Below are 144179 nucleotides of genomic sequence, written 5' to 3'. Positions count from 1 at the left end.
CATCCCAAAATATTTAAAAACAAAATGAAGGAATACCATGTGTGTCACTCTTACAATTTATAAGAGTAATTGGTTTATATTTATTTATTTGTTTTCGTATTCCATAGATCTTTGATGCGAGTGTATCGCTAGGATGTAGAACATGTCAGATTATTACAGTAATAACTGTACCTAAATGGACATGAGGCTTACAAACTAATTCACATGTAAATAAATACATGATGTTCAAGTGTTTAAACAATAACAAAGATTATAGTGGTAATAATTATTACACAAACAAATTATATGTCTTTCATTCTAATGCATACAAAAAGCATTCTCTCACTAACTGATATGCTACATTGTCAGTTCTTATACGAATGTTTAAAATTAAACACATTGTACTAACTGTTATACACTGTCAAAAAATTTCTGTAAAGAATAGAAAGAATGATTCAAAAGATAAAGTTTCAGTTGCTTTTTAAATTTACTCATATCACCAATGATTGATGTAACATGAAATAGAAGTTTATTATATACTTTTATGCTTGAATAATGTACTCCTTTCTGTACCATGCTGAGATTTGTTATATCTTTGTGAAGATGATGTTTACTTCTTGTATCATGATCATGATATTCACTCTTTGTTTTGTAAATTGTTTGATTATTTTTCACAAAGCACATTAATGAAAAAATGTACTAAGATGGCATGGTGAGGATCCTGAACTGTTTGAATAAGCTTCTGTAAGAGCATCTGGGGTGCACTCTAGCCATAATTCGGACAACTCTTTTTCTGTGCAACAAAGACTTTGTTTGCTCATGACTGGATGCAGCTTTAATTGTTTACAAGTTTGCAAACAAATGAAATTGAGTGAATGGCAAATGCTGCTGAATTCAGTCATTTACATAGGTCGTTGGTGTGAACTGATCAGTTCAGATTGTGGTTTATGAGTAATCCCAGGAATTTGGAAGATTCAACTCTCAATATTTCTTTGTCACCACATTTTGTTTCAATATTTTCCTGTTTTTTATTTGCTGTTTGAAACTGAATAAGTTGACTCTTGTTAACATTGAGTGACAGACCATTTGAAGTGAACCAATCTAGAGCTTCTTTGAATACAGTGGTTGCATGTGTTCTCTAGGCTGCAGTTGGGTGTTTTGTCAATCATAATGGTTGTCTCATCAGCAAACAGGGTGAAGTCTGCTTTTTGTGTCATACAGCATGGCAGATCATTGATAAAGATGAGGAAAAGTAAAGGGCCAAGCACTGAGTCCTGTGGACTTCACATTGTACTGTGCCCCAGTCAGAGCAGGCATGTGCCATTACAGAATTGTTCAATACTAGCGTCTGCCTTCTGTCATCTAGATATGATTCAAGCCACATCCTTACTTTACTATTTAATCCATAGTGCTCAGCCTTTGTAAGTAGAATTTTGTGGTCAACGCAGTCAAATGCTTTAGACATATCACAGATGATTCTAACTGGTGACATTCTATTGTTTACAGATTCAGGGAGTTGGTTTAAAAATGATAAAGTGGTGTGTTCAGTTTAAGTACCCCTTTGGAATCGAAAGTGATTTTTATTAAGGATTTTATTTTTATTAAGATGATCCATGATTCTCTTGAACATTAGTTTCTCTAGGATTTTAGAGAGACTTGTTAACAATGAAACTCACCGCTAGTTGGAAACATCAGCTTTATCACCTTTTTTGAACAGCGGTTTCACAATTGTGTATTTGAGTCTGTTAGGGACTGTACGTTAATTTATGGACTGATTAACTATGTGCCTGAAGAATAAATTTGTAGCTGTGCTTCAGTACTTTGATAGACATATTATCCACAACAGTGGGATTTTTATTTTTCATTTGCCATACTACCTTCTCAATCTCTTTGGTTGTGATGTAGGGTACATACATCTGACTAATTTTGTTCTGCACTGCTTCTTGTAGAGGACTCATGGCTTCAACTCTAGACCCTTTACAACCAATTTGATCTGCTACCATCAAAAAATGATTGTTGAAGATACTGGTAAATATATCACCTTCATCAACAATGCTTCCATTATGATACACTTTGATACTGTCTGTGTCTTCTGTAATTTTTCCTGTCTTCCTTTCGATCATCTTCCAAATAGTTTTTATTTTATTATTTGAATGGTTAATTTCAGATTTAATAAACATGCTCTTGGATTTTTTAATGACACTCTTTAGGATGCTAAAATATAATTTGTAGTGCTCTCTATCCTGAAGTTTGTTAGAACTTCTGAGTGAGACATAAAGCACTCTCTTTGTATTACAGAATGTTTTGATTTCCTTAGTGAGCCACTGTCTCCTGTAATCACTCACAGTGATGTTTTTTGAAATTCTCTTGGGAAATACAGCTTCAAAAATGGTAACAAATTCATTCAGGAATATCAAACAATGGATTTCAACTGCTGTAAATGCCTGCTGAAGGTTTCCAGATTCTCACTATTGATTAGCTAAAAGCTCTGTTGGCAAAACAGCTATTGTTAGCTGGGCTTACATCATGTGTTTTTAACAACTGTCCATCATGGTCGGAAAGGCCATTTAAGATTTGCGAACACACATGTTATCAATTCTGTCATTCTCTACAAAAATATTGCTAATCAGACTTGTGCAGTTCTTAGTCATACGTGTGGGAAAGTCAACAACTGCCCTCAGATTAAAAGAGATCATTACATTCTCAAAATCTATTCTATCATTATTACAGGTTAGGAAAGGTATAGGAGTAATCCACTAAATTACAGGCCCATATCGTTAACGTCAATATGCAGCAGGATTTTGGAACATATATTGTGTTCTAACATTATGAATTACCTCGAAGAAAACTGTCTATTGACAAACAGTCAACATGGGTTTAGAAAAGATCATTCCTGTGAAACACAACTAGCTCTTTATTCACATGAATTGTTGAGTGCTATTGATAAGGGATTACAGATCGATTCCATATTTCTGGATTTCCGGAAGACTTTTGACACGGTACCACACAAGTGGCTTGTAGTGAAATCGCTTGCTTATGGAATATCGTCTCAGTTATGTGACTGGATTTCTGATTTCCTGTCAGAGAGGTCACAGTTCATAGTAATTGATGGAAAATCATTGAGTAAAACAGAAGTGATTTCTGTGTTTCCAAAGGTAGTATTATAGGCCCTTTGCTGTTCCTTATCTATATAAATGATTTGGGAGACAATCTGAGCAGCTGTCTTAGGTTGTTTGCAGATGACGTCATCGTTTATTGACTAATCAAGTCATCAGAAGATCAAAACAAATTGCAAAACGATTTAGAAAAGACATCTGAATGGTGCGAAAATTAGCAGTTGACCCTAAATAACAAAAAGTGTGAGCTCATCCACATGAGTGCTAAAAGGAATTCTTTAAACTTTGGTTACACAGTAAATCAGTCTAATCTAAAAGCTGTAAATTCAACTAAGTACCTAGGTATTACAATTACAAACAACTTAAACTGGAAGGAACACACAGAAAATGTTGTGAGGAAGGCTAACAAAAGACTGTGTGTTATTGGCAGGACACTTAGGAAATGTAACAGATCTGCTAAAGAGACTTCCTACGCTACGCTTGTCCATCCTCTTTTAGAATACTGCTGTGTGGTGAGGGATCCTTACCAGATAGGACTGATGGAGTACATCAAAAAGTTCAAAGAAGGGCAGCACGTTTTGTATTATCATGAAATATGAGAGAGAGTGTCACAGAAATGATACAGGATTTGGGCTGGACATCATTAAAATAAAGGCATTTTTTGTTGTGATGGAATCTTCTCACGAAATTCCAATCACCAACTTTCTCCTCCGAATGCAAAATATTTTGTTGACACTGACCTACATAGGGAGAAACGATTGCCACGATAAAATAAGGGAAATCGGAGCTTGTACAGAAAGATATAGGTTTTCGTTCTTTCCATTCGCTACACAAGGTTGAAATAATAGAGAATTGTGAAGGTGGTTCGATAAACCCTCTGCCACACACTTAAATGTGATTTGCAGAGTATCCATGTAGATGTAGATGTAGAAATTTACAGTAAAATTGACAAGTATGATTATTTCCTTGTTTTTTGAGGACAGACAAGTTAAAAGTGGTTCTATATTCTTGAGGAATATACTAAGTTTTCCTGAGGGTGCTCTGTAAACAGTAATCACATAAACAGGTAGAGTATTAATGTGGAGTTCAGTGCAACAAGCGTCAAAATGTTGATAAACACAATAAGTTTTTACATCTACAAACTTGTATAGTATATTATTTTTAACATACATTATTACTCCTCCTTTATCCACTGTATTTCTATGTAGTATAATAAGCTGCTAGGCTGTACTTATATAATTGCACCATTTCAGTCCTTTCTGTCAAATGATGTTCAGTAAAACATAATATATGGGCATTGTTTATTGCATCAGTCTCATTAATTTAAGCAGACAACTGGTACAGTTTTTTTCCTAGACCCATTATATTCTGATGAAAAATACAAACTTTGTCATTTCCTAAACTCTCTCTTCTGATGTCACTGTTCTGTTGTAAAATGAAATTAGAGATTATAGGCAGCTTACCTGCAGATTTTTTAGTTAAGTTTGTCCTGGAACTGAGGCTGGATGCCAAAAATGCTGTAGAGTTGTGCATTTCCTGGTTCTTGTGCTTCTTCTGCTTGCCTCTGTTACAGCTGATGATGGTGGAGATACATAAGGTGGAGCAGTGTCTTGCACTGCTGTATAGTGTGGAGGGACTAAGACTGATTTTTTTTGGTGGTAAGTTCTTATGGAATCAAACTGCTGAGTTCTTTGATCCCGACTAAGACTGATGAAGTGTCTTGAGCCACTGAAGGAAGGTCAAGAATGTAAATTCACATAACTCTAATATTTGAATTACATAGATCCTGACTTTATCAATAAACAGACAACTGATAGTGGTCTGTGTAAAGTTACATAACTCCTGCATTTGGTGCATTATATCAAAACAACAGCTGAGTAGTATAGGAGGAGGAATGGTAGCCTTTTTTCAAACTGCTTTTCTCTTACCATATTAGGATTATTTCAAAAACCTGTATCTGTACTCTGCAAGCCACTCTGAAGTGCAAGGTAGGGTGCCCCACTGTACCAGCTTTTTCCTGCTTTTTCGCGTTCCTTTGACATATGGAGTGCAGGCAGAATGATTGTTTAAATATTACTATGTGCACTGTAATCAATCTAATCTTATCCTCATAATGTCTCTGGGAGTGATATGTATGGGGTTGTAGTATATTGCTAGAGTCGTCATTTAGAGTTGGTTCTTGAAACTTTGTCATTAGATTTTCTTGGGTTAATTATTGTCTATCTTCCAGAATCTGTCAATTCAGTTCTTTCAACATTCCCATAACACTCTCCCACACCTTGAGCAGACCTGTGACCACTTATGCTGCCTTCCTCTGTACATATTCAATGTCCCCTGTTAGTCCTATTTGGTACAGATCCCACATACTAAAGCAGTATTCTGGGATGCATTTCACAAGTGATTTTGATACATGTTTTTCTGCTCAAACTTTCAATTTTGATAGAAGACCACTGGTTACTACACGAGATTTGACATAAGTCATTCTCTCCATCCATTTCAAATCTGAGTATCTCATTCCAAAGACAAATTATCGTAACACTGAAAACACCACTGGCTGAGAATTTACACTCTGCTTGCAGTAATCATTCCACTGTTATGCATGCACTTGTACTCTGTACAGATGTTTTGAAATGGCCCTTGTACATACATAAAATAAAAAAGAAGAAATTACCAAAATTGTTGATTTTGTAATTGAATGAATGCATATTGAAAATGAATACACTGCAAAAAACTAAGACATGAAGGAAAAGGGATCTGGCTGGAAAAGCTGAATGAACAGTTGTTTGTTGACAGATTTAAAGGGAGCATTAGGGAACTATCGACTAAAACAGGGGAAAAGAATGCAACTGAAGAGAAATGGTTACCTCTGAGAGATGGCATTGCGAAGGAAACAGAGGGAGAATAGACAAAGAAACAAGTCCTGGTGTAAATTCTTAAATAACACACAAAATATTGAATTTAATCTCTCCATAATGTTGATAATGGCATTTCAGAAGCTTGTTAGTGCAATGTATTTTGTTATTGAAAGATTACATGTTTCTTTAGTCTCCCTCTTATTGAAGTTGATTATTCATATTGGCATGAGATGACCTGTACCAGACTGGAGAAGCATATCCAGCAGTAGAAAAGCACAGTGCTATTCGCTGTTTTGCAATGGGACTGTGCTTTTCTACTGCTGGATATGCTTCTCCAGTCTGGTAAAGGTCATCTCATGCCAGACAAGTAGACATTGGTCTCAAAGAAACCTGCAGGTAGATCACAGGTTGCTTAAGACCTACCCCAACTGACAAGTTCTACTGCCTGGCTGGAATAGTGCCACCATGGGTACGCAGAACAGTGGCTGCCAACAAGGAGAGACTGAAAGTGGAACAGGACAGTGCCCATCCACTGCACGGACATAATCCACCACAGCAACGGCTGAGATCACGAAAGAGCTTCCTGAGAATATCCGAGAAGCTCACCATTTCACAAGAGAAGGCAAGGCTGGAGTTATGGAAGAAGTCAATGCCTCACCTGCAGATGCCAGAAGCTGAAGAACTACCACCTGGACACAACGAGAACTGGCTGGTGTGGAAATCTTTAAACAGATTACGATCAGGAGTTGGACGATCCAGAGACAACCTGAAGAGGGAAAGATTCCACGTGGGAAAAATATATCTAAAAACAAAGATGATGTGACTTACCAAACGAAAGTGCTGGCAGGTCGATAGACACACAAACAAACACACACATACACACAAAATTCAAGCTTTCGCAACAAACGGTTGCTTCATCAGGAAAGAGGGAAGGAGGGGGAAAGACGAAAGGATGTGGATTTTAAGGGAGAGGGTAAGGAGTCATTCCAATCCCGGGAGCGGAAAGACTTACCTTAGGGGGAAAAAAAGACAGGTATACACTCGCACACACACACACATCTCCGTGTGTGTGTGTGTGTGTGTGTGTGTGTGTGTGTGTGTGTGTGTGGCTACTGTAAATTTGTATGTTTCTGAGTTTCTGACTCAAGAATAATAATAATTCATACAATACACATAATCAACTTTGGAATACACATACCATCATATATATCAATTCATGTATAGCTGATAATGACTGGTATCTTACTGTACTGCTTTACCATGTTGCTAAAAATGTAATCTTATGTAAAGACTTTTTTGTTTTATTTTGAAACACATGCAAAATCCAAACTAACCACCTGATGTACCAACTAAAATAAAGTTCCACTGACAGATAACAAAATAAAGAACTGATGACCTTTCCCACAATTACTGAGCTCCTTTGGAGAATACACTGTTACAAAACTATTCTCCTGGTATGGAAGATATATGAGACAGGCAAAATAGCCTCACACTTAGTGAAGAAAGGAATAACTCCAATTCCAAAAAAGCCAGGCACTGAAACATGCATTTTACAGAAACCCTATTTAGTTGCAAAAATTATTCACGAAGGACAGAAAGTCTGGTAGAATCTGAGCTTGGGAAAAATTATTTTATACGTACGAACATATGAGGCAATACTTACTCTACACTTTATTTAGAAGATAGACTGAAGAAATGAAAACTTATATTTATACCAGTTATAGATTTAGAGAAAGATTTTGTCAATGTTGACTGGAATACACTCTTTCAAATTCTGAAGGTAGCTAGGAGAGACCAAAAGGTTGTCTACAACCCATACAGAAATCGGAGAGGAGCTATAAAAGTTGAAAGACATGAAAGGGAAGCTGTAGTGAGAAGGGAATGAGATAGGCTTATAGCCTACTCCAACATTATTCAGTCTGTGTATAAAACAAGTGATAAAGGGAACCATAAAAAATGGATACAAGAATATAACATCAGGGAGAAGAAATGAAACCTCCGATGTTTTCTGACACCACTGTAATTCTGTCAAAAACAATATATAGAACTTGGAAGACCAGCTGAATCAAATGCATAGTCTCTTGAAAATGGGTTATAAGACAAATGTCAAAAAAGATAAAACAAGGGTAATAGAATGTAGTTGAGTTAAATTGTGCACTGCTGATGGGCTTACATTATGAAATGATAGACAAAAAGTAGTTCATACATTTCGTCATTTGGGCAGAAAAATAAATGACATTGGCTGGAATCATAAGACTATTCAATACAGATGTAATGGCAAGAAAAATGTTGCTAGGAAAGGGAGATATGTTAACACCAAATACAAATTGAAAGTAATGAAACGAAACTACATTGACAAAAAATTACAAAACCTAAAAATTATTAATGTAGAGTAATGAAATTTCTGGAATACATTTGGCTAGGTAACATATTTAAGTTATTAATGTTGTAAGATCACACATTAATTTAAGCACGAGATAAGACATAGCAAATCTGAAATTCTGGTACATTAATAATTGGTGTAACTGCCAGAATGTTGAATGAAATCATGTAAATGTGAATGCATTGTATTGTACAGGTGCTGGATGTCAGTTTATTTGGTGGAGTTCCATGCCTGTTGCACTTGGTCAGTCAGTACAGGGATGGTTAATGCTTATTGTGGAAGGCGCTGGAGTTTTCATCCAGTGATGTGCCACATGTGCTCAATTGGAGACATATCTGGTAGTCAAACACCCCAAGGCAACATGCAAAACTCTGTAGAGCATATTGCATTACAACAGGGGTATATGGGTGAGTGTTATTCTGTTGGAAAACACCCCCCTGAATGTTGTTCATGAACGGCAGCACAACAGGTTAAATCGCCAGACTGATGTACAAATTAGCAATCAGGGTCTGTGGGATAACTGTGAGAGTGCACCTGCTGTCATATGAAATTGCACTGTGGACCACAACTCTACATGTAGGTCCAGTGTGTCTAGCATGTGGACAGGTTGGTTGTAGCCCATCATCTGGCCTCCTCCTAACCAACTCATGGCATGACTGGCACCAAGGCAGAACTAACGTTCATCAGAAAACACAACAAACCTCCACCCTGCCCTCCAATGAGATTTCGCTTGTCACTACTGAAATTGTAAATTGTGATGGACTGGGGTCAGTGGAATGCATGCTACAGGGCATCTGGCTCAGAGCTGTTCTTGAAGTAATCGATTTGTAACAGTTCATTGTGTCCTGTAGCACCAACTGCTCCCCATATTGCTGCTGCAGATGCATCAGAGCCATACGCCAAACACAACAGTCTTCCCTCTCGGTAGTGCCACACGGCCATCTGGAGCCCGGTCTTCTTGTGACTGTACATTCTCGTAACCACCACTGCCAGCAATCATGTACATGGCTACATTCCTGCAGTCTCTCTGCAATGAAGCAGAAGGAACATCCAGCTTCTCATAGCTCTATTACACGACTTTGTTCCAACTCAGTGACGTGTTGATAACCACATCTTTGTCACCTTAAGGACATTCTTGACTAACATTGACTCACCACATCTAATCTCAAAGGTAACTAATGCTCATGACTGTTATAGCATGTTTTTAAGGCAAACCTGATTTGCATGCTCATGGTGGCGCTGCTAGTGCCACACTTATGTGACTGGTTCAAAATTTGAATAGACATCATCTTTCAAATATAGAAACACACCTACCAACTTTTGTTTATGTCACACAACTCCTCCTTGATCCTTTTATTTTCTGACAGCTTCAACTGCATACATACATCATAAGTTCAAGTGTTGGGAAATCTTTTATGAAGATATCTGTCTTGTGTGTAGCCTTGTAGGCAAATGAAACATGGGCAACAAATAGCTCAGACAAAAAGAGAATAAAAGCTTTGGAAATGTGGTACTGTAAATTAATGCTGAAGTTTAGAAGGGTAGACCAGATGACTAATGAAGAGATACTGAAAAAGAGAGAGAGAGAGAGAGAGAGAGAGAGAGAGAGAGAGAGAGAGAGAAGAAAAAGAAAAACAACCAAGAATGAAAGGAAAGATAGATTGCTACTTACCCAGGGTTGTTGTGTTTCCCCAAGTGAAATTCCCTGATATTTCCCTGCTTTCCAGACAAGTTTTAGCATTTTTCCCTGACAAATTTTGAGATCTCAGGGGTAAGTAAAGACATAAGTTGACAAAAAAGTGTAAGAAGTTCGGTATTTCTAAATGTGTGAGCAAAAATCTTAAGTACTAACATCAACAGCTTTTGTACGGAGAAAGCAAGCCAAATGGTATATGTGTTTCATTAAGACCATTGATGTTATTTTATTTCAATACAGTGAAACACATTTGGTGACAAAAATACACATTTTGTTGGGGTCACAAGACAGATTTAAAATACCTTCACTGCTTTCAGACATAACCTGAGTAAAAAGTAAGCCTCTTGAAAGAAATGTATAAGCTGGGGAAGAATTGTGTAAACCAACACTATAGATGACCTCCAATAAAATGTTGGTTCTACTATGTTTGTTATTGTTGGTTACAACCCACCATGTTATGTCTATTATTCTACAGACATGGTGTGATTTTTCTTTCAAGAAATACGTGAGTACATAGCATACAAACTACCAGTGACTGCCACAATTATTCTTCTTCTTATCATCCATACTTTCTAATATATAAACTACTTTCGAAGTGCCAAAATGTACTACAATAAATAAAATGTCTATAAAATGCTGCACTGTACAATGTACTTGCAGAGAGACAGTCGCAATTCCTGAAATCCATTGCCTGTGGCCTCTGGCCTGCCGAGGAGCACCACAGTCCAGGGTCTATGGATAAACCGTGAAAATCTGCCACATTATACCACATACAGACAGACGCGATCTGCAGGCAGATCAATGAAACTAGATCTGACAGGCAGGGCTCACACATTAGTGGGAAACTATAGGCCTCAGATTGGCAGGCCTGATCCATTAGAGATACCAACAGAAATGGCCTGCGGTTTTGGCCCATCATAGAACTCCACTCATGTGGCCAGCTATTCACATGTCGCAGACACCACGTCGATGAAATGAGATCACGGTGATCACCCACACAACAGATAACTTGTGCAAATACTCTGAGAATCACTATTAATGAGGACAGATAGCAACTCATTGTAAAGATGATTGCTGAGCCACACACAGGCTCATAGAGAAGACGATAACACTCTTACAACTAAATTTTTGGCCTTAGCCTTTGTCAGAAAACGAGAGTGCACATACATTCACACAATCACTCAGAAGACACAACTCATGCACAGATGACCGTTGTCTCCAGCCACTGTGTCAACAATCTCTGATAATGAGATCCAAACAAAGCACTCTTCACACCTCCCTGCCTCTCATCAGCAGCTGCTGGGCTAGCAGCAAGCAGTGGTGGCAGCACTGACTGCAAACTGAGGGGAGGGGTGGGAAGAGGGGAAGCAATAAGAATGAGACAGTAGGGAAGTGGCGCATGTACTCAGCTGCACCCAGTCAATGACGAAGTGTGACATCTCAGTAAACAAACAGTTTCATGCTACTGAGAGAAAAATGAGATTTTTCCAGTGTTTTTCTTTCTTCTTTTTCAAATTTCCCTGATATGTTTGAAGTTCCCTTATGTTCCCTGATTTCCAGAACTTATCATAAAAAAGATGTGTCAAGTTGCAGACAGGCACAATTAAAAGACACTCACATGTAGCTTTCAGCCACAGCCTTTGTAAGAGAGAGAGAATGCAACATCTTGTGGGATGCAAGTAGCTGTTTCGAGAGGGTGGGGAAGGGGAAGAGATAGTAGTGTACAGGTCGGGAGAGAGACAAACACTGTCTGGTGGAGTGTGCAGGGACTAGACTGCCAACAGGTGCAATGTCAGAAGGTGGTGGGGCAGGAGGTGGGAAAAAAAAGGAACAAAAATTGAGAGGAGTAGGGAAAGGCAGGTGGATGCATTGGCACAGGGCTGTAAATAAACAGAATGGGAGACAAGAATGGGGAAGAAATGACAGGACAGAGGGGGTGGAAGCTGTTGGTTGGACAGTGTGGGGACAGTATGATAGCGTAGGTTGAGGCTGGGATAATTATGGGAGTGGAGAATGTGATGCAAGGATAACTCCCATCTGCACAGTTCAGAAAAGCTGGTGGTGGAGGAAAGAATCCAGATGGCTCAGGTAGTGAAGCAGCCATTGAAATCAAGTATGTTCTGTTGAGCTGCATGCTGTGCCACAGGGTGGTCTACTTTGATCTTGGTCCGGTCTGGCAGTGGTCATTCTTCCTGGTGGACAGCTGGTTGGTAGTCATACATATACAGGATGTTACAAAAAGGTACAGCCAAACATTCAGGAAACATTCCTCACACACAAAGAAAGAAAATGTGTTATGTGGACATGTGTCCGGAAACACTTACTTTCCATGTTAGAGCTCATTTTATTACTTCTCTTCAAATCACATTAATTATGGAATGGAAACACAGCAACAGAACATACCAGCGTGACTTCAAACACTTTGTTACAGGAAATGTTCAAAATGTCCTCCGTTAGCGAGGATACATGCATCCACCCTCCTTCGCATGGAATCCCTGATGCGCTGATGCAGCCCTGGAGAATGGCGTATTGTATCACAGCCATTCACAATACGAGCACGAAGAGTCTCTACATTTGATACCGGGGTTGCGTATACAAGAGCTTTCAAATGCCCCCATAAATGGAAGTCAAGAGGGTTGAGGTCAGGAGAGTGTGGAGGCCATGGAATTGGTCCGCCTCTACCAATCCATCGGTCACCGAATCTGTTGTTGAGAAGTGTACGAACACTTCGACTGAAATGTGCAGGAGCTGCATCGTGCATGAACCACTTGTTGTGTCGCACTTGTAAAGGCACATGTTCTAGCAGCACAGGTAGAGTATCCCACATGGAATCATGATAACGTGCTCCATTGAGCGTAGGTGGAAGAACATGGGGCCCAATCAAGACATCACCAACAATGTAGAGCAATGAGTCGCATGTCAACACAAGCACCGAAGTAAACATTACCTTCCTTCAATTGGGCCAACTGGCAGTGAATCGAGGAAGTACAGCACATAGTCTTTAAGAAGGGTGGTTCATTCCAGCTGTGTGGGGATTATCACATGCTCAACACTTATACCATTATGGACAACTACCCTATTCCTCACGTACAAAACTTTGCTTGACAACTTAAGGGTGCATGATTTTTTTTAGTGTGACTGATGTTGCAAAGCATATCATCAGATCCCTATGTATGATGACAAAAAAAAAAAACAAAAAAAAAAACACCATCATTAGCTCACTGAGCTGTTTTGAATTCTGCTTTATGCCATACAGTCTCAAGAATGCCACTGAGACATGGCAAATGTTTATTGACTATGTACTTTTTCCCCTGCTTTTTTGCTATGCCTATTTCGATAACTTTCTCATCTACTCCACCTCTGCCGAGGAGCACGAGCAACACTTAATCCAGATCCTTAAAGCACTCTCCAACCACAATGTGAAGATTAACTGTGACAAATCAAAATTGCACTGCACTTGTGTTACCTTCCTCGGTCACACTTTCACTGCCGAGAGTATCCATCCAACTCTGGACCATGTCACATTTATTAGTGACCTGTCATTACCAGAGACCTCCCATGATCTGCAACAATTCCCTGGAATTGTACATTTTTTTGGTGCTATATAAATCATGATGCTTCTCTCCAGGCCCCACTGACAGACACCTTGGTGAGCAAGAACATTTTTGGGGTGCAGAAAGTGCACTGGTCTGACGACACGATCCATGTGTTCAATGCTCTCAAGACTGCACTCATGACCACCATCACACTTGTACACCTGCTCACTGATGCTTTTAAGACTCAACCTCTCAGTTTTTTCTCAAAGAAACTCTCCCCTTTTCATTGCAAGTGGTCGGCATTTGACCAGGAACTCCTCACATTCTATAAGGCCATGCGATATTTTTGCACGGACAGTGAAGGACTTGAAGTCACCATCTTCACTGATCACAAGCTGCTTGCAGATGTGCTCTGCACCCTGCCAACCATCTCCCCCCCTCCCATCCAGCATTTCCGCCATTTGAACCTCATTAGGCAATGCACCACAGACGTCCCCTAATCACAAGGGCTGACAACATTGTCACAGAGTACATGTTGCATGTGAGCACCATTTCTTCTTCCTTGGACTAAGATGAACTAGCGCACCAGAAGACAGATGACCCAAACATTCAAAATGAGCAACAAGACACTACCTCTGCACTGACAGTGAAATTGTGCTGTCTTCCTGGTTCTTCATGTACAGTGCCGTGCGATAACTGTATGGGTACTCTCCATCCCTCGGTACCAGTCTCCCTCCAATGTATGGTTTTTTCAGCCATTCATGACCTAGCACACCTGGGAATTAAGGCTACTACACTCCTCGTGACAAAATGATTTGTCTGCCCTGGAGTAAAAAACGACTATTGCTCTTGGACATGTGCATGCTTACCTTGCCAGCAAAGCCAGTGGTCATCGCGCTTAACAATGACTATTTGAAATACTGACAGGAAGGTTCTGTCACATACACCTCGACCTTGTGGGTCCTCTGTCACCTTTGGAAGGTTTTAGGTACGTACTATGTCACTGATTATGCCATCAGATGGGTGGAGGTTGTTGCCCTCTCAGACATATCTGCCAATTCGAACACACGAGCCTCTGCACTACTTGGCTCTCTCACTTTGGTTGTCCCTATTCTATCATGACCGACCAAGGGAGACAATTTGAGTCACTCCTCTTTACCAGGTGATGCATCCTGTGCAGTGTCAACAAATGCCATATGACCGCATACACTGCCAGAGCAATGGACTGGTTGAGCGTTGACACCACAAACTTAAAATGGGCCTCGTGTGTCACTCAGGCTCCTGGTCAGAGGCCCTTCCATTGGTATTACTCAGCATTCACACAACATTTAAAGACGAGTTCAACTCTTCCTTCACCAAAATCTTATGTGGCATCGTCACTGCCTTTAAGGATGACCTAAACTCTTCCTTCACCAAAATATTATGTGGTGAGTCATTGACACTCCCTGTTGAGTTTCTCGGAGACTCTGAGCTCCCCTCCCCTGCTGGACTCTCTGCCTTAGTTGAGCACATCTGCCCACACATTGCCTACATCCACACACTACCTCTGTGTGCGCACACTATATTGCAAGTGTTCATACAAAAATATCTAGAACACTGTGGGTTCATTATGCTCGAGATGACACAGTCCTTGCAGCATTATAAGCTCCCTATTCCGGCCCACACAGGGTGCTTCAATGCATGAATAACACTTGAGACATTTGCCTCAACAAGAAGCAAAAGACTGTGTTGCTTAACTGAGTTAAACCCACTTAGACCTTCGAAGACAGCTCTCCAGTGATATCCGATTCTGAGATGTCATCCACGGATATGCCTTTCTCTGTGTACACAGATTAATTGTCTTTAGAGTTCACCTCTCCCTGTGTATCCGCAAATGCCAGTTCTCCCTGTGATGGTTCCATGCCAGATGATGTGCCCTCTCTCTGTGTGACCCCTATACCATTGTTGCCTCATGCTTTTTCAAATTTTGCCTTCTTTACAGTTTTGACATTCTGCATTTTTCATTGAGGACCTCTCTCTCTCTCTCTCTCTCTCTCTCTCCCCCCCCCCCCTCCGTCTCCCCCACCCCCACCCCACCCCACCCCATGCCTAATTCTCAGATGGCACTCTCTTTATTCTCCACAGTCCTCCAACTATGTTCGATGATTCAGCAACTCCCACATCCCTCCTCTTCTCTCCTTCCAGCTTCTGCACGACATTGATGAGGATAACATCATGGCTTCCATAGACAATTGTCACCTCTTTATCACTATCCTGCTCATCGTACACACTCCCTCTATGGGGCCTCTGTGGTGACTACTGATGGTAGATCGACTGTCGAGAGTCTGTCTAAACTGCTGCAAAGCTCAGTGATCCTTGAGTCGGTCTGTTTTCTCTTGACATTGTGATTGTTAGTGGACTATGACTGTGTGTCAGTGTATCACAATAAATACATTTAGTTACATAAAGTGGTCGCATGTCATTATATTCACCAAGAATAGTGATTAGTTCTTACAAACTTGTGACTTCACTTGTGTTACTACCAGTGCTGATTCTATGGAAAAAAGTTAAGTGGCACTTTAAGTGACCTGTCTCTGGCACCTAACATTTACATATTATTATTATAAGGAATTCTATAATACTTTTTAAAATATAGCTTAAAGTACGTAAATAACTTAGATTTACATATGATATCTAGAATCAAGAAGAGAAGAGGTATCTTGCAGATGAACCTGGCTGTTTAAAGCAGGTTTCAAATCAACAACAGAACAACATCTGTTACATTGCCAAATGCTAAGTTTGTTTTGTTTGCAGATGATGAAAACTTTGCAATAAGTAGCAAGTCAAGCAAGGATTTAGAAATAGCTGCTAATCAAATTTTCACTGACATTAATAAAATGTTTAAAGCTAATTTACTGCCATTAAGCTTTGAAAAGACTGCAGTTAAGAACCTGTAAGAGATTTCCTTCCAGCATGTGTATAACTTATGAAGACGTGCAGATCGAAGAGGTTGACAGTGTTAAATTTCTGGAATTACAACTTGATAATAAATTCAGTTGGGAAGAGCATACCATAGAATTTCTTAAGCACCTAAAAAAAGTTTGTATTTGCACTGAGAATGATGTCAGATGTAGGAGTCATACATACAAAAAAAACTTACATAATTTGCTTATTTTCATTCTATCATGTCATACGGGATCATATTCTGGGGTAACTCATTAAACCAAGCAAAAGTTTTTTTTGCGTACAAAAGCATGCAATAAGAATTATTTGTGGTGTAAATTCAAGAACATCACATACAAACCTGTTCAAGGAACTTTGTATTCTAACCCCTGCTTCTCTGTATATTTATGCCTTAATGAAATTTGTTGCAAGTAATATATCTCTATTTCCAACCAATATCTTAATACATAGTATCAATACTGGGAATAAGAACAATCTACATAAAGAGCTGCAAAATACTAACACGAATTCTTTACAGACGAATGGAAAAACTAGTAGAAGCCAACCTCGGGGAAGATCAGTTTGGATTCCGTAGAAACACTGGAACACATGAGGCAATACTGACCTTACGACTTATCTCAGAAGAAAGATTAAGGAAAGGCAAACCTACGTTTCTAGCATTTGTAAACTTAGAGAAAGCTTTTGACAATGTTGACTGGAATACTCTCTTTCAAATTCTAAAGGTGGCAGGGGTAAAATACAGGGAGCGAAAGGCTATTTACAATTTGTACAGAAACCAGATGGCAGTTATAAGAGTCGAGGGACATGAAAGGGAAGCAGTGGTTGGGAAGGGAGTAAGACAGGGTTGTAGCCTCTCCCCGATGTTGTTCAATCTGTATATTGAGCAAGCAGTAAAGGAAACAAAAGAAAAATTCGGAGTAGGTATTAAAATTCATGGAGAAGAAATAAAAACTTTGAGGTTCGCCGATGACATTGTAATTCTGTCAGAGACAGCAAAGGACTTGGAAGAGCAGTTGAATGGAATGGACAGTGTCTTGAAAGGAGGATATAAGATGAACATCAACAAAAGCAAAACAAGGATAATGGAATGTAGTCTAATTAAGTCGGGTGATGCTGAGGGAATTAGATTAGGAAATGAGGCACTTAAAGTAGTAAAGGAGTTTTGCTATTTGGGGAGCAAAATAACTGATGATGGTCGAAGTAGAGAGGATACAAAATGTAGGCTGGCAATGGAAAGGAAAGCGTTTCTGAAGAAGAGAAATTTGTTAACATCCAGTATTGATTTAAGTGTCAGGAAGTCATTTCTGAAAGTATTTGTATGGAGTGTAGCCATGTATGGAAGTGAAACATGGACGATAAGTAGTTTGGACAAGAAGAGAATAGAAGCTTTCGAAATGTGGTGCTACAGAAGAATGCTGAAGATTAGATGGGTAGATCACATAACTAATGAGGAAGTATTGAATAGGATTGGGGAGAAGAGAAGTTTGTGGCACAACTTGACCAGAAGAAGGGATCGGTTGGTAGGACATGTTCTGAGGCATCAAGGGATCACCAATTTAGTATTGGAGGGCAGCGTGGATGGTAAAAATCGTAGAGGGAGACCAAGAGATGAATACACTAAGCAGATTCAGAAGGATGTAGGTTGCAGTAGGTACTGGGAGATGAAAAAGCTTGCACAGGATAGAGTAGCATGGAGAGCTGCATCAAACCAGTCTCAGGACTGAAGACCACAACAACAACAACATAAAGACCTAAAATCACTCACCTTGGTCCAAAAAGGGGTCCAATATTCAGGAACAAACATTTTCAATAAATTGCTACCAACCATTAAAAACTAGGTTTCAGATAAAACATGGTTTAAACAGAGTTTGAAAGACTTTTTGAAAGGCAACTCCTTCTACTCCATAGGTGAATATCTTATAAGGGACTGTTAGGCCATCTTAAGTAAAAATATCTGTTAGATTTCAGTTTTGACAGCACTTGGTCACAACAGTCAAGATTAGGTATTTTGTGTGTGATAAATTTATTAGAACTGCACAACAATGTTTCATTCTGATGGAATATTAATTCTGTAAATATTAGCAGTTCCACTTTACTGTAATGCATTCAACTATTTTGACAATCTCCTGACAAATGACCAGGGTAGTAAGTATTATATTAAAATGTTTCATGTCTTCTATGTTATACTTTCTTACATGTTCCACACCCATGAGAATCATCTCATTTTTTGGATCTATCACTACCATGAATGATGACGAAAGAACCAGTAGCAGCGGGATGAGATTCTTTCTGCTGCCCCTTTACTTTGAGAGCTTCTTTATAGTATGAAGCTATATTTACCTTTCTCTCTTCAAACACTCTGAGTGGTTTATATATTTTTGGCATCAGTGTGATGAGTGATGAAGAGTCTGTAGTTCTAAACTAAGATGAGACAACTCCTGTAGCACATTACTCATTAAACCCAAATCGAAAATAAAGTCAATACTGGTGGTTTTATTTAGAGGGTCTTCATACATTTTCCTATCAGTGTCATCTCTGGTCATACCAGTCTTAGCACCAGTAAAATGTGAAAATAGTGCCTCATAATTTCCCCAAACTGCTATGACACTTCTAAAGCAAGAGGCACCCCATCAAGTACCGAAGACTCTGCCAATTTTAAGAAATTCGATTTCAAGTTGTTCTACATGTCTTCTTAGTTCCCTGATATTTTTTGGTGACTGATGGAAGACGGTGTACAGATTATCCAAGAAAAATTTAGAATGGCTGATTTCTGAAGGAAAATCTTTTCTTATAACATCACCACCAGATAGTTCTAGGTTATACCTGGCAAAGTGGCAACTTAAAATTTGTGGAAAAGTTTGTTTCACCAATGCGACTGCAACTGTATTTTTCCCCAACATATCTACCACTGCATCAGTGACAACAGAAATTAATTTTTCATTAAAAATAACTTTGGTGAAAACCCAAAGTCTTTAAATTATTCATTACAGCATTGAATATACCTTCAGCTGCCATCCATTCTATTTCAATCAAATCTAGGAAAAATCAAACAATGAAAAGTCCAGGTTGGAATATCAACAATTACGGAAAGGATAGATTGCTACTCTCCATAAAGATAACACGTAGAGTTGCAGGCAGGCACAATGAAAAGACTTTTACAAATTAAGATTTTGCCCAAGCCTTCATTGGAAAAGAAAAACACACGCGCATTCACACAAGCGAGCACACTTTACGTGCACATAACTGCTATCTCTGGCTGCTCAGGCCAGACTGAAACATGTCAAATGGAAGCAACAATTTGTAGTGGTGTGAGGAAGGGGGAATGATAGCAGGGTACAGTTGAGAGAAGAGGAAACAGTGCTGCCTGTTGGAGTGTGCAGGGCTAGAGGTGGCAGACAAGGCTATCTGGTGCAGCATTGGGAGGCTGTGGGAGAGGGAGGGAAGGAAAAAGAGCGAGTGAAAAGGAGGGGAGCAGAGAAAGGGAAAAGACTGATGGGTGCAATGGCAGAAAGCAGTGCACAAAAAGGGTGAGGGGACCTGATCTGGGAAGTGGTGGTAGGACAGAGGTGGCGGAAACTGTCAGGTGAAGGGCACGGGGACAGTAGGTTACTGCTACATTACAGGTTGTTGCTCCCGTTCGGTGCATTACGTATGATAACCCACTATACCCGCACCCATCGTCCAGCAGTTTCCAACCCTCCTTTCATGTCACCTCCTGCCAGCTCATGTCTCCTCATCCACTTTGTGCACTGCTTTCTGCCAATGCACTCACAGATTTTTTTTTTCCTTCTTTGCTCTCTCCTTTCCACCAACTTTTTTCCTCACACCCTCCCGACACTGGACCAGGTAGCCTCGTCTGCCACCTCTAGTCCCTGCACACTCCACCAGGCAGCACTGTTTCCTCTTCCCCCACCCGTACCCTGCTATCCCTCCCCATTCCCCACTCCAGATTGCTGCTTTCACTTGATATGGCACCATTGCATTCTGGTCACAGCAGCTGGAAAGAGTGGTTGCATATGTATGAGGTGTGCTCGCTTTTATGAATGCATGTGTGTTTTCTTTTTTTTTTCTGAAGTACACTTTGGCCAAAAGCTCAGTATTTAAAAGCCTCTTCGTTGTGCCTGTCTGCAACCCAATGTGTCATATTTATGGTGGATAGCAATCAATCCTTTCCGTAATTGTAAATCTAGGAAAATATTAGTTGGTTACATCATATCAGGTAACACTGTTCGAACATAAATAATAGATGAAGATAACTGGCTGATTGTTCAACTTTTATCAAGTATCAAGGAACTTTTGCTGCAGGATTCAGTTGTATTTTTGATGCCTCCAGCTCTCATTTCTGCAGCAATATGATTTAATATGTTGATACATGCAAACCTGGAATGAAGAACACCCATGTCCACTCCATTTAATTTTTTAAAATCGGTTTCCCACTCAAAATCATTTAACAGTTGATTCCTTTTGGTAGCTTTGTAGGCAGTTTTGAAAACATCAGTTACCAACTCGTTATTCTCAAGTGCTTTAACACAGACAGATTCCAAAGATTTTTCACTTGGCACAGATATTTTCAAAGTGACTTTATAAGCTTAACTTTCTTTGTGTGTAATTATTTTCTTTAGGAGAGATGTCATCAGGACTGTTTTGCCTTCTCCAGAGCATGAGACAAACTGTTGACCACTGCTGCAAAATACTCATTCCTTGTTTAATTCTTTCTGGCCCCAGTGTCCCAACTTCCTTACAAGTTTTGGATCACAGTGTCTTCTTCTTCTTCTTCTGCTCCACTCTCTCTCTCTCTCTTTTAATTACCAACCACTCATTATTCTTACACAAATTATCTTTCTCTTCAAATGTCCAAAAGTCAGGAAGATCACAATTGACATTATTTACAGAAGTAGGTCCACACATGAGTGGCATGTTTTCAGCACTTGTGATTTCATTCCCACTTGTTTTCTTACTTTCATCACCTTGTGATGAAGCAAGCTGGGATATTTTCACTTCCCCTATTGTTTTGACATCTGCCTCTTTAAATTCGTTTAACTAATTGCCATTAACACACACGTGAAAATAATCTGCATTTTCATAAAAGAGAAAGGCTTACCCTCAGTTTTAAAGAATATAACACCAGATCCAATTTTGTGCTTAGTTTTATGTATGAAATTGATTTTCTGATTTATGTTGACTATTCCTAGTTAGTACCTTACATTATAGGGTGATATCAGTAATTGTTTTGTAACTTAAAGTCTATTGTTGACATATAAACAAATATAAATTCTATAATAATTATAAACACCAGGAAGATGAAACACTGACATTCTTTAAGTATTTACACTCCTGGAAATGGAAAAAAGAACACATTGACTCCGGTGTGTCAGACCCACCATACTTGCTCCGGACACTGCGAGAGGGCTGTACAAGCAATGATCACACACACGGCACAGCGGACACACCAGGAACCGCGGTGTTGGCCGTCGAATGGTGCTAGCTGCGCAGCATTTGTGCACCGCCGCCGTCAGTGTCAGCCAGTTTGCCGTGGCATACGGAGCTCCATCGCAGTCTTTAACACTGGTAGCATGCCGCGACAGCGTGGACGTGAACCATATGTGCAGTTGACGGACTTTGAGCGAGGGCGTATAGTGGGCATGTGGGAGGCCGGGTGGACGTACCGCCGAATTGCTCAACACGTGGGGCGTGAGGTCTCCACAGTACATCGATGTTGTCGCCAGTGGTCGGCGGAAGGTGCACGTGCCCGTCGACCTGGGACCGGACCGCAGTGACGCACGGATGCACGCCAAGACCGTAGGATCCTACACAGTGCCGTAGGGGACCGCACTGCCACTTCCCAGCAAATTAGGGACACTGTTGCTCCTGGGGTATCGGCGAGGACCATTCGCAACCGTCTCCATGAAGCTGGGCTACGGTCCCGCACACCGTTAGGCCGTCTTCCGCTCACACCCCAACATCGTGCAGCCCGCCTCCAGTGGTGTCGCGACAGGCGTGAATGGAGGGACGAATGGAGACGTGTCGTCTTTAGCGATGAGAGTCGCTTCTGCCTTGGTGCCAATGATGGTCGTATGCGTGTTTGGCGCCGTGCAGGTGAGCGCCACAATCAGGACTGCATACGACCGAGGCACACAGGGCCAACACCCGGCATCATGGTGTGGGGAGCGATCTCCTACACTGGCCGTACACCACTGGTGATCGTCGAGGGGACACTGAATAGTGCACGGTACATCCAAACCGTCATCGAACCCATCGTTCTACCATTCCTAGACTGGCAAGGGAACTTGCTGTTCCAACAGGACAATGCACGTCCGCATGTATCCCGTGCCACCCAACGTGCCCTAGAAGGTGTAAGTCAACTACCCTGGCCAGCAAGATCTCCGGATCTGTCCCCCATTGAGCATGTTTGGGACTGGATGAAGCGTCGTCTCACGCGGTCTGCACGTCCAGCACAAACGCTGGTCCAACTGAGGCGCCAGGTGGAGATGGCATGGCAAGCCGTTCCACAGGACTACATCCAGCATCTCTACGATCGTCTCCATGGGAGAATAGCAGCCTGCATTGCTGCGAAAGGTGGATATACACTGTACTAGTGCCGGCATTGTGCATGCTCTGTTGCCTGTGTCTATGTGCCTGTGGTTCTGTCAGTGTGATCATGTGATGTATCTGACCCCAGGAATGTGTCAATAAAGTTTCCCCTTCCTGGGACAATGAATTCACAGTGTTCTTATTTCAATTTCCAGGAGTGTATTTGGTTCTATTCAAAAACATGTTAGCAAAACCATCTCTTAATTAATTCCAAAGTAATTTTCAGTTTTGTCAAAAGTATTGTTTGCGTACTTGTATTTGTTAATTTCATTATTTAAACAAATAATTCAGCCTAAACCTTGTAGTAGAAGAAACTGTTAAAAGGAACGAATTTTTCAATGTATTCAGTTAATTTAATGAGTTAAGTTTTAATTGTAATTTCTGTAAATTAAACTTTGAACAATGTTTAGTTTCAATACCTATTATTGTGAGGACATATAAGGGCCCGATTTTTGGTCATGAGACAGTCAGTCCATGGTCGAGTTTCAGACGAGGAACCTGTGTTGGTTAGAATGACAACAATGCATCAACTTAACAGTGAAATAAGTGTAACGCAATTGGGACATGTGTTAAAACAGTGACAGTGTCTGCTCCATACGTACCTTCCAATTCTTCAAGAACTGTGAACTCTGTTGTTAGGTTTTTACTGCTCGTAGATGTTCCACAGGAAACTATTGTAGCTGTATGTGGATGTTTGTCTGCAGACTATTAATGAGGCTTATTGAAAGTTAAACAATAGTGCACTGGCCATATAACTGTGTAATATTAGGGGGTTGTCAACAGTCAAAGAAAAAGTCTGTGAAACGCAACTGTGCACCTTCAGCCAGTGCAGCAACGCAGTACTTCGACACCGAGGACAGCAAATGAAGAGACAAAGCAGGCGATCATCGTCACAACCTCTGCCACTTTCATCATCACCCTCAAATAACTTAATTATTTTATTCGCTGGTGATGAGAAATACTACATAATCTTATGACACATTTCAACTCTGAAACTCTAATAGAATTCCACACTACATCTTAACCTCCTCAGCACTAAGTACAGAAATGAACTAATGACATTACAGCATCACTGCATAACAATGAAAGCAGTACCTTCTCGAAATGTATTTTAGAATCTGTCCACATAAGACTGCTACTTACTTTCATGGCTCTTAAAATTCAGAAGTTGAGAGATTTCAGTGATACTGTACAGGTTGATATTCTAGTCACATTTCAAAAAGGCTGTGAGATTAAAAGGCTGAGAGATTAGCTGCCGTGACACCTAAAAAATACCAACATACCGTTTTCAAATTCCCCAGATACATACAAAATCTAGTATCACCATCTGTTTTTGCTACTGATGTCAGTGACATATGATTTTTCTGCACTTTAGTAGAAATAAAAGGTAGCCTTTTTTCCCCCTCTGAGGATTCAAAAAGTTAAAGGGGATGCATCGCCGAGTGTACCCCCGGAAACCCAGCAATGGTTGCCAACATCCAACAACTTACCCAGATTACTGGCAATGCTTCTGTAGGTTACAGTGGTAAGTGCTGAAGTCCAGTTGAAACTGAGGAAACATATATCCATTCAGAGCCCTGCTGCTGGGCTGAGTATGCCTTACGCCTAATACAGGACTGTGCCAAGTACCCACAAGTTGTCCACTTATTGTTTCACTTCACTAACAGTCCATCTCTCAACAGGTAGCATGCTTTGAGCTCATATTTTTTTACAGAAGTTCATACTATTCTTACCATCTCGTCATTTAGGCAAATCTCCCAATTCTCTATGACATACATTTGGCCATTATGCTAAGCAGAGTTACCTCCACACAGTACTAAGCAGAGGATTGGCAACATGATGCACATGAGCTGGTAGCTCAGGAACAACAGCTGGATTAAATGTGAGGTCAGGCACTGCTAACTGAGGTCTCTGGCACAGCTCATGAACCACATACAGCACAGTGAGTACCACGGGGGCAGCGACCATTAAACATTAACTGATGAGAAATGTATTAATAAACATGGAATAAGCTGTTATATGTGACAAAGGGAAAATTCAACAGAACAGTTGTTAACTTACAACGGAACAGAATGGTTGACCAGAATTCATCTTCATGAGGTAAAATTCCAGTACAGCCAGAAAAAACACATTAATCAGAAAACATTAACTTTAGCTATTGGTATTTGAATGTTCCTCTGCAGCGACAAAAAGAGGGATTTGCTGGAGGAGGCCAGAAAGAAGAGGTAGGTCATTCATGCTCTTGGCTCAGAAGGACGCACCTTATATATCAGTGCATAAGTGATAAAAAATTTTGGTTGTAACATTGTGTACCTCTATTGTGCTAAAGACAACCTTAATGTGGCGTAATAAATGCCATTTTTTCCTCTGGTATTGTAATTAGGTACATCAATGTTCCTTTTGAACTGCAGTGGATTATTTACAACAACCTGTCAAGCAGTAGTCAAAATGCTCCTTAAACTGATGTCTACAAGATGATTCTGGGTGACCACCACATATTATTCTTACAGCACATTTTCCAAGTGAAAATGTGGCTGAACTAACTTGTTTTAGGAGTTCCAAAACATGCTTTTCCCAGTTTAAAGTCTCATCAATACGGATATCTAAGAATTTTGTAGTTTTCACCCTATTTATTATTTCCTCACCATGTGTTACACTTATCACTGGTGCAGGGCCTGTAGATGTGCAGAACTGAGGGTGAGATGACTTGCAGAAAACCAGTCAGTGATACTTCTAAAAACAATGTTCATCATTTCTTCTGTTGCTGTACAATTATAGAACTCCTTACCACTCCTGACTCAAAGACCCCTATCTTCTACCTAATCCCATACACAGAAAAACAACCATTCTGGCTGTCCGACAGTAGCAAGCTACCAAGCCCTCACCAAATGGACTTTAGCCTTTAAGACTAGCGGCTCCAACCCATCATAGACAGAATCTCCCCCACCCCCTCCTACCCCTCCTATGTGTGTGTGTGTGTGTGTGTGTGTGTGTGTGTGTGTGTGTGTGTGTGTGTGTGTGTCCTTCCCCACACCCCCTACCTCCCTTCTTCCTCATTTTCAACCCGACTCCCTACTATCAACCCCCCCCCCCCCCCCCAATCCATCTCTTCATAATTGTCTTCACCTTTCTTTCATTTTCACCTCCTCTTCTTTCCTCTTCCGTATCCCCCCCCCCCCCCCTCTTCCGGCATCTCTTTTTGCTGTATCATCTGTACTCTTTGTCTTATTGTGAGGCCGTAGGGCCATCTGTTCAAAGACCTGCCTCTTTTCTCCTGTCCCCTCCATGAGCCTTTCCCTACTCTCTTCCCACCTCCAGCAGCACAGGGAACTGCTTTCAGTTATTGAGTATCAATAATTAGTCTTACTGTCGCTACAGGAGTGTGTGTTTGAGTGCTGTGTGGTTACGTGTGTGCAACTGCTGCAAAAAGAGCTAATGCTTGAAAGCTAGTGTGAAAGTTGTTTTCTTCTGTGTGCTTCTGTGCTCCATGCATTGATCCACCGCAGGTACGTGATTGCCTTACCTTTATTTTATGTATTGCTCCATCCAGGGTACTCCATTATTATTATATACTGCCGATTCAGCTCTCTTTCTTGCCATACCCTTTTACCTCTTTTACTCCATCTCTTTAATTATCTATAGCTCGCTGTACATTCTTTATTCCTTCATATATCTATACTTCCTTTTCTACGGTACCTGCCTTCAAAACGCACGTCAGCAACCCTCTGTTGCACCATCTGAACACCAGTGGTAGTAACGCCCCACCACAGTAAATAGTGCCCTTCTACAACTCTCTGCTCTCTTGGTGACACCCCTTTCTAAACATTTAATTACAGTGCAGATTTAAACATACTCTCCTCTAGTGAATTGTGCTGCCCAACTTGACTATTAATCTGATCACACATGTTATTTACAATTGCTTGTGTTTATTTATGATATCAAGTGTTTCTTCTTGTCACGCATCTCAATTTGCTGTCCAACTTATTTATTTATGAGTGCGCCCACTAATTCCTGTTTCTTCAAAACATTTTCTGAACATCCAACATAGCTCTCTATACGTAAAAATGCTTCAACCACAAATTTTAAACTTATTTTTGATTTTTTTTAAACAAACTTTCTGTTACTCCTTTTGTCACAAACCACACAACAATAAATCCCTGCTCATTCTATGTCCGCCAATTCTGAACATTCTTCTTTCCAAAATTCTAATTAAACATCCTCTACCTAAAATCCTGTCTGGTACTTTGTGGCCCATCTAATGACCTTACCATTAAAATTGGCATCTCAGGCTGTCATCCATCCCATGGCAAGAACCTTCATCCTTCCATATTGCATCAGTCCATTCACTCACAAATTTGGTCCTTCATAATCATATAATCCGTGCTAAAACCACACCTGACAGCCTCTACTCTTTCACAAAATCCTTTTACTCTGTGATTCCAGCTTCTGAATCCCATCACTGCAACAGAAACTGTTGCCCTTCAGCAGTTGGAACAGAATTCCCACCATCATTCGAGGAAGCTGTCCCAGCAATTGCTGTCTTATGCCCACATGTGACTACCTTTAACCACAAAAAAGGCTTCCAGAATGAAATTTTTACTCTGCAGCTGAGTGTGCACTGATAAGAAACTCCCTGGCAGATTAAAACTGTGTGCCGGACTGAGGCTCAAACTCAGAACCTTTGCCTTTAGCAGGCAAGTGCTCTACTGATTGAGCTACCCAAGCACGACTCTTGGGTAACTCAGTTGGTAGAGCACTTACTGTGAAAGGTACAGGTCCTGAGTTTGAGTCTCGGTCCAGCAGACAGTTTTAATCTGCCAGGAAGTTTCATATCACTGCACTCTCCCCTGCGGAGCAAAAATTTCATTCTGCAAACATCCCCCAGGCTGTGGCTAAGCCATGTCTTCGCAATATCCTTTCTTCCAGCAGTTCTAGTTCTGCAAGGTTCGGAGGAGAGCTTCTGTGAAGTTTGGAAGGTAGGAGATGAGATACTGGCACAAGTAAAGCTGTGAGGATGGATCGTGAGTTGTACTTGGGTAGCTCAGTCGATAGAGCACTTGCCCACGAAAGGCAAATGTTCCGAGTTTGAGTCACGGTTCGGCACACAGTTTTAATCTGCCAGGAAGTTTCAAGAAAAAGGCTACCTCTATGATCCAAACTGTCCCCCTCCCTCCCTCCTCCCCCAACCAACATTTCAAAAGCTCTCTAACCATGCCTCACTGACACATTCCACTGTCCACATCTTTCATAAAACTCACTACTCCAGAACACTCATTGCATAACACAGTTGTCAATCTGCCAAAATTCTGACCCCTGCAGAAGTTTCAGTGCCTTCCGAGGGCCTCATCCATAGCCCCAAACCTGATTTCAACCTTGCTAAACTTGTAAAGGACCTTCTTTCCTTTATTCTTCTTTGCAGTGGAAACATATCTTTGCCACATACCCTGCTGACAACAGCTGACCAAAACCCCATACGGATCCTTGTTTAAAACAGTTCCAACTTCCCTCAAACCACAATCCTCCTCTCTTACTCTCTGGTAATCTTTCAGAAATTCATCACTTTAACCAGGACACAAATTCCTTTCCAAAATCGCTCCCCAGTGAATCCAACACACAGCTATCTGTAATTCAGACTGTATCATCCTTCCCACAGACAAAGACTCCACCGCAGGGGTCATGAATCATGATGACTATGTGGTTGAGGACCTCTGCCGGCTTTCTGGCACCTCTGCTTGCAACCTTACAACCATATTTCCATCTGAGAAGTCCAACAAGACCTCCAGCAGCTCCTCATGGCCTTAGGTCCATCCCAAAGCATCCATCCCCCACCCCCCTCCCCCTCTCAAACCAGCAAGCCAAACACTCCTCTCTTTTACCGATTCCCCAAACACTACAAACCCAACCCCACAGGTCTCCCTACTGGTCGTTCTATTGTGTCCGGGTACATTGCTGCCACAGAAAGAACCTCTGCCTTTCCTGATCAACATGAGGGTGTCCTTATTTTCCGACTTCAATATTTGTGAGTGCTTACCATCCAGTATTGTCTGAATGACTATGAAATACGTCTGCACAAAATTTTGTTGTGATCGAAGCACTGTAACCTGTGCCAAATTGAGTGTGAATGTTTGCTGATGTCGTGGTGATGTCACCTCAGCTTTTCAGTATGCGCATGTGCAGCGCTGTCAGTTGTTTATTTGTAACTGATTGTGTTGTATGTATTTTCCAGTCATTTTCTAAGATGTGCCAAGGAATGTCTGTTTAGAAAATAGAGAAGTGTGGGGAGTTTTATTTTATAACATACAGGAAGCGAAATTAGCCATTAGTGAAAGTGCTGATCTTGTGGTTTGTGGGTGCATCATATTTTGGGAGAAAGCAAGAATTCTGAAAAGAGCTATTCAGCACTGTTCACAAAAAGTTACTAACGTGCATTCAGAGGGGAGAAAGTTGCAAAAATCACAAAAAAGTGCCAAGATGTGTTTAAATGCCACGAAGAGAAGTTTCTAAATAACTGGGATACTTTATTTGATATTGCACATGTCAATGCTTAATAAACCTTCAAGTTGGAAGAAGATAGGATGTTTTTGTTTCAACAGAAAGAGGCACGGCATAAAGGCTACATTGCACGACTAGACCAAATACTTGTGGATAAAGACGAAAGAGTATGGCAGGGAAAACTGGAAGAGGAGGAAAGGCAAGAGAAACAAAAGTGCACATCATCTACTTCTACACCTTCTGCTCTTCTGCTGTACTTCCTTCTTCATCATCAGAAGAATCAGATAAGAAATTTTCAAACTTATGCTGTTGATTGTGAGTTTTTAGAATGTACTTCTGAGAGTAGTTCATTGGAGAATGCTGTAAGATGAAGTACCGAAGATTTTATAGCTGAAAAATTAGCGGCTGCCTTGTATAGATGTCAGCTGAGTGTAAGGGATTCTGTATATATATTCTCCAGGTGACAGCAGAGGCACTCTGTCACAATACAATACATCGTCTCTAGATATAATCAGACAGAAGAAGAGAGGACAACAGTCTGAAACAATAAAATCAGTCTTCAAGACTGATATCCCTGCAGTTCATTTTGTTCATTGGCCTTGTAAACTGCTGCCGTCATTGAATGAGAGGGACCCAAAAGAAGAAAAACTTCTAATCATTGTTACATTTGGGGACAGTGAACAGCTCACTGGTATTCCAAAATTACAGAATAGTTCTGAAAAAGAGTAAGCAAATACTGTTTCGAATGTATTGACATACTGGGGTATTGACGACAACGCACAAAATCTCTGCAGTGGCAGAACTGCCTCAAACACTGGCCGTCTTAATGGGGCATGCATCGTGTGTATTACGTGAACACGTGAGGACAGGTTGTCTTATTTCCCATGCCATCATCACATATGTAAATTTATTTTAAAAAGTGTATTTGAATGTAAAGTACCCTGGTGTAATATGTAGTCCTGGCATATCAGTTTTCCAACTGAGAGAAAACTGGAAAAGTATCAACATTAGTAATTTTCATACTGGCAAAAAGGCTGTGGATTTGGTTTTTGAGTGAGAAAATAGGGAGTTGTTAAGATATTTTTGAAAGTGAATTAGATTAATTAACAGTGACAGGTGACACAGTGAATTTATGGAGTTCTGTGTAATGTTTTTGGGAGGAGACATGGGGGGGAGGGGGACTTATGCCCTCCTGGAGCATTGCATAAAGCACAAAGGATGGCAAAAGCAATTTATTGGTTAAAACCATTTCTTCTGTCACAACTTGAACTATCCATTGAAGATGCACTGAGAGGTGTCTCTCTCTATCATAGTGAGTACTTATGTTGAATGACGGCTTCAGTGTAGTGGAGCTGTAAAAGCTACTCGTCTGGATCTCTGCTTCTTAAAAGATCTGAAATCATGAGAGAAGATAACAGCCTACAATCTCAAAAGCAGCTATAAAGAAATTTAGCAATCATTTGTAATATTTCACAGTACAATTATCTTTCTTATCGCTCTCTGACACAGCAGACATACAAACCAAAGTCAAAATTATAGCAAATTTGGGCAGAGAGACTCTACAATTTTAAAAGATATTATTCCTTTCTTGTGGAGAACTGGATGGGTAACTATATGGTAAAAATTATTATTAATTTTTATTCATTAGTTTACCTCTCCTAATTCAATCTCATCTTTACTTCAAGCAAAAACATTAGCTGAAATCATGTCAAACAAGAGCAATGATCTTGCCAGAAGATTATGGACACTAGATTTATTCAAGAATGCCCTTTGACATGGATGACCAGAACTTCATGTTTAGACACTAAAGGATAGTTCAGGAGGTAAGATGGCAGCAACTGGTAGTGTTTGTAATTCGTGTTTGTATGAAAGTTATAGTTCAGTAGTAAAAAACAACAAATATGTGCCTTGTAGTGATATTACTGTGAAGCTAAATGAACGAATAATCAGTCTGCAGAAAACTGTGGAAGTCCTACATAAAGAAATTGTATACCTGAAGAAAGAAAATCAGCAGCTACGACTCACTCAGAGAGCATGTGGGACTTCAGAAGTAGTAAATAACGAATCGCAGATATCGAAGGTAACCTGTACTATAAAGGAAACTCTGCTCTGTGAAACGGTTCGCCATAATAATAGCTTAGCAGTAGTAAATAAACCACCAACAAGAGTAAGGTTCGCTGACGTAAACAAATATTCGCATCTCTGCCAGGCAGAAGACAGTGTAAAAACCTGTAGAGTGAACATAAGTAAATTTTATAAATGAAGTGATGAACAAGAAAAATTCGCAGCAAAACGGCATAGTGCCAAAATCAGCATAAGTAGCTGCAGTGTGAATGTTTGCAAGTTTCATGAACGAAGTAGTGAACAGGAAACATATGCAGTGAAACATACTAGTGCTAATAAATATAAAAAAGAAATTCAGACAGGAGTGAAACAGTGTGATGGTCAAAATTTAGTACGTAAAACCTGTAAAATTACCTTATTGAGTGACAGCCAAGGTCGTAATGTTTCAAGTTACCTTAATGAAAACGTAAATCTCGAGTGTCTGGGGTATGTGTATCCTTCAGCAGAAGCCAAGGATGTCTTGCAAAACATTAACAAAAAGGCTTCTGAAGCTGATGTCGTCGTAATTATGACTGGAACAAATGACATAGCGAAAAACAACAGCGCAAACTTAATAAAAGGTTTAAGAAGCACATTACCAAGTATCACATTGAAAAAAGTCTTTGTTGTCGATGTTCCATTTAGATATGATCTTGCAAAACGATCCTACATAAATCGCAAGGTATTGGAAGTAAACAAACGGCTATATCACCCGTGTTCGAAATTAAAAAATACCACAGTCATTAAAGCTATTGAGTTTGACAGGGAGTGCTATATATGACAAGGATTCCACCTCAACAACCAAGGAAGAAGAGTAATCTCGAAACTGATCACCAAAACTGTGAGTGAAGAAATGGCCACCTTTACAGTAATACCGCTGGACCAGGGAAACCTGTAAAGCCTGCTGGTCTGTATGGCAAAATATTAACAGATATGCTCCAGCAGGATCAAAATAATCTTCAAACCATTCACTCTGAGCACAGGAAACTAGATGTATCTGAACATTGTCAAAATGGGGCCTGGCTACCAGCAGTAGACTTACAAACAACTCAAGATATCAGCTGTATAGAAGTGCCCTTAAGAAGACAACCTGAACCCTCATCTTTACTGCCCAGGGTTAGCAAAAATAGTCTTCCGTTCTTACATATTAATATACAGTCTTTAAGAAAGAAGTTGGAAGAATTGCAGTACTGGTTAGAAACTTCCAACTGTGGTATACTTAGTGTAAATGAGCACTGGCTATATTCATCAGGAATTGACCTCAATATTCCATTTGGTTACTCCTTAGCTAGTAGTTACTGCAGATCAACAATTGGACATGGGGGTGTTGCAATATATATTAAGAATGGACTAAATCTACAGCACTTTACTATTGATGTCACAGACCTGTGTATAGACACCACCTTTGAGGCTGCAGTTGTACACATACCTAAACATAGTATTATTGTTGCATCTGTATATCGCACACCATCTTCTAGTGAATACGAATTTGTTAAAAACACTGTTAGTCTTACTAACTAAGCCTAAATATAAATACCAAAGAATATTAATTTTTGGTGATATTAATATGGATATCATATTGGAATTCTTGGATAGCCTAAGAGCTTTTGATTGCTATTGTCTAAATGATAAGCCTACAAGATATAATGCATGCTTATATAATATAATAAGTAATATCCATGAAAATAATGTTGAAATTGGAGTAGTCAAGTTAGGCCTAGCTGACCATGATGGCCTATGGATTACAGTTCCAGTCAGCATTCCAGATGAACAACATAAAACTGTTAGACCTATGAATGAATGCAACATAAGAGAGTTTAGAACTAGATTAAAGTCAGTTAAATGGAATGACATCTTATACAAAGATATGTGTGTGAATAACACAAGCAAATTATTTATAGAGGAAATTGCAAGAATATTTGATGAGTGTTGTCCCAGATTAGTAAAAAGACAGAATAATAACCAAGCTCATAAACCACAGAGACTAAATAATTGGTTTACACCATACCTCAACAGCATCAGGATTATGCTTTTTATGTTTAAGGACAGATCTCAAAACAGCAGCGAGTACAAAGAGATGTACACTAGAATAAGAAAAATTTATAGATCTGAAATAAGTTTGGCAAAACGTAGGTCGAATGATAACTATATTCTTAAATCCAGAAACAGCTGTAAAGCTGTCTGGGAAGTAATTAAAAGTGAAATAAATAGACCAACAACTCAACTAGCTATACCCATAGCCCAAATTATCTTACACTCACACTTTGTTAACTTCAGTTTACAACAAGTTTTGTCTGCCCCCAACGCCATGCTTGATGCTAAAACTTTTTTAGGTTCAAATAAGTATGTAGTCCATAAATTCTGCTGGGCAACAGTAACTGAAAATGATGTTAGCAAAGCAATAGGCAAACTAAATAGTTCCAGAGCAGAGGACTTCTATGGTCTGTCAAACTTTGTCATAAAGAAGATATCAAGTGATCTTCTGTCCCCTCTAACCACTCTCATTAACCGTATATTACAGCAAGGGATTTTTCCCGACTGTTTGAAAATAGCAGTAACTATTCCTATATTTAAGAAAGGAGATAAATCAAATCCAAGTAATTATCGCCCTATCTCATTAATCCCAATAATATCTAAAATAATCGAAGACTGTGTTCACCAACAAATGAATCACTATTTTGAGAGGAATAACTTGTTAAGTAACTCACAGTATGGATTTAGGTCTAAACTATCCACAGTTAAAGTGGTTGAAAATATTGTTAGTGATATATATGATGGCTTTGAAAATAAATCAATCTCTTGTGCTACTCTCTCAGACCTAAGTAAAGCATTTGACACGGCATCTCATAGTACTTTGATCATGAAATTAAGACACTACGGCATGGAAGAGGACACACTGAAATTATTAGAATCCTACTTAAGCAACAGAGTACAATTTGTTAGTGTAAATGGGCAGCTGTCAAACCAACAAACAATAAAAAGAGGTGTGCCACAGGGCTCCATACTTGGGCCCTTCCTGTTTGTAGTGTATGTTAATGATATGCCACAGTATTTACCCTGTAAAACAGTCCTCTATGCGGACAATACAACTTTTATCAATTCAGGACAGACTCTTGAATCTGTACGAGAAAAAAATAATACAATATTTGAAAAATCAGTTCATTGGTTTAGTGCAAACTCCCTGTTCATAAATGAAACAAAAACTGAGGAAATATTCTTTAATTTGAAGGTATCAAACAAAGAAAATAAGTCCGTTAAACTGTTAGGAATGATGATTGACCAGAAACTTAGCTGGGATAAACATATCACATACGTCTGTTCTAAACTTGCATGTGCTATGTTCCTACTTTATAAGCTTAGGAGTAATGTCACCCAAAACTTACTGCTGCATTCATATTTTGCTTATATCCACCCCCATCTTTCATATGGTGTTCTGCTCTGGGGAAATTCTCCCAATTCAATATCAATTTTCAGATGGCAAAAAAAAGCTCTTCGATGTATGGTGGGTTTATCTCCTAGGGATACATGCAGGGAACATTTCATAAAAACTTAACATCATGACAGTTCCTTGTTTGTACATCTATTATTGCTTATTACACGTAAAAGAAAACAAAGCTCAATATCCCCTTAGGTCATCTGTCCACACCCACAATACAAGACGAAACCACACAATTGATTTGCCATACTCTAGATTGTCCAAGATACATAATAGTTATAAATATGTAGGCCTTGAACTGTTTAATATGCTCCCTAAAATTGTACAAACAGTATCTAAAAATAAATTTAACACAACATTGGGTCAATGGCTCAAAGGTAAAGCATTTTACTCAGTTGATGAATATAAAGATTGTAATATGGCAGATTTGCTGTTTTAACATAGAGAAAGGTACCTCTGCCTGTAGTAGGACCTAAATTTGGAAAAACAATATTCAACATATAGGCATAATAGACCTATTTCAAGTGCTCTAAATTTGCATCAGTAGCTTAGGATAATGAAATAGTGTTATCAACATGTATATGATAATGACATAGTGTCATCAACATGAATACTCCCCACTTAATATAAATCTGTATAATGTTTTCTTTTTTATTGTAAAATTAACAATATATAAAATTCCAAATGTGTGCTATAGTACTACACAATATTCATATGATTTATATATACATTTTTATGAGGATATAACCATCTTTATACTGTAATTAAAATTATTGATGAAGCCCATTGTATAAGAAAATACTGAACGGCTAATAAAGATTCTTATTCTTATTAGCTGTTACTTACTCTATTGAAAGGTATATTAAACTAATGCAAGATTTTGTAACAATATTATGATTAGCAACTTTCCTTCTCATAATATTGTTACATTCTATCCTGGATTTTCCATTGTTTGATTAATGCAAGAGTTTTGTAGACTACTGACTGCAGATGAGGAGCAAAGGGAATTTGTATTGTGTTCAAGGACATTGTAGACTGTAACTGGTTTGCAAAAAGGAAAAAACATTCTCCAGAATACTAAACACTACTCAATACATTTCACACTGATTAAAAACTACAAACCTAAAACTACCAATATTAAAATTTGTAGCTCTAGTTGGCACAGATTAACGTCACCCTGCTGAGATGATTTTTTTTTTCAAACAAAAGCTTGCTGTTCCATTACCACCAGACTCTCTGTTGCTCATGTGGTTGCGACTTCCTTGTACATCAACATCCCTTATGCCTATGGCCTTGTGGCCATTGAGCACTACTTTTACCAGTGTCCTCTTTATAACAAACCCGCCACCTCTTTCCTAATCCTCCTAGACAGCAACATCCTGACTCACAATTATTTCACTTTCGAAGACCAAATCACCAAACAAATCTGTGGTACTGCCATGAGTACTTGTATGGCACCATCCTATGCCAAATTTTTTATGGGCCACCTAGAGGAATTCTTCCTATCCACTCCACACCTAAAACTTTTTGTCTGGTTCAGATCCACCGATGGCATTTTCACAATCAGGATTCATGACAAGGATGACCTTTGCTCTTTCCACCATAACCTCAACGCCTGTTCCCAAACTGGCTTCTGCTCGTCCTTCTCAACTCATCAAGCCACCTTCTAAGAAGTCGATCACCACCTCTGAGGTGGTTCCATAAATATGTCTGTCTATATCGATCCCACCGAACACTAACATTACCTCCACTTTGGCAGCTGTCATCTTTTTTCATGTCGCAAGGTCTTGTCCTTACAGCTTTGCCCTCGGAGGACACCGCATCTGCAGTGGGAAGCAGGAGTTGCTGATGACCTTACCAGAGCTTTTACCGATAGAATATTTCCTATCCAACTCATCCATAAAAAATCTACTGTTCCATCTGCTGCTCTGACATCAGTAAACCTGTTAACCAGCCACCGATCAGCACTCCTCTAATCACCCAGAATTATGCTGGCCTTGAAAAGCTCAACCACATTCTCTGCCAGGGGCCCAACTACCTCTCATCATGCCCTGAGACAAGGGATATCTTACCCAAAATTCTACCCCCATCCCCCACAGTAGCGTTCTGCCAATCACCCAACCTACAAAATATCCTTGTCCATCCATACCTACAACAGAGGCGATGGATAAGAAAAAAAATAGAGCTGCAAAGTCCAGCAGGGAAAAAGATGGAGCAAATGAAATGCTCCCAGTGGTGGCATTACTTTATGTCGAGAGTTGGTCCCACATGTTGGGAGGATGAGGGGAGAGAAGTCAGTCAAAAGGAAGGTTCCAGGTGGGAGAAGAATGCCAATCGATTTGAGTCATTTCAAGAATGACATAAAATAAAGAAAAGGCAACCAGATACCAACAATGGATCGATGCATGGAGCACAGAAAGACACAGCAGAAAACAGCATTTACACTAGCTTTCAAGCACTAGCTCTTTTTCTAGCAACAGCACACACATAACCACACAGACACCCACATGTGATATCCTGGGGCCACAGGACACCTACAAAAGCCGTTGCCTGAGCTGATGGAGGTGGGGTGGGGGCAGCGTTTAACATTTTTAAATGTTCGGATAATAAGTTGCCGTCTCTTCATCTAAGAATAGATGATGAATGCAGCTAGCCGCTATCTCTGTGTAATGTCTTGTCTGTATAGACGTGTATCTGATGCCTTTAAGATCACTTCACCTTTACACATAAATCTCTACAGTAAAGTAAGGCCCTCCCCGTTTTTGGCTGATCCGTGATAAGACAGGCGAAAAATTAGACTAATGGAGGATTATTAGTATTATCTCTATTTTCATTCGCTCTCTCTCTTTCTCTCCTTTATCTATGTACAGTTTCTAATATAATATTTCATTACGTGAAATCAGCCAAATAGGATCTTTGGTGGAGTCCTTGGTCTTGGCAATCAGCGGCTGGCTTGCTGTAAGAGATTTTTACATTTATTATTACGGTTAAACACTGCAGTCAGTCGGGAGAATCAATCATTTGGACAATTTGTTCCTTTTACAGAAGATTGCGAATTCCAGATGTGTACGAAGCCTTTTTGGATGATTTAACACAGACTCAGTGATTGCAGGCTCTCTTCGATACAGCTGAAACTTCCCCACTAATTACAGGGCCAACGTGATCATCAAATGATTCAGAAAAAACTCATTCGTTCATTCACTCCAGAACAAAAAAGTCACAAACCTTATTTATGGAGGAAATTGTGTATTAAATCCATCTCCATTACATGTCCAGATCTCCGGTGATTCCATGCCTTAATTATTTTCCGTTTACAGTCCCTTTCTCTTCAAACAAACGGCTAGTGGCACAAATGTTAATTGGCTCACTTTAGCGAGAAGAAAAGCAGAATATGTATCTCTCAGAAACACGTCAATCCCTCAACAGATACTCCAGAAGCTGTCCTAGTTACCACTCTAACAACAATGGAGAATGCATATATGCATCTCTGTTATTTCAAAGAATAAACGCACTAGAAAATACTTTAGCGTCGTCAAGCTGTCTCCGCATGTATTACGAGAAAATCATATTAGATAACTTTTCCAAAGTGAATAAATGTGAATGGTTTGATTGAAAATGATTAATTGGTGCGTGGTAGAGGGTATTTTCTGTGGGGACATTACAAGCAGTAAAGAGCTAGTTCTTTGGACAGATGACTTCTCAGCCACAAAACAAGACAAAAAGAGTACAGCAAAAAAAGAGAAGTAGGAAGAGCAAGGGGCATGAGGAACTGAAGGGGAAAAAAGGGAAGGGGGAAAGGAGAGAAAGGTGACGATGAAGAAAGAAAGGTGAAGATGAGAGAGAGAGAGAGAGAGAGAGAGAGAGAGAGAGAGAGAGAGAGAGAAAGGGAAGACAGAGAAGAGAGAGGGGTTGAAAAGGGGGAGAGGAGAAGGGAGGGAGGGAGGGAGGGGGGGAGAGAGAGGGAGAGAGAGAGGAAGGTAGAATGACCACCGGGGGGGGGGGGGGGGGCATGAAGAGTAGTGAGTAGTGGGAGCAGGCAGTGCACTGCCTGGGTGGAGGACTGGTGGGGGCAAAGAGAAGGCAAAAGGGAAGGTGAGGCTGTGGGAACAGTTTAGTGGAGGTTTAGCCCAAGGGGATTGTGAGAACACAGAATGTGTTGGAGAGACAGTTCCCATCTGCAGAGTTCAGAGAAACTAGTGGTGGAAGGGACTGTCTGAATGGCCCACATTGTGAAGCAGCAGTTGAAGTCATTTGTGTTTTGCTGTGTAGCAAGTTCACCAACTGGATGGTCAAGGCTACAGTTTGCCACAGTTTGATGGTGGCCATTCATGTGAAAAGACAGTTGCTTACTTGTCACGCCCACATGGAATGCTGTATGGCAATTGCAGCATAACTGATGTATAACATGGCTGCTTTCACACGTGGCCCAGTCTTTTATCGGTAGTGACTGGACTGCAGTAGGAGTGGTGGGTGGGTTTATGGGACAGGTCTTGCAAATGGGCCAACCACAAAGGAATGACCTGCGAGCTGCAGGATTGGGAGCAGTTGCTGTGTAGCTCTCTCAGCTCTCAGCTGTTGTCTAACATTATCTGTACTACTTAAGGGTTGGGCTTGGGATATTATTGTGTGCAGGATAAAGCAACTTCTGTACCACATGATGGTGGGATTTGATGTCTCAACACTGGTTTGTGATAGCTGTTTTATGGGTGAATTTATATCCTAATTTGTCAACTGGTACTCTATAGACTTCCACACAAAGGAATTGAAGGGTGGAAGACGTGGATTTATTGTGCCTTCAACAACGAGGTCATTAAAGACCAAGTACAACCTTGGATACAGGAATGAAATTGCCCGTGCCTTTTTCAAAGAAGCTGTCCCTGAATTTGCCTTAAATGACTCAGGGATACAATTTGCCATCCTCCCGAATGCAAGCCCAGTGTCTTACCACTGCACCTCTGACAAGGGAGGCACACCAGTAGACGTGCAGTTTGAGCAAAATCAGTATGTGCCCTGAGTATGGCCAGTGCCACATCTCCGAAACATTATTACTTTAGTATTTGATTCCAACACAGCAGTAAACCACCAAGTATTTTAATATCATATCCACATGTTGCAAAATCTCACGTTTATATTAGTCGATATGTATACATACGAATCACAAGACAGAAGGGAAGCAGCTACCAGCTAATTATCTTACAAAGAAAAAGACAGTTTAATATTAGTCATATTTTATTAAACATATGCTGTTTCTTTTTGTAAATTCATATTAAGTATTAAGTATGTTTTTTAAAATCACAGAAAACATGAAAATAGTCATGATAAACAACTATTAGCTAGAAGACAAAAGGATTACGGTCAACACACTCAATCAATAAATGAGAAAATTATTTCAGTAATAGTTTCCTCCACATTTATTACTTTTATTTCTTAAGCTCAGATGGGTGTATGGGGAGAAAAAGTGTGTGTGTGTACGTGTGTGTGTGTGTGTGTGTGTGTGTGTGTGTGTGTGTGTGTGTGTGTGTGTGTGGAGGGGGGGGGGGGAGGGGGAGGAGGGATGGGAGGTTGATGTGACACGCAGAGGGGGTTGATGATGTGCCATGCTGAAAGACAGACAGACATGTGTGAGTGTCTTTCTGCTAATAGGAAAGTCGAACAGGAGAATTTTTATTCAACAAGAAAAATTCAGGGCCAAAAAGTAGTGAGAGACAAAGGATCACTGATGAAGTTTTCAACTTGGAGGGAACTAAGTACTAAACCATCTGGTTCACATTTCTTACAGTTTACTTTACTCATGTGTGGGAAACGCTGTGGCATGGAAAATTTATTCATTCTTTTTCACTTAAGAAAGAGTTCTTTTCTTAATGATCATGATACTGATACTGATATAATATTAAAATACAGAAAAGTACAGAAACTATAATGATGCTGTTCTTTCAGTTCTGAACAGTGAAATAAAATATTTGCAGTAATATTTCAAAACTTTTAACATCATCTCCTTTTCCACTATATCGTTTGGTCAGTTTGTGAAAATGAGAATACAACAGGGAAATTAGTTTTTTATCACTTAACATATTTCACACATTTCTTTTCCACAATCATGTCACATTAAATCTTCTGGAATGTTTTCTTCAGTTACTTACATACAAAATATGCACACTTAAGTCAGGAAGACCCATTCAGATTGCACAGGTTTTTGTCTCAAGAAACATGCAGCAACATGTGCATTTTCTTCATAATGCTTCTGTCCACATCTGTCTGGCTCATGCAAATTGAGTTCACAGATTCCTCGTAAAAACATATACCACGCTAACGACAGTAACAATGATGATGAAGGGTGCCCATGTCTTCAACCAAGCTGCAAAACTGAAATGTATATGATTTAGACTACATTTCTTTCAGTCATTAGTTAGCCAAAAACCTTAAATGAGGTACACTCACCTTACATAATGACCTTTAAAAAGAATATAGAAAGCTAGTTTGACCATATTCCATTTTTCACTACCATCATACTTCATCAGGTTTAATGCCATAGCGACATGTGAATGACAATTATCACAACAAAGATTGTGCTGCAAAAAAAGATACAGCCTGTAACTGCAGTCAACAGATCACTGAAACACAAGTGGTAAAATATACAAGACTATTTTAAAACATCCACATAATGTATTATGGCTGCCTTGTAAGGACAGGGGATGTCCTTGTAATAAAGCATTCACTCAACAGACCATAATGAGAAACCCAAAACAATGATTTGTATAATATTCTAAAACTATAGTAATTTATGGATTTTATGAGAACATTTCAGGTGCACAGCACCTTCACTCATCACTTTCAGTCTGTACAAAGCACAAATTTTGGAACATGTGTCAACAGCTTTGATAGTTTTTGCCATTAGAACTGCATAATAGAACACATTTGGTGAGATTTTGAATAGCAACAGACTATTTGAATGGTGAAAAACAGGTGAAGTGATTGCATTTCTAATAATACTGACCTACCATGAGAATCAGAGTAATGACTGCTCTGTTCCCCCCACTATTTTCCCATCCTATGAGATTGACTATGAGAGAGAGAGAGAGAGAGAGAGAGAGAGAGAGAGAGAGAGAGAGAGAGAGAGAGAGAGAGAGATTTAAAATGTTGACATTAAAGACTCAAAAACTTTGGACTTGTTTTAACATGATTATGTTCAGTAAATTAAATAAAAAATCATCAGTGTCATATCTCAATGAGAAACTTAGCAAATAATGGAGATGTTGAATTGCAGACAGGCACAACAAAAAGACTGTTATGCTGTCAAATTCTGAAGAAGGCCTTGTGCCGAAAGCTTACTTGTTTAGCAATATTTTTGTTGTGCCTGTCTGTGACTTGACATCCCACTATATGGTGAGTAGCAATTTATCCTTTTTGTAATACTGTCATTATTCCACCCAGGATTTTCCACAAATGGAATCAGCCAACTCATACAAATACCTGGGTGTAACACTTTGTAGGGATATGAAATGGAATGATCACATAGGTTCAGTCATATGTAAGTCAGGTGGTAGACTTTGATTTATTCATAGATTACAGTGAAAGTGCTGTCAGTCTACAAAGGAGATTGCTTACAAATCACTTGTGTGTCCCATCCTAGAATATTGCTCAAGTGTGTGGGACCTGTACCAAATAGGACTAACAGGGGATTCTGAACATATGCAGGTTTGTTTACTCCATGGGAGACTGTCACATAAATACTGAAGGAATTGAACTGGAAGACTCTTGAAGATAGATGTAAACTATTCCAAGAAAGACTATTAATAAAGTTTCAAGAACAGGCTTTAAATGATTACTCTATTAATATACTACAACCCCTTACATATCGCTCACATAGGAATCATGAGGATAAGATTAGAATAATTACTGCATGCACAGAGGCATTCAAACAATAATTCTTCCTGCACCCCACTCGTGAATGGAACAGGAAGAAACCCTAATAACTGGTACAATGGGATGTATCCAATTCCATGCACCTCACAGTGGTTTGCAGGGCTTAGATGTAGATGATTTTTCACCGATACTTACAGCAGCTGGGGAAATTCCTTCCTGTGCAAATTATCTCAACGATATAATCATAACAGGTGTTTCACAGCTGGAACACCTCTAAAAACCTCAGGTTTCTCTTCATCAAAATGCAATATGAAGGTTTCAAATGCAATTTGTAACTATCAAAAATTTTCCAGACAGAAGTAGAATATTTGGGCCATATCCTTTTGACAGAAGGCATCAAGCCAATGATGCAACATTTTTCAGTGATGGAAACCTGCCACAACCGTGGAATTTAAAAGAGCTGCTGTCTTCTCTTGGTAAAATAAGCTATTGTTCTAAATTTATCACTCTGACAGCAGAATTCATATATTCATTGAATAAATTACATAAAAAGGTCATGCACTTTGTATGGTCACTACAATGTATCAGGGCATTTAACCAATCTTTACACTTTGAAAACAGCACGTACTGGTGACTGATGCTGCCCGATGCACCACGGGGCCTGTGTTATTTCGCAGGAACCCGGGCACTTCTAAACAATCTACTGTGTATTCCTCCAGTATCTTAACACCAACTCAAACTAATTATTACCAAATAGAAAAGGAGGCTTTAGCTATTATGTATGCTGTAATAAAGTTGTGTTCCTACACAGAAACAAAAGCAGCTTTCAGTACTCTTCAACACAGATCACAATTTCCTGAAAGGACCATATTAAGATAATTTGTTGTTAGTTGAAAAGGCAGCAGAAGACGTGCTTTGTTGTTGCTGCTGCTGCACATTTTAGTGATTTTTGGTTGGTTGGTTGGTTGTTAGGGGTGAATGGGACTAAACTGCAAGGTCATCAGTCCCTTCATTTGTTAAGTGGCAAACTAGGAGTGGTTGTCAGAGGAAGGAGGTGAAAGGCAAATCCTGGAAAGCCTAAGTGTAGCTAACACAATAATAATAATAATAATAATAATAATAATAATAATAATAATAATAATAAAACAACAGAGATAAAAGCCCGGAAAACTGATAACACAGACAAGTCATCAAAAGATCAGTCAAGACAAAGCATTAAAAACCAAGGAATGAAAAAAATAAAAAGGTGAGAAGGAAAGAGGCCAGGTTGGGCCACTGAGGGGAAGCAGGAGAGAGGTGCTCCACCAACCCTTCAGGTAGTCAGTGAGGCCAAAAAGCTCTACCTTACAGGGACGACTAGAGACCACTTTCACAGGCAAAATGTCTGCTTTGGTGTCTTCTGCTACCACCAGAGGTAGCGTGTCAGGAAGATTAAGATGTCGCCTCAAAGCAGTCAAATTAGGACAGTCTATGAGTAAGTGGGACACCATCCGGCAGGTTCCACATCAGCTGTAAGGGGTATCATCACATCGGAGAATGTGACCATGTATCAGCCAAGTGCAGCCAATGTGGAGTCAACAGAGGATGGTGGACTCCCTGTGAGAAGCACGCAGGAAGACTGCCATGTGATCATGGTCTCCTTAATTGTCCTCAGTTTGTTTGAGGAGGTCAGGGCAGACCACTCTGAGTTCCCGACTTCCTGCAATTGACAGTGTATAAACAACCGAAGGCCCATTTCTGGGACCCCCATTTCCAAAATTGGTATCCCGGTAGCCAGCTTGGCCAACTAGCCAGCATGTTCATTTCCTGAAATTCCAACATGACTGGGAGTCCAAACGAAAATGACTGGCCATCCAGCTTGATGGAGGTTATAGACAAGATCCTGGATAGCTTTACCAGTGGGTGAAGAGAGTAGCATTGGTCCACAGCCTGAAGGCTGCTAAGGGTGTCACTACAGATTAGGATACTCTTGCCAGTGCAAGAATCATCATGTTTAAGGGGTACTTTAATGGGCATCAATTCAGCAGTGAAAACACTGCAGCCATTTGGCAGAGAGTAAGAGTTCACTGCAATGTGCATGTGTGTATGCAAAACCTGTTTGTCCTTCGACTGTTGAGTCATCGGTGAATACCATTTCCGAACCTGGATACATCTCAAGAACAGGTGGCAAAAAATTGTGGCCAAAGGATACTTCAAGACAAATCCAAGGCCAGGGCACAAGCCATGAGGGCAGATGTGTTGTCTCACTGACCGGAGGTGTCAGTGGAGGAAGACGCAGTTCCAAACAGAGAGACTGTAGGTGTGCAGCAATTGTAAATCCAGTTCTGGGTTGCTGTTGTGGGAAGTGGAGCTCCTTTTCAGGGAAAAGGACATGGTAGTTGGGACGTTCAGCGAAGCTAAGAATGCATATAGTGTAATTCAGCAACTGCTGTTGGTGTCTGATAGGTAATGGAATGACTCCAGCATGGCTAATAGACTGTTCACAGGACTAGCTCGGAAGGCTCTTGTCACAATTTGGACCCCACAATGATGAATGGGGTCCAGTATCCTAAATGCAAAAGGTGACGCTGAACCATATGTAAGACTCCCATTATCAAGACAGGACAGAAAAAGGGCTTTGTAGAGCAGCAAATTGGTAGAGTGATCTGCACCCCAGATAGTGTTACTGAGGCAGTGAAGTGTATTGAGGTGTCACCAACACTTTCATTTAAATTGGCAAAAAGGAAGATTGGCTTTACTGTCCCATCGACATTGAGGTCATTAGAGATGGAGCCCAAGCTTGGATTGCGTCAAGGATGGGGAGGGAAGTCGGCCGTGCCCTTTACAAAGAAACCATCCCAGCATTTGCCAGGAGCAATTTAGAGAAATCACAGAAAATCTAAATCTGGATGGCCGGATGCGGGTTTGAATGGTCGTCCTCTCGAATGTGAGTCCAATGTGCTAACCACTGCCCCACCTCACTCGGTTCAAGTTGGTGAAGATGGGAAACCATGTCATCTGGGAATCAAAGACTAGTCCCAAAAGAACCGGTGCATCTCAACTACAAAAAGTAATTGATTGTCTAAGTAAAGCTCTGGATGTAAGTTGGCAGTCGATAGTGACAGAAATCCGCGAGTCTTGGTGGTTGAAAACCAAAAGCCATGGGTGAGAGCCCATAACTGTGCCTTTCGTATGGCACCCTGTGGGTAATGCTAACCAGCACTCACAATACAGGAGCAATACCGAAAGCAAAAATCGTAAGCATATAACGAGGATGATACCAAAGGCCCCACGTCTGCTGCTAGAGCATTGATGGTCACTAAAAAGAAGTGAACACTCAGTACAGAGCCCTGCCAGACATCGTTCTCTTGGATATGGGGGGCACTGAGTGAATCATCCATTTGAACCCAGAGCGCACATTGCTACAAGAGGTTCTTGACAAAAGTCGGGAGTGGACCCTGAGACCCCACTCACATAATGAAGTAACAATGTGGTGATGCCATGTTATGTCATAGGCCTTCTGTAGGTTCAAAAAGACAGTGATGAAGTGCTGACAATGTGCAAAGGCCACCTGTGTACCAGACTCTAGGTGAACCAGATTATCAGCAGTGGGGCGGCCTTAGCAAAAACCACCCTGGGATGCAGCCAAATGGCCCCCAGACTCGAGGAGCCAATGATGGGCTAGGGCATTGGAGAGTTTCCATTCACTGAATGGAGTATTATATGGCTTCAGGTGGTGGGCAGTAAAAGATAAGTGCATTCACTCCACCCACTGTTTTATGAGTCGAAAGACGGGGTGGTAGTTCTCAGACGGCAGATGCACAAGGACAATGCTCAGCAAAATATTCAGAGGCAGCATCTGAATCAGTATAAATGGCATCATTTACAGAAATACTTGGTACACCTGCAGGGGCTGGAAGCCATACAGGCATCTGTTCTTTGCCCATACCTGTGATGTAGGAGTTTGTGATCTGATAGTGGAAACATATTGTTCCCAGGATTTTTGCTTTCATCATTTTATGAGATAGTGGATTCAGGCATGGAGCCATTTAAAGGCAATGAGTTACTCCAGTGGAGGGTGCCACTTATGGCATTGGACAGCCCACATACAATCTCTAATGGCCTTAGTGATCTCTGGTGCCCATCAGGGTACCATCTTCCGACAGGGGGATCCCGAGGAAGAGGGGATGACTTGGTAGGTTGCCAAAAGAATCACTGCTGTTGTCTGCTGAACAGGCGCACGAATACTGCCTTGGTTTGCAGAGCTAAGAACAACAGCAGAGGTGAACCCATCCCAGTCAGCATTCTGAATCCATCAGGGTGGGCATACAAGGGAGCATTGACGAGATCGTCGTGGACTCTCCAGTGGATAGATGGTAGAAGACCAAGGCTGTAAGGAAAAAAACAATAGCCGAATAAGTTTTGTGTGCCACACTGAAGTCTTTGGATGCACCAGAGTTTGAGGGGCAAAGATTGAGATGGGCCAGTAGAGTTTTGATATCTTTACCATGGCCAGTGATCATTGTTCCACTCCACAAAGGGCTGTGGGTGTTGAAGTTGTCCAAGACTAGGAAAAGTGGGGGGAGCTGAGAGAGTAATGCAGATAGTACATCCTGGGACACAACATCATCGGAAGGAAGATAAACATTACAGGTGGTGAAATCATGATGTGCCCTTACCTGAATTGCCACAGCCTACAAAAATTTATCAAGAGGCACAAGGTCACTTTATACAGAGTCCAGAACATACAACCCAACTCCACCCGAGACCCTCTCATAGTCAGTATGATTCTTAAAATAACCACTGTAGCCACAAAGGCCAAGGGCCCAAGTTGCTGGAAACCACAATTCCTGGATGGCAAAACAGAATACACAGCAAGTGCTTAAAAGCTACTGTAGCTCAGCCAGGTTGTGGAAAAATCCATTGTAAATACATTGGAGGATCAAACTGTCTGAACACTGTGGGGGCACGAAGTGACCAAGTGGGTGGAGAGCAGGTTATGACCCAGGGTCATGTACTGCCACTAGTTCAGATATCAGGGGATCCACTGATATAGGTTCCATGGCACACTGCCTGGAGATTTTTGGTGCCTTTGGGGCCACCGGGATCTCCACCTTGGCCACAGAAGGAACACATGCATAATTCAGTGGTGTGGGGGTCACCATAGTTTCCTTCATCTTAGAGGCCTTCCTTTTGTCCTTCCTCTCCTTACAAGATGAGGACTGGGAAGGTTTCCCAGAACTGGTTTCAGGGACAGGGAAAGAGTGAGAAGTCTGACAGCCAGCAGCCTGTGGTTCCTTCAGCTCCCAGCTGGTGTCTGGCTGTGGACCAGCAGAGACCATGAAAGGGAGAGTCCCGAGGGACTTCTTCCTAGCTAGTGAAGCCAGAGGAGGATGAGGCGCCTCTAGCTGGGAGATGGGGGGCGGTATCCCTGGCAAGTGGGAAGCCAATGCTCCCTAATTGGCTGCAGTGGGAGCACTAGAAGGGCCCCCAGCTGTTGGGGGCGAGGGGGGGGGGGGGTCAGCAATTAGCGGATGGCTCAGAGCCCACTGTGAGAGGCGCAAAAGTGGAAAGCACCATCGACAAAGAAGGTGAGACGTTGAGGCTGTAGCGTAAAATTGTGTCATTTGTGTGGGATTAAGATGTTCATAACTTTTTTGGCCTCTTGACATGTGAAATTGTCCAGGGTCTTGTACTTCTGGATTTTCTTCTCAAGATTAAAAATTGAGCAATTTAATGAGCAGGGGGAATAGAGCTTGCTGCAGTTTACACAGATGGGAGGAGGGGCACAAGTAACATTTACATGCAATCGATGTGCACAATCCCTGCAGACAGGGGTAGTGGTGCAATGGGAAGACATATGTTTGAACTTCACACACTTAAAGCATCTTATAGGAGGAGAAGCGTAGGATTTCGTGTCACACAGGTAGACCATCAACTTGACCTACTCATGCAATGTATCACCCTTGAAAGCCAAGATGAAGCCCCCGGTAGCAACTCTGTTTTCTCTTGGTCCCCTGTGGACAAGGCAGATGAAGTGCACATCCTGTTGCTCTAAGTTGGCCCGCAGCCATCATCAGATTGCAAAAGAAGATCACGGTGAAAGATGACACTCTGGACCATACTGAGATTCTTCTGGGAAGACACAGTGACAGGAATGTCATCCTACTTTTCACAAGAGAGCAGTGCCTGTGGCTGGGCAGGAAATGACATTTTAATCAGGAGGGAACTGCTTTTCATCTCAGAGATGGCTGCAACTTCCCGGGGTTTGTCTTCAGTGCCTTTGACAAAAAATAAAAGCTTTGTAGCCAAGAAGGTGTCCCTGTCAGTCCTGGTACAGACCAGGTATTGGGGGAGACTGATTTTCTCCTTGTTGTCTAGTCCTACGTTCCTCCAAAAGGGAAGGGAATATGTTGGGATTTTATTTCTTTGCACCATATGAGGCCTTTCCATTCGTAGAGACTGCTGGGGTTGTATGGCCACCAATGGGAGAAAGTTTGTCACTTCATGTGCCACGGTGCCATCCACTCTAAATAGGTGCTCTCCCCAGGGGTGCTACCTAGCGTCAGCAATGGTTACCTAGCAAGTAATCCATAGCTGGGAGACCCCTTGCCCTAGTCATGACAGGCACATACTCCGTGGCATATGTGGGAAGTGTGCAGTGCAGGCATTGGACACCAGCTGCACTCAGTGTTGTTTGGTTTGTTTAAAAGGGGAGGAAAGGGACCAAACTGCGAGGTCATTGGTCCCTTGTTCCCAGTAGAACAATTAGCCAAGGGCAAGAAGAAAATAAAGAAGACGTACAGCACAATAACAGGAGAAAGGAAGAACCAGAAGAACAACAGAAGGACAACAAACACTACAATGGACAAAACAGGACAAGAAGACCACAGAGAGATGCAAGAAACAGGCAGAGGATATTAAAAACAAGAAAGTGGATTACCATGGCTGGCTGACCATGAGAATAAAACAGGAGAAGCCAGCCACTCTGCAACACATTAAAACCTCCACCATAAAAGCCCTAGGGTGGAGGGCACAGAAAGGACATGCACTAAGATTCAGATCAAATGACAAAACCCATCCTCACGAATAAAACATAAAACTAAAGCTGCTGTTGAGGCACTGTCACTCAACACTGAAGGTAGGGTGCTGGGAAAGTTAAAAGTGCCCCGCAGAGTGGCTAAAAGTGGGTAGTCCAGCAAACGGTGGACGACTGTCATTTGGGAGCCACAGCGACACTGAGGTGGGTCCTCGCAACTGAGGAAATAACCATGTGTTGAGCCATATATGGCCAACGCGGAGTAGACAAAGGACAACTGATTCCCTGCGAGAAGCCTGCAGGGAAGACTTCCACACATTCACAGTCTCCTTAATGACACACAGTTTGTTGTGCATACTGTTATACCACTCTGCCTCCCAAAGCCGAAAAACCTTGTGGCGTAAGATGGAACCCAGGCCAGTTTCAAAGGTGCCCATCTACAGGAGCAGTTTCTGCGTAGCCGGTTTGGTCAGCCTGTCAGCAAGTTTGTTGCCTGGGATTCTGACGTGTCCTGGGGTCCACACAAACACCACTGAATGACTGGACCATTCTAGGGCAGAGATAGACTCCTGGATGTTTAATACAAAGGATGGCAAGGGTAGCGCTGGTCAATAGCTTGTAAGCTGTTCAGGGAGTCAGAACAGAGAAAAACAACTCACCTGAACAGGAATGGATGTACTGAAGTGCACGAGATATGGCCACAATCTCTGCAGTGAATACACAGCAGCCAGTGGGCAAGGAATGCTGTTCAATATGGCCTCTGTGGACATAGGCAAAGCCAACATTACCATCAGCCATTGTGCCATCGGTGTAAACAACTTCAAAGCCCCGAAACACGTTAAGAATCGAGAGGAAGTGACGGTGGAGAGCGGTGGGGTTAACGGAGTCCTTAGGGCCACGCAAAAGGTCCAGACAAAGCTTCGGCCAAGGTGTACACCATGGAGATGTACGTGAATGAACCTCTGGTAGAGGTGGCAAAGAGAAGGACTCCAGTTCAGAGTGAAGGGATTGCACGGGAACCACAACTGTGAGCCTTGACCTGGGCCACTGATGCGGGAGATGAACTGCAGCTGGTGGGAAAAGGAGATGGTAAATTGGATGCTCAGGAGAACTACAAATGTGTGCAACCTAACTGGTGAGCAGTTGTGCACGTTGGAGGGACTCTGGCCTTCACCAAGATACTGGTCAACACATTCGTTCTAAAAGCTCCTGTTGCTAGGCGAACGCCACAGTGGTGCATTGGGTCGAGGAAACGCATTGCTGAGGGCGCCGTCGAACCATAAACCAGACTCCCATAGTCAAGGCAGGATTGAACAAGGGCTCTGTAGAACTGCAACAGCATAGAGCGATCTGCACCCCAGTTGGTGTTGCTCAGGCAGTGGAGAGCACTGAGGTGCTGCCAGCACTCCCACTTAAGCTGACGAAGGTGAGGTAGCCAAGTCAATAGGGTGTAAAAAACCAGTCCTAAGAATTATCGGAGCGTGGAATGTCAGATCCCTTACTCGGGCAGGTAGGTTAGAAAATTTAAAAAGGGAAATGGATACGTTGAAGTTAGATATAGTGGGAATTAGTGAAGTTTGGTGGCAGGAGGAACAAGACTTCTGGTCAGGTGACTACAGGGTTATAAACACAAAATCAAATAGGGGTAATGCAGGAGTAGGTTTAATAATGAATAGAAAAATAGGAATGCGGGTAAGCTACTACAAACAGCATAGTGAACGCATTATTGTGGCCAAGATAGATATGAAGCCCACACCTACTACAGTAGTACAAGTTTATATGCCAACTAGCTCTGCAGATGACGAAGAAATTGAAGAAATGTATGATGAAATAAAAGAAATTATTCAGATAGTGAAGGGTGACAAAAATTTAATAGTCATGGGTGACTGGAATTCGGTAGTAGGAAAAGGGAGAGAAGGAAACGTAGTAGGTGAATATGGACTGGGACTAAGAAATGAAAGAGGAAGCCGCCTGGTAGAATTTTGCACAGAGCACAACATAATCATAGCTAACACTTGGTTTAAGAATCATGAAAGAAGGTTGTATACATGGAAGAAGCCTGGAGATACTAAAAGGTATCAGATAGATTATATATGGTAAGACAGAGATTTAGGAACCAGGTTTTAAACTGTAAGACATTTCCAGGGGCAGGTGTGGACTCTGACCACAATCTATTGGTTATGACCTGTAGATTAAAACTGAAGAAACTGCAAAAAGGTGGGAATTTAAGGAGATGGGACCTGGATAAACTAAAAGAACCAGAGGTTGTACAGAGTTTCAGGGAGAGCATAAGGGAACAATTGACAGGAATGGGGGAAAGAAATACAGTAGAAGAAGAATGGGCAGCTTTGAGGGATGAAGTAGCGAAGGCAGCAGAGGATCAAGTAGGTAAAAAGACGAGGGCTAGTAGAAATCCTTGGGTAACAGAAGAAATATTGAATTTAATTGATGAAAGGAGAAAATATAAAAATACAGTAAATGAAGCAGGCAAAAAGGAATACAAACGGCTCAAAAATGAGATCGACAGGAAGTGCAAAATGGCTAAGCAGGGATGGCTAGAGGACAAATGTAAGGATGTAGAGGCCTATCTCACTAGGGGTAAGATAGATACTGTCTACAGGAAAATTAAAGAGACCTTTGGAGATAAGAGAATGACTTGTATGAATATCAAGAGCTCAGATGGAAACCCAGTTCTAAGCAAAGAAGGGAAAGCAGAAAGGTGGAAGGAGTATATAGAGGGTCTATACAAGGGCAATGTACTTGAGGACAATATTATGGAAATGGAAGAGGATGTAGATGAAGATGAAATGGGAGATATGATACTGCGTGAAGAGTTTGACAGAGCACTGAAAGACCTGAGTCAAAACAAGGCCCCCGGAGTAGACAACATTCCATTGGAACTACTGACGAACTTGGGAGAGCCAGTCCTGACAAAACTCTACCATCTGGTGAGCAAGATGTATGAAACAGGCGAAATAACCTCAGACTTCAAGAAGAATATAATAATTCCAATCCCAAAGAAAGCAGGTGTTGACAGATGTGAAAATTACCGAACTATCAGTTTAATAAGTCACAGCTGCAAAATAGTAACACGAATTCTTTACAGACGAATGGAAAAACTAGTAGAAGCCAATCTCGGGGAAGATCAGTTTGGATTCCGTAGAAACACTGGAACACGTGAGGCAATACTGACCTTACGACTTATCTTAGAAGAAAGATTAAGGAAAGGCAAACCTACGTTTCTAGCATTTGTAGACTTAGAGAAAGCTTTTGACAATGTTGACTGGAATACTCTCTTTCAAATTCTAAAGGTGGCAGGGGTAAAATACAGGGAGCGAAAGGCTATTTACAATTTGTACAGAAACCAGATGGCAATTATAAGAGTCAAGGGGCATGAAAGGGAAGCAGTGGTTGGGAAGGGAGTAAGACAGGGTTGTAGCCTCTCCCCGATGTTGTGCAATCTGTATATTGAGCAAGCAGTAAAGGAAACAAAAGAAAAATTCAGAGTAGGTATTAAAATTCATGGAGAAGAAATAAAAACTTTGAGGTTTGCCGATGACATTGTAATTCTGTCAGAGACAGCAAAGGACTTGGAAGAGCAGTTGAATGGAATGGACAGTGTCTTGAAAGGAGGATATAAGATGAACATCAACAAAAGCAAAACAAGGATAATGGAATGTAGTCTTATTAAGTCGGGTGATGCTGAGGGAATTAGATTAGGAAATGAGACACTTAATGTAGTAAAGGAGTTTTGCTATTTGGGGAGCAAAATAACTGATGATGGTCGAAGTAGAGAGGATATAAAATGTAGACTGGCAATGGCAAGGAAAGCGTTTCTGAAGAAGAGAAATTTGTTAACATCGAGTATAGATTTAAGTGTCAGGAAGTCATTTCTGAAAGTATTTGTATGGAGTGTAACCATGTATGGAAGTGAAACATGGACGATAAATAGTTTGGACAAGAAGAGAATAGAAGCTTTCGAAATGTGGTGCTACAGAAGAATGCTGAAGATTAGATGGGTAGATCACATAACTAATGAGGAAGTATTGAATAGGATTGGGGAGAGGAGAAGTTTGTGGCACAACTTGACCAGAAGAAGGGATCGGTTGGTAGGACATGTTCTGAGGCATCAAGGGATCACCAATTTAGTATTGGAGGGCAGCGTGGAGGGTAAAAATCATAGAGGGAGACCAAGAGGTGAATACACTAAGCAGATTCGAATTAATGTGTGTCCACTACATTGAGTGGATCATCTTCAAGATAAAGTTCAGGTTCCGGATGAACGGTACGACGCCAACAGAAGTGCATGACACACGAATTCGCAGCTGAAAATTGTGCTAGAGCCCACGACTGCACCTTGTGAATGGCTCCCTGTAGGCGCCACTCAGCAACACCAGTACTGGAGTAGCAATATGAAATGCAGAAGTCATCCACATACAGATAAGGGGAGACTGATGACCCTACAGCTGCTGCTAGGCCGTTGATGGTCACTATAAATAGATATCACTCAATAAGGAACCCTACGGAACACCATTCTCCTGAATACATGGGGAGCTATGGGAGGCACCAACTTGAACATGGAAACTATGGAGCGACAGGAAGTATTGGATAAACATCGGATGCGGGCTATGGAGACCCCACTCATACAATGTGGCAAGGATATGATGTTGCCAGGTCGTGTCATATGCTTTACATAAGTCAAAAATGATGGCAACCAGATGTTGGTGTCTGGAAAAGGCTGTTTGGATGGCAAACTCAAGGGACACAAGATTATCAGTGGTAGAGTGACCCTGACAGAAGCCGCCCTGACATGGAGCCAATAGGCCACATGACTCCAGGACCCAACCCAACATCCGACATGCCATACGTTCCAGCAGCTTACAGAGAATGTTGATGAGGCTGATGGGCCGGTAGCTATCCACATCAAGCGGGTTTTGACTGGGTTTTGGCACCGGAATGATGGTGCTCTCCCACCATTGTTATGGAAAGACACCATCGCACCAGGTCCGGTTGAGGATGATAAGGAGATGTCACTTGTAGTCAGATGACAGATGTTTTATCATCTGACTGTGGATCCGATCCAGCCCAGGAGCTGTTCAGGGGCAATGTGCAAGGGCGCTGAGGAGCTCCCATTCTGTAAATAGGGCGTTATAGGGTTCACTGTGGCGTGTAGTGAGCGAAAGGACTTTCCTTTCCATCTGCCGTTTGAGGGTGCGAAAGGTCGGGAGAGGGGGGGGGGGGGGGTAGTTCTCCGACACAGAGGCTCTAGCATAGTGCTCAGCAAAGTGCTCGCTAATCGCATTTGCATCTGTAGGTAATGCACCATTGATGTTAATGCCGGGGATACCTGTTGGGGTCTGGTACCCAAAAACACGTCTGAGCTTTGTCCTGACTTGAGAAGGTGATGTATGGCACCCAATGGTCGACACATACCTCTCCTAACACTCCTGTTTCCGCCATTTTATAAGCTACCGAACATGGGCACAGAGCCACTTAAAGGCTATTAGGTGCTCTACGGAATGGTGCCACTTATGTCACTGTAGAGCTCGTCAATGCCCTTTAATTGCCTCAGCAACTTCCGGTGACCACCAAGGGACCGTCTTTCACCAGGGGCACCCTAAAGAACGAGGGATCACGATTTCCACCGCAGAAACGATCGTTGTAGTGACCTGATCAACGACAGCATTGATGGCACCATGTGGGGGAGATTCAGAGGTGACAGCAGAGGTGAAGGCTTCCCAGTCTGCCTTCTTTAAAGCATATCTGGGTAGGCAACCGGGAGAGCGACAGGAAGATGGGGAACTGGTCACTACCACACCGGTTGCCATATGCTCTCCAGAGGATAAATGGGAGAAGGATAGGACAGCAACCAGAGATCAATGGCTGAATATGTGACATGTGCCACACTGAAATGTGTGGGGGCACCTGTATTTAAGAGGCAGAGGTTGAGTTGTGACAGTAAATTTTTGACCTCCCTACCTCGGCCAGTAAGCACGGTGCACCCCACAAGGAGCTATGCACGTTAAAATCTCTCAAAGATAGGAAAGGTTTAGGGAGTTGATCAATCAGTGCAGCCAATACATTCAAGGGTACTGCACCATCTGGAGGAAGATATACACTGCAGACAGTTATTTCCTGTGTTGTCCTTATCCTGACAGCCACAGCTTCAATAGGGGTTTGAAGGGGGCACAGGTTCACTACATACTGAGTTCAGGACATAGACGCAAACTCCACCTGACACTCTATTATAGTCGCTACAGTTCCTGTTAATATCCCTTATAGCTGCGGAGGGCAGGGGTCTGCATTGCCAGGAACCAGGTTTCTTGGAGGGCAATGCAGAAAGCATGTGTAAAGCTTAACATTTACTATAGTTCAGCCAGGTGGTGGAAAAAACTGCCGCAATTCCACTGGAGGATTATGTGATCGTGAGACTGGGAAGGCATGAAACACTCAATGAGGTAGTCTATGCCTCAGGGGCACCTGCTGCCACCAGATGAGAACCTGTGCGATTGACATCTGACATCCATTGCGTCTGAGGACCCAGTGAGATCTAGGTCCTCAGAAGATGCCAGAATCTCCAGCTCATCCTCAGACACAGGGATTATAGGTAATGGTGGTGAGGGTGCCACTGCAATGCCTTGGTTCTTGGGGTCTTTTTCTTTTTAGGTTTCTCTCACTGCTCCTTAGGTTTGTCCGGCTGGGAGGGCTTCACTGATTCAGTCTCAGGGACTGAGGAGGACCATGAAGCCCTATGACCAGCTACCTGTGACCTGTGGTTGCTTCAGCCACTGGCAGGTGTCAGTTTTGCCACTGGTAGGAAACTGGGAAGGGAGTGGCCCAAGGTATCCCCTCCTGGCGAGAGGAGCCGAAGAAGACTTACACTTCTCCAAGCTGAGAAGTGGGGACTGACGTCCCCGATGGTTGGAGGGAAGGTGGGGGGGTGGGGTGTGTTCCTGAAGTAGGTTGTGCAGTAGCAACAGGGAGGGAAGTGCCACCTAGCAGCAAGGGAGCAGGTGGAGTATGACAGCTCTGAGAGCCAACTGTATGCAGCAAAACGCAAGATGGTAGAACTGTTGTCACAGCGGTGGCATAGATTGACGTCATATGCACAGGATGTAGCCTCTCATATTTTCTCTTTGCCTCAGTGTAGGTCAGTCGGTCTAGGGTATTGTATTCCATTATTTTTCTTTCTTTCTGTAGAATCCTGCAGCCTGGCAAGCAAGGCGAATGGTGCACTGCGCAGTTGACACAGATGGGGGGGGGGGGGGGAGGGTAATGTCTCACCCTTGAACGCCAAGATGAAGACCCCAGTGGATGCGCCAGATGAAATGGACACCTCGGCTCTCTTAATTGGTGTGCAGCTCATCATCAGACTGCAAAAGAAGGTCCCTGGACCATATTTAAGCTTTTACGGGGCATGATGTAAACAGAAACATCCCCCAGCTTGTCAGAGGCGAGTAGTGCCTGTGACTGGGCAGAGGACGCTGTTTTGATCAAGACCGACACTGCCTGCATTTTGGACAAGCCTTCCACCTCACCAAACTTGTCCTCTAAATGCTCCACAAAAAACTGAGGTTTCGTTGACAAGAAAGATTCCCCATCAATACTCATACATACGAGGTACCGGGGTGAGTAAGCTCCACTCCCATCCTTAGCCTGGCATTCCTCCCATGGTGTGGCCAGGGAGGGAATGATTTGGGGTCATATTTCTTAGCATTGAAGTTAGAAGTAGACTGCTTAGAGACTGCTTCTGTTTGACCACCAGCAAGAGATGACGTACTATGCTTCATGATGTGTGTTGTCTGCCCTGACGCCACCCACTCTGACCAGGGGCCCTCCCCATGGATGCCACCCAGCCGCAGCAAAGGCCACCTGGCACCACGGTCATTGCCGGGAGTCCCGATGCCCCAGGGTGACGAGCATCTTCTCCTTGGCATACGTGGGGAGTTAACGGCGCAGGCATTAGCAGAACGATCCCTGTGTGGTCGGGGGGCTACAACGAACAGGGTATATGGCGGCCCCACCACAACGGACTGGCTACCACGCTGGGTATCAGGAGCAAAAGAGCTAAGAAGTCCATTATCGTTGACAATGCAGAAAGCGATACTGCACAGAGGATGGAGGAAAATGCACCCATGAGGGTGACCTCACTCAACAGCTTTAAAATGAGTGGTAGTGCAGATCCATGTCAATGAAGGATGCGAGAGGCCTCAGTGCCTGATGGATGCCATGCACCATGTAAGGCACCCTTCCCCAGTTGGCTCACTCATCAGGAAAATTTTGAAAAATGGAAGTCAAACCCTACAGGGGATTATCACAAAAAGGCCAAAACATGTGAGACTAGAATGAGATTTTCACTCTGGAGCGGAGAGGGCACTGATATAAACTTCCTGGCAGATTAAAACTCTGTGCCGGACCGAAACTCCAACTCAGGACCTTTGCCTTTCGCGGGCAAGTGCTCTACCAACTGAGCTACCCTAGCACCAGTCACACCCCATCCTCACAGCTTCAATTCTGCCAGTACCTTGCCTCCTACCTTCCAAACTTTACAGAAGCTGTCCTGGAAACCTTGCAGAACTAGCACTCCTGAAAGAAAGGACACCGCCGAGACATGGCTTAGCCACAGCCTGGGGGATGTTTCCAGAATGAGATTTTCACTCTGCAGCGGAGTGTGCGCTGATACGAAACTTTGTGGCAGATTAAAACTGTGTGCCGGACTGAGACTCAAACTCGGTACCTTTAGACTTTCACGGGCAAGTGCTCTACCAACTAAGCTACCCTAGCACCAGTCACACCCCGTCCTCACAGCTTTAATTCTGCCAGTACCTCGCCTCCTACCTTCCAAACTTTGCAGAAGCTCTCCTGTGAACCTTGAGAAGCTTATGTCCACGAATCAGCACGCTTTTAGAATGCATCGGTTGTGCAAAACTCAACTTGCCATATTTTTGGATTTCTGGAAAACATTTGACACAGTGCCTCATTGCAGGCTGTTAATAAAGATACGAGGATATGGAATAAGTTCACAGATATGTGAGTGGTTTTTTTAAAATGGTTTTAGGGTGCAAAACTGCTATGGTCATAAGCGCCCATTGTGTGGCTTAGGGAAGGGTAAAAACTTGAATGTTAAATCAGGGGCAATGGGAGTGAAACTCAAGAAGGAGGGAAACTAAAAACAGAAGGAAATCGTAAAAAACTACTGGGGGAGGGGGGGGGGGGGGGGGGAGATTGTTGTCTCTCCTCCACCCCCCCCCCCCCAAAAAAAAAAAACCGTTCAAATGACCGACGTCATCTCACTGACACTGATAAACTCAGGGATGCGATTGGCTGAGTGCATGTCATATGCTAAAAGGGAAGATATATCAGGCAACAACTGTAACCGGGCGCATAGTGGAGTAAAATATGGGCACTGAAGTAAAAGGTGTCTCACTGCCCACGGTTGAGAGCAATGGGGTCAAAACGGAGGAGGATCGCCACTTAAAAGATGTCGACAGCTAAAAAGACAGTGCCCTATCCGGAGTTTAGTTAAAATTAGCTCTTCCTGGTGACAATAAACTTTAGTGGGGGTACTATCCTTGGGAAGCTGACAAAGGTTACGGAGTAGGCAGGTACAGGGATGAAGCCAAGGTGGCACTGTGCCCCCATTTGTCAAGAAAGTTTTAGGAAAGTGGAAGGCAAAAGAATGTAGCAGTTGATGGAAGCAGACTCCCGGTGGTAATAGAGAGGAAGGGTGGCCTGTAAACCCTAAATCCAAGAAAGCATTGAAAACAAGGGCATGGGTCAGTAGGACAGCTTGCCGAATGGACAGCAGAGGTTCAGCTGTCTCAGTGTACAGGCTCTCCACGGAGCTAGTGTAAAAAGCTCCAGATGCTAAACGTAATCCATGGTGGTGGACAGAGTCAAGGCACTAAAGAATAGACTGCCATGCAGAGGAGTAAACTATGCTTCCATAGTTCATTTCGAGTGCACTAAGGTGCGATACAGGCAAAGGAGGACCACTCGGTCTGCTCCCCAGGAGGTACCACTTAGAACATGGAGGGTGCTGTGGGATTGTAGACAGCGAGCCGAAATATTTGAAATGTGGGAAGACCACCGCAGTTTTCTGTCAAACATAAGGCCCAAGAATTTGGCAACATCCGCAAATGGAAGGTTGACAGGGCCTAGATGTAGAGAAGGCAGAGGAAACACTGTATGATGCCAAAAATTTACACAGATGGTCTTACTGGGAGAAAAGTGGAAGCCAGTTTTGGTGCTCCATGAGTAGAGGCGATTGAGACACCCTTGAAGACATTGTTCAAGAAGGTTGGTCCATTGAGAGCTGTAGTAGATTGCAAAATCATCGACAAAGAGGGAGTCCACGACACTGGGAAGGAGACAATCCATAATTGGATTTACGGCAATGGCAAACAGTACAACACTTAGCATGGAGCCCTGGGCGTCCCGTTTTCTTGGGAGAAAGTACAGGAGACAGTAGTGGTCAGCCACACCTTAAATGTGCGCTTTGTCATAAATTCGCGAATGAAAAGGGGTAGCCAACCTCGAAAGCCCCAAGAGAACAGTGTGCTGAGGATACCTGTCCTCCAACACGTATCATATGCCCTCTCCCGATCAAAAAATGTTGCTACTATTTGGTGTTTCCTGAGAAAATTGTTCATGATGTAAGTGGAGAGTGCAACAAGATGGTCAACTGCAGAACAATGCTTTCGGAAACTGCATTGGGCAGGTGTTAAAAGGTTTTGGGACTCCTGCCACCAGCCTAAATGGCAATTCACCATATGCTCCAAAACCTTACATACACTACTCGTGACAGATATGGGGCGATAAGCTAGATGGGAGATGTTTGTCCTTCCCAGGTTTTGGAACAGGAATGACAATAGCTTCCCACAATCTTCTGGGAAAGCTACTGTCGGTCCAAATTCGATTATAAAGGTGAAGGAGGTAACACAGACTATGGTATGATAAATGCACCAACATCTGGACGTGGATGCCATCCAGTCCTGGGGAGGAAGAGTGAGATGATGAGAGTGTGTGTTGGAGTTCCCACACAGAGAAAACAGTATTATAGCTTTCGCAATTTTGAGAAGAGAAAGCAAGAGTTCGCACTTCCACTGCTTGTTTCTTCGGAAGAAAGGCTGGCAGTTAATTTGAAGAGCTTGAAATCTCAGCAAAGTGTTGACCCAATGCGTTAGAAATTGCAACATGGTCCACTAAGGTATCATGCGTGACAGTGAGCCCAGAGATCAGGGACATGCCAGATAACCGTCACATTCGACTCCAAACTACAGATGAGGAAAAGAAGGAACTGAAGGAGCTGGTAAAGAAGTCCCAGCTTGCCTTCTTGCTGTTGCGCGTACGTAATTGCTTATAGCAGATACAATTGGCCATTGTAGGATGGTGGCAGAAAACACGAAAAGCACGTCTCTGGTTGCGTATTGCGTCACGGCACATCTCGTTCCACTAAAGAACTGCAGGGGGTGCCGGGGCAAAGGTGAGGTACGAGGTATTGAACATTCCGCAGCTGTAAGAATAACTTCCATAACATGAGTGATCAGATCGTCGATGCTAGGAACGTGATGGTCATCGAATGTCGCTAGAGAGGAGAAAAGTGTCCAATCAGCTTGGGAAAACTTCCAGCGTCTTGGGCACATAGGTGGCAGTTGTAGCTGCAATCGAAGGACACATGTAAAATGGTCACTTGAATGTGTATCAGCAAGAGCGAACCATTCAGAGTGCTAAGATAGCTGAACAGTACCGACCGAAAGGTTCAAATGAGAGAAGTTTGACATGGGGGCAGACAAAAATGTAGGTTCCCCAGTGCTGAGGCAAACAAGATCCACGTGGTGGAAGATGTCAATCAATAGGGAGCCTCACGGACAAGGATACGGAGATCCCCAAAGTGGGTGGTGGGCATTGAAGTCCCCAACCAGCAAATAGGAGGGCGTGAGCTGACCAAGGAGATGAAGGAGATCAGCTGTTGCCATTGGTGTGGACGATGAAATGTATATAGTACAAAGGCAGAAGGTGTATCCAGAAAGGGAAAGTAGTCAGGAGTCCACTACACGCAACAAGCGGCTACACGGGTAGCAGGGGTTGTGTGGCGTGGGCTGGGCGGTTTTTTAGGTTAGATGGCCTTGGGCAAGTACAGAAAGGGCAACAGCCTCAACGGGTGCGGGGCAAAGTCAGGACATGCGGGGACCAAGCAGCAATCGGTATTGTAATTGTCAACTGTCGAAGCTGCGTTGGTAAAGTACCGGAACTTCAAGCGCTGATAGAAAGCACCGAAGCTGAAATCGTTATAGGTACAGAAAGCTGGCTTAAGCCAGAGATAAATTCTGCCGAAATTTTTACAAAGGTACAGACGGTGTTTAGAAAGGATAGATTGCATGCAACCGGTGGTGGAGTGTTCATCGCTGTTAGTAGTAGTTTATCCTGTAGTGAAGTAGAAGTGGATAGTTCCTGTGAATTATTATGGGTGGAGGTTACACTAAACAACCGAACTAGGTTAATAATTGGCTCCTTTTACCGACCTCCCGACTCAGCAGCATTAGTGGCAGAACAACTGAGAGAAAATTTGGAATACATTTCACATAAATTTTCTCAGCATGTTATAGTCTTAGGTGGAGATTTCAATTTACCAGATATAGACTGGGACACTCAGATGTTTAGGACGGGTGGTAGGGACAGAGCATCGAGTGACATTATACTGAGTGCACTATCCGAAAATTACCTCGAGCAATTAAACAGAGAACCGACTCGTGGAGATAACATATTGGACCTACTGATAACAAACAGACCCGAACTTTTCGAACCTGTATGTACAGAACAGGGAATCAGTGATCATAAGGCCGTTGCAGCATCCCTGAATATGGAAGTTAATAGGAATATAAAAAAAGGGAGGAAGGTTTATCTGTTTAGCAAGAGTAATAGAAGGCAGATTTCAGACTACCTAACAGATCAAAACGAAAATTTCTGTTCCGACACTGACAATGTTGAGTGTTTATGGAAAAAGTTCAAGGCAATCGTAACATGCGTTTTAGACAGGTACGTGCCGAGTAAAACTGTGAGGGACGGGAAAAACCCACCGTGGTACAACAACAAAGTTAGGAAACTACTGCGAAAGCAAAGAGAGCTCCACTCCAAGTTTAAACGCAGCCAAAACCTCTCAGACAAACAGAAGCTAAGCGATGTCAAAGTTAGCGTAAGGAGGGCTATGCGTGAAGCGTTTAGTGAATTCGAAAGCAAACTTCTATGTACCGACTTGACAGAAAATCCTAGGAAGTTCTGGTCTTACGTTAAATCAGTAAATGGCTCGAAACAGCATATCCAGACACTCCGGGATGATGATGGCATTGAAACAGAGGATGACACGCGTAAAGCTGAAATACTAAACACCTTTTTCCAAAGCTGTTTCACAGAGGAAGACCGCACTGCAGTTCCTTCTCTAAATCCTCGCACAAACGAAAAAATGGCTGACATCGAAATAAGTGTCCAAGGAATAGAAAAGCAACTGGAATCACTCAATAGAGGAAAGTCCACTGGACCTGACGGGATACCAATTCGATTCTACACAGAGTACGCGAAAGAACTTGCCCCCCTTCTAACAGCCGTGTACCGCAAGTCTCTAGAGGAACGGAAGGTTCCAAATGATTGGAAAAGAGCACAGATAGTCCCAGTCTTCAAGAAGGGTCGTCGAGCAGATGCGCAAAACTATAGACCTATATCTCTTACGTCGATCTCTTGTAGAATTTTAGAACATGTTTTTTGCTCGCGTATCATGTCATTTCTGGAAACCCAGAATCTACTATGTAGGAATCAACATGGATTCCGGAAACAGCGATCGTGTGAGACCCAACTCGCCTTATTTGTTCATGAGACCCAGAAAATATTAGATACAGGCTCCCAGGTAGATGCTATTTTTCTTGACTTCCGGAAGGCGTTCGATACAGTTCCGCACTGTCGCCTGATAAGCAAAGTAAGATCCTACGGAATATCAGACCAGCTGTGTGGCTGGATTGAGGAGTTTTTGGCAAACAGAACACAGCATGTTGTTATCAATGGAGAGACGTCTACAGACGTTAAAGTAACCTCTGGCGTGCCACAGGGGAGTGTTATGGGACCATTGCTTTTCACAATATATATAAATGACTTAGTAGATAGTGTCGGAAGTTCCATGCGGCTTTTCGCGGATGATGCTGTAGTATACAGAGAAGTTGCTGCATTAGAAAATTGTAGCGAAATACAGGAAGATCTGCAGCGGATAGGCACTTGGTGCAGGGAGTGGCAACTGACCCTTAACATAGACAAATGTAATGTATTGCGAATACATAGAAAGAAGGATCCTTTATTGTATGATTATATGATAGCGGAACAAACACTGGTAGCAGTTACTTCTGTAAAATATCTGGGAGTATGCGTACGGAGCGATTTGAAGTGGAATGATCATATAAAACTAATTGTTGGTAAGGCGGGTACCAGGTTGAGATTCATTGGGAGAGTGCTTAGAAAATGTAGTCCATCAACAAAGGAGGTGGCTTACAAAACACTCGTTCGACCTATACTTGAGTATTGCTCATCAGTGTGGGATCCGTACCAGGTCGGGTTGACGGAGGAGATAGAGAAGATCCAAAGAAGAGCGGCGCGTTTCGTCACTGGGTTATTTGGTAACCGTGATAGCGTTACGGAGATGTTTAATAAACTCAAGTGGCAGACTCTGCAAGAGAGGCGCTCTGCATCGCGGTGTAGCTTGCTCGCCAGGTTTCGAGAGGGTGCGTTTCTGGATGAGGTATCGAATATATTGCTTCCCCCTACTTATACTTCCCGAGGAGATCACGAATGTAAAATTAGAGAGATTAGAGCGCGCACGGAGGCTTTCAGACAGTCGTTCTTCCCGCGAACCATACGCGACTGGAACAGGAAAGGGAGGTAATGACAGTGGCACGTAAAGTGCCCTCCGCCACACACCGTTGGGTGGCTTGCGGAGTATCAATGTAAATGTAGATGTAGATGTAGTACAGTGACTGCTTGGAAGGAATTGTTTAAGGGGATTGGGTGATAATGGACAGTATCACGGAGAAGAATCATAAGTCCCCCATGTGCCGGAGTGCCATCAACAGAGGGGATATCAAACTGGACCGATTGGAAATGAGGGAAGACAAAGCGATCATGGGGATGTAGCTTTGTTTCATGAAGACAGAAGACGGCTGGGGAGTAGAATCATAAGAGGATCGACAATTCATCCTGATTGGAGTGAATTCTGCGGATATTCCAATGGATAACTGACATAGGACGGGCAGAAAAGGTAAAAATCTCACCACGGTTGCCATCAACTCAATGACCGCTGAAAACCGTCGGCCGATGGTATGGCATGGCATTCAGCCAAAGGCAGAAGATCCTGATCCATAGGTTGCTCAGGGGCCTCTCCTGCTGCCAGTGATTGGCTGGTGGATCGGCCGCCAATGGTGCGTCTTAGCAACATGGAAGACAGCCGAGGGCAGCTACCGCTGGGTAGCGCTGTAGATGAGACATGCCGTGGCGGAGAAAGAGAGGAACTTTGTTTCTTTTGAGCCTTCTTGGAAGCATGGTGGTGAGAAGAGGGAAGAATTGACAGTTGGGAGGTCAGGGTATGTAAAAAATCTTTGCGACTAGGCTCTTTTTTGGAAGTCTGGGCATCCAATCTTGGGGCCCGGGACTTAGCAGGAGCCGATGAAGGATGAGCCTGAGAGTGAGCAGGCAATAGTGGCGAGGATGAACAGGCGATCTTTGGGCTGGCCGATCTGATGATCATAGCGCTAATGGTGAGATCGCAAGTCTGTGTGGCTACCTCCTTAGTAGGCTGAGGAGATGCAAGGACAGAGCTATATTTACCTGCTGGGAGCACAGTGGGCTTTCTACTGGTGAATAACTTACGAGCAGCAAATGTGGACACCTTATCCTTAACTTGGATTTCCTGAATAATTCATGTATCTTTGAAAATAGAGCAATCTCTAGAAGAAGCACCGTGGTTTCCCATACAGTTGATGCAATGAGTGGATGGCGGTGGACGATCACCCTCATGGGCATCCCTGCCACATGTAACGCATTTGGCCAGATTGGAACACGACAGACTGGTATGGTTAAACCGCTGACGCTGATAGCAACACGTAGGGTTGGGGATGTAAGGGCGAACTGAAATGATCCCATATCCAGATTTAATGTTCGCAGGAAGTTGAACTCTATTAAACGTCAAGAAGAGAGTACGGGTCGGTATCAAGTCCTTGTCAACACTTTTCATGACTCGATGTACAGCCATTTTGCCCTGGTCAGACAGGCAGTGTGGAATGTCCTCACTCGATAATCCGTCAAGCGAGCGTGTATAAACTATCCCTGCATGATGAGTTTAAAGTACCTCCACCCAGACAGGGAAGATTTGTAGCAGTGTAGTTTGCAGCAATTTTTGTGTCTGGAGGGCACTGACTGTTTCTAACAACAAGGTGCCATTTTGTAATTGGGAGCAAGACTTTACAGGACCTGCAATTGTGTTGACGCCTTTCTGAGTAATGAAAGGGTTGATTGTGGAGAACTCTTGACCTTCGTCAGACCGAGAAACAACTAGGAACTTTGGCACTGATGGAAAAATTGTTCGTGGCTGAGACTCATTTAGCTTTCTCTTGTGGGCAGAAGTTGTAGGAGTAGAAGAAACAATTGCAAAAGTATCCCCCATGATTACCGGTGTCTCCGATCGCGCGCTCCTTCCTCGTGGGGGCCCCTCTCTGAAGTCACTCCCGCCTTAGGTGATTGTCCACACCTCAGGTCACACCTCCCAAGAAATGATTGGAGGGACCAATCAGCACTTTTGGAAGGTACCAGCTAGGGTAATCACTCCTCTCTGGGTCCGGCCTTTACCAGGGCGTACATACGTGTTCTAGCCTACTTGTCTACCTGGGGCGGGGAATTCCGCATTACCCCGGCTACGTGTGTCGGCCTTCAGACATGCACAGGGAGGAAAGAAATAGAAAGGGAGCAACAAAGAAAAGGAAAGAAGAGATGTCTCAAATGCTGCAGTGGAGAAGAGGGTAAAGAGAAGATCCAAGGAAAAGATAAGGACAAAGAGAGGGCACGAAACATACTCCCAAAGAGAGGGAGAATGGGAAGGGAAGAGGTGGGGGGAGGGGTTGGGGAAGAATGGGGGATGGGGACGGATGTGGAAAAGGAAGGTATGCAGTCTGGATAGGAAAGAGAACTGCAGTAGCTCAGGGTCCCGTGTTCTCCATGCACGTATCCCCAAAAGAGTTGTGGACCCCCTGGGGGTTATAAATAATAGAACCCATTATATTGTCCTCGACAGTGAGTGTTCATCAGAGACATTGTCAGGAGCACCGCAGGGAACTGTGATAGGACTGCTACTGTTCTCTATGTAAATAAATGATTTGACGAACAGAGTGGGAAGCTATCTGCAGCTTTTTGCTGCTGATGCCATGGTAAATGGCAAGACGTCAAAGTTGATCGACTGTAGGAAGATACAAGACGATTTAGACAAAATTTCCCAGTTGGTGTGATGAATAGCAGGTAGCCCTATATTCGGAAAAATGTAAGTTAATGCGGATGAGTTGGAAGATCAAACCTGTAATGTTCAGATACAGTATTACTAGTATTTCGCTTGATACAATCAAGTCGTTTGAATATCTGGGTGTAATGTTAAAAGCGATATGAGATGGAATGAGCATGTGAGAACTGTGGTACGGAAGGCGAATGGTTGGTTTTGGTTTATTGGGACAATTTTAGGAAAGAGTGGTTCACCTGTAAAGGAGACTGCATATAGGACCCTGGTGCAACCTATTTTTGGGTACTGCTCAGCCTAAGGATTTTTTTGTAAATGATGCAGCTATCCACAGGCTGAAAAAAAGCTGCACAAATACTGTCATATCTTGAAACAATCTCAATGTAATGCAAAGTTTGACAACTCGCTTGAAATGTTCAGGAATAAAAATAATTGTGCATTTCACAAAATAAGTAAAATATCAATGAGTTACTGACTTTGGTTCATTGGTAGGGTACTGAAAAAGTGCAATCAATCTACAAAGAAGACTGCTCGCAAAACACTCATGCAACATATCCTAGAATATTGCTCAAGCGAGTGGGATCCATATCAAATACGACTAACACAGGTTACTGAACACAGGCCTTTACAAAGAAGGGCAGCACGAACTGACAAGTTCGTTTGGCCCATGGATGATCATCATAGAAATATTTTAAAAACCTTTAATTTCCAGGCTTGTGGTGATACACACCAACCATCCCACAAAACTCTACTTACACGGTTTCAACAATCAGTATTACATGAGAAACCTAACAATACACTGCAACCCCCTTGGTATAGCTCCTTTATGGACCACAAAGACTAGATTACACTAATGACTTTATGCACAGAGGCAGTGAAACAATCAGTCTACTTGCACTCCTTATGCAAATGGCACCACACAAAACCCTAATGTGTGATATGACTGTAAGTACACTGTGCTATACGTTCTTCCGAGTGGTTTGCACATTAATGATTTAGAGGTACCACAGTTAAATGTGTATATCTGAAGCATATATCATATGTCGCGATTCTGTTTCTACATGTCAGCAGTTCCTCACCATTCTTGACTTGTATTCTTCAGAGGCGTCTATCACGGCGCGATCCCAGCCACTTGCTCCTCCTGCCGCTAGTTCTGGTCTGAGACGCCAGTATTTGGTTGGCTTCCCGAATGCCATGTTGTCTTCTGATACAAAATAGGGTCCTGCAAAATCTCTTATCACACCTGAAGACATGGCAATTCCCATATGCCCTATAAATGGAAAAATCCATCTACGGAAAAGAAAAAAAATTAGTCAATAATTACGAGACGTGCATTCTCATGTTTGAATGTATCCCTAAACTTACGTTAGTAAAGGCAGTGGCGTCCACACAATGCAAAACGGGTATCTTGCTCTCCTGTGATCCATCAGCGGCTCCATTAAATTTTCCGTGCTGGATTTTTGGCAACTGTTTGTGTTAATTTCTGCTTCGTTCATGTTAGAATATAAGCTAAGACATAACTACTGGTACAAGTCGAATAAACTCCGTGTGCGGATCATACAATGTTTTAACCTCCCTTGAAATACAAATACAAGAACAACCATTTACGTCTGTCGATCAACGACTAAAACACAATTTTGTACAATTTGCGTCTATTTGGGTTGTTCACGAAAATCTCAATTGAGTATGTCATTTTTCACGAACAGTACTTTCTAAATTCCTTGTCTTATCTGTATCTCTAAATGAAGTAGCGTCATTCTTTCCTTAATGAAACTCATGACCACCATCACATTCAACGTCAAACCGAATGTTGTTGACAAACTCGCATTGTTTCACGTCAACACACTGCGCAGCAGACGACTCTAAAAGTTTATTCGATCCTCCATCCTGCCGTACCTACTTACTTATAGTTAAAATTCGGACCACTAGGTGGCTTTAGTCGGCAGCGTAGTTATTACACAAGGGAATAAGTGTCGTGCGAAATTAGCTGTCAGTGTAAAAATTTTCAGAAACGCTAACGTATTATATTTTGGATTCGTTGTTTGTATTTTTGAGATAGTATGAGGTGAGTAACGATAAAATCATTTTGTTAAATAAGTGAACGGCAATATTCGTTCATTTTTAGGTTACGTTTCTTTTAATTTAATTCCTAAATATATTTGAAAGTTCGGTGAAAGTCTTATGATAACCAAACTTTCGTTATTTATTATTTAATTGTGCGGTACATACATTTCCCGTGGCTCACGTGATAATTGGAGGGTATTACTTTTGAACGCCAGTGAAACCAAAAGAAGTTTTTTGAATTGCAAACTTGCTTAGGTTAATTTGTAATTAAAACTTTTGGGTATATAGTTTACATGCTGTTAAAGTAAAATAGCAATAAATCAGGATACTAACGTTGTTCTCATCTTAGATGAGGCGATTTATTATAGTCGGCCAGTGAAGCACGTCCTCATAGTTTCGCAAGCTGTATCTGCAGCATTAATGAATCAGGTGGAAGAGGAACTGCATTTTCGTTTGTATGGGAGGCGAACCAGGGCTTCAGCGTAGATTTCGAACCTTTCATCTACCCTGGTTTGGTAAATAATGTACTGTACCTATTGTTTGTTTACATCCTCTGTTTACAATAGGATGATCAAGATAGTCTGTGGTCTGTCGGTTTCGGTGTATAAATTTTTTGCAAGTGACTTGGTGTAATAGTTTAATTGATAAGCATATGCTGAATTTAAATTTACAACTGTGATGACAACGACAGTAAATAGTAAAACTAGTGTATTGAGCATTAGACAAACAGTCATTAGATAAATAAATAAATTGGTATTGACAGCAGTAATATCAAAATAACAGCAGCATAAATAAATAAAGCGAACTGTGTACCAATGGAAATGTTGGCCTGAGTGCAATCACAGCTTTACAACTATTGCTACTGATGAAGATAAATAGCTTAATCCAACCAGCTTCATCAAGTCTTTCTTAGATTGGATGGTGGTAGCTTGATTAAGACATGGATGTCAACACATTGGTAGAATACTTCCAGCCAACTTTCTCATCTTGTTATGGGGCAGATATTTCTTAACATAGGATTCAGGTGACAGTATAGCTTTCCATTTTCAATACCTATATCATTTTGAGTGATGTGATTCTTATTTATTTATTCCATGTGATCTGATGGTACACAGTGTGTTGCAGATGTCGGAAAATATCATTTAACATTGTTAACATATATTAACGTAGGTCTATAGTATCCTAATGTATTATATTGCTCAATGTTTTCAATTTAACACAAACAGCATGATTACTGTTCTAAGTATTCATTTACAGAGTAAAAACAGTGACACAACAAATATGATTTCACGGCTTTGCTAAATTTCATGTTGTCTTCAATGGACTTAATACTAGTGGGAAGATTGTTGAACAGTTGGAGGCCCATGTGGAAAACTCCCTTTTTTCACAGTTGAGTGTTTGTACGTATAACATGCAGGTTTGCATTTTTCCTGGTGTTGTGTTCATGTATTTCATTATTTTTTACAACTCTGGGGTCAGTTGGCACTGTGTTTTCTGAAAAATTTTAGAGTCTCAAGAATGTAGAGGCAAGGCAGTGTAAGGATTTCCAACTTTCTGAAGATGGGTTTGCAGGAGTCTCTGGGTTTGCTCCCATTCATGTTTAGTATCAAACAAAACTTAAGACTTCAAAGAGATGTAGTCTAACAATTTGTTATATGTCCTAAAATTTTATCAGCTGATGTACCACCACCATTACTACTGCAGGATGACGGTTCAAACTCACGTCTGCCCATCCTGATTCACGTTTTTCGTGATTTCCCTATATTACATCAGACAAATGCCGTGATGGTTCTTTTGAAGCGGCATGGCAGACTTCCGTCCCCATCCTTCCCAAATACTATGGGACCGATGACCTTGCTGTTTGGTCCCCTCCTCCAAACCAACCAACCAACCAATATTAAAGACTTTGTGATTGAAATATTTGTGCACATACATTTGTTATCTGTTTCACTTGCCATCATGGGGTCAACTGGATTTCCTTTTCAATATTGAAGCAGGCACCTTTGCATTTAGTTTTCTCATAATTACATTTATGAAGTGGTGTGTGGTGGCAAAATTGTAGTACAGTGGGATGTAGCAAATTTTTGTTGATTGAAATATAGTCATGAAAAATGGCCATCAAAGACCTGGTCACACATTGTTTTATTCTCTTTAGAGTACTGAGAAACTTTCTCGTGTGTACCATGATAGATTTTTTTAAGTAAAGCACTGTTATCATTTATCTTATCTTGTCTGTAGTGCAAGAAGTATTTATCTATTAAATATTTGTATGAGGGTTACCACCCCAAAAAATGTATGTCTTACAATGAAAAATATGCACAGTGAATATAAATACTGTAGATTGTTTTTGTCTTAAAAAAACCAAGTAGATCTGTATTTTTTTAAATGTATGGGTATTACAGTGGGCAAATAAAAATAATAAAATGTCATGGATAAAGAATCTGTAGGCGACTTGCCTACAACAAATAATTGCATAGCCGTCCGGTATAATGAGTTAACGAAAAAATATTTATTCGTGAAAACTCACAATGAGAAGGAAACTAAAAACAACAGAGAAGTAACAGAAACTAGGAGATCCTATAGTCTTACGGCAAAGATGAAAAACAACACATGACCAAAAAAAAAATTCTCGCGCTTTTTTGATCTCACTTTGCACCAGACATGAAAATATCACTGCCACCCCCCCCCCCCCCTCTTAAAGTGCGGAGTCCCAGGGATATCTTGATACTTGAATTTTATTCGACGTCAAGCTCTGGTGTGCGTCGGGTGTCTCGGGGGCGGTGACGTTGTTGTTTGTGGTGGTGATTCACCTGTCTCAGACGACGTACTGAGCGGTGTTTTGGTATGCTCTGCGTCCATCATGTGTTGATGCTCAGGCGTGGTGTCAGAGGTCGGAGAGGGTAAAACCGATGCTGGCTTGACACATTCAATTGATTCCTTTGTCGGAACACCATTGTACATTATGTCCACGGTATGCTTATTTCTACTCAGCACCTGAAATGGGCCCATATATGGTGGTTGTAAAGGCGATTTGACTGAGTCTGTTCACAACATTACGTGAGAGCAATTGTACAAGTCTTTGTGTACAAACACCTTACGGTTACCATGGCGAGAAGGTGGCGGGCAACGTATATTTGTGCTGCACCCAGTGTGTGAGGCCCTCTGATCCAGGTAGTAAGGTTGGTACTAAATAATCTGCAGGAATCCGTAGCGGCTCGCCGTAAACCATCTCGGCAACTGATGCACCAATATCGGGTTTGTGAGCTGTCCGCAGGCCTAACAACACTAATGGTAATGCTTCCGTCCATCTCTCTTGATGACACATCAATGCTGCTTTGAGTGTTCTGTGCCATCTTTCGACCATACCATTACTGGCAGGGTGATAGGCAGTCGTGTGGTGGCGTTGGAAACCGCACATTTTGGGTAGCTCGAGGAACAATGTAGATTCGAACTGACATCCTTGGTCAGTTGTGACATGAAGGGGGCATCCAAAACGGGCAACCCACGTACACAGAAATGTCTTAGCAGTAGTTTCAGCTGAAATATCGACTATTGGAGTTGCACCTATCTATGGCCGTAAACAAATATCTGTAACCCTCTGACTGTGGGAGAGGTCCAACCAGGTCCACGTGAACGTGTGCGAATCTAGCAGGGGTACCTTGAAAATCTCCAATATCAGCACGCACATGTCGTCCTACTTTACTCTGTTGACAAGGAATGCAGGAACGTACCCAAAGGCGCGCGTCTCTTTTCATAGAAGGCCACACATAGCGGTCTGTCAGCAGCTTTATTGTAGCGTTGGCTCCTGGGTGCGATAGTGTGTGGACGCTGTCGAATACCGTCTTGCACAATATTTCTGAAATGAATGGTCTTGGTCTGCCTTGAGAAAAGTCGCACCACAACTTCCGTTTGGAGTTAGGCACCAGAATTTGCTCGAACTTCAGACGTGTAGACGGGTCGTTTAACAGCTGTCGTAGCTCTGCATCCTTGGTAGTTTGTCGGTTTCGGAAGGGCCTGTATCGCCACGATCATCTCTGGCAGAGGCAATATACCTTCTGATGACACAGTATGGCCGAGGAAAGTGACTTGGTTCTTGTGCATGTCGCATTTATTTTCGTTTAAAACAACTCCGTAGTCAGATAGATGCTTGCGAAGTTGACACAGATGCTTAACCGGAGGTCACCAATTATGTAGGCGACTTGCCTACAACAAATAATTGCATAGCCGTCCGGTATAATGAGTTAACGAAAAAATATTTATTCGTGAAAACTCACAATGAGAAGGAAACTAAAAACAACAGAGAAGTAACAAAAACTAGGAGATCCTATAGTCTTACGGCAAAGATAAAAAACAACACATGACCAAAAAAAAACTCTCGCACACTTTTGATCTCACTTTGCACCAGACATGAAAAATATCACTGCCACAAATCCAAAAGAATAAAGGTAAATGAGCGCAAATAAATATTAAAGACAGTGATTAAAATGATGTGGAAAAGGATATAAAAATTTAAAAAAATTATTTCAAATAATTAATTGAAGAAAAATAATGATCACAGACACTTCAATAGAGATTTGGAAAAACAGATGGCACCTACCACATCTCAAATCTGTGAAATGTCAATCAAGAACACCCTCAGCCTTCTGTATTGCCAATTTCATTTTATTTTTGCTACCAGTTTCAGCACAACACTATGGCATCTTCAGGCCCCCGGACTGAGGTGTAGGAAAAATCACACATCTTGTACAATCGAAATAGGGGCAACAAACTCACTGGTATCCAAGGAATTCTTTTGAACAACACAGTCACTTCATTTGCCAATGATTGACTGTTAGATAGTGAATGTTTGTCTAACTGTCTGCAAAAAGCAAAAGAATATAAGGTCGTGCAACCACCAACTTTTACGATGTTATTTGCATCACCATTACAAACACTTGGGTACATAAGTGCACATGTAATGAAGCACAAAGGAGAAAAGGAACAGCTTTGAGCAGCTGGGGGTTTGGAAAAGTTACAGGCAGTATGCAGACAGTCACTTACACACAAAACTTGAAGCACAAAGCAGAGGAGCCATTTCTTCAAGGCTCACATCCCCACAAGGGAAGCAGAAGAGCTATGAGAGATATAGATCCAGCTAAAGGAATTAACTGTAAAGCAACAGTAGACAACTGGATTTTATATACAAAAATTTAGATGATTTTCAGTTGGTGATTTCGTCTTGGTTGTCAGCCACGTCACACACTCAGCGCAAAGCAGTGCTGTCGGTAAATGGTCATCTTAAGTTTTATCGACTTTGTGTCCAGTCTGCTATATCTGATGATGATACCTGTCAACAGAGTGTGTTAATCCCACTAAAAAGGAACTGGATGAAACTATATTATTAGTGTCAGAGAAGGGTTTAAATTTTGGTCCCACACTGAAACTTACTCCTGTTACTGTTTTTATTTGTGCTGCTAAACTAGCCATGCCCCACTTCCATGAGACCAGGTGGAGGAAATGGGGCTCGGATCTCCCGCAAGCTTCATCAAGCACTACCCCCACGGAGCAATATTTTATCTTGTGGAAGTGCAGCTATCTGGTCTGTTAGAAAAGATTAGGATTTACTTATGCTTCCAGCCAACAAAGACTGGAGATATGTTGATGACACTTCCATAGTTTGACCTCATGGGATTGATGCTTTGAATCCTTTTTTCAGACCATTTAAATTGTCTTCGTCCTAGTGTCAAATTTACAGTGCAAGTTGAGAAGGGTGTCAGACTTCCTTTCCGTGATGTTTTGATTCACTGAAGTGACAATGGGACTTTGGGCATAGTGTATATCGTAAACCTACATGTACTGATTGTTATCTTCATGTGACCAGCCGTCATCCATCACACCAGTACATAGGGTCGTGCAGACTTGGGTGAACAGAACCTATGCCATTTGTGACATATGAAGTTCAATTCAGAAATTGGACCATAGTTTTTAAGCTGAATGGTTATAATATTCATCAAATATGTCATTCTCTTCAGTTCAGACCGCCAGGGAAACCTGCACAGGATACTTGTAAATGGTTGCATTTTTACCTTTTGCTGTGAGTATTTCAAGAATTTTAAGAAGGTATGACATCAGAAGTATATTTATGCCACCGTCTAAGCCTAGGGCTCTTCTTGGGTCAGCAAAGGATGACTGTGACTGAGGAAACACAAAGTATAAAAAATTCTGTGTAATTATGGGATGGCTTATAGTGGCCACACTATCCGTACTATTCAGGACTGATGTGTAGAACACCATCGTGAAATGTGTTTGCTCCAGTCGGAGAAATACACAGCAGCAGAATGCTGTCTTAATGAGAGACATTTTATCTGATATTAAACAACAACAACAGTCTTCACTACCAGCAACGGATTCTTTTAATTAGTGTTCTGTTAATGATGTATCATTTTGCCCATGTCTTCCACCAGTGTGCTACTACTTCATGTGGGTTTGAGCGCAGCAGCACTGCTACTCATGCATGTGCTTGGACCAGCCATGGTGTACCAAGGAACTGCTAATTCTGTTGGAAACTCAGTTCCGGCGATAGTGTGCATCACTATACTCACCTGAAGATGGTTAGCAGTTGGTTCATTGAAATATTGTGGCTGCATAAATAAGAGAAGTACCAACAACTCTTACTGGTAATTAGACAATGTCGGAGCCCAATATTGCAATTTTTGCACTGTCCACAGCAGGACAGGCCTGGAAGGATTGAACAAAGCCATGATCTGTAAGCAAATAGAACTACCTACTGTGCAATGGAACTTGGTAACACCATAGATAATGGCGAGCACCTCTTTTTCTGGTGGAATGTAATCATGCTGCACTTTGTTTAGAGTTTTTGAGGTAAAAGCAATAGATCTGTCAGAAGAACCAATTCTATGGGAGAGGAGCACTCCAGTCCCTTTAGAAAATGCATACATAGCCAACACAACAGGCTTAGCTGGATCAAAATGAATCAAATTAGCTGAAATGTGTCCTGACATTCTTGGGATGCACAAAGGGAATATCTTTCCGGTGCAGCCTGTCCAGCATAACAGCAATTTGTGGAGCATTTGCAATGACTTCGATATAATAAGTGAGCTTCCTCATGCCAGCTAGGAGCTCCTAAATGTTAGGGGGCACTGCCAGATCTTTAATAACTTTTGGACAAAGGAGCACTTGTCCTTGTTGCACTTTAAGCCAGCTGCAGAAAGAACTTGAAACATGCAGTCTAAATTTACCAAATGTTCAGCAAGCATATGACACGTGACGACAATGTTGTCCAAATAGTTTGTGCTGCAAGGAACATTACTGTTAATTGTTCCAGGAACTGTTGAAAAATAGCAGGAACTGAAGCACTTCTAAACGTTAGTCTCTGAAACTCGAACAAACTCAATTGAGTGTTGACCACAAAATATTGCTTGTACTGCTTGTCCATTCATTCCTCTGGTCATGGGAGAGGAAACAAATCCATGACAGTTTGTGGGTTTACTGTGGCTTTAAAAGCAACACAAAGACTTAAACCTCCTGATGACTTTTTGAAAATGACCTAAGGCGATGCCCATTGACTTGCAGAATGGGGCTGGACAACTTTGTGTCTTCCCATCTTTGCAGTTTGTGAGCAAATTGCTCACGTATTGCACTGGGGACTGGCTGAGTGCGAAAAAATCGCGGCTGCCCAATGTCTGAATTGGTAATGTGTGCTTCAAAATAATTAGCCCTTCCTAAATCTCATTCAAACAATTCACTGTACTTATTACACAAGTCAGAAACAATAGTGTGAGGCACTGGAACACTGCCAAGAGAGGTGGCACAGTGTTAGCACGCTGGACTCATATTTGGGAGGACAACAGTTCAAACCCTCAATTGACCATCCTGATTTAGGTTTTCTGTGATTTTCCTAAATCTTTTCAGACAGATGCCACGATGGTTCCTTTGAAAGGGCACGTGCGATTTCCTTTCCCATCCTTCCCTTATCTGAGCTAATGTTCCATCTGTAATGACCTCATTCTCCCCAGGATGTTAAACACTAATCTCGTCTCTCCACTGAAACACTGATTTCTAACACTTCGTCTTAAATTCGCAGGTTGAACAAATCAAACCAGACTACATGAAAAATGATTGCACTGCTCCAAGAACTGAGTACATGAAATGAAACACATTTCATAATTTCATGAAAAGTTGCCGGCAAACAACACATGCCAAGTAGTGGTATTCCAGGTCTGTTATATGCAGACAGAACAGAAACAGTATTTGATGTTATGGGCTACAGATCCTTAAATATGTGTCCTTATTGATAAGGAGAACAGAAGAACCCATACCTAACTGAAATTTAACTGTCTTTTAAGTCACTGTTAGTTGAACAAAAAGTTTGCTGTGCTGTCTGCGTACTACAGTAGAAGATTTCTGCAATGCGTAAATGCGAGCTTTCACTTGTGCCGACTCTAATGGCACAGACTACTGACTACTGGTGTCGGTCAGCAAGTACCACCTTCAGATCTGCTGCAAAATATAGGGAAAACACAAGTATAACTAGTGGATTGTGTACAGCTCAAAAACAATAAAATACATCATAATGAAAAGTATTACCGACATACATATGAAAAGTATGCACTTTATATATGACGAGGCATACCTGTTTTCAGACCAAGTCCTAATATAGCAATAGTGGCATCGTCAAAAGAAAATCACAAAATCAGCCTAGCATTGTCGCGTATATATAAAATATGGTCTATACTAGAGTCATCTTGTTAACAACTCTACTGTTCACAACAAACTGGTTACAGTAGCCACAAAATTTTTGTCATCTCGTTAAATGTTGCAACTGTAGGCATACACGTATTGTTCAATTACATTATTGTACAATATGGAAGAAAATGAAGAATAGAGTCATTAAAGTCGGTAGTGGATTTACCAGATATATAAGTCATTGCAGTAATAAGATGCAACAAATTAAAAGCATGATCAAAGTTAAATTCTTAAAAAGGAAATATTTAAGTGACAATAATTTGGATATGCTCTTGTGCTGAATTTTAGATAAAAATGTAATGACATACCTAAGAATGAGCTTACGGAGTTCATGGTGTAATATAAAAATGATAAAATAAATAAAGAAATAAGCCAAAAGAATGAAAACAGACTACAGTAAGTAATCAGTGCCCTCTGTTGGCGTGACCACCAGAGTGCTGCATGGGCGAGAAGTGGCCAGAGGAGCTAAACCGCGGTACACTTCGGCTATGAAAACATGCATTGCATACCATAATTGTGATGATGTATGCAGCGAAATGGACCTCCATCTGTGCCTGACATTCTGACCAATCTTTTCAGTTACTATCGAATGGGTGAAAGTCAGAAATAGCAACTGGCGGTGGTGCTGCTTACTGCAATAGTAACTATCATCTGTCGGTCACTGAGCAGCATTTGTTCAATCTGCTGCATCAGAAATGGAACAACTTTGTTTAGAGACATTTCCTGTGGTGGCTCAGACATGGTTAAATGCCTTATATGAGACACAAAAATATCAAAATATATGAGACAAACTCAGTACGGACAATGCATGGGAATGAGGTGCACATATCAACTTTGTAAGCAGGCGAGGAAAGTCTATAGAAATGACCAGTCTCGACACTATTTGTCATACCAAATGAAATAATTTGTAGGTACAGTGGTGTGTTCTTTTCTTTACTCTTTGAGGGGGCTGAGAGTGTACCTCAGCATATAAAATATTAGATCAATGTATAATAACATGAAAAAGATGGAGTACTTTTAACTTTGTTACAATCCATGTCCACAGGAATGTCATGAGTATCCAATACTGTCACTCACTGTGAATGTGTCACTTGATACAGAACAAGATACTAGTTTCTAACAGAGTGCAACTGACCATAAACTTTTATGCAAAGTTCTGTATAATACAATTTATGCATTGCTGGCTCTGTAGAGAAACGATGCTGTCGTCTCAGGTGGTGACTGCTGACTGGGGTGAGCGTCACTGAGTTGTGTCATAAGCAAGCAAGCCCTTTAGTGCAGTGGCGGTGGTCTGTGTGTGTGTGTGTGTGTGTGTGTGTGTGTGTGTGTGTGTGTGTGCGGCATATAACTGTATGATTCTCTTATCAGAGAATCCACCCCAGACCGCACACCTAATTCAAAACCCAATGATGAAGGCTGCAGGGTATGGTGTTCTCTGTTGCGATTGATCGAGACTCTGCTGCTTCCAAATCGGACAAGAGATATGTGGCCACATCTTGAAGGAGTTGTGAAAGTGCTGCATGTGAACAAGGCTCACTCAATAAGACAATATGTGGAGGACTGCTCACACTATGATTTTAAAAGAAGTCTCATAAAAGATTTTCATGAATAACACTGAGAATTGCCATCTGGTTGTCAAATTCAAAGATTGACATGCCAATATGTTATGTATGTATATGTTTTGTAATGCTGTATGGTAATACACTAAACTAATGCCATATGGTAATACACTAAACTCTCACTAATCTGGCCATTCCTGGAACACATGGGTGCTGGATTAGTAGAAGTGCTGTATTATTGAAAGGGTATGAAATTTATGTTAATAACATAGCGGATATACTTTATTAGTTCAAAATACAGCTTTAAATATGTTGGGGATATATTTTATTAAATCTAAAGATACAATTGTAAAAAACATAGGGCCTGTGGCTTTTTAAATCCAAAAATACATTAATTTTCAAAAAAATGTTGATCTTCAGTTTATACTTAATTATATAGTAGTACTGGATTTTCCATTATTTGATTGTAATAGTACTGTAACATTCACTATGAAACATGTCCCAAATTTTTATTTATCACAATGATGATACACAATGATTGTATGCTTTATCACACACAACTGCTTCACAAGCATTAAATTGTACTGCATGTATTTGGTTGTTGCATAATATACTCCAGGAAGAAGCTGGCAGCTTTAGCAGCAGCAGTGTGAGAAATCTTCATGCTCTCACCTCCGATGTGCTCTTCTTCATCACTTTCATCAATACTTTCCTGCACACTTTTGATTATTTCTTCATCTTTTAAGGTTTGGTTTATCTCACCATTTTCCTCTTTCAACCACTTAGCAAAATCTTTGTCAATTTTTTGTCCTTCTCCTCCTCCTGGAAACTTGTGGAACATATCAGTGTACAAAATATAAGCAGTGGATGATTCCGAACTGACTGGCTCATCGCTGTTGTTCAGTAGTGGATTCAACCCTGCATTTGTGAATGACCACACTTGTTCCAGCTCTTTGTTATGGAAGTGCTCTCCACTTTTGGGACATTGTCAATAACAAGAACAGCTTTCAGTGGAAGCTTTTTCTTCTGCAGCTCTTTTCTCACAGCTGCTACAAATATTTTGTGGAACCACCAAGAGAATATTTTTCTGTTCACCCACATTGTCTTCTGAGTGAAATATTGCACTGGCAATGTGTTTATGTCACTGTGTTGCAATACACCATTAATGTTATGCACTGTTTCTGTTGCACGTACCCATGAGCGTCCTTCTCATTCTTGGCAGGTAATGTTTTTCAGGGAAACATCCTGTAAAAGAGTCTGGTTTCATAAGCATTGTACAAGGCATCAGCATTTAAATCTTCTTCCTCTGTTATCTTCCATATCTTCTTTGCAAACCCCTCTGCGTCTTTTTTGTTAACTGAGCAACTTTCCCTGGTGACTTTCAGCTACTGGAAACAATGTCGTTTTTTGCAGTTTGATAGCCAGCCCTCACTTGCCGCAAACAAATTATTACCACCAGGTTGTTTGTAAACTGCAACTGCTTTTTCCTTTATCATCAGGCCAATAACTGGAATTACTTTACTGCGTTGTTGTATGAACCATCTATAAATAGCTGCGTACAGTTCTTCATTCTCCCTCTTTGACGAAACCATCTGTTTTCCCAACTCCCTATCTATTTGGTTGTGTACTGTCAAATAAAGCCTTCTTTCTTTTTAATGTCATAAATAGTGGCTTTTCCATCATTGTACTCTGCAGCAGTGGCTTTCTGCAGAGAACCTCAGTTCAACTTACCTAAATTTTCAAGTTTCTGCTTGAAGTCTAGCATAATATGTTTCCTTTTAGAGACATGAAGCTGCACTGTATAGAATGCCACAATTTCAAATACGTAATGCATTGTTTAACATTGCAATTCAGTAACAACAGTGCTGTGCACAATAATTCATTGTTGTGTGCTATTTTAGATGTGGACCAGATTACGGAGAGAGACCAGACTATCGAGTGCCTGATCAGTGAGGGTTTAGTGTAAAAATAATAATAATAATAATAATAATAATATTGTTATTATTCTTTTAATTCCTTGAGAACCTCCATTCCTGCAACTATATCACGACATGTTACAGGTGGCAGGAGTGTGTTGGAGTCCGAATGTGGGCACAGGTGCAGCTTCGGCACACGGGCTGCTGTGGACAGGCTGCGAGACGGCGGGGCTGATGGCCGGCCTGGACCGGAGCCTGACTGCCGTGGATTGGCTGCCGCGGTTGAGCGCGGCTGCCGCTGCGGGCACTGGCCCCACCACTCCGCCTCCCGTGGGGGGCGGCGGCACAGAGGCCGATGGGGCTGCCGAAGATGGGGTGGAGGGGACGGTGTGCACACCTCCCGGCATCGCGAGAGCTAAGGATGGCAAGCCACCTCTCAGGTAAGGCAGCAACCTGCAGCCTGTAGAAACAGAGTGATCTTATCAGTAAATAGTTTGAACCGAATTATACCTGCAATAAGTCCCTAGTGAAATAGTGTGAGATCTACCTGGAAAGAAACCTTCATTGGGCTAAGAAAGAAAAGGTAGCTACAGAAAGTGTACTAGAATATCTTCAAACTAAACTTTTGTAATACTTCCCTATGTAATCACCGTTCAGATTACAGGATTTAATAAGATGACAAATTCTCTCTGAACTCTGCATAAAATACTTCCACCAGAGTCTGCAAGGGGAGAAAGGCAGTGGAGAGTAGAACGAAGAATGGCGGACTGCCCTTGGCCACAGCTGGCAATGTTCATTCATTTGGTTGGACAGCAGATTGGTAGTGATGCTTAAATTAATAGACTGCACAGAAATTGCATCAGAGCTAGCATATGATATGTCTGCTACCACAGGTGGTCCTGCCTGTGATTGGACAGAATAAGCTTGTGACAGGAAGGGAAAAGGATGTGCTGGATGGGTGTACTGCACAGGACTTGCACCTACGTCCTGCACAGAGGCATGACCCATGTGGCAGGGGATTGGGAGTAAGAGTGTCATAATGGAGGACTAGGAGCTTTCGTAGATTGTTTTTGCAGCGGAGTAACACTTTGGGTGGGGTTGAAGGGGCTATGGAAGAATGCTCCTCATATCTGGGGACGATGATAAGCCATCAGAGGCCTAGTGAAGGATAAGGTTAAATTGTTTTGGTCTAGGGTGCTGAGGGAGTAGAGAGGAGGGTGCTTCTCTGCAGTTGGTTGCTGGAGATAGTCAGAGAATTAGAGGCTTCTGTGGATAAGGTTCAGAAAATCTTATGTGGACTAGATTTGGAGGGTAATGCTTGTCTTTAAAGGTTTCAGTAAGACCTTCAGAATACTGGGCAGAGGGTTGTCCATCCACAGGTGGCTGGACTATATGAGAGAGGCTTTTTAGTGTGGAAGGGATGGCAGCTATTAGAACACAGATAACTGTTGGCTGTCAGTGAGTTCGATATAGGCACATGTTTTATGGAGCCATTAGGGAGATGGAGGTCAGTGTCTGGCAAGGTAGACGTAAATATATTTTCCACTGATTTTCTCACATTTCAGTATATCATACAGTATTTTGATTTTTTCATTAACAAAGCCAAAATTACATTGTTTGCGCCTATTATACAAAAATACATCCGATTACATCAGAGGCAAGCTTACGACTCCCACACTCTGCGGAAATAACAATATTCCAAAGGGTTTACAATATTCTTAACAAATGAATTCCTACTAGTTTTCATAACATTATTAATTTTGATTATTGTTTCATAAATGAATCCAGTAGTAAACATAGTAAACAGTGCAGGATTGTGTAATTAATAATAGAAATTTTAATGTACATTCAGAACTAATACTTATCGATTATAACATTGAAACTAAAATATTTCATAAAATAGCTCCTTTTCATAAATTTTAACTTGAAATATAGCATACTGTGTATAAAATTATATGAAAGTTTTCATCTGAGATAATATTAACCTGTCCAAAATTCGAAAAATAATACTGGTATCGACTACTACTATTGAGGAAAAGTTTTGTTAGGGTAGGATGTCCCATTACAACACTGTGTTGAGATTTGGATCCAGATCATAGATATATCACCAATGAACCAGAACCACATGAGAGATTTGGGATTGTTACATTGCTAGAAGGAAGGTGTTTTCTAGGTGATGAGGTTGGCTTATAAGGGTGCCATGCAGAAGCCCATGATTGTGCTGTGGACTTTTTTTTTTTATCTTGCCTTCAAATTAGAAGTATGTATAGATAAATGAGAAGTATATATGAGTAAGGGTGTGATTTTACAGGTTTATAATGAAGATGGGCATGTGGTCTGATACTGATTAGCCCAAAATAAAAATAAACAATAAAATACATCACACACACACACACACACACACACACACACACACACACACACACACACACAGTCTGCCATTCATCATGTGCATAAAGTATGTTGGTGTTTAGCTAGATGGCAGCAGTAGTGACAAGCAGGGATCTAGGTGGCATTGAGATGGGGATGGTTGAGAGGTGATGAAGAAAGTGGTTTGAATTCTTGATGTGGGAAGTTAGGATGCATTTTTTGGGTTTTAAATATTGGTCAGAGCTGAGACTTTTTCTGGAGGAGAACAACAACCAATTACAATGATGCATCTAACATGGTTAAGTTTATCTATTTTGGAAGGCGTGTAGGAGGCAAGTGTGGAGACAGTAATTGAGATGAGGAGGAAGATGGGTGTGGGGGAGAGGTTCTGAGATGAGCCAAGGGATCTGAATCAGAACTGTAGGTTGGACTTTTGGGATGGTATCACAGGGTTTGTGGGTTGAGCTATCAGGTAGTTGGTGGGCACCTACTGTCAGGCAGTCATTGCTGTTCATCACAACAGAGGCGAAGCTGTTGCCTGCAGGGGAGAGAATCAGATTTGATTCTGTTTTAAGGTTGTAGGTGGCTACTCTTGCTTTTATAGAGAGGTTTGTGCTTTTAAGAAGGGATATAGGAAAGGAGGGTAAAGCCAAGCTGAAGGTAAGGAATCACTGCATGGTTAGGTGGGGGTGGGGGACAATAGCGGTTGGGCGGAGGTATGACCTGCAAGACGAATGGTGTAGTGCTGGGTTTTGACTGGGTTAGGTTGGAGAGGAGTGGTGGCAAACAACTGTTTCCCCTGAAGGTTTGAGAGGAAGAGAGTAGGTCTTTGATGAGACCAGTATGATTAATTCTTTGTGTGGGGCTGAATGTGAGGCTTTTATATAGGACCTAAACTTCTCTGGGATTTAGGCTTTTTGTGAGTAACTTGAAACAGTGTTTTGGGTTTATGTGGATTCTGGATTTTACACAATATTGGGAGGGAGTTTGCAGGAACATGACAGTTGGAAAAGGTCAGCAAGGCAGGGTCTACATTCTGTGTGGGGTTTGAGTGTGGTGGGGGGGGGGGGGGGTGGAGGAGATTGTTGAGGATAGGACAGATATTGTTAAGGCCGGTATTACACTATCAAATTTCTTTGTCAAAGTTGATATGTCAAATATTTTTGTCAAAGAAGTTGGATGGTGCAATAGGGCACTTTGTCAACTCTTGTCTGTCGTCAAATAAATTTGATCAAATCTAGGGTCTTGCTGTAGATTTGATCATAAAAGTCGCTTGTGTCTTCTGTTCACTGCAATGTGACATGTTACCACGTGGAGTGCTAGCATCGCTGCAACGTTCTGTCATCTGTAGTGTGTTTATAAACAGGGCCGGTAAATACAATTGGTGTGTACCAACAAATACAAAATTAATAGAGATGTATGAAGCTGATGAGGTGCTTTACAATGTGAGGCACCCTGAATACAAAAATAGATTAATAAGATTGGAGACCTAACTTAACCTAACTCTCTCCTGTAGCAAGGAATCTGAGTGTTACAGTGAGCCTGTCTTCTGCAGATATAGCAGTTCTTAAGTGAGTATTGTGCTTTGTGATATGAGGATACACTTCACTGAGTAAATACTGAAATGTATGCTCATCCATTCTTAAATAATTTATGTACGACTTGACATCCTCCATTACGAGCTCACGTAACAAGTTTCGTTGAATGCTTTTATTGTCTTGTTGTAAAACCCACGGCTTCACCCAGGTATGTTTCCTTTTTTTCCCCCACTTCTCTTCTACAAGTGCAATTGTGGTACATGCAATGGCTGTGGTTAATAACAAGTTGTTGTTGTCAGACATCTTGAACTTTGATGAAAAAAAATGTTGACAGTGTGATATCCCTTTTTAGTGCCATGTCAAAGATCTTTGTCAGATAAATTTGATGAATATTTCATCATGTCTTTGATCAAATCTTTGACTGAGAAATGTGATAGTATAATAATGGCCTAAGCAGTGGTACTATGAGGTGAGAATAAACTTTCTGAAGTGGTTCCTGAAGAACTTTTCAAGTTATTGGAGGGCCAGGCTTTCAGATTGGGAGATGGGGGGTGTAGATAATTGGGGTTGCACAGTAACGATATCTTGTGTGCAAAGAGAAGTGATCCAGTAATGCTTTTGCCATGAGGATTTGTTTCTCATTTAATTTACGGCCACAATTGTATTTTTAATGGATGTGCTTAATAATTTGAACTGTTGGAAGTGATATTTTTGCTTTGCTTTAATGAAAGGTGTCTTAACATCAAATTTACACAATGAATGTTTCTTCCACAGCTATGCGAAGTTGATTCACCTTGCAATCAGCAATGCTCCCAAAGGGAAAATGACTCTTTCTGAGATTTATCAGTTCATCATACAGCAGTTTCCATACTATCGAGATGCAGGTACAGGGTGGAAGGTCAGTTAAGTGAACTAATATCTGTGATAGCTATTCAATGCTAAGTCACTATATTTTTCTTTTATGTAAGTCTGATATGTTTCTTTAAGACATCCACATTGACGGTTTTGTTTTGTATATGTATTCTCACACTAAATGGTATATGATTTGAGATGTCAGGGAGATTTACTGTGTTTTCAGAATTCAATACGTCACAACCTGTCGCTGAACAAATGTTTCACAAAAGTAGCTCGCTCAAAGGACGATCCAGGGAAAGGTAGCTACTGGCGTATTGATTATTCTTCTAGCCGAGAGGAATCTTTCACCAAGAAGAAGAAAAGCACTCAGGCAGTTAAGGTAAAGATTATAATATAAAGTTATATAGTATATTTACAATGATTTGTATTGTGTTGAATGTAAAAGAAGCAAAAATCGAAAAGAATAGTGACTGCATATATGTTGATACAAATACTAGTGAATTGTTAATTTTAACCTCTGAATCGGATCTCGATTTATATCCTGCAGGTTCTGTAAACCATGTAAGTGACAGTCTGGTTGACAGAATAATATAATACTAATATTTCACACCGAAATTTTTTTGTCTTTCCTCACGATAACTAAGATCTGCCAAGTCTCACTTCACCAATGGAATTCGTAATTTCTGTAAAGACTTTAATGTGTATATTAGTAACAGTGTTGATCCCAATAAGAATTCTGCAGTTGAATGTTAATTGACATTATGAGATTATTTGTTAAATTATCATGATACAATACAATATGGGATCAGTATGCCTATGTTGTACGTAAGCATCCATCAGTGTCAGTACCAGCCAAGAGTACAAGACAGTAACAATCATGAATAATGGCAGATAATTCCTTTTAAAATGTACACTGAAGCCAGAAGAAGACATGGTGGACTGTGATTTAAAACTTGTGCACACTACTCTTTGGAAAGTATTGATATCAGAGATTCTTACTAAGCAAATTCTCAGTTTTATTATTTATGTGATATTAGAATATTCAATAAATGAACATTGTAAAATTTGTTGGCAAGTGTGAACATTGTACTTGGGCAAAAGTCATGGTGTTCATAATAAAACCCGGAGAGCGAGGAATCTACCTTCATGTTGCCAAGATTACTTATTTAAATGTTTAAGGAGATGGAAGACAATAATTTGAAATTCCAATGGGAGAACTGACAACTTGGAGGAGCAGTTAGCGTAAATAGTTAGGTAAGTAAAAATATAGTGAAGAGATAAAAAAGAGGAGGAGTATGTAGTAAACAGATCCAATATTAGAGCTCTAATTGTGTTACGTGAGGGAATACAAGTTATGTGGGGTATTGGTGTGACTTTCCCTATTTTGTTTCATGTGGGTTCCCCAATTTGGCAAAAGGGTGTCAAGAGGAAGTCACCATCTGGTTGTCATATGTTGGAATCTGGAAGAAGACAACCATTGGTATAACAGTTGTAAATTGTCTTAGCTGTGTTGGGAAAGTACCAGAGCTCCAAGCGCCAATAGAAAGCACTGATGCTCAAATCGTTATAGGCACTGAAAGCTGGCTAAAGCCGGATATAAGCTCAGCCGAAATTTTTGCGAAGAACCTAACGGTGTTCCGATAGGATAGGCTAAACATGGTTGGCAGTGGCATGTTTGTTGCTGTCAGAAGTAGTTTATCTTGTCGCGAAATTGAAGTAGATACTTCCTGTGAGTTAGTATGGGCAGAGGTCATTTTTGGCAACTGCAATAAAATAACAATTGTATCCTTTTACCGACCTCCCAATTCAGAAGATACAGTTGCTGAAAGGTTCAAAGAAAACTTGAGTTTGATTCCAAACACCTACCCGATTCACACAATAACAGTTGGTGGTGACTTTGATTTATCCTTGATATGTTGGCGAAAATACATGTTTAATTCCAGAGGTACGCATAAAATATCATCCGAAATTGTGCTAAACGCATTCTCTGAAAATTATTTCGAGCAGTTAGTTCATGAGCCCACATGAATAATAAACCATTGTGAAAACACACTTGACCTCTTAGCAACAAATAATCCTGAGTTAATTACGAGCATCAAAACTGATTCAGGGATTAGTGAACACAGAGTTGTCGTAGTGAGATTGAATATTGTAATCGCTAAATCCTCAAAAAATAAGTGAAAAAATACCTGTTCAAAAGAGCAGATGAAAATTCACTTGACGCCTTCCTAAGAGACTGTCTCCACTCATTCCAAATTAATAATGTAAGTGTAGACCAGATGTGGCTTGGATTCAAAGAAATAGTATCAGCAGCAACAGAGAGATTTATACCAAATAAATTAACAAACTACAGAACTGATCCTCGTTGGTACACAAAATAGGTTAGAACACTGTTGCAGAAACAACGAAACAAACATGCCAAATTTAAACAGACGCAAAATCCCCAAGATTGGCGATCTTTTACAGAAGCTCGAAATTTAGCGCGGACTTCAATGCGAGATGCCTATAACAGTTTCCACAACAAAACTTTGTGTTGAAACCTGGCAGAAAATCCAAAGAGATTCTGGTCGTATGTGAAGTATGTTAGCAGCAAGAAACAATCAATGCCTTCTCTGCACTATAGCAATGGAGGTACTATCGAAGACAGTGCTGCCAAACCAGCCTTCAGAAATGCCTTCACAGAAGAAGACGAAGTAAACATTCCAGAATTCGAATCGAGAATAACTGCCAACATGAGTAATGTAGAAGTAAATATCCTCGGAGTAGTGAAGCAACTTAAATAGCGTAATAAAAGCAAGTCTTCTGGTCCAGACTGTATACCAATTAGGTTCCTTTCGGAGTATGCTGATGCATTAGCTCCATACTTAACAATCATATAGAACCATTTGCTCAATGAAAGATCCGTACCCAAAGACTGGAAAGTTGCACAGGCTACACCAATATTCAAGAAAGGTAGTAAGAGTAATATCGTTAACGTCAATATACAGCAGGATTTTAGAACATATATTGTGTTCGAACATTATGAATTACCTCGAACAAAACGGTCTATTGACACACAGCCAAGATGGATTTAGAAAACATCGATCCTGTGAAACACAACTAGCTCTTTATTCACATGAAGTGTTGAGTGCTATTGACAAGGGATTTCAGATCGATTCCGTATTTCTGGATTTCCGGAAGGCTTTTAACACTGTACCACACTAGCGGCTGGTAGTGAAATTGCGTGCTTATGGAATATCGTCTTAGCTATGTGACTGGATCTGTGATTTCCTGTCAGAGAGGTCACAGTTCATAGTAATTGACGGAAAGTCATCGAGTAAAACAGAAATGATTTCAGGTGTTCCCCAAGGTAGTAGGCCCTTTGCTGTTCCTTATCTATATTAACGATTTTGGAGACAATCCAAGCAGCCGTCTACGCTTGTTTGCAGATGACGCTGTCGTTTATCGACTAATAAAGTCATCAGAAGATCAAAACATATTGCAAAATGATTTAGAAAAGATATCTGAATGGTGCGAAAAGTGACAGTTGACCCTAAATAACGAAAAGTGTGACGTCATCCACATGAGTGCTAGAAGGAACTCGTTAAACTTCGGTTACATGATAAATCAGTCTGATCTAAAAACCGCAAATTCAGCTAAATACCTAGGTATTACAATTATGAACAACTTAAATTGGAAGGAACACACAGAAAATGTTGTGGGGAAGGCTAACCAAAGACTGCGTTTTATTGGCAGGACACTTTGAAAATGTAACAGACCTACCAAGGAGACTGCCTACACTATGCTTGTCTGTCCCCTTTTAGAATATTGCTGCGCAGTGTGGGATCCTTACCAGATAGGACTGACAGAGTACATCGAAAAAGTTCAAAGAAGGGCAGCACGTTTTGTATTATCACGAAATATGGGAGAGAGTGTCACAGAAATAATACAGGATTTGGGCTGGAAGTCATTAAAAGAAAGGCGTTTTTCATTTTGACGGAATCTTCTCACGAAATTCCAATCACCAACTTTCTCCTCCGAATGTGAAAATATTTTGTTGACACTGACCTACATAGGAAGGAATGATCACCAAGATAAAATAAGGGAAATCAGAGCTCTTACAGAAAGATATAGTTGCTCATTCTTCCCGCGCGCTATACGAGATTGGAACAATAGAGAATTGTGAAGGTGGTTCGATGAACGCTCTGCCAGGCACTTGAATGTGATTTGCAGAGTATCCATGTAGATGTAGATGTAAATGATGAACAAGAGTGTATTCATGTATAGGCTAGCTAAGCATTGACACAGAGGTGGCCACTTGCATATATTTTCTAGGATTGGGTTCTGTCTGTTTGTGCAAATCATGAAACTTTTCTAATGTTACATTTCTTGCCCATAATTTTCAGTACATTTATGCCCCATGTCCTTACTTGATTAAAATCTTATTTACTAGTCAGTTAGGCTTCATAAGACTTTCAGTAACTGGTCATACATCTCATCATAGTTTTATTGTTGCCCTTCTCGAGTTACTTGATTTGTTAATGATGGTCTTACAAATCCTGACCAACTAGTAACTAATATTTCAGTTAAGAATGAACACCTGAGCAGCAAAGAAATATAAGAAACATTTTGTGGTTTGTGTTATTAATGTCCACAAGGAAGGAGGGGGGGGGGATTACAGTGAAAAACACCTAGATCTCCAATGTACTGGATCTCTGTATCTTTGTGACTCTGCCGAGTATCCAGGTATGCCATCTTGGAAAGGTCTCGATGGAAGTGTGTCATCATTTGGCTAGAATAGCTGTCATAATGTGCATAGGAGTCATCTGTGTAATGTTTTGGCCCGAATTTTCCTGTTTCCACAAATGGCTCTGAGCCATCTTCAAGAATAAGTTCAATAGTTGTTCATTCATTCATTCATTCATTCATCCACCCTTCCATCCATCATGTTCCATAGCTCTCATCAAGAAGGAGAAACTTCGGGGATTTGGAACATGGCAAGCAAACAGTAGACACGTTTACTGTATTAACCGTCACTACACAGCGTAATGCCAGATAAATTTAATACAAATAAATCTAAAAGAAAGCAGGGTGGGGGGGAAGATACTGCTCCCTCAGTAACACTAAATAAATCTAAATAAATGATGTTGATATCTCGTGTCTGCAGAATACGTAACCAGACCCATAGTCTCTGGGGAAGGCCAACATGATTGTCTTAGTGACAGTGATCATAAACAGGCCCTGTGTGTGTATTTACCAGACCTCACAGTGTGGTGTATTCCTCTGTCGCCTGCAACTTTAGCATCGTCTACTGCTGGGAACCTGTGATAGCCTGTCTTCATTGGCCCATTTGTTATGGTGCCATCTCATTCTTTATTATCTGACAGTAACAGATTGGAGAAAAATGTTTTAGGTGTTATTGAGGAACATGTTCAAAGATCTGCTTTGGTTGATTAACAGATCTCTGAAGGATATCACAGTACTAAAGGATTTGTTTGTAGTACAATGCTCTGTAAAGCACTCATTGAGATTGTACTTTGAGAGAGGGGCAGAAATTGTTCGTTGGAGCAAAAATAATGTCTGAAAAGTTCAGTATTGTAAGAAAGATGTTGAGCTGTAGATACTGTAGATGATCTGTGCTTTATTGTGAATAGAGCAGTTGCAGAGACTGAGGCCAGCATATAGGAAAGTGCTATATTCTAACTGTAAAATTTGTGACATGGAAAGAATGACAGCTAATTTTAGAAGATTTAGCGTATACAGATGTCACCAGTCACTCCACATTGTGGTTATGCACCTTTGAACTGCAGATTTGTGTATGTAATCACTCATGTAAAGACGTACTCAAAGCTGACTGTGGAGGAACCATGGATTTATCAGCTGTTCACCTACATAAGAAATGCCAGAGTTTACTGAGGTGATACGAAATAGGAAACTAATAGAAAGAGAGGCACAGCCTACATTGTGGGTCAAAGCAGAATGGGAATTGGGTATACTCTGAGATTGAAATGCTTGGTAGCTGCGATTGAAGTTAATTGGCTCTACATGTGAAGTGAATGCACTAGTTTACAAGGATTTGTCATTTCTGCAGTGCCAGCCACTGTTGGACATCCACAGTGCTCAAGTTTATAAATGGAGATGAGACGAGCAATGTACCACAAGGGAGGGGGATTCGACATACGTCAGTGGGATCGTGGATGGAGCCAGGTACAAGTTGTGTTGGCCTTCAACTGAGTGTGTGCATCAGTTCACAACAACAGTGGAAAAAGCACTGTTCACAGAGATGATTGTTAGGTGGGGTAAGACTTCTGCAGGTGGCTGGCCTTCTAGTTGTACTGACTGGAGGGGCTTTTATCTGGATAAGGTAAGGAAGGTTAGATTTGATCATTCCAAGATGTAACAATGAAAAGACTACAAAGGATGCAGCAAGAATTCATAGTGAGCCAAAGCTGTAAATTTAATAAGTGGAGTGGGAAGTGAATGTTTGGTATGAAATAGATATATGTACTTGAGGCCAGGTTTCAGAGAAGTTAGTGTGTGGCTGACATTCAGAGGTAGATAGTAGAATTCTGTGTGGCTCGATGCATAAGTGCCAGACTGCAATTCCAAAGATCCATGGTTTGATTGCCACTCAGTTCTGGGATTTTTGTCTTTCACTCATCACCTCTGGCATGCTTGTTGTGTGAAAAATGATGAGTTACACTGTGTTTCAGAGTGTATGTTAAACTGTAGACTCATCTGTAATTGAATAGGTAAATCTTGTTCTGCAGTGTTCAAGCCAGCCTTGGGGTTAAGAATAGCTTTAATTTCTTTTAGGTGATTTCTGAGAACAAATAGCTATTGACAGCTTTTTAACTCACCATAATAAATATGTTCAGCTGCTACAGATGGACACTTCTTTTAGTGAGTTTTCTGGATTATATAAAGAGAGAGTGACAGATGAGTTAGAAATTTTATGTCCATCTTTAGGACAGAAACCCAATGAGTAATGTAAAAAGAGGTGGGGAACAGACTAAATATTTATCCTGACTGTCTCTCTCTCTCTCTCTCTCTCTCTCTCTCTCTCTCTCTCTCTCTCTCTCTCTCTCTCTCTCTTTTGCTGCTGACACTGGTCACATGCCTTATATTACATATTGTTATATATAAGTATAGTTATATATTTTCAGAATTTTTTTAGAGCTGCTGGATTTTGTGGATATGTTTCCGTGCTGTTACTGTATTATCTCTGTCATCAGTGGCTGCCCAATGGAAATTTACCCATAAGCAGTGTTCCTGTGTATATACATTACAGGCAGCAGTGCCGTATAGCCCAGAGTGTGGCAGCAATGGGAGCGGGGGCAGTGACCTGAGCAACTGCGTGTACACAGCTGGCCCTGTCGGCCCAACCGTGTCGTCCACGCCATCCCTACCCGGTTGGCAGGTAGCAGATGCCACTGCCATTCACGGCTACTCTGCAGACCTCTCTGGTATGTAACAGTAACTGTAGCTGCTGCTGTACACACTTCTGCTGTCTTCTTGTAGGTGATAGGATATGCCACATGGGATTGAAGGTTGTTAGTTATTTTTCGGTGTTGTGGAATTTGTAAAGCAAGGGCTAACTGATGACGCGGATCTGGTTAGCGGATGTGGTTAAATAACGAGGGCATACTCTCCTATTGTCACCTGTACTATTGTAGGTGGTTCTGAGTGCGTCAGATGCTGACATTGTTTGAAGGAAGTGATGTGAAGGCAGTGGCGACATTCATTTGATGAAAGACATCACTGAAACAGATAGGAGTTTGGTTTAAGAGCAAGTGTGTAGCATAAATTCTGTATTGTAATTTGTTCATGGTTGTGTTTTATTATGCTGGTGCTACATCTACATCTACATCAATAACAAATCTAGCAGCCCACCTCTGAATTGCTTTGATGTCTTCCTTCAGTCTAATTGCTTCGATGTCTTCCTTCAGTCTGACCTGATACGGATCCCAAACACTTGAGCAGTTCTCAAGAGTAGGTTGCACCAGTGTCCTATATGTGGTCTCCTGTACAAGGAACCACTCTTTCCAAAAATTCTCCCAATAAACCAAATTTGACCATTCACCTTCCCTACCACTGTTCTTATGTGCTTGTTCCCTCTCATATTGCTTTGCAACGTTACGCCCAGGTATTTAAATGACTGGGCTGCATCAAACAGGACACAAGAAATACTGTGTTGGAACATTAGAGATTTCATCTTGTGCATTAACTTACATTTTTCCACATCTAGGGCTAGCTGCCATTCATCACACAAACTGGAAATTTTGTCTGAATCATTGTGTACCTTCCTACAGTCATTCAACTTGTACATCTTACTGTACACCACAGCATCATCAGCAAACAACCACAGATAGCTGCCCACCATGTCCGTCATATCATTTATGTGTGTAGAGAACAACAGCGGTCCTATCACACTTCCCTGGGGCACTCCATACAATATCCTTGTCTCTGACCAACACTCGCCATCAAGGACAGCATACTGGGGTCTGTTACTTAAAAAGTCTTTGAGCCACTCACATATCTATGAACTTATTCTGTATACTCATATCTTTTTTTAACAGCCTGCAGTGGGCCACCATATCAAACGCTTTCCAGAAATCTAGACATATGGAATCTGCCTGTTGCCCTTCATCCATAGTTTGTAGTGTACGTGAGAAAATGACAAGCTGAGTTTTGCACGAGCAATGCTTTCTAAAACCACCCTGGTTTGTGGATATAAGCTTCTCAGTCTCAAGAAAGTTTATTATATTTGAACTGAGAATGTGTTCGAGGATTGTGCAGCAAAAGCAGTTAGGGATATTGGTCTGTAATTTTGCGGGTCCGTTCTTTTACCCTTCTTATACATTGGAGTCATTTGAGCTTTTTTCCAGTTGCTTGGGACTTTGTGCTGGGCGAGAGATTCACAATAAATGCAAGCTAAGTAGTGGGCCATTGCCATAGAGTACTCTTTGTAAAATCGAAGTGGGATTCCATCCAGATCTAGTGAATTACTTGCTTTCAAATCTTTCAGTTGCTTCTCTATGCTAGATATGCACCTTACTGTGTTATCCATATATAAGTCTATCTGATGGTCAAATGATGGTATATTTGTACAATTCTTCTGTGTGAATGATTTCTTTAACTGCCACACCAGTCTGATCGACAAGGGGATGAATTGAAGCCTTAGACCTGCTTAGCGATTTTACGCAAGACAAGAATTTTCTTGGGTTCTCTGCCAGATCTTCTGATAAGGTGTGACAGTGGTAGTTATTGTATGCTTCACGAATAGATCTTTCCACTGACTTGCAGATCTCTGCTAACCTTCACTTGTCGTAATTTGTGCATTTGCTGTTGAACTGAGATTGCAACAGCTTCTGCTTCCCCAGCATCTGTTGAATTTCATTATTAAATCATGGTGGATCTTTCCCATCCTTTATCCACTTACTAGGCACATAACCCTCCAGACACTAGTATCGAGCTACAAAGCCCATTTTCAAGCCAGACCTATTAAAGCTGAACTAGCAGTGCTTGCTTAGGCAACAGCCAATTTAAATGTAGGTAATATACACATAACACATAGTCACATGGAATGTCAGACCAATTCACAATTAAGAAGTGTTCACAAATGGATCTACATTGTGGTTCTATGCAGCCAGTGAGAGAGCAGTGGGCATACGACATATTTGGAGGCAAAGGACAAAGTAATGTTGTCATATTCTCACATCAATGTAGATGCGAAATCTGCTATTCATTCGGAAAAGACAGCCGTGTTCTTAGGTCCAACCACAATCATTGGAGTCGCAACATATTTGGAAGAAACAGGCGAATATTTATGACAAGCAAGATTATAAATTTCATTCCAGCTCATGTGTAAAAATGGGAGGGTCATTCAGAAAGTAAAGAATGTTTGAATTTTTGAATCACATTGTCACTGGTGATGAGATTTCGCTATCACATTTCACACTAGAAAAAAAGCATCAGTCAGTGAAATGGCATTATTCATAATACCCAACTAAACTGAAACTAAAAAGCAAAACAAATTGTGAGCATCAGATAGGTTATGGTTACAGTGTTTTGGAATCGTAAGAGTGTCACGCTGATCGACTACATGGAGGTGAGACCATAAGTGCATTGGCCTGCTGTCAGCTACTTCAACGACTTCGCCACCCCATTAAAAACAAGTGGCGTGGAATGCTAACCGGTGGAGTCATGCTCCTTCGCGATAATGCATGTCCGCAGGTAGTGGGAGTGACATAGGACTTGCTTCATCATTTTCAGTAGGAAATGTTTTAGCATCCACCATTCAGTCTGGACTTAGCTACAAGTGATTATCGCTTCTCCAAATTGAAAGATTTCTTGAGTGGACAACACTCTGGGAGTGATGATGAACTTAAAGAAGCCGTTAATTGGTAGTTCAACAACCTGGTGACAATAGAGTATGCAGAAGGCATAGGAAAGCTGGTAAAATGGTATGACAAGTACCTAAACTTGAATGGTGACTAGGTAGAAAAATATTAGGTCTTCAACTTTGCTTCCGCCGTTTTTCAATAGACAGCAGTAGCGGCAAGTGGGGTTTGGGTGGTTGGTCATAGATGTAATACAATAAGCTTAGGCATCTGTAAACATAATGCCATAAAAATATTAGTTGATTTGTGATTGCATCATGAGGTTATTCTCGATTAAGTACATCAACTTAAGTACCCATTTCTCGCCATTTGTAGGAAGTTTTAATTTTCTGCTTTAACATGAAGAAATCTGCGGCTGTGGCTCTTAAAATGTTGGGTAAGACAAATGGTGAGGTAACTGTTGGTGGAAGAACGTACAGAGAATGTTTTCAACGCCTTAAGAATGGTGATTTTGATGTTGAAGTCCAGCGTGGCAGTGGAAGACACCACGTTTTCGTAGCTACTAAAACAGACGAAGACAGTCACAGGACATCGTTATCGAAAGCAACTGATGCATTCGAGCCCAGCACTGAAACACAAATGGCCACAATACAGCGAGAGACACATAAAGGTAATTTTGCAGCAGGTCAGTGCTCGACCCCATGTCGCAAAACCCATCAAAATATACATGGAAACGTATTCTCCATACGTTGTTCCCTCTGACTACCACTTTTTTCGATCAGCGTCATACTGACACTACCGATCATATGAACAAGAGCAAAATTGAATTGATTCATGGATCAACACATAAGATGCCCAGTTCTTCCGCCATGGGATTCGTATGCTATCCAAAAGATGGGAGAATGTAGTGCCCAGCGATGGGCCATACTATGAATCATAATTTTTTTGTATGTTTTTACAATAAAGCTCCGAACTTCCAGAAAAGAAGGTGTAAGAAAAGTTGTAGACCTTGTAGCTTGGGTATCAAATTGTGTGTAAAACACAGTTTCATTTAACTATATCAAATAAAAATTTTTGTAGGAAAAAATGTTTTGTTCTTTTGGAATGATCCTCATGCATTACCTTTTTTCTTACTTCTCATTGGTTAGATTAAACTATCATCCCAGGCAATGATAGCAGTGGCGGTGGTGGTGGTGATATTGGTGGTGGCTGCGGCGGTGACAATGATCATGATTGATGATAGTGATACTACAGACAACTGGCTTAGAAAGTAAGGAAAAAGTGAAATTACGATAACAATTAAAGTGAACCAATCGTATTATTTATATTATTTCTCCTTGGTCTATCAAAATGTAGACAATCAGTAAATGGTCTTAAGTTAGGAATTGGTATAATGTTAACTTTTATAAACAGGTACATAAATCAGTAAAACAGTTTGTAATTCTGATTAGTCAGAATATGTTAAAAGTAAAATTTTCTCAAGGATCCTCTTAACAAATAGGAGGGGGGATGTTCATCTTATATTCAGTGTTTTCTTATACTTGAGTAATTATACTGTGTCCTTAATTTTTTGGCTTCCTACATCTACATCTACATCCATACTCCACAAGCCACCTGACGGTGTGTGGCGGAGGGTTCCTTGAGTACCTCTATCGGTTCTCCCTTCTATTCCAGTCCCGCATTGTTCGTGGAAAGGAGGATTGTCGGTATGCCTCTGTGTGGGCTCTAATCTCTCTGATTTTATCCTCATGATCTCTTCGCGAGATATACGTAGGAGGGAGCAATATACTGCTTGACTCCTAGGTGAAGGTATGTTCCCGAAACTTCAACAAAAGCCCATACTGAGCTGCTGAGCGTCTCTCCTGCAGAGTCTTCCACTGGAGTTTATCTATCATCTCCGTAACGCTTTCGCGATTACTAAATGATTCTGTAACGAAGCGCGCTGCTCTCCGTTGGATCTTCTCTATCTCTTCTATCAACCCTATCTGGTACGGATCCCACACTGCTGAGCAGTATTCAAGCAGTGGGTGAACAAGCCTACTGTAACCTACTTCCTTTGTTTTCGGATTGAATTTCCTTAGGATTCTTCCAATGAATCTCAGTCTGGCATCTGCTTTACTGACGATCAACTTTATATGATCATTCCATTTTAAATCACTTCTCATGCGTACTCCCAGATAATTTATGGAATTAACTGCTTCCAGTTGCTGACCTGCTATATTGTAGCTAAATGATAAGAGATCTTTCTTTCTATGTATTCACAGCACATTACACTTGTCTACATTGAGATTCAATTGCCATTCCCTGCACCATGCGTCAATTCGCTGCAGATCTTCCTGCATTTCAGTACAATTTTCCACTGTTACAACCTCTCGATATACCACAGCATCATCCGCAAAAAGCCTCAGTGAACTTCCGATGTCATCCACAAGGTCATTTATGTATATTGTGAATAGCAACGGTCCTAAGACACACCCATGCAGCACACCTGAAATCACTCTTACTTCGGAAGACTTCTCTCCATTGAGAATGATATGCTGTGTTCTGTTATCTAGTAACTCTTCAATCCAATCACACAATTGGTCTGATAGTCCATATGCTCTTACTTTGTTCATTAAACGACTGTGGGGAACTGTATTGAATGCCTTGCGGAAGTCAAGAAACACGGCATCCACCTGGGAACCTGTCTCTATGGCCCTCTGAGTCTCGTGGACGAATAGCGCGAGCTGGGTTTCACACGATCTTCATTTCGAAACCCCTGCTGATTCCTTCAGAGTAGATTTCTAGTCTCCAGAAAAGTCATTATACTCGAACATAATATGTGTTCCAAAATTCTACAACTGATCGACGTTAGAGATATAGGTCTATAGTTCTGCACATCTGTTTGACGTCTCTTCTTGAAAACGGGGATGACCTGTGCCTTTTTCCAATCCTTTGGAACGGTACACTCTTCTAGAGACCTACGGTACACCGCTGCAAGAAGGGGGGGCAAGTTTCTTCGCATACTCTGTGTAAAATCGAACTGGTATCCCATCAGGTCCAGCGGCCTTTCTTCTTTTGAACGATTTTAATTGTTTCTCTATCTCTCTGTCATTTATTTCGATATCTACCATTTTGTCATTTGTGCAACAATCTAGAGAAGGAACTACAGTGCAGTCTTCCTCTGTGAAACAGCTTTGGAAAAAGACATTTAGTATTTCGGCCTTTAGTCTGTCATCCTCTGTTTCAGTACCATTTTGGTCACAGAGTGTCTGGACATTTTGTTTTGATCCACCTATCACTTTGACATAAGACCAAAATTTCTTAGGATTTTCTGCCAAGTCAGTACATAGAACTTTACTTTCGAATTCATTGAACGCCTCTCGCATAGCCCTCCTCACACTACATTTCGCTTCGCGTAATTTTTGTTTGTCTGCAAGGCTTTGGCTATGTTTATGTTTGCTGTGAAGTTCCCTTTGCAGCAGTTTTCTAACTCAGTTGTTGTACCATGGTGGCTCTGTTCCATCTCTTACGATCTTGCTTGGCACATACTCATCTAACGCATATTGTACGATGGTTTTGAACTTTGTCCACTGATCCTCAACATTATCTGTACTTGAGACAAAACTTTTGTGTTGAGCCATCTGGTACTCTGAAATCTGCTTTTTGTCACTTTTCCTAAACAGAAATATCTTCCTACCTTTTTTAATATTTCTATTTACGCCTGAAATCATCGATGCAGTAACCGCTTTATGATCGCTGATTCCCTGTTCTGCGTTAACTGTTTCAAATAGTTCGGGTCTGTTTGTCACCAGAAGGTCTAATATGTTATCGCCACGAGTCGGTTCTCTGTTTAACTGCTCAAGGTAGTTTTCAGATAAAGCACTTCAAAAAATTTCACTAGATTCTTTGTCCCTGCCACCTGTTACGAACGTTTGAGTCTCCCAGTCTATATCCGGCAAATTAAAATCTCCACCCAGAACTTTAACATGGTGGGGAAATATACTTGAAATATTTTCCAAATTATCCTTCAGGTGCTCAGCCACAACAGCTGCTGAGCCAGGAGGCCTATAGAGACATCCAATTACCATGTCTGAGCCTGCTTTGCTGCCTTTCAGTGGAATATTTTTTCCCTATGCTACATAACATAACTAATGGTATTACTATGTAAGTACTTCTGGATTAAAGGAGACCACTCACCAAAAAGCAGAAGCATTGAGTTGTCAATAGGTACAAGAAAATTTGATAACTTTTGGAGTTCGCCTTTGACAGACTAGAGTAAAACAGGCGTGCGTGCCTGTGCGGGCGTGCTCACACACACACACACACACACACACACACACACACACACACACACACACACACCTATCTGCTAACATGGTGCTGGCTGGACTAAGAGTGCCAATGCTATTTTTCAGCAGGCGGACTGGTTGTGGTAGGGATAGTGTCAGATGGGGCACAAGGAGGGGAGAGGAAGTGGTGGAGGGTGGCTAGCATCTCAGAGAGAGGCGACTGATTTGCCTGCTAGGAAAGAGTGAGGGAGAGACGGCGGGTATATGGGCTGGCTGGCACAATTGTAGTCGCTTGTGGGAACCAGCACTAACTGAAGGTGATGTGGGGCTGAATTGGGAGAGGGTGACAGGGTGGAGGAAGGTGAAACTGTTGGATGGAGGATGTGAGGACAGTGGATTACCTGAGATAGGGGCCAAGACGATCCTGGAAGCAGAGATTGTGTTGTAAGGCTAACTTCCATCTGCGTAATTCAGGGAAGCTGGTGGTGGAGGGAAGGATCCAGATAGCTTGGGTTGGGAAGCAGCCGTTGTAAGTGAGCATGTTGTGCTCCTGGGTGGTCTACCTTATTTCTCACAATAATTTGATGGTGGACATTCATCCAGGTGGCCATCTGGTGGGTAGTCATACCAACATGAAAAGCTGTGCAATGTTTGCAGCAGAGTTGACATATGATATGGCTGCTTTCACAGTGGCCCGGCCTCTGATGGGATAGAATAAGGCTGTGACAGAACTGGAGTAGGAGGTGCTGGGTGGGTTGATTTGGCATGTCTTGCACCTTGCTCTCCAACAGAAATATAACCTGTGTTGCAAGGGCTTGGGAGTAGGAGTGGAATGCGGATGATCTAAATTGTTGTGTAGGTTTTGTGGCTATTAGAACAACAATTTAGGAGGGGTGGAAGGGTCTTGGGTGGGATATCTCTCAATTCAGGGCAGAATGAGAGATAACTGAAGCCCTGGCAAGAGATTTTTTGGTGTGGAAGGGATGGCAGCTGTTGAAAGGCAGGTACTGTTGGAGGTTAGTGGGTTTAATGTGGACAGTTGTATGAATGGAGCTATCAGAGAGGGGGAGGTCAAGTCCAGGAAAATGGTGCATTGGGTAGAGGAGGACCTGGTGAAACAGGTGGGAGAAAAGGTGTAGAGGTTGTGGAGCAACATGCTACCTTCCAGGTCATTGATCTCTACCTCTCTGTGGCTCCATCCACACCTCCGTCTTCATTAAACCCACTAACCACCAACAGTACCTCAATTCCAAAAGCTGTCTTCCCTTCCACACCAAAAGCTTCCTGCTATACAGCCTAGCCACCCATAGACAACATATCTGCAGTGACAAGAATTCCATTGCCCTGTATTCTGAAGACCTCACAAAGGCCTTCACATGCAGGCAATACCCCCAAACCTTGCCCACAAACAGTTTTCCCATGCTACATTCTCTCACACCTCAACCCTCCCACCACCACCACCAAGAATCAGCTACAAAGGAGCATGCCCCTCATCACACAATATCATCTGGACTGGAGCAACTGACCCATATTGTTCACTGGGTCTTTGATTATCTCTCATTCTACCATTTTGAGTGACAGTCTATCCAAAATCCTTCCTACCCCCTCTAAAGAGGTGTTCTGTGACCCACCCAGCTACACAAGATCCTAGTCCACCCTTACGCCACTCCTGCTGCCAATCTCTTGCGACAGGAATCATATCCCTGTGGTAGACCAAGGTGCAAGACCTGCCCAGTCCACCCACACAGCACCTCCCACTCCAGTCCTGTCACAGGCCATCCTACCACATCAGAGGCTGAGCCACTGTGAAAGCCGCCTCATCATATTTCAGCTCTGCTGCAGACATTATACATCTTTCTATGTCGTATGACTACCAACCAGCTGTCGACCAGGCTTAATGCCCACCGCCAAACTATTGTTGAGATCAAAGAGTGATGAAACATGTACCTGAGCACAACATGCTCAGTTTCAGTGACTGCTTTACAGCCCGAGCCACCTGGATCCTTTTCTCCACCACCAGCTTCTCTGAACTTAGGCTATGGGAGTTATCCTTACAGCACATCTCCTGCTCCTCTAATTGTTCTGGCCACAGTCTCAGGTAACTCACTGTCCCTGCACTCTCCACTGAATAGTTTCCCCTTCATCCATCTGGTTATCCACTCCCAGTTCACGTCACTTCACCTTCAGCGTGTGCTGCTTCCCAGTGGGCACTACAATTCCTCCCGCATTCCTAGCAGGCAAACCAGTCACTTCCCTTTGAGATGCTAGCCATCCATCCCCAGTCCCTCTTCCTGCCTCCTACTTCCTGCCTTCCTCTCCCTCTACCTACCCTACCCGACACTAACCCCCACCACAACCTGTCCACCACCCGAAAAATAGCATTGCCACTCCTAGTTTAGCCGGCACCGTGTCGGGGCCATTGGTGTGTGTGTGTGTGTGTGTGTGTGTGTGTGTGTGTGTGTGTGTTACTCTCGCTTGTCACAGAATAACTCCAGAAGCTAGCAGGGGTGTTTTTTTTTTTTTTTTTCGTGCGCTTATTATCAACTCAATGCTTCTTTTAGTCCAAAAGTATTCGTTAGTTTACTCAGCTCGAGTAGTAGGAGGTGACCTGTAATAATTACTTGAAAGAGGGTGAACTTCTTAGCTGAGATAACATATAAACAGCCTTGATTGTTGATTACCAGTTTTGGTAAGCATGGTTACCATCTTCAGATCTCGATAAATGGTGTACAAAATGTGTAATAATGTTTTATCAACATCTACAGATGGTAACCATGCTTACTGAAGCTGGTGCTCAACAGTAAAGATTGTTTACAAGCGATCTTGACTAAGTAGTTCACCTTTTATCAAGGAAAAAATTTACATTTTAGAAGAACATTCCTACAACACTAACAATATTGCTGTTAGTGTAAAAATTCAGTCACAGTAGACAGTCTGTTCACACCCTTCTCATTGGTACTTCCTTTTAGACAACAAAATGTAAATAAGTTATACCAAACACTGAGCTAAATCTGCACAGAATTCGCTGTAATTAATTTACATGTATGTTCCAATGGCACCAGGGGTTTTTAGGCATTTCTCTCTTCTCTGCATTTTTAATTTTCGGAAGCATATAAAGATAAAAAATTCTAAAGATTTCTGTATCCATATGTCTCAAACCTTCTGCCAGAAACAGGAGGTAATGAGCTCAGTCCACCTATTTGAAGTTCCTGCACTTTCTCTCCATTCAGAGTAAGTGTGAGACTCTGCCTTAAATGGCATCAAACACCACGTTCAGAAAAACAGCTTTGTAGTCAGCCCTGAATTGATGAGATTGTTGAGTTAAAGAGGTTTCCTCTGGTTTTAGGGGTGAGGGGCAGGGAGGCAGTCTGGTGGGTGAGGAAAGGGGGAATGACCAATTATTGTTTCCTGCAATACTAATTATCAGCAGTTCTCTTGCGTTTCAAAAAGAACATGACTTTTTGAGAAGAGCGAGGTGTACCAGATGAATGAATGCAACCGATTTTTGCATCATAGAAAGTGAAGATTATACCAAGAAATATGAGAAAGGGGGCAATTATTTAACAAAGTTGTCTGCAAAATGAAGAAAGCAAAATGGATCAAAGCAACTCTTAAATAGAAAATGAGAGTTACAAGTAAATACTAATAGCAATGTTATAGAATATGTTCAGTTACGTAAAACTATTCATAAATGTCTGTGAGAGGGTGTGAAAGCTACAGTGAAAATTTGGTAAGAGAAACAGTCAGCAACAATGACAATGCTGTATGAAGAAAACAGAACAGAAAATTAATTTGGGGAGGGATCACATTTCATCAGTAAAAAGTAAAGTCATGTGACATTGTTGGCTGAGAGACCCAGAAGGGCAGGTTCAGCTTCCTAATTGGAAAGGTTTTTCTGTCTTTTGCACACTCTTGTACTTTACCTTTCCATTGCAAAGTGTGAGGGTTGTGTGTTTAAACCTTTCGCTGTTGTGGACACATATACATATCCTCCTGTGCCATTTCCCCAGCGCTGTGGAAGTGTATACGCGTGCCGCATAGTTTTTCCTATAGTGCTATGGACATTTGTATGCATCCTGAGCAGCTGCACTCTCACTGCTGCGGATGTGTTACTTTCGTCTATCAGTGAACAAATATGTTTCAAGCATTTATCATACAGCATATATGCTTCATTGTGTGCTATCATTCACAAAAACATTGTTTTGGTATCTTAAATTGTTTATGAAATATGACAATTGTTATGACCACATGATTCGAGATGGGCAAGGATGTGAATGGGTGCGTCTCATGCAACCTTACTCAGATATAAAACTCAATAACTCAAAGAACAAAATGAGATATCATTTTGCTCTCAGTTTTCAATTAGGTGAATAGTACAGCCATAACAAACATTGCCCTCAGCACGGAACGCAGAAAGCACATCTTTAGCAGCAAAAAGGTTAAGTCTATCTGATAAGTGTACATGACTGGAATGTGTGTGTGTGTGTGTGTGTGTGTGTGTGTGTGTGTGTGTGATGATGAGAGAAGGAAGGGGTGTAAACCAGTGCCGGCACACACCTCACTCCCCCCAGTAGCACCAAGGGAGCCGCTGAGCTTAATGATATAAGCCACGGCATTGGCGCAAAGTCTGATGGTCGGGAACTTTGTGCCACCACCCCTCTTCCATTTTGCCATAAAGACAAAGGGAAAGCTGCTGACAGCATGTGGTGTACACAGGCGGTTATCCATCCAAGTTCCCCCTGCGGGTTCGGGGGTAAGAATAGGCCCGCGGTATTCCTGCCTGTCGTAAGAGGCGACTAAAAGGAGTCTCAAACGTTTCGGCCTTCTGTGATGGTCCCCTCTTGGGTTTGACCTCCTTTTTTCCAAATTTCCGTTGTTAGTGCGTGCCATTTGGGGAAGGACACCTTACTTGATGATTTTCTATTGGTCCATCATGCACCACCATCTTGCATGTTACCTATTGTCGTGTGGGGGGGACTACACCCAACATCTTCCGGGTTGTCTTCTTCTCGTCTTGTGCGCAATCTTCTTCTTAGCGCCCACGACAACTGTGGACCCTTTCAACACCTAAAATCCAGCACGGTAGCCAGTCCGTTGTGGTGGGGTCGTCATGTACCCTCTTGGTGGTAGTCCCCTGACCACGCAGGGATCGCACTACAGATGCCAGAGCTGTTTCCTCCCCATGCATGCCAAGGAGTATGTGCCCATCTTGTCTGGGGCACGGGGACTCCGGGCAACGGGATATCGGCCAGGTACCCGTTGCTTTGGCTGGGTGGTGCCCTTGGGGAGAGCGCTCGTTCAGAGTAGGTGGCATCTGGGCGGATGTGGCGCAATGAAGCGCAATAAATCACACCAAGCTGGTGGTCACACGGCCACCAGCGTCTCTAAGCGAGGTAGAGTAGACTTTGATGCTGCGCAATATGATCCTCAGTCGTTCCCCTCGTTGGCTGCGCCATGGGAGGGACGCCGATCTAGTGCCAAACGGGAGCCTTACGTATCGCAATACCTTGTCTGCAGCAGGACTGATGGTGACTCCTTTCTTACGACGAAGCCTCTGTTTTTTGTGGAACACCTGGAGAATAAGTTTGGGGAAGTGGCGGGGTTGTCAAAAATGAGGAATGGGTCCATCCTCCTCAAGACGTCCTCCCCAGCCCAGTCACGAGCGTTGCTCTTGTGTGATAAGCTGGGTGATGTCCCTGTTACCGTCACTCCCCACAGTAGCTTAAATATGGTCCAGGGGATTATTTACCATCGTGACCTGTTGTTACAATCCGATGACGAGCTGCGAGCCGATTTGGAACGACGTGGTGTACATTTTGTCCGTCGTGTACATAGAGGACCCAAGACTAAGAGGGTGGCCACCGGTGCCTTTATCTTGGCCTTCGAGGGTGATGTCTTGCCCGAGAAGGTCAAGGTGATGGTTTACTGTTGCGACGTCAAGCCATACGTCCTTCCCCCGATGCGGTGCTTCCAGTGCTGGAAGTTTGGGCATATGTCCTCCCGTTGCCCACCCAGCGCTACATGTCGAGATTGCGGACGCCCCTCTCATCCCGATTCTCCATGTGCGCCTCCGCCTGTATGTGTCAACTGTGGGGAGCACCACTCTCCATGCTCGCCGGATTGCCCCGTTCTTCATAAGGAGCGGAAGATCATGGAATTTAAGACCCTGGACCGGCTTACTTATCGAGAGGCAAAACTGAAATATGAAAGGTTGTATCCTGCTTCCATTCGAACATCTTATGCTGCAGCCACGTTATCGTCGCCCACGCGAGCGACGGTTGTCGCCTCATCTGTGCCGCCTTCAGTGGGCCCTCGGGGCCGTGCATCTCTGTCTGCCCCCCTCGTGCCTGGGGGCAAGCCTTCCTCTGTTGCCCCCTTAGCCCTTGGGGGCAAACCCTCTTCTGTCGTTCCCCCCACGCTTACTTCGGGAGTGACATCTCCTCCAAAACCGGGGGGCTCGATCCCTCCCCCTCCTTCTCCACCGGCGTTGCCTCTGCCGGTTCCTCTCTCGCGGAAGGGGTCCCTCGGGGCTCTCCCTTCCTCCGTTTCTTCTCCTACCCAGCTGGATGTCAGCCAGTGGCTGAAGGTTCCGCCACCTGCTGGTCGTAGGGCTTCTGCGTCGTCGTCAGCCTCCGACGCTCCTTCAGAGAAGCTCTCCCAGCCCTCTCACCCTAAGGGCCGACGTGAGAAGAAGGAACGGAATGTGTCCAAGAAGAAGGATGTTCCGGTGGTTTCAGTACCGCCTGCTGTACATAGTCCTGGCTCCGGGGATGAGGTGGAGATACTTGCCTCTGCCGCAGATCTCGCCCTCACGGGACCCTTGGGGGCCTTTCCTATGGACTCAGCTGACTCTCCCCCGGTGGCGGCAGTTGGCTCTGAGGCACTGTCTGCCTCTTAGTCGCCTTCACGCCCTCCCAGTCCCTTCCTGCTTCCATTCTCCAGTGGAACTGCGGTGGTTATTTCCGCCACCTGCCTGAGCTCCGGATGCTTCTGAGTGTTTCCCCTGTTCTCTGCATTGCTCTGCAGGAAACTTGGTTTCCTGCAATGCGGACCCCCGCCCTTCTCGGTTATCGGGGATACTATAAGAACCGTGCTGCCTGTCAACGAGCGTCAGGTGGGGTTTGCCTCTTTGTTCACCACTCTGTCTGTAGCTCGCCAGTACACCTTCAGACGCCTTTAGAGGCAATTGCTGCCAGGGTTGAGCTCTCGCCGGCTATTACTGTTTGCTCTGTTTACATTCCTCCGGATGGGGAGCTCCCCCGACATGTCTTGGCTGCGCTGCTGGCTCAGCTCCCGCCACCATTGCTTCTTCTGGGCGATTTCAATGCCCACAACCCTCTATGGGGTGGGACTGTCTCTGATGACTGCGGTCGGGCCGTGGAGCATTTGTTGGCTCAGCTCGACCTTAGCCTCTTGAACACCGGTGCTCCCACGCATTTCAGTGTGGCCCATGGCTCGTTCTCGGCCATCAATCTCTCTCTTTGCAGCCCCGGACTTGTCCCATCCCTCCACTGGAGGGTGCACCCTGACCTGTGCGGTGGTGACCATTTTCCCATCTATTTGTCACTGCCCCAGTGTCATTCTTCTGGGCGCCTGCCTTGCTGGGCTCTCCATAGGGCTGACTGGGCGGCTTTTACTTCCGCTGCAACCATTGAGTCTCCCCCACAGGGTGACATTGACGAGGTGGTCCGCGTCTTAACCACGTCAATTATTTCGGCGGCCGAGGCTGCCATCCCCCGCTCTTCTGGCCTCCCTCGGAGGAAGGCTGTACCCTGGTGGTCGCTGGAGATTGCTGAGGCTATTCGCGACCGTCGGCGGGCTCTCCAGCGTCATAGGGGGCACCCGTCTCTAGAGACCCTCATCGCCTTTAAGAGGCTCCGTGCCTTGGCCTGTCGTCTTATTGCACGGCGTAAGCAGGAGTGCTGGGAGAGGTATGTCTCATCCTTGGGCTCCCATGTCTCCCCCTCACTCATGTGGTCCCGGATCCGGCGGATTTATGGATACCAGACCCCTATGGGTGTCCCTGGGCTCTCCTTGGACGGCGCTGTCTGCACGGACGCTGCCGCCATTGCTGAACGGCTTGCCGCGCACTTTGCTCAGAGCCCTGCAACTGCATCTTATCCCCCCGCCTTTTGCTCTCTAAAGGAGCGAGCCGAGCGGACGCCGTTCTCATTCCACACGCGTCGTTCTGAAAAATACAATGCTCCTTTCAGCGAGAGGGAATTCCTCACTGCCCTCGCCGATTGCCCTGATACAGCACCAGGACCAGACTGCATCCACGCGCAGATGCTGAACCATCTCTCCAGGGACTGCCAGAGACACATTATCGCAATATTTAATCGCATTTGGAGCGAAGGCGTGTTCCCGTCGCAATGGCGAGAGGGTGTTATTGTCCCCATCTTGAAGCCTGGTGCGGACCCACTGGCGGTGGACAGCTATCGTCCCATTACCCTCACCAACGTTTTGTGCAAATTGCTCGAACGTATGGTGGGGCGGCGTTTGTGTTGGGTCGTTGAGTCGTACGGTCTCCTCGCTCCATCCCAGGGTGGCTTCCGTCGGGGCCGGTCTGCAGCGGACAATTTGGTGCAGCTGGAATCTGCTGTCCGTACGGCCTTTGCCTGACGTCAGCATCTCGTTGCTGTATTTTTTGATCTGCGGAAGGCGTATGACACCACATGGAGGTATCACATCCTTGCTATGTTACATGACTGGGGTCTTTGTGGTCAGCTCCCGGCTTTTCTTCAAACCTTTTTATTGCGCCGCTCTTTCCGGGTGCAAGTGGGTGCCGCCTCTAGTTCATCTTATATACAGGAAAATGGGGTCCCGCAGGGCTCGGTGTTGAGCGTCTCCTTATTTCTGGTGGCCATTAATGGTCTGGCTGCAGCCGTGGGGTCGTCGGTGTCTCCTTCTTTGTATGCCGACGACTTCTGCATCTCCTTTAGCTCCACGACTACTGGAGTCGCCGAACGCAGGCTGTAAGTAGCCGTTCGCAAGGCAGCATCATGGGCTCTGACTCACAGTTTTCAGTTCTCTGCAGCCAAGACTCGAGTTATGCACTTCTGCAGGCGTCGGACGGTCCACCCTCATCCTGAACTTTACCTCGACGGCCACCTGCTTGAAGTGGTGGAGACTTGCCGCTTCTTAGGACTTGTGTTTGATGCCCGGCTCACGTGGGTTCCTCATCTTACTCAGCTGAAGCAAAAGTGCTGGCGGCACCTCAACGCCCTCCGCTGCCTTAGCCACACGTCTTGGGGTGCAGATCGCTGCACGCTGCTGCGATTGTACAGAGCCCTTGTGCAGTCCCGGCTTGATTATGGGAGCCTGGCCTATGGGTCTGCATCACCCTCAGTGTTGAAGTCGTTAGACCCCATACACCACTGTGGGGTTCGGCTTGCAACTGGCGCTTTCCGTACGGGCCCCGTGGATAGTCTACTGGTGGAGGCCGGGGTTCCCCCGCTGCGGATTCGCCGCCATCGACTGCTTGCCGACTATGCTGTCCACGTGCATTGCTCGCCCGGCCATCCCAATCATCGCCTGCTTTTCCCTGCCGTGGTCCTCCATCTGCCTGAACGGCGACCTAGGTCTGGGCTTTCCATAGCTGTCCGCGTCCAGTCCCTGCTGTCCGAACTAGGGTCATTCCCTCTTCTGCCTCCCATCCGGATCCGTGCACCTACACCTCCCTTGTGTTTACCCCGGCCGTCCGTCCGTCTGGACTTGGCACAGGGACCCAAGGACTCGGTTCCGCCTGTGGCCCTCCGTCGCCGTTTTCTTGCGCTCCTCGCCTCATTTCCGGGCTGTGAGCCTGTCTACACTGATGGTTCCCTGGTTGATGGTCGCACTGCCTACGCTTTTGCTCACGCTGCCCATGTTGAACAGCGCTCCTTGCCGGCTGGCTGCAGTATTTTTACTGCAGAGCTGGTGGCCATATTGTGCGCTCTTGAGCATATGCGTTCCTGCTCAGGTACGTCCATCGTCATCTGCAGTGACTCCCTGAGCAGCCTCCAGGCCATCGACCGCTGCTATCCCTCTTCTCCCCTGGTGTCCTCTATTCGGGAGTCTGTTTCCATCATTACCCACTCTGGTCGTTCGGTGGTCTTTGTTTGGACGCCAGGTCACGTTGGCATCCCGGGGAACGAACGTGTTGACAGGCTGGCCAAAGGGGCGATCGACGCCCCAGCTTTGGAGATCGGCCTTACGGCTCGCGATCAGCAGCTGGTGTTGCGCCGTAAGGTGCTTGGGATGTGGTCTGTTGAGTGGCGTGGAATGACAGCCCCGAATAAACTGCGGGCTGTCAAGGAGACGATCGATATGTGGCGCTCCTCCCTGCGGCCTTCTTGCAGGGACTCTGTAATCCTGTGTCGGCTGCGCATCGGCCATACCTACCTGACGCACGGCCATCTTTTGCGTCAGGAGGATCCCCCCCTGTGTCGGTGTGGGTCCCAGCTGACGGTCGCCCACATTTTATTGGAGTGTCCCCGACTGCGCACCCTCCAGCAGTCTTTTAATCTCCCGGGCACTTTGCCTTTGATTTTATGCGACGATGCCTCCATGGCTGACAATGTTTTACGTTTTATCCGTGGTAGTCCTTTTTATGGTTCCATTTAGGGGGGTCCTGCACCTTTCCCTTTCTGTGTCTTTTGTCCTCGCGTCTCTCAATATTTGTTGCTGTTTTGGTGTGTCGTCGGATGGTTGACTCTTTCCCTTTTTTGTTCTTGTGGTCAGTCAGCCAGTCTCCGGCCATCTTCTTCTCTTCTGTTTCTTTCTGTCTGGTGTTCGTCTGTACTCTTCTTTTCTGTAGTTTTCGTTGCCTAATTTGTGTTCTTTAGTGCCTGGGGGGGGGGGGGGGCGTCTCCTCCCCCTTGGGGTTTTATCTGCTCCGCGACTTTCTCTCGCCTGTTTTTGGAATGGGGGACTGATGACCTTAGCTGTTTAGTCCCCCTTAAACATCCCAACAACCACCACCACCATCCATCCAAGTACTGGCCGAGCTTGACATTGCTTAGCTTTGGTGTTTTGACGAGAACGGGTATATTTGATGAGGTGAGACCATTGGCATTTCATCAGCTAAGATGGCAGATTGCACAGCTTCTAAAGGGAAAGTCTTGGAAGTATTTGAAAATTTTGTTCAGTGATTATTTAATTTAACAGATGAATCACAAACATAAATAGATGATGAAAACAGTGACTGGAAAAGATATATAAAGCTATTTGAAGGACCAATTTAGGAAAGGCACCACAATATATCAGTGTTTCTATTAAAGTAGATAAATTGAGAGGAAATGTACAAAAGAAATACCGAAAATTAAGTAACAAATGTCTACCTAGGAAAGGAGCTTTACAGAACTGGAACATTGCTGTTATAATTCACTTTTATAAAAAGGGGGACCCACAAGATTAAAAAAAAAAAAACTAACTATAGACATTGTAGCCTACTCCGTGTAATGAACAAGATAATCACTAAATGATAGAATGGGCATCACTCAATGCACCCTTTGCAAGTTTTAAATATCATTTTAGCACATAGAAGGGAGCGCAAATAAACTAACCATTTTGCTTTTGATTCATAGTGTCCGAGAAAAATATCTTGACCAAAATCAGTGCTAACAATCTTTGAGAAACAAGAGAGTAAGTTAGCTTTGCCCTACATTAGTATAATGGTCAATATGTACATCAGCATTACAACTTTCACCAGACTTTATGAGCATAGTGAAGAATCTAGAATCAAAAGTAGTGGAAAAATGGAGGAGGTCCCAGAGAGACTGCAGAGCTGTCAGTTCAGTGTACTGTTTGTGACTGAGTTGGAGCAGACAGAGACAATGTTTTAATGGACAGTGTGTAGGCAACACTAGGAAAGACACTGGAGCAGCATAGATGTGTGTGGTGGATGACCGTAATGTGTGGAGTGGCCTGTTGAAGGCCTTTATCCAGGCCTTTATTTCAAATTTCTGATGACGACAACACAGGTTTAGGACTTTTTAATATTTGGTTCTATCCAAGAATATTTGATTTCAGACTGTAGTTTTTCATAGCAATAAATAATGTACTTTAGTTTTTGCCTAACTACTTCTCTACGCATATTCAGTTTTGCACTGAGTCTGTATCTCCAAGTTTTAGCCAACTCTCAAATAGAACAGCCTTGACCAACTTCTGGATTGAAATGGCCTTTTGGTAGGCCTGTCTGTCCTCAGTGATCAGTTGCTAGGAACAGGAAAAATCTTTTAATTTATGGCAAAATTCAATGTTGTTTTCTGAAAGCTTATTATCAACAACTGTATGTTCATTTTTGTCTCATTTTATTGTTTGTTAGAAATCAAAATACTCCCATCAATTACATAACTGGTATTGACACCAAGGATGAGATTTATTTAAGTTACTGAAAAAATTACAGTAACATATATTAAATGTAATAAATTTAAAAAAAGTAACTGCAAGTATATACTTCAAAGTTCTGTTCTGATACATTATGCCGCCAATCTGTCAACACATCACTTTTGTGTGAAAACAGTTGCTGAAAGTCTGTACATTTTTTATATTTGTTTGGGATTCTGGATATCCTAAGGATTTCCAGTTTTTAGCCTGTATGTCCCTGCTGCTATCTCCATTGTAACCCAAAGACACAATGGGAGCATCTCCAGCATGGTCTCTTTTCCAGTAGTGGGTGTACTGCTAATTCTGTTTTATATAATGTGGCTATGTTTTGAAAGTAGAATTATGAATACACTCCTCATTGGTATTACTTTTTGAACGAAAAGGTGTAGTTCAAAACTTCTTGATTTTTAATAATCTGCACATCTGTGTGGATAGACATGATAAAAAATTATTTTCCTGAACAGGGCTTCCAAGTGGCGAAATTGGATGACCATTTCTTTTATTGTATTGTCGTATCTGCCAGAATAACCACAGTGAAGATTGGTGAAATTGGTCAATAATCAACAAGGCATATTTATTAATTTGTGCTGTACTAGGAAATAGGCTAACTATAACAAAGGTAAACAATTCAGATGGTTTAATGACATCTGGCCGTTGTAAAATTCTTTCTCTAAGGGATGTGTCTGGTATCCCAGCCCACTGACTGTCAGAGCCTGCTGAAAGACTGGGAACTTGATCTTGGCCAGTAGGTGAGATTGTTAAAACTACAGGCATTAGTGTCACCATCTGTAGAGCTGGCTTCGACGCCCCTCAAGGCCACACGCATCTCACCACCCAATTAATATTCACCACAGCCCTATAAATCTCACTTCAGTTGTGAATTTGCTTCTATTTTGTATTGTTCTATTTACTCATTGTTTGTTTGATCTCTGATTTCTTTCTCCATCCTCCTCTCATTGACTGTCTTTCTGTCCACACGCGACAATCTGCTGCTGATGATCCTTGGCCGGTTGGTCCAGTCTCGGCACATTCTTAGCGGTTTCTGACCCTCTGTCGAAGCTCTGTTAAAATAATTGGCAGCAAGGTAAGATGTTCACCGTGTCCTACGGACACAAAGCTCGTGCAGCTCATGGAACAGCAGTAGCAACAGCTTCTCTTGCAGCAACAGTTGTTACAACAGCTGCAGCAGCAGCGAACTGAGTTGCATCATCAGGACATTCAGGTTTTGAAGGATCGACAGCAGATTCAAGGTACCAACCCAGTACAAAAGGTGACACTGCCCAGGTGAAAAGCCGCCCACATGCATTTCTGCCTTTCAATGTTCCCAAAGACAATTCACTTATTTACCATGGCTGAAACGGCATTTCACTGCCTTTCAGGTCTCCCATGATACTCTCCAACAATTACTCTTCCTTTCTTAGACTTCCCTGGAGACTTTTTTTTTTTTACTGAAAATACTGGCTTCCCTCTCACTTTTGAGAGATTTCTATGTTGCTTTCAAATTATTACTCACAATGATTCCATGTGGTCACATCACAACCCGAATTTCATCAAGATCACAAGCAACCGTGTTGGTCATATCGCTTGTAGGTGACCAGTTTATAAGGAATGATTTGCTGATGAGACTTCACTTTTTAATTCGAGATGAGATGGTCCATCTGGATCCCAATACAAAAGTCTGCATGGGGCTTTGGCTGGCAGGAAATTTCCTGTCTCCGCATAGATGTGAAATGACACCACACTTTGAACGGGTTTCCCATTACAGCTGTTCGAATCACTGCAGACATGTGCTGCAACTCTTATCTTATGGTGTGTTCAGTGGGTGGTCCACATATTTTTTGAAGAACTCCAATCCTGAGCTGTGAGCCTGGGCTCGCATTTCCCACTGTCAGTCAGTCGTCATTAATGTTCTCCTGCCGCACACTGGCAGGTGCTCACTGTGTCATTATCCTGACTGCCAGAAACCTCAAGTTTTAGAAATCCTCCATTACAGGCACTTGGGAATGTCACAGATACACACCTGCTGGCTGAAGCTGAATGAAGTTGTGGAAGCCGTGGTGCACAGATGTTCCACTCACTCCCGGCATCAAATCGCTCCACCTCATTCTTTCACCCCTTGACTCCTGGGAATACATTCATTTGGACTTTGTGGACCCCTTTCTGGGCTCTGTCACTAATTTTCGTGGATGCGTACTCTAAATACCCATATGTGGCAGGGTGGTTTCCACCACACAGACCACAGACATCACAGTTAATCCACTCCTCCAAATTCTCTCCGTCGAAGGGCTTCCCCGAACCATTGTGTCGGACAGTGTGCCTCAACTTACAGCAACGACTATCGAACAATTCTGTGTTTCAGATGGCATCAGACACCTATTTAGTCTGCCATTGTACGTCTCCTCGACTGGCGGAGCAGAGCATATGTTGCAGGTGTTTAAACAGCAAATGTTAAAAGCCATGGGAAGTATCACCACAATGGCTATGCTCACAATGTCCCTGAGTAAGCACGTACAGGACCACTCCCATCCACGACTGTGGGCAACAGCCGCGTACTCTCCTCCGTCTCCTAGCCCCAGGAACAGTGGACCCACCATGCGGGGCATTATTCTCTGGGCACGACTGTGTGGGAAAGCACATACAGAGCGAAAGACTTGTTGGTGGTGGCTACCCACCACGGGTGGTACCTTGCTACAGCTAACACTCCAAGGGTTTTCAGTACCATCATAGCAGTCAGCTCTGCCCGTGCCTCCTCATTGCGCTGCCGTCTGTGACTCAGTCGGAGTAGGAAAGCCCGACTTTGCCAGTCCCCCAACTGCGAGGATATAACTTGAGCTCCAGACCACCAGCAGTGATTTTTGTGGAGGCCAAGGTTTAGATGCACACCCATCTCACCAGTCAATTGAAGCCCACCACAGCCCTATAAAGCTTGGTGCACTGTGGCTCTGCCTCAGTTGTGTATTCACTGCTCTCTTGCATTGTTCTTTTTAATCATCATTGGTTTGGTCTCACATTTTGGCTACTTCTTAGGTTTTGTTCTATGGGTACTTGATGGGACTTGTTATTCTACTAAGCCATCTCCATTGACCATCCTTCTCTTGTTGCATGTCTTTCTATCCACATGTGGTGATCCACTGTTGACGGCCATTGGCCAGTTTGTCCAGTCTCAGTGCATTCCTTATCATTCCTGACCTGTCGTAGCTCGGTTACACTAATGTAGGGATGAACACACTATTGCTATGGACCTTTTTGTGACAGAGGACTTTATTAATGACAACAAATCCAAATGGTGCTTAGAATTTGCTTGCATTGTTAATCCCCTTGCTGAGCTATCTGAAGTTCAAAAATCAGGACATCATATACGTGTATATACCAAACTTTCCAACTCGAGGCATCAGTATTGTGGTAGGGGTTTCTTAGCTCATGTCTTACTGAGTAGTCTTATTTACTTAAATGCCCATGTAGTGACCTACTACTAAGGTCCTTGAGGCTTGAAATAGCATTAATGCATAATGATCTGTTGGAGCGGTAAACTTTTTCTATACAAATAACGTTTGAAATAATTTGCTCTATAGACAAAGCTAAAAGTACTTTCTCTGTTGTGTTGTAAGAGAGTTCAGCTTTGTTTAACTGCCTATGCGTACTGAATAGGGGGCTTAAATTCTCCATGAACTTGACCGTCAACATACCCGGTTGCATAATGACTGGCATCACAGAAGAGTACAAATCATTCCTCAGTGTGTACCAAAACAGCTGATTAACTTTAAACATCTTTCAATTGTAACAAGAGTGTTACACACTCAGAGTCCTTGTAGCCTAAATAACACTCTCTTCCTTAGTAATTTAATGAGATGTTTGACAGTAGTGATGTATTCTAGTACAAAGTGATGGCAACAGTTGTCAAATCCAAAAATGATAGTAATTCTTTCACATAACAAGAGGAAGGAAATTCTCAGTTAACAGTGGACTAGGTTGAAGATTTCATAGAAAGTCTAAATCTTATAATAAATAAATTTGTAGATTGTTGGATTGTTGCTGGTGCCTTATATAACCCTGAGGACATCCTCAAATTCTCATAATTAGATATTCCATCTTTTCATGGTCATGACAGGAGATGAGTAGCTGCTGATAAATCGGTTGACGTCTAAACTTCTGAAATACTGGGAGTTGTTTAAATGATCCAATGTCTCATCTATTCATGATGGGCCTTTGTTCAAACATCTTGTGTTAACACATATTTGATACAGATTTTCTCCATCTTGCGTCTGTTACAGGAGTATGACAGTAGGCAAAACTGAGGACTAAATTTACCGGCATCCAAATGCTTCCGAGTGCTTTGTTCAACAACAAGTTTGAAAATGATAGGGAATCCGTTCAGTTTTCAGCTTATCAGCCCTTTGTAGCCCGTGGAGATATGATTCATTAAATTAGAAGCATAAAATCTTGCTGTCCCTCAAAAACTGAACTAAATCCTTCAAGTATTAGATACAGTTATTTCCATCCTATGCAGGCAGCTGCATAAACTTTTCTTTTAACTTCTGATATTTGCGTACATTTTTCTATCTCATAATTTTTTCCCATTTATCCTTTTTCTTTGCTCCCTGTTTCACAACTTATTTTATTGGCACTCTTGTACACTTGCTAAATCTGTTCTCCTCAGGTATGGTGACATCTGGTCTGCCAAAATTATTGACGCTAGATTTGACCTGCACCCACAAAACTCATCTCATTCCACTGCATATAGCTTGGAAACACTTGACTTATACCTTAAAGTGGGTCAGTCTTTTGAGAGTGGTTGGACCAATCCTTTTTCAGCCTTCTCACATGCCTGTCAGTACTGTTGCTGCCAAATAACTGTAAACTATTGAAACTAGACCAAGATGTGAATGCGTTCCAGGAAATCACTCCCCAGGAGTAAAAAAAAAAAAAAAAAAAAAAAACTGGTTTCCTGAGCCACTAGTCGGGCTGCAGCCGCAAATACTGCTTTCCCAGTTTTCAGATTAAGCTCCCACGAGCATAAATTGTATATTGTCTCACATCCTAAACAGTTGTTTCTAATACCATGCTTCTCACTGGTGTAATGGTGTTTAATGGGAGCTCTGCGAGGCAGCTGTGTTGCATTTCCCCAATTTCTGCTTCTACCCCTTGCTGAATTTCTGTCTGCTCTTATTGAGGCTTAGGGCATGGCTATTTTGTATGGCTCATTTCCTGCAGTGCATGTAATATGGTTCCCAGCACTAGTATGCGTGGTGTACTGGTCTATAGCAATGGCCACACCCGGCTTCAGTTACATGGCACTTGTCAGATGTTTGGCTCACAGTTGTCAGTACCTAGTTTCCCTCTTCCCTCAGTCTAATGTTTGATGTAAGGCACTTAGCACCATGAACTGATCTCACCACTTGTTCTAGGACCAATTCCCTAAATGTCAATATTGCTAGCCACCTCCTGGTGAAGTAGAATGTGTATTGTTCTGTTCTCAGTATTCTGTCAAAAGCTGTGGCAAGAAACAACTTAGATTTTATTTATGTCAGAGTATGTGAGATCCCTTTGCGCAGTGACCGTCAAAGTTTCAGGGAGGAAGAACAGTGATCAGTCGTGACCTACCTGAATTTTATTGCAGGTCAGTTTCAGCTGTAGAATAGTCATCGTCAAGGGATAAAATATCTAGTGTGGTCACATTGACATAAAGTTCAGGCACATGTGGACCACAATTTAGATACAGAAATACGAGGGTTGGAATTTAATAGTGGCAGCTATTTATTTACAGCTTGTACAAAATAGATACGTGTTTCAAAGTTTTACTGACCATCAAAGTAGTCACCAGCATTGTGTATACCCCGTTGCCAGCAATGTGGAAGTCGTAGGATACTCTTAACAATACCAACTGTATTGACAGTTCGAGCGGTGCGGTCTATTACCTGACGAATTTGTAGCATTTCTGAAGTGAATGCTGTGAAGCATTTCCTACAGTTTAGAAATCGAGTTGAACTCACGAGGGCTTAAGTCAGGAGAGTGCAGTAAGTCGTATAGCACTTCGCAGCCCCATCAGTCAAAAAAAATCAGTAACAGCTTGGACTGTACGTGCTTCAGCATTGTCCTGTGCAAAATGATGGTCAGATTCTGCAGAAAGTGTCATCACTTCTGTCTCTAAGCTGGTCGTAGGTTGTGTTCCAAAAATGAACAGCATAGAGACAGAAGTGATGACACTTTCTGCAGGACCTGACCATCATTTTGCAGGACTGCTCAAGTACGTACAGTCCAAGCTGTTACTGATTTGTTTGATGGGGCTGCTAAGTGCTATACTACTTACTGCACTCCCCTGACTTAAGTCCTCATGAGTTCAACTTGATTTCTAAACTGAAGGAAACACTTCACGTCATTCACTTCAGAACTGCTACAAATTCGTCGCGCAATAGACTGCGCCACTTGAATTGTCAACACAACTGGCACAGCTATGAGTATACTACAACTTCCATATTGCTGGCAACAGGTTATACACAATGCTGGAGACTACTTTGAAGGTCAGTAAAACTTTGAAACACATAGCTATTTTGTACAAGCTGTAAATAAATAGTTGCCACTATTAAAGTTCCAACCCTCATATAATAGAGGGAAACATTCCACGTGGGAAAAATATATCTAAAAACAAAGATGATGTGACTTACCAAACGAAAGCGCTGGCGGGTCGATAGACACACAAACAAACACAAACATACACACAAAATTCAAGCTATCGCAACCAACAGTTGCTTCATCAGGAAAGAGGGAAGGAGAGGGAAAGACGAAAGGATGTGGGTTTTAAGGGAGAGGGTAAGGAGTCATTCCAATCCCGGGAGTGGAAAGACTTACCTTAGGGGGAAAAAAGGACAGGTATACACTTGCACACACACCCATATCCATACACAGACACAAGCAGACATTTGTAAAGGCAAAGAGTTTGGGCAGAGATGTCAGTTGAGGTGGAAGTACAGAGGCAAAGATGTTGTTGAAAGACAGGTGAGGTATGAGCGGCGGCAACTTGAAATTAGCAGAGGTTGAGGCCTGGCGGATAACGAGAAGAGAGGATATACTGAAGGGCAAGTTCCCATCTCCGGAGTTCTGACAGATTGGTGTTAGTGGGAAGTATCCAGATAACCCGGATGGTGTAACGTTGTGCCAAGATGTGCTGGCCGTGCACCAAGGCATGTTTAGCCACAGGGTGATCCTCATTACCAACAAACACTGTCTGCCTAACGAAGGTTAGGTGGACGGCAGAAAGACACTCTTGGTGGAGTGGGGAGGATTTCATGAAGGATGGATCTCATTTCAGGGCAGGATTTGAGGAAGTCGTATCTCTGCTGGAGAGCCACATTCAGAGTCTGATCCAGTCTCGGAAAGTATCCTGTCACAAGTGGGGCACTTTTGTGGTTCTTCTGTGGGAGGTTCTGGGTTTGAGGGGATGAGGAAGTGGCTCTGGTTTATTGCGACAAATTGTCCATTCGCATGAATGGACACAGGCAGACAGTGTTTGTTGGTAATGAGGATCACCCTGTGGCTAAACATGCCTTGGTGCACGGCCAGCACATCTTGGCACAGCATTACACCGTCCGGGTTATCTGGATACTTCCCACTAACACCAATCTGTCAGAACTCCGGAGATGGGAACTTTCCCTTCAGTATATCCTCTCTTCTCATTATCCGCCAGGCCTCAACCTCTGCTAATTTCAAGTTGCCGCCACTCATACCTCACCTGTCTTTCAACATCTTTGCCTCTGTACTTCCACCTCGACTGACATCTCTGCCCAAACTCTTTGCCTTTACAAATGTCTGCTTGTGTCTGTGTATGGATATGGGTATGTGTGCGAGTGTATACCTGTTCTTTTTTCCCCCTAAGGTAAGTCTTTCTGCTCCCGGGATTGGAGTGACTCCTTACCCTCTCCCTTAAAACCCACATCCTTTCGTCTTTCCCTCTCCTTCCCTCTTTCCTGATGAAGCAACAGTTGGTTGCGAAAGCTTGAATTTTGTGTGTATGTTTGTGTTTGTTTGTGTGTCTATCGACCTGCCAGCGCTTTCGTTTGATAAGTCACATCATCTTTGTTTTTAGATATATTTTTCCCACGTGGAATGTTTCCTTCAAATATACAGCTAGTGGAACCAAAGTGGTTGAGGCCTAATACAAAATTGCAACAGAAACAGATTCAACTTTGTATTAGACTTCGGCCACTTCGCTTTCACTGCAATGGGTGCTGCATGTATTTCTGTAAATTGTGGTCTACATTTGCTTGAACTTTATGTCACTGTGATCATACTAGGTATTTTATGCACCGATGATGACTGTTCTGTAGTTGAAATCGATCTGCAATAATATTCAAGTTTTTTGTGACTGATTGCTATTCTTCTTTCTTGAATTTGGATTCTATCTATAAATACGTCAAAATCCGTGGCATGGTCTTTCCTCAAAGTAGATTACTTATCATGATTGAATCTGAACCTTTTTTTGTTTGAAAGTCTCTTCATCAATACAATTTGAACTTGCTCAACTGTGTGCACATATGAGTATGATGCACACATCTGATATTCCTTAGGGATTTGTGCACATTTTATTCAACCATTCTGGAAAAGACTGAATAAACTTGCTCAATGAAACTCTACCTCCAACTTAACTGATATTACCACAGGTGGTGAAACAACTTGATATTGTGAAGCTGAAATAGTAGCTGTATTTGCATCTTTTATTCCCATGAAACACTGATATTTCTGCAGCTGCCTGATTCAAATTTTTCCTCAGAGGTTGCTTCTCCAACAGAAGAGCTGCAGTTTGCTCCCACAGTTGCTCTAATGCTTCTGTACTTACCTAATTCACAACACACTTACTATCAATACTTCCTTGCACATTTAAAGTACTTTTGTTAAATGTGCCTTTCCCCTGGGTCTAACCTTAGCCCTTTTTGGTCTCAACTTACTAGCCCAGTCAGCAAAGACCAAAAAAAGTCGATTAGGGAGGAAAAATCACGTGGTCGTAAATCATTGGACAGTGCTGGGAAGGAGTGTCATGAACAACACAACTAAAAAATCCTGACTTGTACTGTGTGTGTTTGGATGGGGGTGGGTTTACAGGTCACTTTGTTATATTATTCTCAGCTAACTCGAAAGCCGCGGCTTCTAACAAAAGCTTTTTCCAGTACAGAATTAAACTAAATGAAAAGTTTTGCAGTACATAATTAAATTAATGAAATTTTCTACAGAAAATGACCTATTCATTTTTTCTCTAGGACTAATAGTTTCTACTTTCAGGGGATGGAAAAATCACAGATTATTAAAAATATTGTTCTAACATTATAAAATTAATGTTTATCTTTAAAGGAAGCGGTTTAAGAACTAATATTAGATGTGTGTAGCACATCTAAGTGCAGTAGAGCCATATTAAGACAAATTGTGTTCCAGGGGTGTAACAGGGTGGAGGGGGAAGATGGTGTGGGACAGAAGCACGATGGAAGGTTGGTCGCTGGATTGTGCCCGTGTGCTTCCCTCATTCGTAGGTCTGCAAGGTGAAGATCGAGCAGGCAGTTCCCCACTCTGCCTACCCCACTGTGTCACAAGAAGCAACTATGGGGTGTTTCACAAAGTCATACGGGCCCTCCATGGCATGCCTTATGAATTACTAGGGATGCATTGCATATGCATTCCTATTTAACGTTTATTTTGTGCAGAATATGTTAGCACTACATGGAATGCAGATATGAGTTAGTAATAACACTAATGCAAGTAATGCATATGGGTGGACTCCATGTAAATCTCTGCATTCTCTTCTGACTGCTAGATGAGAAATTGATTTTTAGTCATCCTGTACTGGAAAGTACTCATCATGGGATAAGTTGTCTTTCCCAGAAGAACAATACCTTCTGGGAAAAGACAACTTCTCCCACCATGAGTACTTTCCAGTTTACAGACTGTACCTCCTCAGCATTTCATGTCAATTTTTTTTTTTTAATATATATATATATATATATATATATATATATATATATATATATATATATATATAAAAATAGAGGGAAACATTCCACGTGGGAAAAATATATCTAAAAAGAAAGATGATGAAACTTACCAAACAAAAGCGCTGGCAGGTCGATAGACACACAAACAAACACAAACATACACACAAAATTCTAGCTTTCGCAACCAATGGTTGCCTCGTCAGGAAAGAGGGAAGGAGAAGGAAAGACAAAAGGATATGGGTTTTAAGGGAGAGGGTAAGGAGTCATTCCAATCCCGGGAGCGGAAAGTCTTACCTTAGGGGGAAAAAAGGACAGGTATACACTCGCACACACACACAAAATGTCTGCTTGTGTCTGTGTATGTGTAGATGGATATGTGTGTGTGTGCGAGTGTATACCTGTCCTTTTTTCCCCCTAAGGTAAGTCTTTCCGCTCCCGGGATTGGAATGACTCCTTACCCTCTCCCTTAAAACCCATATCCTTTTGTCTTTCCTTCTCCTTCCCTCTTTCCTGACGAGGCAACCATTGGTTGCGAAAGCTAGAATTTTGTGTGTATGTTTGTGTTTGTTTGTGTGTCTATCGACCTGCCAGCACTTTTGTTTGGTAAGTTTCATCATCTTTCTTTTTTTATATATATATATATATATATATATATATATATATATGGGTAGACAAAATAACTTCACTGAGCTCATATTTGCATAGTGCATTTGTTAGGAGTTATTAAGCAAAATACATTCCTTTGTCTGTAATTTGTACATGTGATGTCAATAATTTATGTAGTGTTGGTGGGAAAGGCATTGGATTGGTAAATGTGACACTCTGTTGCTGTTTCATGTTGACAGCACATTGTAACTCTGTGTGTAATTGTGGTGGTGAATAATGAATGACCAAAAAGTTACTGCACTTCTTTTGCCATTAATTGTTTTTCTGTTAGACTTCATAAATCTCTTCCATTCAGGAATTTCTGGCACTGCACCAAGTGGAGCTAGTTCCCAAACATCCAAAGTATAAAACTTCCTGGCAGATCCATAGTATATCTTCCAAGGTAGGTGTGAACATGTCTGAGGCAGTTGAGGTGGGGGGTGTAATGGCACTCAGTGGTGAGGTTTCAGCGTGAATGTGTCTGATGGAATGGGACTGATCAATTTCGAGTGTAGAACAGTAGCCTGCTGTAATGCATTACTTGACTTATGTTAAAATATCTAAAGTCCTATAACACTTAGAGGACCTATTGCTGTTGTAGAGGGCAACAGTGTAATGCTTTGGACCTCTTCAGCTATTGGGAGGCGTTAGGCAGGGGTGATGCAATTGATACCCCTCATGCTGTGAAAGGTATTCCAGACACTGAGTGCAAAACCAGTGAAATTGACATTGTCGAAGACATATTGATAGTATGTTGCATTTGGAGAAAGATAGTGTGGTAGACAGTTAACACTTACAGCTGTTAAGCATTTTAACACAATAGCTCACTTAACAACTGCAAATAAATTATCACTTAATAAACTGAAAATAACTCCACTATATAAAAATGATCTCTGTGGAGTTATTTTGTGTACTCACAATAAGAGAACTGAACAGGAAATGCTGGGGAGGTATAACCTATCTGTAAAATGGAAAAGCAAGCAGTGCTCATGGTGGGGGGGTGGGGGGGAGTTGCTTTTCCCAGAAGAACAGGATGGCTAAGAACCAATTTCTTATCCAGGTGTGTAGAACAGTAGGCAAATACAGATGAGGTATGTGATTTTTTTGTGTACCAAAGTTTTTATTTTTTTTCAAACTACAATATTGTCCCCTTTAACATTTATAAACTGGTGGAGTTGTTGTTCCCAGTCTTGCAGCAGTGCTGGAAAGGCTTAAACTGGTGAGGCCTTTAACATGTCGGTCACATTATTTTGAATGTTCTCGTCTCTCTCGATTCACTCTTTGCCTGAACCTGTTGAGCACATCTTTGTAAGACCCTTGGTTGATAGTTTGCCCTGCAGGAACAAATTCTATGTGCACGATACTCCTACCACCGAGAAAGCAAATTGGCACCATTTCGATCTTCAATTTGCTCATTCTACCTTTTTTCGGTTGAGGATGTCTCTCAGTGTGCCACTCCTCACTTCGCTGCTTTGTCTCAGGATTGTACTAAAAGATCTTGTATTCATCACCTGTGATCGTATTTGTGGTCATCGGCAATCCTCTCAAGAAGATCAACGCACACATTTCTTTGATTGCCCTTCTGTTCAGTTGTGAGGTTTTTCAGCACCATTATGGCACAAACCTTTTTTGTGTGCTAAACTTCAGACAAAATTTGATGTACTATGAAAATATTTAAGTATAACAGGTCATCCACGGTCCTTATTGTTAAACGTCGGTTATGACCTTGCAAGATCAAGCACACGTTCGATGTTTTTGTCAGTTTTTGAGGTCGAAGGTCTCTCTGAGCGAGGTTCATTTTCAGCATGTTCTTGGCCTTCCAAAAAGATTTGTGACAGTGAAAAATTTCTACCTTTGATAGGAAATGTTCCCCATAGGCCTGTTTCAACTTTTCAGATGCCACACTTGCAGACTCCTCAAGTTTAACACAAAACTTGATGGCATAACTTTGTTCTAAATTCCGCTGTTCCAATTTGATAACACACAACTTCTGTGACGGTGCTTTCAAAAATCAAATGATTGCTGTACAGAGCTGAAACTCGGTCCGAGCGCCTGGCAGGGATGAATGCTGGTCTATGCAAGCAGAACAACACAGCGTTGCCAGATCGCTTGCAGTGTTGTCAGTCCCATTACTTTCCTCTCACACCTTGTACATAGATTCTGTGTCAGTGTTATCAGTAACTTGTACCTGCAGTCAGTGTAGTGTTAACGCATTTTGTGCAAAATAAATAGTCCTCGGCACGTCTGTGCACTACATCGCCAGTGATTGCTGAGGTGTGCTCTGGAGGGTCGGTATAATTTTGTGAAACACTCTGTAGTTGCTTATTGTGATGTAGTGGAGTTGATAGAGTGGGGAATCTCCTGCTTGACCTACAGTCTGCAGACCTATGAAGGAGGGAAGTGCATGAACACAATCCAATGACCTACATTCCCTTGCACTTCAAACCCACACTGACCCCCTGCACCTTGTTGCACTCCTGCAACACAATTTATCCCTGAATATGGCTCTACTGCTCATAGATGTGGTTGACAGATTTAAAATTTGCTTTTAACCTACTTAATTAAAGAAGTGTTAATTTTATAATTTTTCAGAACAATACGCTTTTAACAATCTGCAATTTTTGAATCCTGATAATGCGGAAATTATTAGTCCTATAGAAATAAATGAATGTAACCTTTTTTGTAGAAAATTTCATTTAGTTTAATTTTGTACAGTGAAACATTTTCATAAGAACTTAAGTTTTTCTCATTCAGCAATTTGCAGAAACACCCTCAGGAAGGCCATTTGCAACAGTGGTCAAAATGTCGAAGAATTTTACACATTGACAATGTGATCTGACAATGTGATCACATACTCTGAAGAATGTTACTGACAAAGCTACATTTTGCTCATTCCACATGAATATACTGTTGGTCAAGACTTTTAGCAGTCACAAATAGGCTAAAAGGTTACAGGATCGTACTTCTAACAATAAGTACAGAATGACCGAATGAGGAAAGAGATGTCATGATAGGTGTATAACGATCCAAATTTGGCTCAAAAATTGTTTATTGTTATTGGTATACAAGGGCCCTACATAGCAGGAGGAAGTGTTAAGAACTTAAGTCAATTTGAAGTAAATTGTGGATGGTCAGTGAATACATAAGAATTGAAGGTGTCAGGATTTAGGATGAGTCCAATCTCACTGAAGGCGACTCGAGCAGAAGACATATGTCACAGTTGGTGATCAGGATCAGAGATAATGAGTAATCTCCCAGGGACACTACAGGGAAAGCTCTTGTGATTGAATCATTTGAGATGTTAAGTGGAGAGCATAACAGCACCACTGGCAGTACAGACTTGGATTCCTGCTTCCCATTCTGCTCTGGCTCAGGCAGAAGGATCAGAAGACACCAGTTCACAAAAATAATTAGTAGAAAAGCCTTAGAGAAGAAACTATTACACTCTTTTGGCAAAAGTTATGCATCGTACACCCCACATATGCTCTGGGAGAAAACCTTTGGAAACATCAGTCAGCCTCAAATGTGTGCTCGTATAGCCTAATTGTTAGGGTGACTGTTCTTGAAAATCCGGAAACCTGCACTTGAGTCCCAGTTTAACACGAATTTTCATTAGTCACAACATATTCAGTGTCCTGATATATTCTGTATACCTTTTTTAGATTTCTCCTCTTTGCCTCTGGAAGAATGTTGTAAAAATGATTGTCACATCTGATAAAATACTGTTCAGGCTTGTAGAAAATAAACTAATGCTAAATCACAGTAGGTCTCAGTTTTTACCATTTCTGACACACAATTCAACAAAACCTGACTTTTTAATTTCACACGTTCAGGATCTTGTTTAAAGACTAGATGCTGCCATTTTTACTATTCAAACAGTATCTGAAGTGAGTGATCGTTCGACACAAAAATTAGTCTACTTTGCTTATTTTCATTCACTTCTGTCATATGATATTATATTTTGGGGTAACTCTTCCCATTCTAAAAGGATATTTTTGTGGTGTAAGTTCATGAACCTCTTGTCAATCACTGTTCAGGAATCTGGATATTTTTAAATTGGCCTCTCAATATATATATTCCTTACTGTCATTTCTCATTAACAATATTAGCTTATTCCCAAGAATAAGCAGCTTTCACTCAGTTAATACTCATCAGAGATCAGACATGCATTTGGATCAGACTTCCTTAACTCTTGTGCAGAAAGCTGTGCAGTATACTGCTGCATCTATTTTCAGTAAGCTACCACTAGAATTAAAAAAATCTCAGCAGTAATCCACACACTTTCAAATCAAAACTGAAGAGTTTCCTCGTGGAGTTCCTTGTAAAATTAAGCTGATTGTTGTTTCATTGTTGTTTGCGTTTACTTAAACTTATGGCTTCACTTTTTTTGGGTTCATAAACATATTATTTTTATCTGTTATTACTTTTATGTTGTAATTTTATGTATTGACACGTTCCATGACCTTGGAGATATGCTTCTCAATTTGGTCCTACAGAACTTGACATGTAAATAAAAAATTGATTAATTAATTAGCCAAGTGGTAGCACCATCTTAGAGTGACTTATCAATTGGTTCCCTGCTCATTACTTCAAGAGAATTCTTTCCATGGCTAGTAACTTTAGAAGACTTCATTAGTGAAAGCTGACTTCTCAGAAGTCATTACGAGTAGCAAATGGTTCCTCGATGCTGGACTCTGTGCCCACAGGCAGCAGCAACTCGGCATTTGCAGAGGGTGAGAGTGCCCTGGAGCTGGCAGATGCAGCGGAGTTGTCGGCCGTGCTGACAGGGCTGCTCTCGGAGTACCAGTACCTGGACGAGTCCTGCTCTTATCCTGCAGCACCATCGGCACCACCCTCTGCCTCCAATGACTTGTATGTGCGTTACGGTGCGACTCCCACTACGCTTGAGGCCAGTGGCTGCTATACTGGCACCCAGGTAACTGCAGGCCTCGACTATGATTACGTGCAACAGCAACAGCAACAACAACAGCAGCAGCACCAGCAGCAGCACCAGCAGCAGGACCACCAACACCATCAACAGCAGCAACAAGAGAATCAACAACAGCATCTGGATCATCAGCAGGGTGCAGAGGCAGATCAGCTCATGTTCAGGTGCCAGTATTCACAGCAGCAGGACTCGGACTCAGATGTGGCGGACACTTTTGATTGGGACCGTTTGCTGTAGTGGGGGCTAACACTTATCAGCTCGCGGGGAGGAGGAGACTGGTATCTTTGGTGGGGCTCTGTGGAGCCTCTCCGTAACTGTATAGTCAGTCGAGACTGTGGCCTCAGTGTGCGAGCAAAAATAATTATGTAAAACCCCTCATAATTTGTGCCATTTTTCTCCTCTTTTATATTGTTCTGTGGCACTCTGACCACAGTTCATTTCCTCTTATGTGCCTCTGTGATTGTTAGAACTGTTACGAGAGAAAAATAATTATATGCCTGATTATTATCATCAGTACAATATTTGGCACGTTTCAGCTTTATGCCTTGGTATTTCTTTGTTTTCTGGAACTGGGGAGCATATCTTGTTCTTCCTTTGTCGCAGTACACATTTTTTATAAAAATAAACAAATACAGAATAATAAACTCTAAGAAATTTTATGGTTGCTCAGTATATTACTGCTGTAACAATAACTGCCTAGGCGATCCGCTCCAGTGTTGTGTGCCATTATAGACATTACAGCTGTAGGAGTACTTTGAGAAACAAAGACATGTGTCAAGGAACTGTACAGCTATTTTTAATTTCTTTATTTTTCAATGAAAAGTGCTTATCTAATGCATCAGAAGATTCTGCATAAAGTCAATTTGATGGATTTATTTGCATACATGAATGTAGAGGATATTGTGGTTGTAAAAAACGGTTGTAAAAAACTAGATGAGCTACACAAGTATAGGTTAGACTTCAAAATCTCTCTCTCTCTCTCTCTCTCTCTCTTTTTCTTTCTTTCTTCTCGCCCTCTGCCTCCCTTCCTTCTCCTCCATAACCCTACCACCACACAAAGCCCAACACATACACCTACTGTGACTTATCACCTATCTACTCCTTCATCTTCACACACATTTGTTTAAAATGAAAAGTGACCATATGAAGTAATTTATTATACGTTTTGTAACATATCATTACTTGAATGTGTACAGATGCACAAGAGATCATTTTACCCCATATAAGACAGATTAGCAGTTGCATTGATAACTGATAGTAATGCATCACTTCATTAGTTGCTGTAGTAATTTGTGAAATACCAGCTACTATTTAAATTCACATTTTGTGCTGCTGCAAAATTTGCTGTGTATTTGCTTTAGTGACAGACTGATCTGCTGTGTACATTGCAGAATGTGGTGGGCATCCACAAAGGACAAAGAAAATTGAAAAAGTGCTAACCTAGCAACAGTTTTGATATGCAGTTTATGAAAATCATACTTGTAACTAAATTAGTATGTCTCCTGTTTACTCAGTTTGCTTGCATCAGGCGAGGTGCCCAGGCCAGTGCTAAAAGGCTGGACTCGTATTCGGAAGTGCAGCAGTTTGAATACCTGCCTGGCCATCCAGTTTAGGTTTTCTGTGGTTCCCTAACCTGCTTAAAGTGAATGCTGGTATGGTTGCTTTGATGGGGCACAACCAATTTCCTTCCCGATCTTTTCTCAATCTGGGCTCTTTTTAATGACCTTGTGACTGATGGGATGTTAAACCCACACCTTCCTTCTTTCCTTCGTTCTTTCAATTCGCTTGACCATCCGTGTTCCTTGAAGAATTTTTTTGACTCACAGGTACCAGTCTTGAGGTACTTAAATGTCATCCTCGTACAGCTTTTGGAGGCCACCAATAATATAACTCAAGCCAAGTGACACCCACAAAAATGTGACAGTTGACAACCAACTAACAGAGCGGTGCCCGAGGATAGGGTTTATGTGTACTGAATTGACTGCATGTGAGTCTGAAAATTTTCAAAGAATGCAGCTGTATGGGAAAATTAATTAAACAAACAGAAGTTAAGTGTAAAAACTGAATTGCTGTCTTTTTGTTGTTCTATAAAATCTACAACACTAAATGCGTGTATATTTTCATAAGTTCATTGTTTATGCATCTGCACTTCACTCCCACGCATATAACAATTACCAAATGCCTGCTAGTAAAAAAAAAAAAAAGGAATTTAAATTGAAAACAGAAGTCATTTATGTTTTTCACAGGAATAATTGCTTGTAGCTGCAGTCTAATTTGTTTATAGTTAGATCTGTGCTTGTAATTACTGTGTAGAGTCATTTTTCATACATTAAATCACATGTGGGAGGAGATGGAAGGAGTACTTACCTTTCAGTATTTTAAGTCTTCTGTATGCATACATTGGTGGACAGAAAATAGAGAGGAAGAATCTCAGAATTCATGTATGTCTGATCAAACCAATAATTTAATAGTCACTCATATTATGTGAGAACACAATGATCTCTTTCCTTTTTTAACCTTTAAGAATGTTTCAGTAAACTCAGTGAAAGGGTACTACAATAGATTACCAACAATAGCCATTAATATTTATAATTAAGATTGATACCAGATAATATGCATAAGATTAATATTTTATTCACATTTTATTACTGTCTTGTGCGTAACTGTATTTTATATTGATAAGATAGTGAACAATGTGGATGACAGGGAAAAAATGGTATGAGGACAACCACTATTGTACGTTCAAAAGATGTGTCGGGTGGATGACAAGCTCATAAATAGACACAAAAATTGTTATTCAGCTTTCAAATTTCAGTTTCTGTTGCAGAAAGTGTAACTAATGTGCTTATAACAATGTGTACCACCTCTCCCGTACTCCTCTCTTTTTCACATGTGCACTCCCACAAAAACATCTCTGCTACTTATGTGCCTGTCCTCATACAATTTTTTATGTTTTGTATATAATTCTTGTACTTGTTAAAATTTGCCTGTGTTCTTTCTGTTTAGCTATTAGTGGCCCACAGATTTTTGATTGCATTATGAAGCAAGATCTGTGCTTTTATATATTTGTGTGCAAAGTTTGCAGTTGAATTTGGAATATGTATTAGATGTTGATATTGAAGACATTTAAATCTCCCCTCTAGTATTTTGGATATTTTGAGGATTTTTGAAATACTTACATCATCTGGTCTCCACGCTGCTAACTTTAAACAACAGAAAATCTGCCCTTGCCGCTTAGTGGTTCATTGCAGTATGGCGGAACCAATCACTAAGTTCGTAAGGAGGGAATAACTGAATAGCTAACTTCCAGATGAGGGAATAGTGCTAAATAGATTATTACACATTTAAGATTCACTATTAATGCAACTGAATGTCATGAACATTTACAAACCATAACTGTGATATTAATTTGTGACTTTGCTTGTATCTTGCCACCCATTACAATAAGTGCAATGTAGTTTTTAATTGAAATGTACTGAAGACTGCCTAGAATGTTATTGTATGTTCTTTTTTTGCTGCTTGTGTAATGAGCACTAGTGATGGTGGGTATACTGTTACAAAAACTTCAATATTTGCAACAGCTAAAACTTCTAATTTCAGCTCTTTGTGAGGTTTACAACTAGTGAAATGTGTTAAGTATTTTATATGTTTGTACCAAGTATCATTCAAGTTGAGGTTGATTGTTCACAAAATGTAAATGTATTGTTTTAAGCGTTTACTGCTGCTTCGGAATTTCTGTTTTTCTGGAAGATTGCCCTATCAAACTTCAGGAGGTGTTAAATCTGCTTTTTGCTTACTACTTTCTACTTTCTAACAGCAACATCATATTTAGGTGGATCCGTATGGTGACTTTTTGGTTTTGCCTCTCTTCAGCCTATTGTAGATGTGATATGGGAAGTAACTTGTCTCTTTCATGCAATTTGCAAGTATCATCTTGTTGTACAAGTAAACAGACAGTTTACTTCTCTACCTGAAATTTTAAATTCAACTCTGGTGAGAGGGAGTTTATCCCTTATTAGTGATATTGGTATATTTTGAAACTGATATGCTCTTGCTTTATGTTCTGACTTCATTTTATTGCTGGTGACAAGCACTGTATGCAGCAGTTGGTGCCATTTAACCCCAGTCCTCTTATGTCACTTGTCAGTTGTGGTAACATCTCACAGCTGTGCCAAATTATGCATGGGATTATGAGGTTGGTATTTAGCTAGTAGTTCTTGATGTGAATTTGAGAGAGAACTTTTCTCTTTAATTGTTTTTTTTTATGAAAATGGTGAGAGTACTGTCATTTGAACTCCACTTTAAATTTAACTCCCTTATAAATGGCAAGATGGATTGTTTTTCCAATAGGAAGATGGCAAGGACATACCACCTCCAATACAACCTTGCCCAGGAAGGCACTGCAGTACTGAAACTAACTCCCAGGTTGAGGACTGCTTTAATTTTTTCTGGCATGCACAGTACTCATTCCTATATTTTGGTATGAAGCAAAATAAATTCTACTTCTGCTGCCCCATCCTGGTCTGCTTAAACCAAGTAAACACATGAGTTTTTGTCATTGTAGAGTTATGACTTTTTAGGCCAGTACAGTAAGCTGTAGTGCAAACATTTAACATGGTAAACTAAATTACCATTCAACTAACTACCCTCGCAGACACCATCCCCATACTCAGGGAAAACCGCATGCAGTACTAGGCACCGAATCAGTGTGTACTTCTGGCTTGTAGTGTTGACGATGGCAATATGGTGTAGTAGTTCATCCCTTTCTTCAGTTTATAACTTTTTACCTTAATAATATGAAGTGTATTAATTAATATCATTATTTCCTTCTGTGGTGCAGGTGGATAAAATTTATAAATTGGAGAAAATATTTTAATTCTAAGTGAGAGGCATAGTTGATATGTCACTCTTATTTTACCTGCCCCTCCCCCTCCCCCTCTATTAATTAATAGTAGTGATGATGTGTAAGTAATTGAGTTTGATTATCTGTTTTAAAATCCTAACATTTTTTTATTACAGTCTATTGTTGCAATAGTCTTTGCAATGCCAACCTGTTTGAATTTCTTCAGATCTGTTAAATCAAATAAAAGGCATGTTAAATGTGGTCTTTCCTAACTAATTTGAAACACACAATTGTGATTTTAATAGTGTGTTCGGTACACATATGTAAAGTTTTTTAATATTGTTTCACAGTTTTGTGAGACATAATTTGTTATCTTGTAGTTACAACACAAATATTTAAGGTTCCTGTTACATTTTATATTGAAATTGTTCTGTTGCAATAATTGAGGATGAAAGCCCTACTTATATATTGACAGTTTATGTAGAATAAGGTATCAGTTATTGGTAAACAAAAGTAGTCAGTGGCATTCGTTGATTTGAAATTTTTTCCTTGAGAGATGGAATGGTTAAGAGACTTAGGTAGGCAAATACGTATGAACATTTGCACAGTTTTATGGAGTTTTGTGACACCATAATATGAATGTTTTCGCTTTGGAAGGGAGATGTGTCCATAATAGGAATGCTAAATTTCAAGAAAAGGTGCAAGAATGCTCTTAAGGATAGGTCAACTGTTGTAGCTCCTTGACAAACATAAAAAATGACAATGTTTGATTTGTAAGAAAAGAGGTTCCGATACTGTGAGATTCTGGGGAGGGGGGTCTTTTTTTATTTTCATTTAAATGCCTTAAAACCTTATTTTAATGACTTCTTCCATCAGAGATACTTGTATAGTGTACCGGCACATACCGTCACAAATCAAGCACTGGAAAGTGACATTCATAATATCCCTTCCAACAGGAATCTCATGTATTGTCCAGTGAAATGTGCATGGAGATAATTGATACTTTTGTTGCTTGTGTGTCAAGGAATACTCTGACACAGAATTTAACTTTTAATAAACTGTATGGTTCCACCATGATTTTGTCATGCAGTTGATAATAGAGGTGTACTACTTAAGATAATTGTGGCAAATTGCCAGTACGTTTTACCACTAGAAACCCTCTCTGTGGTTTTCTCCGATCTCTCTGAATTTTACTAAATGCAGCGATTGATCACATCATAAAGTTGCCATTTTGTCACTGCAAAGATAACAAATTAAATTAACTCTTAACATATTTAAGTGTTCCCAAATTACAGTATTGTAGTAAAAATAATTTTCTTTTTTTAATTATAAATAGTTTCTATTTTGAAAGCACATATATGTAAATTTATAGTAATAATGCAACACAGTGGAACTGTTACAATATATCAATACTATAAAGGTGAATGGGAAAACTCGTGAAAGAGGGAATGATAAGACTCACAGAAAAATTGCAGTAAATATAGTTTTGGACTGTGTTCACATTTTCAGGAAAAGATCAGTGTAGATGGGGGAGAGATAGAGAGTGGCCTGTTTGCTAAAGGATTCGGGATGGAACTGGAATGACAAATGTGATGCTGTTTCATACCAGGATGGTCAAAATCCGAATGTAGGCCATATAAAATTGGGACGGAGGAGGGTCGTTAGAAGTCAGCAGATCTTGCTACTTATGCTATATATATATATATATATATATATATATATATATATATATATATATATATATATATATATATAAAATAATTTTTCTATGTGAAATTGAATAAATGCAGTGTTCATTTTGCCGAATGAGTTTCACACTAATTTAGTGACACATCTTCAACGGCAGTATGTGTTATGTAGTGTTGTTCTGCATGTGTCCTTGCTGTTCTGTTGGTAAGCTGTTTTTCAGCTTGCAACACTATGAATGAACTCTTGTCAGTGCGCCACACAACTTTGCCCACACACGTTTCCACCTTGTTTAGGGAATCATTGTATAAGGAAGGCAAGTGGGATCTGTAGAAAAAAAGAACATGATAGAGAGAGAGAGAGAGAGAGAGAGAGAGAGAGAGAGAAGGAAGGAGGAGGGGAGGGGGAGATTGTGTACACACTCGTGCATGCATGTGCACGTGTATGCACATAAGCAGATGAACAACTTCATTTACAAAACAGTGAAGACACATGTAAAGCTCTAACAACTTATACTGTTACAGAAGACGTTGCAATAAATTAGGGTGAAACTCATCTGGAAATATATAGCTGCATTTATTCTGTTACACACAGACATAAAACCTAAAAATCATTAATATATTATTAGTAGCAACTGAGGACTGATAGACTAACAACAATGTTTAAATGTAATTAAAAATATTTAAGTGTAATTGTAATGGGCAATTTTGGTAAAAAGTGAGGCAGCATATTCACTCGCTCCTACAGACATTGGCACAGCTTAGAATGACTGTCCACTTGAGGAGATGTAATAATCCACAAAGCAACTTCCAGTGAGCCTCTCGATGTAATAATATTCTTGCCATACTGTATCAGTAGACCTTCAGTATTGTTATTTGCTACGCCTCCTTTCTCAGTAAATGCTTTGTGTGCAAATCGTATCCTGCAAGTTCAGTGATTGTCCTTGGCTACAACCTCAAAACCAAATGTGTGTGAGGCATCGAATATGCAATCTACAGTTTAACTACAGTGTTGGATATGCCCATTCTTTGACAGGGTTATAAGCACAACTGGTCTGTCATAATATGTAGCGACAAGCAGAATTCATATTAGGCAAGAGTAATTTTTGGTTTGCAAACACACACTGTACCATACTGGCGCAAACTGCTATTCATATTTTCCTTTTGCCACAATTTGAGTATGTTCTCAGCACATAATCTTCAGAACTGTTATCCTGACATCAACCATTTGCTGTAGTCCCCATCTGTCAACTGTCAGTCCTTTTTACATATTTCTTCCCCCTTTTTTTTCCTGCCTTTGGCATAACATGGTGTGATCTAGATAGCCTCTTGGCTATGAATTTCCTCCTGTCAGTTAAGGGCATTATTTTCTTTATTATAAATGTTTTTTTTTTTTTTTAAAAAAAAGATTTAGTCTTACTAACCAACTTTGCAGTGATTATGATTTCTTAGAATTCCTGCTTTTCAGTTTTTCTAGTGTTGTAATTACTGATGACTGATTCAGCTGCCAGCATGATGCAGCAGGTTTAATGTAAATCCATATCACAGTACCAAATATCAATGCAAAGAGAACTTATGTTTTCTCCGATAATATTTAAACATAATCTCCTGCTTGGAAAGATAATACATTTTTGTTTTTGTTGTCATTATTATTATTATTATTATTATTATTATTATTATTACGTAATAGCTGGTATTTGTTTGAAGGAAAAGAGCTGGTTTGGATTTTAATGGTTCATTTTGGACCATGTTTTTGTTAAAAATATTCATACCAATTCTTGGCATGCAGTAGCAAAATTCAGATGAAAAGCATCTCTCCAAAGCTTTCTTTTTTATGTTTTGTGAGGCCAGTACAGAACTTTGCCACATGCATTATTTCCATGTACATTACATATAAGAGAACATTAGGATTTGTGGCTATTCTTTGTATCTAACAGCTCTGTTGCTGAGAATAGTTTGTATAATTAAAAACAGAAAGTCATATGTACCTCCAGGAAACACTGTTGTGCAGCTATTTATCTTTGAAACAGATTGCAATATTGTGTTTCATTCAGTGTTCTGCTGTCCGTACAAAATCACAATTGGGGGATGTGTCTTCATGTTGTGATATATTTGACAGGAGAGGTTCTTCAGCCTCCTGGTGAAACAAAATTTTGAAAGTAAACTTTATAATACCCTGTTTATTGTAGTTGAATAATGTACATAGCCTGTTTTATTACTCAGAGTGGTATGAATGTATATACCTGTAAACTTCTCTGAGTTGGAATAGCAAATCAGAGACATCTTTTGATTAACACCTTGCATTGTAATGTGTGTGTGTGTGTGTGTGTGTGTGTGTGTGTGTGTGTGTGTGTGTGTGTGTGTTTGTGTTTGTGTGTGTGTCAGAGAGAAAATGATGAGCAGCATTTTACACACTAAGTGACCTTGAAATGCATTGCCACAATAGATGTTACTAACAATTGCAAATGACGTGAGTGTGAGTGCTTCATAAAAATACATTCACTTGAGAAGGGCTCCTGAAAGTTTGCCTCTGTTACCATATGAATAATTGCAGATAAACACTTGTCAAATATCTGGAAGACATTTTACATTATACAAGAATGAATGAAGAGTACATGGATAGGAAAAATTCTAACTGTCTCATTATTTATGAAAATGTTACATTTTAGTCAACTGCTGCTTGCCCATTAATCTCAAAATGAACTTCAACAGTTGTGGACAATAGTTACAGAGGCCTTCCTGGAAAAAAATATTCCTTACTGTTAAATGTATTAAATTACCTTCATAGCAAAAGGGAAAAAATGTTGTTTGCACGAGTCCAAAACTGTGGCACTATTACATGAAAATTGTCATTTTCATTTGTCCCTTGAAATTTATTAACATTTTTAACTGTAAAAGCTGTAACGGTGTCTGTATGGAAGGGATAAATAAATATTTTTTGTGCACGTCTGTTGTAAACAAAAAAAGGATGGGATAAAACATTATTGTCTGAGTTTTGGTGTTAATAGTCATAAACCATTCTGTCTGCAGAATGAACTCAGGGTTAATGGAAGCATTGAAATGTGTAAAATTTCCATAGGTAAATGAAAGTACTGCATGTGTTTACTGTTTTTTATTTTTTATTAGTTTATTTATTTATTTGTGTTTACAGGTGCCATATAAGTACTCAAGTTCCGAATATTGTGCAAAAACATTGTATTTTACAAGAATTAAGGCATTAGTACTGTTTGCTTAAATGCTTAACTTGCCAGCGGTTAGCTGAATTGTGAACTACCTCATGTAAGAGATATTGGTACCAAAAGTACAGATTTTCACTTCACATGTGAGATGGTTTCAGTAGTTGTAATACGGGACTGCTTTGTTTGAGTGTTAAAAATTGTGGACTAATCTCCTGCAATATTCTAATCATAGCTGTAAATGGAAATTAATGGCAGCTTTCTGAGTTAATTTTTTGTGGTGTTAGATATCACAAGATTTTTAGATTTTATTATCACAAGATTTTTAGATTTTATTTTGTTTGCTATGTTCACGTATTGATACTCACAGACATGCATAATATGCAGTAACTTCTGTATCTGAGCTTTAATAGCATAATGTGCTAATTGTACAGCACTACTGAATACCGCTGTGTACGCTTTCAGAGGATGACTGATTGTTTTGTTGTTGTTGGGAAATGCCTGGCAGATGACTGCGTAATCCTCCTCCTACCACGAGGCAGTTGTTTTCTGTTAGATGCTGTCAGTTGAGATATGTTTCTGCACTAATTATTGCAAAGTGTTTCCCACCTGTAAACAATGACAATAACTTGCTGCTTGCGTAACAAGTTTTTATTCATATCCATACATTTCTATTGTTGTTGTTTTCTTATTATCATTATTACTGAATTGTGCATCATGTTGGCATTGTAGCTGCTGGTTGTGACATGGTTGTGTATATTAAGTGCCTATAATGTGATTGTCAGTAGTGCAATTTCTCTTTTTTTTACAATCATTGTTTATTTAGTTTGAGCATTAATAAGTTACAGACCACTATTACTCGAAAACCAGCCGAGAAAAAGAATTTGTGTTAATATGTGTTCAGTTCATTCAAAGGCCAGTTAATAAATTGTGCAATTTTTAAGTTTTATACCCAATTACAATGTTGGTTTACTAAAATTGGAGTTTGTTGTTTTATTTTTATATCTTTTCCTTTTCATTAATAGCAATGTTTGACACCATGAAGTGGAATAAATTTGAGATAATAAGTGGAATGAAGTGTCTTTGTAAACAGAATGTCACTAGAACATACTGTTTGCAGCATGCTAGTGGATTTGGAAAATTTTAATTTAATTGATTAAAATTCATGTGTACCTTTCCTGTTTGCAAGTATCAATATCAGGAATAACAATTACTTTGCTATGCAGGAATAGAGCTCTGTTGATTTGGTAGTTTGAGTGAACTGGCAGACTTCGAAATACTTACAGGTGAACTAACCACAACACAAAACTGAATAATAGCTTAATCATGTAGCTGGAATTTGTTTCCTGAAATTAGTTACCTTTGGTAAAAAATTATTCCTATATACGTAAAACAATGGAAAGCTCAGCACGGAATAACAGCAGTGTGTAAAGGATAGGGTGCTACTTTCCACGTAGAGAAGGTGTTGAGTTGCAGATAGACACAATGAAAAAGACTGCTAAAGATTTAAGCTTTTGGGCAAAAAAAAAAAAAAAAAAAAAATCCATTGTCTGAAACAGAAAACATGCAGACGTTAACACAAGCATGCACGCGCGCGCTCACACACACACACACACACACACACACACACACACACACACTCTCTCTCTCTCTCTCTCTCTCTCTCTCTGTATGCTGGTATGGGTGGTGGGAGTAAAATCAGTGGGAGGAATACCAGGATAGGGGTGGGGGAGGAAGCTGTGGTGTCTATGAGAATATGCAAGGATGTGATGGGGACAGAATGGGCAGCTGGGTGTGGGATCTGGAGGCTGTTCTGGGGAAGGGGGGGGGGGGATAGAAGGAGGAGGAGAGAAGTAGAGAAGTGGAAAAGACTAGTAGGTGAATTCGTGGGGGTAGGTAGGTGGAGCACGGGGGCTAGTGGAGGCTGAAGCCAGGGGTTACAGGAATGGAGGAAATGTTGTAGGGAGAGCTCCCACCTGATGCAATACAGAAAAGCTGGTGTTAGTTGGAAGACTCGAGATGGTGCAGTATGTGAAGTAGTAATTGAAGTGAAGTACATCACGCTCAGCAGCATGTTCAGCAGCTGGGTGGTCCAGCTGTCTGTTAACCATAGTATGGCAGGGGTCATTCATGTGAACAGACAACTTGTCATTGCCGTGCCCATGTAAAGAGGCAAAAGATAGAAGCTTAGTCTGTAGACCATGTGGCTGCTTTCACAAGTTGCGCTGCCTTTGATGTGGTAGGAGGTGCCTGTGACAGGGCTGGAGTAGGTGGTAGTGGGGGCTGTATGGATCACATAACCTACACTTCTGTTGATGAAAAGCCACTAGCTGAATCTTGGAGCCAGGTAGGTATAGTGCAGTGGCCATATGCTAAGTACGTCCATTAGTTATAAAATAATAGTTTTTTCAATTGACCATTGTTTTTCAGCATAGTCTCCTTTTAGGGATAAAGCTTTTAATTTTTGAGCCTTTTTAATATACCTGTATCTCAAAGATGACCACATCGTATGAGTAAAACTTTTTACCTTCAAGCCATTTCTTTATTTTTGGGCCCAGGAAGCGAGGTTGGGAAAATAAAGGTATGCTGCAGCAGTCTGTAAAGCAGTTTCTTTGTCTGCAAGTAGGACTGGTTTTTCTTCAGTTCCTTTATCTAAAGAGTCCAAAATCTGGGTGTAGTATTGCCCAGTAATCATATTTTCTTTCTCTAAGAAGTTTACAAGTATGAAGACGAATGTGGAAGTGTAAATAAGTTTTCTATCTTAAATTCTCTGTGGTTGCCGATGACAAACTCCAAAAGAAAACCAGCTACAGAAACCATAGTAGTCATTAACAACATATGAAAAAATTCTGATTTCAAGTTTGTGAATACTTTACTTAAAAACTAAAATCTGTATCTACGGGTATAAAAAAAAGCAATGTTTCCTGTTATTTAATAGAAAGTAAATAAAAGCTCATTGATGATGCTGTAATTTCAGTGAAACATGTCTGGGTAAAAGGGATAAAAAAATAATTGTGTTTGCTCAAGGTGGAACCTATCCAAAAATTAATTTTTTAGGATGATGCTATTTGCATTCAAAAAATTCTACACTACAACAGTACGGGCTGATGGAATTATCTTTGCCTACTTTGGAACAGAAGCTCTCCATTGTTTTGATTGTTGCTCCGTTTCTGGGGTGTAATTGTGAACCTAGATGTCATCAACATAGCCAACATGATTCAAAAAGTCCTTCAGAGCTCACATAAGTCACTGTAAAAACAGATTCAAAGTTACAAGCCTCATGCATTTGTTGTTTGCCATCAGCATTCATGGCTCCCATCGGACTGACAATTTTTGTATTGTCAACTTATGTGAAATATTGATTACCGTTCCATCAACTCACGTATGGCATCTGCTGCTTTGCCCACTGTTGTTTGATGATCAGAGTGGGTCATGTCATGGATTTTTACCACGACTTCTCTGGTTCCCACATATGCTGAGCAGTTTTAGGTGACCCTCATCTAAGTTGGATTTTTGACTGTTTTTAAATTTGTTGAACCAGTATCTAACTGCTGTCATTGATGGTGAAGGGTCACCATAAATAGGATCTAGTTTAGCTTTTATCTCATCATACATTTTCACATCCCAAAACAAAGAGCAAATCATTAAACAATACTACACTGTTTCCATTTCAGAGAAAACAATGTAACACAATTGGAAGTAACCTATGAGTCAGTGTCATTTTTCTTTTAGTGTCATCTAACACATGGTTGCACACATAGGTAACATCAACTTCCATTTGTTACAAAATCTGCCTTCTAACACACAAACTTATTGAATAATCCTTGTACCCTAATGTCACAGTGTTTGTGTCTGCACATACATATTACAGCAATATTATCTCTCATCTACACATAGCAGCTCCAATTGCATGATCATTTGTTGCCACTGATGTTTTGGACTGGTAATTCCATGAAAAATTGTGTCCTTAATGAGTGTCTTCAGAATTAATGTGCTTCAGGGATAGTTGTTTCTAAGGTACATAATGACACTATGTAACAATGACATATAGGCCTGTGAGTACCCTTTGTTTAACCATCAAGCTGGCGTGCCCATGTATGAAGTGCGCCAACCAAAAATAACATTGTCTTGTACTGTCCTATTTATCGGTTACAGTTGTGATCACTTACCTATTCCTTCATTATTGCTTCAGCAATTGTATTGTCATACATCCAAGAGAACAGCAGTAATATAAAATAAACAGCAAGCAATGTGAGAAAAAATTTATTTTCCATGCAAGAGATGATCCAGATCCTGAGCTAGTGGCACAATTTCACAATGAGGCAGGTGTCTACAAGATAATCAGTATTTCTTTTCCTGCCACACTGTCATCCTTTTAATGTGAATACTGATCCATTTTCCCAAGACTGTAAAGTATATCTAGAAGCACAACTAATACATACAACACCTCCACTTGAGTAACTTTATTGGTGGAATAAGATTGCTCTTTGTGCTTGTTCAAGAGCTTGTGCGGTCTTCACAGTTCTCTCTCTGTACTCTGTCCATAGTTCATGGTAACATTTCAGATGGTGTATGATATGTTTACATGACATAAAAAGTCAATTGAAAGTTTCAGTGTGCAATTGTCACGTCTGGATTATGTGTATATGTTCCCTTTTAGAGACAACTTCTGTTTGTGCTTGAAAGTTCAGCATATTGTCAGTGTGTAAGCCCAAGTATCTATTTAGTTGTCTTCTTGTCATTGGCAAGTGGCTAATCTGATAGCATGATACTTAGATCTACATCTGAATGTATATCTCCACCCCCCCACCCCCTTCTCCCTACCAAAAGTTACATTATGGTGTGTTGTGCAGGGTATGTCATGTGTCACTATCATTTTCCCCCTTTTTCTGTTATATTTTACACAAGAGTTAAGAAAGAATGACATGGTAACTGTCCATATGAGTCCTCATTTCTGTGACTGGTCATTTCAGGAGATGTATGTGGGAGGTGGTAGTATGTTGCTTCATGTTTTTCGAAACACTCCTTCTTGTAGTTTTAGCAGTAAACCTCTCCATGATGCACAATGTCTCTCTTGTAGTGTCTGCCATTAGACTTTGATGAATATCTATGTGAAACTACCACTTATTAAATGAAGTTGTGAGAAAATTTGCTGCTCTTCTTTGGCTCTTCTGAATTGATTTTACATGGCAATGGTTCCAGAACTGTGAAGAGTACTCTAGTACTGATATAATAGGGTTTTTGTAATCTACTGCCTTTGTGGCTGAAATAAATTTTGTTTGAATTCGTCCAATGAATCACATTTTGGCATCTGGCAGTCTTACATCTACTTTTGTGTGATATCCCACTGTAAAT

General features: G+C 41.6%; 2 protein-coding genes across 2 annotated transcripts; one reads left to right on the top strand and one right to left on the bottom strand.

Moving 5' to 3' along the window:
* Positions 1-40341: 40341 nt before the first annotated feature.
* Positions 40342-69458, bottom strand: LOC124788318 (transmembrane protein 222). The gene is made up of 4 exons (XM_047255556.1): positions 68910-69458; positions 68624-68834; positions 41569-41699; positions 40342-41493 (listed from the first exon to the last, which is right to left on the bottom strand). Exons 1-4 carry the CDS (start codon positions 69038-69040, stop codon positions 41406-41408), a joined length of 561 nt encoding a protein of 186 aa, XP_047111512.1. The 5' UTR covers positions 69041-69458; the 3' UTR covers positions 40342-41405.
* Positions 69408-129664, top strand: LOC124788317 (forkhead box protein J3-like). Its single transcript, XM_047255554.1, has 6 exons — positions 69408-69609; positions 81973-82268; positions 86511-86634; positions 86815-86970; positions 93862-94036; positions 128879-129664. Exons 2-6 carry the CDS (start codon positions 82063-82065, stop codon positions 129355-129357), a joined length of 1140 nt encoding a protein of 379 aa, XP_047111510.1. The 5' UTR covers positions 69408-69609; positions 81973-82062; the 3' UTR covers positions 129358-129664.
* Positions 129665-144179: the final 14515 nt, after the last annotated feature.

The sequence above is a fragment of the Schistocerca piceifrons genome, chromosome 3, assembly GCF_021461385.2.
Source record: "Schistocerca piceifrons isolate TAMUIC-IGC-003096 chromosome 3, iqSchPice1.1, whole genome shotgun sequence".
Classification (NCBI taxonomy): domain Eukaryota; kingdom Metazoa; phylum Arthropoda; class Insecta; order Orthoptera; family Acrididae; genus Schistocerca; species Schistocerca piceifrons.
This window is presented reverse-complemented; position numbering and strand designations above follow the sequence as displayed.

Bases quoted from the DNA above. Each gene is read 5' to 3' on its own strand.
- LOC124788318 (XM_047255556.1), bottom strand. From the start codon at position 69,040: ATGAACGAAGCAGAAATTAACACAAACAGTTGCCAAAAATCCAGCACG. The intron at 41,700-68,623 runs GTGAGGAACTGC...CTTTTTTTGCAG, and splicing joins AAGAATACAAGTCAAGAATG to CACAATCTTTGTTGTGATAA. The intron at 41,494-41,568 runs GTGAGTGTACCT...TATACATTTCAG, and splicing joins TTTAAAGGTCATTATGTAAG to TTTTGCAGCTTGGTTGAAGA.
- LOC124788317 (XM_047255554.1), top strand. From the start codon at position 82,063: ATGGCCGGCCTGGACCGGAGCCTGACTGCCGTGGATTGGCTGCCGCGG. The intron at 82,269-86,510 runs GTAAGGCAGCAA...TTTCTTCCACAG, and splicing joins GATGGCAAGCCACCTCTCAG to CTATGCGAAGTTGATTCACC. The intron at 86,971-93,861 runs GTAAAGATTATA...TATACATTACAG, and splicing joins AAAGCACTCAGGCAGTTAAG to GCAGCAGTGCCGTATAGCCC.